Source organism: Neopelma chrysocephalum, unplaced genomic scaffold, assembly GCF_003984885.1.
Source record: "Neopelma chrysocephalum unplaced genomic scaffold, ASM398488v2 Primary Assembly neopelma1_79, whole genome shotgun sequence".
Classification (NCBI taxonomy): Eukaryota; Metazoa; Chordata; class Aves; order Passeriformes; family Pipridae; genus Neopelma; species Neopelma chrysocephalum.
The window spans coordinates 3,817,539-3,961,717 of NW_020897740.1; the positions used below are offsets into that span (position 1 = coordinate 3,817,539).

A 144,179-nucleotide genomic window follows, 5' to 3' on the forward strand; every position below is an offset into this window, starting at 1 on the left:
TGTGAGATTTGAAGGCTTCCTCAACAAATATAATTACATTGTAGTATGTCCAACTAAAATACTGACAATATTTTTCCCCCTTTTTTTCAGTACATCCTTCCCCATCTCTTTTGGTTTTGAAAATTTGTTTGTTGATATTATCATGGAAACAAAATGTCTCCTAAGCATAAAAATGTGATTTTTGCATTTGTCCAGCTCTTTAAAAAGGATTTTGACCCCCAGTTTAGCATATTAAGACAAATGACATTTCTTAGTGCCCTTTTTGTGGCAAACATGTTGTTGTGGTGTTTTTTTCTGACATGATATTAAAGGAAAGCAGACAAATACTTCTCTAATGGCTTGTTTTATCACCAAGATGATACTGAAAAATATTATCTGAGCTCAGTTAGTTTGTCTTGAAAAACCACTGTCATGGGAATTTAGCAAATTGGACTGTGGCTGTTTATTTCCTTGCAAGCAAAGACAAATGCAAATACTATATTTCTGTCATTTAAAGATAATGATCTTTAAAATTTCCATATTCTTGGCAACTGAGTGAATTTAGATACATTTTATATTTCTACCTGTCAAATTATATTTATAATTGTGTATGTCATATATATGGAAGAAAATGAAAGTTTCCCATGGTAGACAGCTTGCTTCTGTTTGACACCGAATACTTCCTTCACTATCATTTTAAGCCCAGAAATATCAGCCTGGTAAACTTTATTTGGTGTTTGTGAACTTGATGTTGTTTTTGAAAAAGCCACAGGGAGTTTTTTTGTGAAATTGATTGAATTGAACTTGATGTCTGATTCACAGATTTGTGAACTTCATGTTATTTTTGAAAAAGCAACAGGGAGAGTTCTTTATTTGAACTGAAGAACTTTGATGCAATTTATAAAATAAATTACTAAGAAAGAGGAAAAATAAAAAGTGCAAAAAAGAAATACATTTCATGGATATGTTAAGGAAAATGGACAGTTTGGAGTTAATACCACCAGATGTCTGTGAAACAGGCTATTGCTACTGTGTGAATGTACCTACTCATACAGTTTACTCAGTGCTGTGTAGAGATCTTTTTGGGATGCAATTCATCTTTATTTTCATCTAGATTTTGTTTTCTGAGTATTAGAATACCCAGATCTTCTAACAGGTAGTCTTCTAACAGAGTGCAGACTTGAAACACAAATTCAGTAGATGTAGGGTAGAAGATGTATGGAACTACTGTTTTCTGTACTCCCTCATGCTGTTTGTGTTTATCCGCCTGAGCTTTCTGAGAGCGTCAGGCACTAATACAGGCTGGAGGGTATTTTTGTCATGTATGGGGTTAAATGAGTATAGATCACCCAAGCAATTGATAAGCTGGGTTGCTTATTCCTGGTAAATTAGCACTCAAAAGCTGCAAAGGCAATGCCACTGACTTTTCTGAATACCTGGTGAGCAGGTTGTTAATTCCCACTTAATAAGAACTTGCAAGAGCTTGTGTGGTTATTATTTCATCAGTGCCTTTGCAAAGCACAGGTTTAGAAAAGCCATCATAAATAGAGTGACCTTTGCCTCCCAGATCTCATTTCCCATCTTCACTTTCTATGCTAAAATTGCCATATAAAATTTCATAAGGATATTTGTTCTGCCTCGGTCTTGCAGACAAGGCAGTGCAGGCAGATGATGGAGTAGATGGGGAATATTTATTGCAACAGATTCCTGGAAGTTTTGAAGGATGCGAAAAGAGCAAGTAAAGTGGGAGAGGTTATTTTTCATTGAGAAAGGAAACTTCTTGAGCCACATCTCCCTTTAGTATTGTCAAGACAAATGTTTGCTGTTTTGCTTTGTCATTTTATCTTCCAAGAGTATCCCTTATGCTGGCTGCTGACACACTCTCCAGGAGGAACTCAAACCTCTGGCCTAGGATTTTTATGCAGGTGTCGTGCTTCCTGGTGTTGAGGATGGCTCTGGCCTCAGGAATGTAGCATGTTTTGCCCCTGTTGTAGATGTTGTGTGACTTGAATGCATTGCTTCACTCTCCTTTGGAGATGAAGTAGTCATACACACTGACTTTTTTTGGTTCAATGCTTGTAAAATGTCCATTTTTATTTCTGGAGTGTTATTTAATGTGAGGATAAAGGTATTTTTCGAAGCAATTTGCAAGTAAAATAATGTTGACTAGTAGTTTTTAAATGTTGTACTTGCTATAGAAAGTGTAATTTTCTTCTTTGGATTGCAAGTGCTTGAGCACTACTGAAAATCCAATTAACCTTATAAAAGGAAGAGCACACATATTTGTAGGGAGGATGAAGAATGTAGGACAGAATTAGGCTGAGAAAGGAAAGGATAATATTTATTTGCAGCCATGGTAATGATCACTGGGACACTTGTTTCACAAGCTCTGTGATAAACACAATCTCTGTGAATAAATGGTTTATATTCTGCAAGCAGCTCTTTTCTCCCTGAAACTGCACTGAGTCCACCCCCTGAGGCAGTGTTAGGATATTACAACGCCAGAGAAGCTGATTTTCAGGCAAAATTTGAAATCTAGGTCCTCACAATGTATTTCAGTATTTTGGTGGCAATCCCATTAGCATGACATCGTGTCTGTGTCTTTAATTCTTTGAGAGTTTCATCTGGCTACCTTCAACTGGCAGGACCCAAGGGAATGGCATTAAGCTGTGTCAGGGAAGGTATAAGTTGGACATTGGATATTAGGAAAGGTTCTTCACCCAGTGGGTAGTTGAGCGCTAGAACATGTTCCCCATGGAAGCGGTCACAGCACCAAGCCTGACAGAGTCCAAGAAGCATTTGGACAACGCTCTCAGGCACATGGTGTGACTGTTGGGGCTGTCTTGTGCAGGGATTTCGACAATTCTTGTGGCTGCTTTCCAACTCAGCATATTGTATGATTCTTTTCATGTTCACCTAATTTTGCCAGAATAGTTGCTCTTCCTCTTTTGCGGAGGAACCTCTTGATGGTGAACATCCTTTCACAGATAATAAATATGGGAGGGTGAACGGGCTTAGTCATCTGAGATGCTCAGAGAGCACAGTAGGTTAAGGGCATTATTTTCCCCTATACCGACTGTTAAGCACACGGAGCTGATTTTTAGAGTGTACCTTTTCACATATGCACATATATATGTGCATGTATACATACATGTAAGCATACAGGTTTTTAATAGGGAGGACCTTTCCCCACCTCTAAATCCCAAACCTGGCCTGTGAAATGGATATAGTTGAAATATTTTATTAGACTATTTATTGAGATCCACATGTGCAAAGCCTGGAAGAAATGCAGACTTCGAGGAGCTCCTAAAGTGTACTAAGATGGAAATGAACATGTTGAATCATGTTGTGTTTTGGTACTACGCAGAATTCTACAGTCCACATCTTGTTGGAGGATGGAGGGATTCCCATTACACTGCTAACATATAAAAGAATTCCCAGAGAAATCCCACAGGCTGCTGCTTTCCTGCTGCACCTTGGGATCTGCTCAGAGAACCAACAGTGCCCCAAACCATCAATTTCCCCAAGCAGTTCAAGGCACAGGAAAACTACCTTGGACTTGTATGTTGCAAAAAATAATTTGTGAGAGATGGATTACTTGGCTATCTGTGCTCATCCAAACATATAAATGTGATGGCAGCTGTGAAAATAACTGGAGTTCCCCAGAGGCAAAACAGTGCAATGTTTGGGCTGCAGCAGGTGGAGAGAGGAGTCCGTGTTCATAGGTAACTTGTCAGTGGAATTTGGTGGAATTTGCCAGAAGAGAGGCTACAGCTGACTGGGACAGAAAAGAGAGAAGCCACACCTAACTAAGCAGGACAGGTGAGCCACCAAAAATGCCTATTTCTTACCTGTGGTCTTTTGTACAAAAATAAATTTCAATCCATGACATCAGACAAAGCTGCTTTTAAGAACATTGATGTAAAAATGAAGTCTTGGGTGGTCATTTATGGTTCAAGTAGCGGTTTATATATTTATTATAATTATACACAACCTTGACAATCTATATTGCCATTCAAAAATAAATTGAAGTATTGTCAATTTGCACGTGATCTGTCACTACTAATAATCCCATTTACATACATAGTAAACATTTTGCATACCTTAACACCGCTTTAAATTCTGACACTCCCATCTCTTCCCCCTTCAACCTGTGGAGATATGTTTATAGACTTTGTAAACAAACTTTTCCAACTATGCAACATTCAGGGACTACCACCTTTTAAAATCAACTTAAATAAACCATTTCAACACTTTGTAAAGGCGGCTGGTGGGTATAGCTCTTAACTACATTTTTGTTTAAAATGATTCTTCATTGATTTCACTGCAATGATTCCTGGTTTTCACTGCTTGAAATTATTTCCTTCTGACCAGGAAAGAAGGAAAACACAGTTTAGCATCTGTATTAGGGAAATCACATTAAGCACATTCCTGGTTTAGCATTCTGCAGTGCTAATAGTCACATTTTGTTATTTTCACTGTTATTTACATGTGTAGGAAGTGGCTGAAGTCTTCAAATTTCAACTCTGGAAAATTAAGAATTCAGCTAAGAGTCAGCCACCACACACTGTCTCTAGCTACTGAGAGCTTGTGTTTATACTCCAAATGCGATCTTGGGAGCTGAACTGAAAATTTATGAGGCATTAACACCTTTTGTTAAGCAACATGTTTTCTACTACCTCTTTTGACAGAGAGGTTCTGTCTCCTGGTGCCTGAAAGACTAGAAAACTTACAAGTAACAAACCCCAGAATATTTCTCCATCCACTTATAAACTCAGCTAGTGGCAGCTAATGTAAGCATCCTTAGAGCATGCAGACCTTAATACTGATCCACAACTGAAGGTTGGGCATCTGGGCTTCACTTTAGAAGGGCTCACAGAAGTCAGTGTATTGAAGTATTACAGCGTGGTTACACAGCAATGAAAAGTCCTCTTTTGAGGAAAGAGGTTCTAATCTACGGCACTAATCTATGGGAATTGAATTTAGCATCTTTTCCTACAGCAACTGGGTAGGTGCTTTGAACCAGCAAATGCAGCACATTTGCAACACAGCTTCATGTTTTGATGCTTTGACAGAGCTCTGAGAAGTGTAGATGCCAAGGTTTGTTAAGGCTGTAAAGTTTTCGCACGGGTGTCAAAAAATACATAGGAAGAAAAGTCTCCTGCCAGCTCCTTGCTTGTTTCCTGAAATTACGCTTCAACATGATCCTTACAGGAAAAACCCCCACTTCAAAAACGGAATATTGAAGAACAGTGTAACAATCTGTAGCAGAGGTGGGAGTTCAGCACACTGAGATCTTTAAAAACATTACAGAATTTCAAATGTTGAAGATACAAAGGAATCTTACCAACAGAGCGGATGCTTTATATTAACAGCGTCTAATTTTGCATGGAAGAAGCAAAACTTTCATCCCACACCCCACAAGGTATACAGTATGCTGCAGTTGAAATCCAGTCACTGCAGTTCCTGTCCCACGCTGCCATACCAGAGACAGGGGCACCTTGTGCTACCACATGATCTTGTGAGGCAAGTGGGTTTTTCACCCAAAGGCCTTTGAGGATTCTCCCAACTGCCCTCTCCAAGTTTTGCAAGCATGCCCCAAAGGCAGTATTTAAACACTGGAAGAAGGGCACTGCCAGGAGCAAGCTAGGGAGAAGAGTCTTCATTCAAATGCAGACACACATTGAAATTCAGACCAAACAAGGCAGGCAGCTCCTAGTGGGGTATTTTGTCATGGAGCAGCAGCTTAAAGAAAGAAGTGTATAAAAGCTTAACTTAAATGTATAGTTAAAAATCTGTTTCTTACATCTGCATGAATCTTGAAGCAACTCCTGAAATTCTGAAGTACTATAATAAAAAACATGGAAAGGAACCCATGAATCAGTTGTAAAATAGTTAGCAGCAACTTAGTTTAGTAAAGAAAATTAACACAAATTATTTTAAAGCCATTCCTTGAATAAGTCCATTAAAGCTCCATACAGAAGAGAAACAGTCCTCTTGAAAGGAGAAAGATCTTACTAGTAAAATGAAACAAAGTATTGCTGCTGGCTTGTAACTATGTTAATACTGTAACCTTTTTTCTTTTAAACAAAACTCTACTGCCTTTACAAAGATAGTGTTACTTCCTTTTTTTGTTTTTGTGGGATGTTTCAAAATGAAAATATTTTTAAATGTTTAAGGGAACATTTTCAAGCATTCAGGATGTATCTTGCCCTCAGCAGAAAGTTTCAAATAAGACATTATTGACGAATACTTGCTTTTAAAATATCCCAGATGCAGAGTAGCACACTACTGTTGGTTTCCTAACAAATTTTATGTTGCAAAGATAGTCACTCTGGTGCTGTCAGAGTAGCCACAGGGTAACTCACTTTTTGAGTCTGACACACAAAGCCTCACATTCAAGTTGTGCATAGCTTATGTAAGTACCTAATCTTAGATCTGCCTTGGTAAAATCTCCTCTTTGTAACAGAAAACAGATTACATATTAACAAATCATATTTTAATGTGAAGCTCACTGTGGAAAGAACAACTCTGCCCTTCTCAAAGGGATTCCTAACATGAACCTCAGCAACCAGTTGCTGTTGGCAGTCTGTGGGCAGCATTCCTCTTAACCAAGCATCTAGAGACAGACCAGATGCACAGCAAAAATCCCTATCCCAGTAAGAAAACTTTACAATTGTTTGTCTGAACCATATCTGCTTTTAAGTGTGCTGCAGGATTATTTTAGACCTTATCCTAAGAATTGCTTCAAACATTTGTAATATAGTATTAAGGTTCTGATGACCATGAGCAGAAGATACTCTGTTCTTGCACATGACCCTTTAGCTATTGAAGAACTTACACTGGAGATTTCTGCTGTGTGAGCTCTTCTGCCAGGCATCAGGAAGTCTATTAGACAAATTAATGTGTAGATGGATTTTAAGCCAATACTTAAGAACGCTACTCATTACACTGCTGTGGTAAAAGTCATTAAGATATTAATGGTGTTAAAAGCCTACAGGACCAAAGGTAGCTCAGTCATTACTGACTTAAACTTAGGACAACTGATGCTGAAATACAGTCACCCCCTCAGTGCCAGAGGTGTGACTAGAGTGGCAGAATTCAAGACTGAGGTTGCAGAGTGGCTGCAGAGCAGCTCTTCAAGGTCACTGTTTTTGTTACAGGACTTTACATATGTAAACTAATGGTGTCAGCCCATCCACACTTGAGCACATGGAGGAGCAACAGTCAGTAGAGCAAAGCATGTGCACTTCAGTCACTTGATGACAGTCATGAAGATGCAATTCTAGAACCTGAACTAGTCTGGCAGGTTTATGTACAGCTGTAAATGGTGCTTCCTTTTTCTGTGAAGAGATGTGAGAGTTTAATTTACTCCTACCACTGGTCATGGATTACTTTTTATAGCATGAACAGCGATGGAAGACAAAGGGCATGGCTGGAGATAAAATGGCTGCTAAAGCCAGAAACAAGATCATGATTCTTCACTTGTTTACAACAGCAACACCTCACACAGGAGAACTGCTGCAGGAGTGCCTAATTAACACCTGAACACACCCAAGTTTGTTTCTGCAACACAGTTCAAGTCACTGAAGCATTACACTGCAACTAATCCCAGTTTCTTATGCTGACTGGAATCAGAAATCACTTTTCATAGTTAGAGTAGCCCATTCCCATTCTGGTAATAGAGGAGCTGTTTGAAGTCAACAGTGACTGGCTCTAGCAAGTGCTACAGTACCTTGGTGACTGACAGACGCATTTGGAATATAGGAACATACATTGGACCTTGACAGTGTTTAAGATGTATCAAAGAAAATAGCAAGACATTGTAGACACTTTCATTAGATAACTAAACAACCAAAAGTAAGTGGTAAGCTATGCAAGTTCATCAAGTAGATTCCACCTTCGCAGTAGTAATATCCAGTTTTTGTTTTGGTCCTAGACCAAAAGCTTTACATGCTGAATACCAAGGCTTAAATGAGTTCTCAGCATTTCTTTCAAGACTGCACTAAACAGCATTTAAGCAACCTCAAAATCAGGGTGCTGATATCCAGCTTGTGCATGGAAACCATTTCTGTTGTTTCTCCTTCCCAGCATGAGATACGATGTAAATTTAATTCAAAACAAAAGAAGTGGAAATAGTAACATGTGCAATAAGACATTTTCAAGGGAAAGCTATGCAACAGGCCTTGTGTATTCTACCCTTTCATCCTATTATCATTAGCATCATCCTATCATAAGCACAGTACATTATGTACAGCGGTGTGCACCAAGACCATGAATTTCAGCACATGGCAGAGCCACTAAACTGGAGCTGTTTGTAACTAAGATTGTTAGTGGTACGGGAACCTAAAAAAAGAAACACATTTAAGCTTGTATTATTCAGTTTATATGAAAAAGACCGTACAATTCCCATGGTACATCAACAAGATGGACTGGTATGCCAACTAACCTCTATTTTAATATTTAAATTATAACAATACAATAACTAGAAAAGGTCAGTGCTTCAAGTGACAGCTTTTGCCACTTCAATTCCAATATTTTTCCAAAATAAAGATGCAATTAGATCTACACTTGAGCATCAGTAGTGCAATACAGAGTCCTTTCCTGAATAAAGGAGCTGAGGTTTATTCACAATAAAAGCTTTAAATAAGGTAGATTGTTGCCATTTATATATCAATTCTGTATGTTTGATATAAAATATATTGGGAAAGCTTAAACTGACTTATACAATCTACATTTGGCTAAAGCTCCACATAAGCAGCATCAGTGGAAATGAACATCAGAGCTGTACTTAATATAAAACACTTTCAAAACTACTCATCAACAAATGACAGAAGTTTGGCTAAGAATAACTGAACGTCTGAGGTGTGTACCAGACAAAAAGAATGGACCCTGTGGTTACTTGCACTATTTTAATTAAGTAAAAGAAATGCAAGATTTAGTCCACTTCCATTTCTCCAGGGGGTTTGGTCTGCTGAGGGTTGTCCTTTGCTGGTTCAGGTTTTGTTTCAGTACCGCTCTGTCCGTTCACTGGTCCATTGTGTTCACCGTTAGCTTTTGACTGCCCATCACTGGGAGGTTCTATCTTCGGTTTGGGCTTGTATATAATGGGATTACAGAAGCTATCCAATTCCTAATTGTGACAGAATTGAGACAGCAAGGTCATTTGGTGGCACAGCAACTGTACTATACTAGAATGTCTCTCATTCCTTTCTGGTCCATAACAGTTTGGAATTTAATTTTCAAGGATTAGACTTCTCAACTCTATTAAATTTAGAAACTTCAAATAAAGCCTTTCACTACCTAAAGAACTTCTGATCTGTTACAAACCTATATGGCAATCCACTCTGCAAAAAGTCTGGTGCTGTAACTCAGGGTATTTAAAAAAGCTTATGCAGAGGTATGCTGTAATTCAAGAGCCAGCACTGAAGATTGCTGAAAGTGCTGCTCCCTCTGTATATATCTTTTAATAGCTTTAAAATGTTTGTAGATGTAATATTCTACCTCAAATCTCGCCCAAAATCTGGTTTGAGACAAACTTACTAGAACGTAACAATGATTTTTATGATTTTTTTTACCTTAGATTTTGCCAGTATTTCTGCCACTTTCACAACTGGATCCTGAGTCAGACTTAGTTTATTCTGGGCGTTCATTTTGCTGTTCAACCAATTCATAGCCTCATTGATGTATTTTTCAACTTTTTCCATCTCAGCAGGATCTAGGTGATCATATTTTTCATCCTAAGGAGAGAGATATTTGCATCACCAATTAATATATGCCACTCACCCAATTAAATTACTCTTAGAAGCTACAGAAACACTGGTAACAGCCATAACTTGAGAGATTCATTTCAAGTGGTCCAAGTGACCACGAAAAATGTGATGATCTTTGACTCCTGAGAACTTGAAAACTGTTTTGCACTGCTAGCAGAAACAGCTTCTTCAAGAGAACATAAATCAAAGTACAACAGTCCTTCTAAAGCAGTTTAAGAGTTAATCCTATAGGGTTGCTTTTTAAACACAAAAAGCTCTACAGCCAAACTCAAAACACTTATAATCCTTAAATCACTAAATAATTTATTTCTACCTTATTTTTGTATGCTTCTACTGCTTTCATAAGGAGCTGAATCTTCTTTCCCAGTTCATTTAGAACTTTTGGTCTCTCTTCATGTTCCATGCATCTTTCCTGAATAGGCTGTCCAAATTTCTGGAATAGTAAGCACAAAGATCTTTACAAAATACATATATCCTTTAGTCTGGTCTAAGAATAAAATGAGGCATGGGAAGGAAGGCTGCTTTTAAGTCCTTTTCTCACCCATTCAAGAGCTAAATCTTTGCATGTTTCTTTAGTGCATCATCAACAAAAAAATCCCAGAGGTTTAAACAAAGGAGTAGTACCTGTCCTTACTAGGCTTGGTATTTTGCAGTTTTCTGCAAAAAGAGCTTTTGGAACAGAAACAAATCAAGATTTAATGAATGCTTTAATTTTCAAGCAGTTAATCTGAAAACTTCTAGTTTTATCCACTGTCTGTTTTTTCCTTCTCTTGAATACTGGTATCCAGGCAGTTGCCTGGATCTGCACTGCTGTTTCCATCAGTTATCCCTCCCACAAAGGAAATCTGACTTGAGAAAAAACAACTGGAGCCCTAGGGCTAGAGACATACTTCAAGTTACTCCAAAGTAGCTAGTCATTCATCAGAATTCACATTTTCCCCATGAGATTATTAAAATCTAAAGGGTTTTTTTTGTCATTACTAATCAAATGATACAGTGGAAGCTACTGTTAAAGCACTGTCAGCCTTTACCATTAGACAGTAGACTCAAAAATTGAATTTTATGATACAGCCATAGAAGACCACTTAGAACAGGACAATCAGAGCATATGGTCTGGAGTGTAATTCTGATTACCCAGGAAGGCAGTCAAACTATTCAAAAACCTCCTTCAGATTGTTAGAAGACTGACAGAAAACTCCCATAGCAATTAAATCTGTTGTCACTAGTGACAGCCTGCTTCATTTCAACCATTTTCAAATTAGGAGCACAACTCTCAATTAAACAAACCGTAGTTTTAGTTCTAAATATTATGTTTGCTTCCTAAATAACTTATATATACAACCTGAACACCCATCCATGAATACACATGCATGACTTTTCTAGAAAGCAACTTAAAACCTTACTTTTAATTCCTGAAGCTTATCCATGTATACTTGTTTTGGCTGGTCCTCTCCATCTTCATAAAGCCAATTTTCGGTGTCCTCCAACATCAAGGTCAGCTTGTTTGAATCCTACAATGCAAGTCAGGGACACTCCAGTTCAGAAGGGAACACGTCAAATGAGACTTTTCTCCCACCCGCACACACCTTCTTCGCAACTTCACCCCTACTCGAAAAAGTGTTTCATCAGCTTGAAATATTCAAAGTGATAGTGAAGGAAAACAGTAATTAACAGACTTCAAAGCCAAGATTTTACAGAGTGATAAGAGAGGGAGGACAGCCCTACTCATCTGATTTGCAGGTGAAGTTTATTGGAGTTATAAATTCAGTCCCGAAGCTATGTAAGACAGCCCATGCACCTCTTAACATTCTTCCATATTATCTGTTCATTTTTTTTTATTCCTACTCACTGACACCATTTAGAAGCTCGTGGCCTGCTTTCCTATGCTGACCATAGGATTTTTATTTTCTGCATGCATCCCCAATCTTTCTTTGCCACTGAGGAACTTCTCAGACAATAAAGAACTCTGCTTGCTTGCAAGTTAGATGTTAGGTCCAAGTGTAATTTGAACTTCACTTTTGTGAAGTTGAGCCATCTATTACTCCAAAACTAGTCCAAGAGACTGCTGGAGCCTTCACAGAACCCATGCTCAAAACTTACTAATACAAAGGAACTTTTTCCAACAGTTGAAACATATAAGCAAGTCTTACTTCTTCAGTGATAAATTTCTCAAAGACTCCACACAGCTTGTCTCTGAATTCATACACATACTCTTCAACAGCATTCTTAGCATCATTTCTTTCTTTCTCAAGCTTGTCTTGCATCATCATCTTCCCCTACGGTGGAGAAAAGCTTATTTAAAACTAAAAGCATTTTAAGTGTCAAGCTCAGTGACTACTCTCTTGAAAGTGCATCACAGAACTTGGCAGAAGCCTGCTTATTTCCAATTGCTGATAAAAATGTTCACCTCTGTGTAAGTCATCTGCACTGCAAGCACAACCAGAGCAGGGTAAGATAACTCTAATGAAACTGAGTAATTTCACCAAAACCCCAACAAAAACAAACCCCCTTACAATTAAGGGTGAACCCCCTAAGAATTCTAAATTGGGTAAGTTGATGGTTGCAAATTTTTTTTAGATAATTATTCACAGCGACATTGAGTGGTCATCTGTTTATGCTGCTTACCTCATTTTCTATATAGGAATTGATAAGATCTTGTCCCAGTTGCCTATAGAGGCTTGCCTGTATAGGGAGGTCAATACTCTTAACTTTTGTTTTAGCCTTTGGCTGGGATAGATGATCTTGCTTTTCTCCAGAAGAAGCCTATAAAGAGTGACACTACTAAGAAACTTCCAGGAATGGAAATATTATTATATTTATGCTCAAAAAAGAGAGACAAATAAAACTAGTTAAGACAGCTACAAATTAATTTTATATAGATTTAGTACCTAATTATTCCTCTCTATTCAAAATCACCATTACTTCAGTTCTGAAACAAACTGGTGAAAATTAATTTCCTTAAACATAAACAGCTGTAAGAAAACTTGTTCAGAAGCTAATATTCTTTACGGTATTTCATAAGTTTCCCTAAATTACATCTTCACTATAAAATTAGGTTGAACAACAGAAACCTACTTCAAATTCTTAACCATACTGTGTTAAAAACTCAAGTGCTATGGTAGGATTCCTAACTTACATATATTCGTTTACTGAAATGGTTATGTAAATATGCATTTCTTGAAACACAGTCCTACATTCTGCAACTAGTAAAATCAGTGAATGTGAGAATACTGGGCAAAAAATGTCTTATCAGTACTGAATACAAACTTTTGTTTCCGTTCCAGCATTTTCAGTTTCCTCATCTGCTTGGTTCTGTTGTTCAGCTTGACTTTTTTGCACACCTTCTTCTTGATCAACCTGCATTTTATCCTAGAGAGAGAGAGTTACATAACGGAATGCAAAGGTTTGCTGTAAGATTTAAGACTGATGTCAGTTACAGTAGATCACACACAATATATGACCTTCAGAATCAATGCTAAAAATTTTTGATTCACCATATTTGAACAGGCGTTTTGATACATTACTTGTATTTCTATCTTTCAAATTAAATGAACTCAGCCTCTTGATGTTGCCGTCTGTCCCCGTAACATAATTACACTGAACCCTGTGAATACTCCCTTCACTTTAAATTAAAAATACATACATATAAAATGCAAGCAAAGAACATTCTAAAAACACACTACCAACACAGGCAATACCAATGGGTTCTCTATGGAACAGCCAGAACTCTGACCTTGTATAATTTTTGACCTAAACTTTAAAGTTTGTAGTCCAAAGAAGAAGTAATCATTGTAATTATTACCTGCTTCTGTCTCAAGGACAGCAAGACTAATAAAAATTAGTTTCTGTAGTAGTAGCCTCTAGGAGTACATGACCAACTGTCTTCCCTCCTTGCCACCCAAAATGAAGCAAGCTTCAATTAAATTTATCTGTAAATTTATCCTAAATTTATCGCTTATGCCTTATTCTAAATTTAACAATCTGAAAAAGACATCACTAATTACTAGTGTTGATCACTTGGTTTAAGTAATACAACTCCCTGTTATCACTGAAAAACACTTTCAAGAGAAGTTTTCAGGATGACTCTAATATTTGGACATCCAGTGCACTGATAACTAAGGAGCTGCAGATGAAGTCTGAAAGATCCAAGACTGCCTCTACTAAAAGGAATTCAGATTTCTGGATTCATAAACTACATATTCATGAAAAATCATTTACTGTTAGTTCTCCAAAATGCAAAAAAAAGTCATTTAAGGATTTCAAACTCTAGCACAGAGACATACGTTGCAGTTTAGAGTGGAAAACAAGATTACTTTTACCAAATTTAAGTTTTGTCACTTCAGAGTAGGGAAAAAAAAATCTAAATGCTAAACTTACTGTTCTTACTGTTCACACAGAAAAGCCAACGACATTAGGAACTGTTTTACCTACAGGAAATAGCTATAGAGGGGAAACAATAAACATATACACCACAAACCTCCTCCTCAGAGTCAAGGGGATCATCCTCAATACTGAAAGGTAATTGCTGACAAGCACCATTGTGAAACAGAAGATATGTTAGACAAATGGAGTACTACAGCTGGAAAGCCTGAGGATGGAAGCAGTTACTCGTGTACTGAACACCCAGTGAACTCCATGTGCAGTGTGCCTCAGACTAAATGCCACCTCTATCACTTCCAATCCTTTTCCACTTGATTACAAACATCAGATACGGAACACTTGCCCACAAGGAACTGCATCATATTTAGTATTTCAAATATGCTCACATTCCTGGAAAGCAGTGTAGTATTTAAGGAGTTGCTTATATAGATTATGTAATGCTAGTTGTGTAACCACCTGCTCCAATTCCTGTAGTATATTGAACTAAAGTGGGAAAAGCTGCTAAGAACAGATCTTAAATGAAAGGCTGCCAAGGCCATCATATATAAAGATATACCATATATTTTTTACTCATTCAAAAAATACTGTGTGAGGAACAACAAACCCTAAGACTAATTTGTCAACAGATCTCATTAAATATGCTGCCATTTGCTAGCAACACCAGATAATGCTAATGCTAGTAGAGAGATGGTGAAGAACAATAACAAAAAATATCACTTTATTCTTTAGAATCTGGTTTTACATTCTTCTTTCTTTCTTAGTGCCACACTTCACCAGTACTTCGATAATAAACATGAAGAAATGTGTTACATAACTGAAGAAGTAATTTAAGGGTGGAGAAGCAGTAACTGTCAAAAGCTAAACACTGATTTAATCTGCAATTATTGACTCTCTCATCAGAATTACAGTGTAGATATTTCCAAGTTTACATACCAGCTCTTCATCTCTGCCTTGGTTCTTACTCGATGATTCAGTGTCCATGGGTGTGTCGTTGTGATCCCCCTCTACGTTCTGCTTCTCTATGATGGAAGCATTGGCCACGCTGAAAAGGCCGTGGATGTTGACACGCACCTTCACCTTCACTTTGGAATTGTCGCCATCAGGTTGGGGACCAACATTCTGAATAGTGAAACGCCCTTGAAAACAATAAAGATGGCTTTAACTGTTGTGTCAAAAAAGTAGTGAAAGGGCGTTAATTTAAACAGCACCTTCATGTAACTTGAACTACTTGGAAACTTTCTACTTCATTGTCAATCCTACAATGTAAGCTGCAGGTAGATAAACTAATGCCTGGTTCCCCAATTATTATCAGTTCACTGACAATTAGTAAGATGTTTTTGCTTTATCTGTATTTCATAAAAAAGCAAGATACCACTTTACTAGGTATTCTACTTCTCTGTTGCCTTCTGTAACCATCACACTAGAGAAATTACTCTGATGATCTCAAATGGTTTCTTTTGTCCACGTAAGTCAAACTTCACACTGTAAAATAAAATGTTAACAGAGATTTTGAATGATGAATTTGATAACATGGTTGCACTACACTTCCTGGAGAATGAACAGTGCTTATCAAGGCTTCTGGAAGTAGTGAGGTTGATACATTTTGCAACTTGCTGGAAATTTGACTGTAGATGATGCAGACTGTGCACACATAAAGAAGAACGTTTCTTCCTGAAGACCACAGACTTCTTGCATAGACAGCTAAATAAACAGCACCAAGTTTATATCTGATTAATAAATCAGGAAATAAAATCATGAATTAAAGACCTTGAGGAGTATATTGATACTGCAAGTAAGGTAGCATTAACTACCAAGAAACTTATTCATACAATCTAATTCTTTAAACTCTACTACAGATGCTTAAATTGAGGAAATGCCTATCTTTTATGTTCTCAGATTAACAGAAAGAGACGTGAGGGATAGCACTAGATGAGTTACCTGTCCAGACAGGCAACAGCTCCTTTGATCCAATTTCTTTGAAAAATCCAGGCTAGCTGGCACATAAGATCTTTATCAATTTTATAGAAATTGAAAGAACCAGACAGTAGAGCACTAAAAACTCTTTGTACCTACTTGTTTTAAAGCATTCAGAAACAGTAAAGATAAAATGAACAGAGCAGAATTTTTTTTAGGAACTGTCCAACAAAGACGTCAATACTGTTTGATCACTACATTTAAACCAAGAAGACTGTGCTGAGCCTTTCTAAAGAACCAAACCTTTACTATAAACTAGGAAATATGGAAGTGACCTATCTTAGAAGAAAGGAGAACCACTCTTCCCAATATCAACAGGAGCTGGGTAAGGAGTTTCTATTCACATTTCCTTACCTATTCTGGAATCAGGATAAGGCACTTCATGCGGATGGGTATAATAAGCTTCCAGGTCAAAAGGCTCTTTCTTGTGAAAAGTAATTACTTTTGAGAATGGAGCAGCATGGTTCTTACTGAAGACTTCACACTCCCTAAAGCAGTAAAACATTAAGTGAGGTTAAACCTCTGAGCATAATTTAATGGATAATGAAAATCCAGGCATGTTAATGATCAGCAGCCACGCAAACAGCTGAGTAATTTAAGGTATTTTATGACAACATTTGGAGGTTGAAAGCCTCTTGGTCTCAAAGCTGGACTCTGCATTCAAGATGACACTTATTAAAAACTAAGCAACTTCACTGCAACATTTCTTAATTAAATGTATTTCCAATTATTAAGCAGTAATTGGAAATTAAAAAGCTAAAGTGCAAAAAAAATCTAAAACAGTTCAAGTGGACGAGAGCTTCAAAGCCAGAGGCCTGGTTTTTTCCCCACAGCTCAACATTTTTCTTGACATACAAACACACACTTTTCAGTAGGCACTGTACCAACTTACCCTGTTCCTTCTTCATAAGATGATTTCCATCTCAACGTTATAGAGTAAGGAACAACATCTGTGATGGAAAACTCACGTACTTTAAAAGCTGGGGAAAGAATTGCACACTAGAAAAAGAAAAAAAGACCAAAATTTTATTATATCCATATAGTCAAATAAATAACAAGTACAAGAATTAATACTTAAGAGTTAAAAGGCTACAAATCATATAGGTCATATGGAGGTCCTGCTTATCATAGAATTTTTTTTAACAGAACCCTCCCATAGTTAATTGAACTGAAAGACTTAACAGAAGTAATAGGTGCTACTTCCCCAGTGATTTTCAGTAAAGATACCCAGCAAAGCTTTCGAACGACTACATAGGAGTGGAACAGCAGAATTTTGGTCATCAAACTTAACAGGTCTCTAACAAGACCATCCTTTTAACATGACACAGCAGCAAATTAACGAATGTAACAGAATCATTTCTGACAAACTGTTGAAAGAAGTAAGACCCTGTATCTTGTTTCAGCTGTAGCACCTTTTGCTTGTGGTTAGTTGTATTTCATTAGTACATGATGTTAAAGTAGCAATACCGAAGTTTTATTTCAATAACTATACCTGCAAGGCACAGCCTCTTGCAACAGCTTCATCAGCATTTAGCGTGGTGCTTATCTCTTTACAGAAAAAGTTAGAGATCTGTTCCTTCACTGCTGGAATTCTAGTGGCCCCACCTACTATTTCTATACTGTAGATATCTTCACGCTGAAGTTCTAGAAAAGAGAGTGCACGGATTTAAATTATCGTCAAGATTTCAAAAAGCTGTCTTTGGACAACTAAAAAAAAAAAAGAAAAGGTAAGAGTCCTCTTATTATCTGACACTGTGACAAGCACTGAATGCATTTAACAGCCGACAAGATCTTTGTAACTCTCTGTCCCTCCTGCAGACTACAAAGGTTTCTAGTTGCATAAACCTGGAAAATGCAGAAGCCAAGCATCAATGAGAACAGCATGTGCATCCCCTTTCTGGTGTGCATAGACCCAAAAGTGTAAAATTGGATCCTCTTTAGGAGCCCTGCCCTACTGGACAATACCTCACCTCTCCTGAACAACAAAATGAAACCCAAATATACCTGATCTTACGGCTGGCTCAATCTTAGTTGCCAAAAAAGTAAAGCAAAACCTTTAGCTAAATACATGTAAAAAATAGTAGACTGTGCTTGCAGGTTATCTTGAATTCAGAATTAAGAAGTTATGTGTATAAATAATCTCAAACTATCAGTCCTTGAACAGCTCTGCTCAGATGTTACTCAGGTTGTTAATTCCTGTATTAGCTATCTAGCCAAGAGAAGCAGAATTCTTCCCTTTCTTTTAGATGAAGATGCTGGAATTAGGGGTAAAACCTTTTCCCATGAAAGTCTAATTCTCTCTTTTACACTACATTAGGCAAAAAAGAAATTAATTTGTTATTTGCACATGCTTCTGGTAACTTGTTTTAAGAATATACTGCCAAATTCTCAGGTCAGCAAAGACATGTATGTATCACATGGAACAGGCTGGCCCAAAGGTTGCAGTAAAGAATAATATTTTTTCCCCATCATCATTTTGGCTTGGTTTGGTTTTGTGTTTTTTTAAATCAATTCAGAGTGCCAGCCTTTTCCATGACACAGGGTGAATGAGGGTCAATAACCAAGGTTGCAGAGTGGCATGTGCAATAAATGAGGCGGGAATGGGATCATGCAGTCATGACAAGCGTATGAATGGAACTTACATTTAACTTTTCAGTATTTAGCTTTGCAATTCTAATAAATACAAAAATATATTAAAAAGATAATCATTAAGGAGATCGAGGATAACTGGATTACTAGCAGTACCTAAATTAACTTCTACTTACTTGCTTGATCCATGGCTGCTCTTAGAGGAGGCTCCACTCTGGCCAGAAGGGCAGCACACAATTGCTCAAACTGAGCTCTGCAGGACAGGAAGAGTGTTCCACATTATGAGGCAGCTTAGAGACCACCCTCCCCTGCACCTCAGTGAAAACAGCACACCGTACCTGTTCATCTTACTGGAGACATCAAGGTCATTCATGAAGCACTCAATATTGAGTGGAAGGTCAGAAGCATTTGCACTCATAAGCTTCTTGAGCTTTTCACATTCCTGATACAATCGCAACAGTGCTCGGGGATTCTCTTTTACATTCAGTTTGTATTTTGTCCTAAATTCTTCAGAGAAGTAGTCTACCAAAGCCTCATCAAAATTCCTACCACCTACAAAAGGGTCAAAGGTAGTAGCCAAGACCTGACAGAAGTGAAAGAAAGATGAGAATTTATTAGACAATGTTTGTTCTGTGTCATTTACTCAACACAGCAAAATGTGCTATCATCTTCCACATGACTTCAAATGGCATTTTGCTACCAAAGACAAGTTCACAAAAGCATTCAGCCAGTAGCAGCTCATAGACAAAAGTCTCCAAAGCAGGAAGTGAAAACTGTTCAGTTTTACCTTGTATCCTATTGGATTTAAGACTTTCAACTTGGAAAAAAAACCCCAGCATCATGGAGTGACTTGGGCAGTTCAAGAATTTCCCATGAGTAAGTCAGCTGCACAACTACAATGCTTTTGAGACTACCTGATTATGCAAATATATCAGTAATATAACATGGCACAGAAACTGCAGTGTGCTCAATTATCAAGCACTTTTCAAAATATACTTTGGGATAGTTCACTTCTGCATTTTACAAAAACTGACTTACTGAAATAGCGAAAAACAACAGAAGAGTTTTGTATTCCACGTTTTAAAAGTATTTGCTACAGACATTTAAAAAAGTAATCTTTCCAAAGAGCAGTATTTTGAATATTAAATACTTCAGGCATATGGAATTTTAATGCATGACTTAAAAGATTACCTTCAGTTTTCCCTTGTTAAAAGCACAGATGGAAACCTGATATGCAGAATGTCCCATATCTACAAAGACCACATTTCTTGGCTTCTCTTCCAAGGCTGGCAGATCTTGCTTGTATATTCCATAGGCTAATGCAACTGAAAAACATCAGCCCATGGAAGTTAAGGGCAAGATGTAAAGTGTGCATTAAAAGCACTACCAAAAGACATACACTACCCATTCTTTACACTTTCTGAACACCTCCTTAACTGCTCAAATGTTGAAAAGATGTTGAAAACACATTTTTCATTGACAAGAGATGAAAGAAATGTCAAGTGAAGGTTCAACACTACTGAAGCATCACCCTGTAATTCAGTTCTGCTTGCAGCCAAATTAACATTGTAATTTGTTAAATTGCACAGATTAAGCCTCATGCTTACACCTCTCCCTTGAAATGCTTTACTTCCATTATTTTTTATCTTAGCTTTGCAAAACTCACGCATGCCCAAGAAACAAACGAAAAAAGAGTTTTAGAAGACTAGTTTACACAAATCTAAGATTTCACTACCCAGCACTCATTTGGAAAGTTGTTTGAGACTTTCTAAGTGCAAAGAAAACTTAAATCAAGAAAAATAAAAGTTACTGATTTAAACAGCTCCATGTTTAGTTCCCATAAAGTGTTAGGTATTTCTATGCTCTGCCCTGACCAGAAGAGGGAAGTTACTTTATAGAACCAGTTGTCCCATTGCTGCAGCTGACAGGATTGCCTCAAGTTTCAACTGTCATTACCCCACAGACTCAGTTGACTTGGATATCTGAAAAGTCATATAGTTCAAGTTGTTTGTAAATATGATCAGCAAATCCACTTTTGGAAAAGTGCATAAAAATGCAGTTTGCGTAGAAGCAGCTCTTAAAGCATACACAGTAAGTAGTTAAAAATGAAAAATCTTTGGATTATACTTGATAATTTCCCTTCAATGTTTATCACTGCAACTAAGTATTAGCTTATGATAAAAGTATTTCTCTAATACTTCCATAAGTTTTATTTTTACTTCAATATACCCATCTTCTAGAAAGCTGGAAAGAAAATTAGAAGGCCCCACTACAACCTATGTTAAAGAATGTATTTACCATAATCTTTTAGACACATCTGATAATATTGTACTGTACTATTATTTAATACAGCAATTAAGAATTTAGGTCAGGTGCACACCTCAGCTGGATCATGAAGAGATTCTGAAGGTAGCTCAGGCCTTCCTGATACAGCTCCTGTAGGTTCATGGTACAGCTGAGAGGTAAGCACATATGCCAGCTTTATTTCCAAAGCTATCCCCCAGTGGCATTGTGTTCAAGTTAGCAAACCCCAACTTCTATCACGCCTCCTAAGTGCTGCACACCACCCCACTGCTGTGTTTCCAGTTCCCAAGCTGGATTGGGCAGTACCAGCCCGGACAGCTCCTTCTCAAGCTCCTGATTGTGTAAGAGCAGGATGTCATCACCCTCACATTCAAGAGCCTGAATGGATTTAAAAGGAAAAAAAAGAGTTTCTGCCCTTTACCTGCTGTAGTTTCATTCATCAGCTTCAGACAATTTAGTCCTGCAATCTGTGCAGCTGCCATTACAGACCTTCTTTCAGCATCAGTGAAGAAACTAGGGACCTGTTTCCAAAAATAACAACACGGTATTATGGAATATGGATTTTTTAATTTAAATAAGTCAGACTTGCCCATTAAGCTACCCTATAAATGTCATTGCCACAAGAAACTGTTATGAGCTAGCCAGAAATTAATAAGGCAGTCTGAATAAAACAGGTAGCTAGTTCATTTTAGTTCATATTTTAATTAAGATTTCAAAATATGACAAAAATGAAGTGGCATCCAAGGTTGTCTTAAATAAAGCCGATTTAAGCACCACAAAAAAAAACCCTGAAAATGCTTTCTCAGATTCTTAAAATCATTACTAACTGAAAACATTTGTGCAGGACAAAGTCAACAGAATAAATATTCACACATAGCCCAAAAACAAGTTACAGGCAGAAGCACTGCAGTGATGCCACAACTAAACCTGAACCTGTATTCATTTTTCAAATATCACCTCCAGCACAGTGCCAGCTTACAGGGAGCTACAACAGTGCCATCAAAAACAGCCAAAGCATAATCAGAACCCATTTAGAAGCTGGCTGCCATCAGCTGGCACATCTTCAGTGTCAGTCAGAACTACATTCACAGTGTGTTTTGTTGGCTACCACTGTGGTGTATCCCTCTGTGCATGGGAGGTGCTCTCTAAGTGTCTTTGTATACCAAAAGGAAGCAAGGAAAAACATCAAAGTGGATTTCTAACAGCTAAATTACATGACTTTCCAGTTTCTATGTCTCTGACAGATGCAATGTCTCTCCAATCCCTCATGCCCGGACTTCCCAGCAGAGCCAGTAAACAAAAACCATGTGAAAAGCAGACACAGGAATTCATATCAGGAACAAAACCTCCTCATGGGGAAGGCCATCAGCTAGAAAAATCATGGGCAAACCAACCAAATAAAAAGGCTTTTTCAAACAAAGCCAAGTAATTTGGGCTTCTCAAATTGTTACTATGACCCTCAGAGAGTTTAGGCAACTCTCAACTGCACTACAACAGCACTCAACTATGTAATAACAAAGAAATTTAACATGAATTTGGGAAGGTTTTTTGGAATCAAGGAGGATGTGCTCACACACAGGACAGCTTCCATTTATAACAGGAACTACAGTAATCAGGAACACTATACACAGCCCTTGTAGATAGACAGTTTGGATTAGCTTAAGCAATATGTTCTTTCTGAAAAAACACTCTTGATTTAACAAATTTTTCATCTTCTCACATACGATTCCATTTGGAAAACCTTTAACAAAGGCCTATTTTTGGGGATACAATTTCTATCCACTACTTGTATCTATTCCCACTGCACCATGGCATAACCTGTCCTAGCTTATGTAAAGCTATCTATAGATTACAATAAATATATTACCACTTACTGAGATCACACAGTCTGCCACTGGCTTCTTCAAAGCACTTTCTGAAGTCTCTTTCAGTTTGGCCAATAACATTCCTGTAATCTGTTCAACTGCAAAAAGTTTCTCTTCATCAAGGTATCTCACCTGAAACAGAGAATTGTGATTCTGTAATCAATCATCTCAACTTTTCTCTGAAGATGTGATGAAGCTTAATACCAGACTTTAGACACAAATAACACCATATCAATTGATGTTACAATCTGTGCTACCTACAACAAATCTTAAAACAGTTCAGTTTAGGTGAAAATTGTTTTGTGGGAAACTTAACACCTCAGTTATCTCAAGGGGCTATTCACAATGATACAGTATTTCTGTTGCTCATGAACATTTGCTTCCTGCAAGGGTCACTTAAGCACATGAGGCAGGGAAGGTGCAAACAAGGCAATTCTAACAGTCCTGCCCTGCTCAGGAAACACATCTGAACCTTCAGCCTTCACATCAAGTTCTGTGTCCTGAATTCCTGAGAGACTACTGTCTCTCTAGCAATCCCAAGCACTCCTGTGCAGGGAAAACCAGAAGGATGTATATTTACACTGGCAATTATTGTGATATGACCAGGTGTACAGAATGAAACCCACTCTGTGGTATGAAGCCCTGTCAAAAAGCAACTCAAAGTGCACTGAGGATGAATGGGAAATCTGCTTCAAAAGTGCATTCCTGATCCAAATTAAAATGCTAAAAAAACCAGACACATTCAGAAATTGAAAACAGAAAGCCTGAACTCTGAGAAAAGCAGTTTCCAGCCATTTAGTCTGGAAGCAAATTACAAATAAATTGTTCAGATTTTATATTCAGAGCATTATCTTGTTTTCCTGAAACTTGGTCTCTCTGCATGTCTAAGACCTAATCTCAGAGGGAAACTAATAATCACACACAGTAGTTTTTTAAGGTATTTGAACATATTTGAAGGTAAATCTATTAGGGTAAGGTGAAAAGCTAGTAATGGAAAGTACTATGGAAAGCAAATACGACTGATGAGAAACCTCGATGGACGTCTTGGTTAGAAAGTACAGGACTTATTTAGAGAAACAGGAATATATTTAGAGCCTTCTTAGGGAAAATGTAAGTCTGTTCATGCAAGAAGTGACAAAGGTCCAAATGTACCTCTAAAAGTACTCTGCCCAAAGCTTTAACTCACCTTTACTCCCACGGAGCCATTAGGCATCTTCTGAAGTTCATAGGGAAGTTTGGCCCTCTCGGCTTGTATGTAAGGATCTTCAAATGCTCTTCCATGCAGTTTTTTGAAACCATGTACTGCATTTTTTACATTTGTGACAATCTGTGGAAAACATATTTTAATTACCTGTGACATGCAGGCTACAGAGGACCGTGAAGAAAGAAACTCTTGTTATGTTGGGTTTAATTCACACACTGACCTGTGTAAAGCCCTACACATTCACTGGAAAGAAATGTATGGGGAGAGAAAGAAGAACCTATTTTTTAATCTATGACCTCCATTAAAAAATATTCAAGTTTACTTCTCTCTGTAATATTCATTAGCTTGCTGCCATCAATTTTTACTGTGGTTTTTACATTTGAGGAACTTTCTGATACATTATGCAATATTTGAGATCATATACTGTTGCAATGGCTGTCAGTAAGAATAAATGAAGTTATCACCTACAATAACCTTATATGAACCTTCACCAAATGAACACATTTCACTTCCTTTGAAGTTCTCCTCTAATTCAGATCCCAACTGGATGTGAAGCCTCCCCACACCTCTCATCAGTGTTTTAACCCAGTTACTTTAAGGACAGGCTTTTAAGCAAAGAAAGGGCCAGAAGAAGCAAATCCCAATGCACACAGTATTTAAGCTATCAAAAGAAACTACTGCAGGGTAATCTTGTCCAAGATGAACTAGTTTACTAATCTAAACAGCAAATTTCCCAGATGGGAAGAATACTGACAGGACACTTTCTCAGCAGCAAAGTTCAGGGGCTGAGCTCAGATAAAAAGTGTAAAGTTGCTCAGAATGAAAGCAACATGGCTTCTGCATTTACTGCCTGCTCACAGTACATCAGGAGGGCTCTACTACCTTCACATCTGCCAGGCAAATCTAAGGGGAAGGAAGTCTTCAACATGCTAACATCGTGCATGGACACAAAAAAAGAGAGCAAGACCTGACCTATTTTGAATTTGTAGATTCATACCGTCTATTACAAATCTTTAACATGTGTTTTTTTCCCCAAAGAGAGGTTTTCCTAGGTTGCAAGTGAATTTACTGAGGATCACAGAAATTTCACTTTCGTTCAAAGCTCCGAAGTGAGATAGTACATAACTAAAATGCATTCATTTCCCATTATAAGCAACAACCAGTATCTCTATGAAACTCTGTTCAACTTCAGTTTCAGCTTTTCTAAAGCATAAGCACATTATCCTTCCCCACCCCAGTAGAGATTTAATTACGAACTCTATTCTTGCTGTCATGAGTAAGCAAGAAAATAATATTATTTTACTGGTGAACAAACAAGGTTTTCTGTTTCTTCTCTTTTTGCCCCCCCACTCTGTATGACAAAACAATGCAGAAATAGAGTTGCAATTTTAATACAGGGTTGTTAATATTGTTGAAGCAGTAACTATTACTGTGAAATATACACTTACTGCAGAAAATTCACTTCAAAACATAAAATTATCAACTTTATTCGTGACTTGTTCAACAGGACGTAAGTCTAATAAATCACAATAAAGTTTGTGATCCATTTACCTGGCTCTTTGCTGCATTCCCAATGGCTCGGGTCTTGGATCCCAAAGATATACATGCTCTAAGTAAAAACAGAAAAAAAAAATCAGCTTTAAAAGATAACATCATAAAATATTTCCATGGTACTATAAAATATAAAAATTCAAGTAGCAGAATATGGATGTGGTGTTTAAGAGCATTACTGCATAAAGCACCAGAACTTGAAGTGGAATTCCAGTTGTTCTTTTTAAATTAGTTTAGAAATTGCAAGCACTGCAACTGTTGTCATTATAATTGCATTTAGGGAATTCTGTAAAGGTTTCTACAGATCTCATCATGAAGGAAAGGTATGAATAGTCACTTTTAGGTCACAGGTAACTGCGAAAAGAAGCCTGTGACATTTAGGTTAAAAACCTGAACTTTACCAGTCAGGTTTTTTTGACTCAACAAACCCTTGAGTCTGACAGGACCACATTCACACTGTAAGAGCCCTTACCAACAATCCTGACACAACAACTGGAAAAAACTTCAAACATCTAAGGCCAGGGGAGCTGAACAGCCCACAAGCTGCTGAGCACTTCCATAACTGAGGACTACCAAGTACATGCTGCAAACAGGCAAAAGGGGAGATATCTGGGAACAGCTCCCAGGGCTTTGGAAGCTCTAATGCAGTCCACAGACCCTTGCTGTTTCTTGTGTCACCACTGAACACCCCTCTGGCTCAGCAAAGGCTGCCCCAGGTCACAGTCACCATCTGGCCCCCCTCACCACCACCTTTGGAAATGGTTGGTTTATTTTCTGGAAGCTATCACCGTACGTCACATTACAGGTTTGAAATAGAACTCTTCCACAAAAGGGAACAAATCTGGCTAAAACCATTCAGGAGTAAGTAACAGATACAACCCAGATTTCATGCAGTTCAAATGTAATTGTAATTGTTTAATGAATGTATAAAGGTCACTACAGCAGATTACTTCCTGCCTCCTCTCCATCATCACTACAACGAGGCCACTGTAATTTGAGAGTATCCTCTAGCAACCTCTTCTCTGTGACACCACACTGAACATGCAAAACCTCCAGATTTCACTGCTGCAAACAGACAAGGCATTGCCCTACATTTTCAGATATGTAGTTCAGCTTTCACCATTTTTAACGTCACAACGCTACAGTTCCCAATCATACCTTGTGATAATTAATGAAGGTCAGATAAAAGAGCTCTTTATATAGTAAGCAAATGGTTTACAAACTTATGCTATTGTATCACACCTTTTCAAGTGTAGGAATCTGACTCTGCTGACAGACAGCTACTGGCACATACCCCACACAGAGCATGAAGCATCAAGTCAGGAAGCTACTTGACACACCACAGCTCCTGCCACGGTTTACTTCAATTACTCACTTCCAGCACAGAGGGATGGATAGTTTCTTCTTCCATTGGCTGGGAAGCAACAATGCCAAAAAATGAATGTGCTCTCTTTGGCACCAAAAACTTCTGCAGTATCCAAAACAGTCCTCTAGGAAGAACATCCACCCTAAGGATACAAGGATACTGAACTGCTTCCCTTACCACTACCCTCAGCTTGCTTTGAAGAGAGCTGTAGAGCAGTACCCAGACTTCACTAAGGTAGCAGCTCTCCGCACTGGAAGGACATTTCAATCCTCTCCCTGCACTGTTTTGAAGAAGATGTTACCTTCATGATCTTAATTACAGCATGTGATCACACTAAACACACATGGTCTGAAAAAAGTTACTAAAACATTATGAGCTATCAACAATTGGCTCTTTTCCCACAAAACTACAGTGGTGAGGGAGAGCACCTGAAAGGGCCACTAGCCATGAGCATAATGTGCTAGGAGCACTGGAAACACGTACAACAGACTGGCTGCAATTGCCAGTTCAGAAAAAGCCAAGCATCAGTTAACTTCCAAAGAGATGCAAGGGCCAAAAGCCTTAAAATACACAAGTTCTACCAAAATGGATGGCTTCATGGCAAAATCTTTTTCCTTTCTTTCTAGAAATATTTGTGCTAAAGCTTCCAAGACGATACACATCTTACAAACACTAACAATCCCAAGCATCAGATTACAGGAGGCACATTTCAGACAAAGGACCACCTGAATGTTTTAACAACAGGGATACCGGATTTATGACTTAAGAATCCTACGTTAAACTGCAGTCCCCAAGTCTACACTGCTTTTGTCTGTATGCTGTAAATGATGATGTTCACAGCAGCACTGCACAGGTATCTGAGCCAGCTCCAAAGCTGGAATCTGGCTGCACTGATGAGCCTTGCCCAGAAAAAGCACAGCCAGGACTGTCCTATCTTTAGGCCCTATGCCAGGATCTTTACATGGCTTAATAACAGCACTCTGCACATGAAAGGGTTACTGGTTTGTCCAGGTATTTTTACAAAGTGCTACACAGATGCAGCAGACTCTGTATTTCTGGGAGTAAGTCATAAGTATTTGGGACATCTCCAATCCATGTTAACTATTAGCTAACTTAAATATCTGAATGACGTAAGCACCTGCATAAAAACATTTAAATAAAGAGTTCATTTACTGTGTTGCTATGTGCAATAAGAAGAAAAGTTTTGACGGTTCAAGAGTTAGATCTATCTACATCACTCAAATCCTGCCTGAAGTAAAGGTTTAGCAACTATTACAAACTTACATAACAGTAATAAATTTGTTACATTTCTATTGACCTTTCTGGTTTGCCTCAAGATAACAGTGTTAGAAAGGATGTTCCTCAAGTTGTCATGTATTACTGCATTTTGAGACGGACAAGGCCAAGGAAAATGTCACTTTAAGTGAGACACCCACTGCCTTTAAGTGTACATGTACTCCAGATGTTGTAATTGTCAACTTGTACATTACATCCTTCATAATCCCTCTGCAAATATCTTGAAAGTACAGTCAATCAGACATTAATATGAAAAATATTAAATGCAGAGAAGCCTTTCTGCAAAGAACATACTCCAAGAACAACTAAGAATTGGAAGTGCACTTCATCATAAGGGGGAAGGAAACTGCAGCTGCCTGAGGATTCTTTGGGCAACAACTTCATGGGATTCCTTGCACTGAATTTGAAAAGTCCCTGAATTTCAGTTCTCATAGAACGTGCACAAGGATAATGACTGCCTGAGAGTTAATGTGAAAAGTATATTTTTCTAAAGAGTAAAAGGAGTATTAAACAGTACTTCCATTAAAACAGAAAGTATGCATTTCAGCACTAAATTTCTTTGCACTTCTAAAAAACAACTTTTTAGAAAGCAAACCAACACCTACATTTCTCCGACATCAAAAGGAGGGCAACGCTGAAGTTACTACAGCCTCACACAGCAGAAACAGCTTTCTCTGTTGGCTACAAGTTCCTTTAATAAACGGAAGCACCATCCAACCCCCGATTTTCATGAGTATTACACGAATTCCTTAATCCTCCTCGAAAATTATGCACAGATAGAGCTGTGAAAATCCTAGACGTATCCCATAGAAACAGAGGAGCAAAGTCTCCACCTACTCTTGCGTATCCCATCATCACAGACGCTGCCCAGTTCCCCCCCCTTCCTCGCCAGACCTCGGTATTCCACGGCCACCAGATGCGGTGCAAGTAAGAACAGGTTTAAAGAGAGGGAATTCATCGCGCCACTTCCCTGTTTCCCTGGTGAATCAACGTCCTCCTCCTTCCCAGTCTCGCCACCACTCCATCACGTAATTGTTAATGAAAACGCTTCCAGATCTGGCAGGCGTTCCAGAGTTGGGGAAACACACGCGCTCCACCGAGATCTTTGGCTACGCGAAACCAAAGCGTGACAAGGACGGGGATAAAAGTCCGCCGTGCCTCCGGAGCGGTGCGGCACATTCACAGCGCGGGATTTCAAGGACACGCAGAGGCAGCAGCCGGGACAGCCAGACGCACACACACACGAATGTCTCCCGGGCAACCTCCAGCCCCAGCACGCGTTCTCGGGAAGAGGCGCTCTCCCGGCTCCCGGCGGGGCCGCGCTGCGCTCCCGCCGCGGGGGCTGGAGCGTCCGGGGAGACCACGCGGGAAGCGCCCCGGGGCGCGCAGGGGACACGGCCCCGCGGGAGCACCACACGGGGCTGCCCCCGGCGGGCAGAGCGGCAGCGCCGGGCCCCGGGAGCGCCGGTACTCACGGGGTGCAGCGGTCGCTGTACTCGTTGGCGATGGTCTCGATGCCCCCGCTCCGCGCCACGCCGATGTAGCAGTTGAGGAAGCCGAGGTCGATGCCCACCACAGACATGGCTGCGCCCGCTGCTCCCCGCGGCTCCGCTGGGACTGGGACTGGGACTGGCCCCGGCTCCGCGCCCGCCGCTCCCCCACTGCGGAGCACCGGCACCAACCGGCAGCGGCCCCGCCGTGCGCAGGCGCCACCGGCGGGAAGCCCGCCCGGCCCCGGCCTCCCCCTCGGCTCTTTCCGGCACCGCTCGGGCGGCGCTGCCCTTCCAGAAGGATCTGGAACGGGATGGAGGCGGGGAAGGAGGGAGGGAGGGAGCGGTGCCATCGGGAGCGACGCCCCGCGCCCGCGTCACGCTGCGGCGGGACCGCCCCGCCCGCCCTTAAAGGGAGCGCAGAGCCCCCCCCTTAGGGCCAGGATCGGCTGCGATGCGGCCCGAGTTAATGAGATTATAGCAATCCGTAGCAATTAGTGCCGGGCGGTGATTGGGGTCATTAGTACAGCCGTGCCTGGAGTGGGTCACCACAGACCTGCCGTGAAGAGCGGGACAGACCCCCAGCTCCTGGAGCAGGTGGTTGGCCTGGAAAACCCTGAGGCCCAAGGTGCAGGATTAGCCCTGTATCGGAAAGCCAAGTTAGGCGTTAAAAATGGAACCAAGACCTCCTCTGTCCGAGGTGGGGATGGCTCCTGGTGCCAGGAACAGGCAGAGAGTTGGGACTGTCAAGTCCTATATTCCACCCACTGCCAACACATATGGAAGACTGTCCTTGATTTGTGCTAATGTATTCCCAGAAGCACCTCATCTGTCTTAATTTCCTAGAAAAAAAAACAAAAAAAGACATCTTGAACTCCAAATATCTCTACTGCACTTAACCCATGTTTTATGGGCGTCATTTTAGGTATTTGGGGACTAAAACTCTAAAAAACAAACCTACTGACTGGAAAAGCTCTGTTAAGCATTTTTTGGCTTCTAAAAATGACATCTCAGTCTCACACAGCAATGTGGTGTCTTTGTGACACAGCATGTGATGCTGCACTGCAGTTTTGTTCTACTAGAGAGACTAAAAATAAGCACTAAATCACTAAACTAGTTTAGCATCCCTGTCAAGAGGTTTGATTATCTCTCCATTTGTTACAGTTTCAGTAGTCTCCTAAATAACCAGAATTTTCCTAAAACCTCCAGGAGCAAGAGAAACCACTGTCACCTAGAGATATATATAATTATATATATAACTATATAACTATAGTTACCTACTATATATGCATTAACTACCTCATTTTACTTGCTAGTGTTGGGATCACAAAGGCAAACCAGGTCCAGTCCCACTTGCAATAGCCAGGGAGACACATCCCAGCTCTGCTTTCTGCTCTGCTCTTTCCCTCCCTCTTCCAAAACCAATGATTCACGGTATTGCAGCACCACCTGAGGATGACTACTGACTGAATAGAAACCACAGGCTAAGACATTGTATGCAAATACTCCTGTGTGCCTCACTCCTGCAACCTCACTAAACCAGGCCCAGCTGAAATTGTGCAAGTGAACAGAAAGTGCCACTGGACCTTTTCTTTGCTTTGACAAGAGTTGTGAGATAAGAACATAGGCAGGGTAAGCCAAACTCTTACTTTGTAAAAGCCATGTTTGTGTGCTTCAGTGTCACGATGCCCAGCCTGCGAGTATGAACAAAACTCACTTCAGTCAGATAAACCACAGACTTGTCTGAGCATATCTCTCCTCCTATCATCTACTGCCACTGTAGAAATCTTGGAATTGGGGTTGTCCAAGTCTTGCCAATTCTTGGCCCAGGGATTGCATCTGATTTTTCAGCAGCAAAAAAAAATACTTGTACAAACTCAATGAGCTAAGGGTTTAATGAGAAGCTTAATGGCTGGGGAGAAATGCTGCTAGTTTTAGTTTCTTTGAAACCAGACATTTACATAAAGGTCTCCTAAATGCTTCTTTTGGACCCTAAGTTATCAGTACTCCACAAGGTTTGGTTTATTTTTCCTTTCCCTATTGAAAATTATTGCCTCAGAAATAAAAAGAAGTCTCCTCATGGATGTGCCTGCTAAGATTTATCTTCAATACTGAGATAAGAATCCTCAGCAATTGAAAATTCTCTCAAGAAATACTGTGTCTCAAGTGTCTAAGTGCTTGGGGCTCTATATTTTTGGGCTATGTTTTGACTTAAAATGCTGACAGCCAGATAAGAGCCTTCTGAATGTTGTTTGAGAGATGGGACAGGGAGAAAAGTTGACAGCTGTATTTCTTAATGCCAATTTTAAAAAGAAACACAAACACAAATTCCTTTGCTGTCCTGACATGTGCTTTAAAATACCGTGAAAACATATCAAGAGGTGAGAAACAAGTTTTCTTTTTACTGTGGTTCATGTAGAACCTGTCCCAGGCAGATCCATACTCCCAGGTGGAGTCCATACATGAGCTCTGCTGACAGCCCAGGGAAACTGCTGTTACCAGGATATATTCAGGGACAAGCTGTAATTTAAAATTCAAGATGCATTACATTCAGTATGAATAAAATGGAAACAATGAGAATTTTAAACAAGAGGCGAGTAAGTATTTTCTTGGATTCACTGTCTTTCCACAGTAAAGAACACTAAGGAACTTTTTTCCTAGTGTTTTGCTTACTCCAAGGGAGTGATCTTTTGCCTAATAAATATTTATCTGGTGTCATGCTCTGTTAGCTGGTTGCAATGACTAAATTTAGAAAGGCTGTGATCCTTCTTCTGATGCTTCTTTTAAGCTCTACTGGGCAAGTAGAAGGCTTAGGAATTAAATGAGGTCACTCCAGTCCTAAGGGTGCTCTGAATTGTTTCAATGCTATTAAAATTTACACAGCTAATTTCTTTTCCTTCTTTAGTATCACTGAAATATTTTTATACCAAGTAGACTGCAGTTCATTAGTGATCAATAGAGTCCTCTAAATCATATTATGGGCTGTATTAGGAACGAACACTGGTTTTTGTCTTCACTAGCAAAAAACATGTACACTTTTTTTGGGAGAGATGAATCCAAATCCCTCTCTTCATGTCCAGCTCTAACTGGAGAGAAGATACTTTTTTTTAACTTAATGTTGAAGTTTTAACTTAAATTAGCTACATCTGAAATCAAATCCACCTGCAATATCCAGGTAAAGTTCTAGGTTCTGCATAATGACAGAAAGGCAATCTTGCCTTAGGCCATTATGATATACACATATGAAATATAGTCAATATAAGTAACTGCAGTAACACAGCTAAAAACCATTTAACATATTTTGTTTCGAATCAACATGAATATATGCAAATGAAAGGCTATTTGGTAATGGTTATTACTGCTTAGCTGACAGAAACAAACTTTGCAGAAATCAGCAACTGTAGTGTGCTTGTTATTTTGGAAAGTTATCCCATCTGGAAAATAGAGTTTTAAGTGGAAAAATAAAAGGTGCTATATTTAATTCAGCCCCCCCCTTCGATCAGAATAAGCAGCATGATAAGGAACTGTTAAAAATCATACTAATCAGCTTCATTTGTACCCAAAGCTTCACAACTAAATGAATGGAATGGGGATCCCCCCCAAATATATTTATACATCCACAACATATATAAAAATTCTCCCAGTCTCATCTTTTGTGCTAGTAAACCCGTTATCTTATTCCATGTGATTATAATTTATGTTTTTAATAATTTTGATAATGTTTCCTATCCTAGCGGTAAGTTAATTACCAGCACCTGGGAGTAAAACCAGCATGAACTGCAGGCCTGCTCCTCATGGAGCAGATAAAGCAGAATATGAAGACAGTGAAATCATATTAAGTCTGAAAGGAAGATGTCAGTAGTGCTAAGGGTGTAAGCTTCAAGGTCTCTGTTATTTAGGACAGATTACCAGAGCTATGTGGGCATTACATAAGAATTTAAGTATCCCTGAGATTTTTCAAAATGACCTAAGCAAGTCCTATGCTGACATTTATTCAGAATTTCTTTTGACTTCCTGGAATACTGAGAGAAGATTCTAGAAACAAAAGCATACAGACACTTTGGAACTAACAACTCCTTTCTATTATCACATGGCAAAACTTCGTCAGGGATGCAGGGAAAAAGGTCCTGATTTTTCAAGAGCATTTTTGTGATTTTTTTTACTTCTTGTTTAAGGATGATTTTCATAGCAATAATTTATATTATTAAATGTACTTTAAATGCTACCAAACTACCTAGTAAAATTACCTAATAGTTAGCAACAAGATCCAACATTCATTGCTAATAATTCACTGTCACATCCATTGTAAGTAACTTCCATGAGAAGTAATTCTCCGCTCGTACTGAGCTTTCACTATTCTGATTCTGCCTCACACCTGAAGAACAGCTGTGCCACACAGACTATTTTTCTAGCTGCATGGGCTGATATAATAAAGGATATTATTCTACCCACAAACATGTCTTACTCCAAATACAGCTTCCGAGCAGGAAAAAGAAAACAAATCCTGGTTTTGTACTAAAAGCTGTCACCAAGCTGTGAACTGAATGTACTTTTACAAAACAAAAATGGAAACCTGCACAAATTCTGTAAAATGTATGTCAAATCCAGGAGATAGGAAGTATAATTTTGATCAATTCTGTTAATCCTACTGTAAAATGACTTGGCTCTTCAGTAATAGTCTGTTGAGCACAAATAACTGTAAACAGAAAAGCTGTAACTAACACTCTCATTAGTTCATAATAAATATTTAGAAGATCATGATAAAGATTTAAAATGTATTCATTTTTGTTTGTAAAAGCTACCTTAATGGTGTTATAACATTCAAAATAGAAGGCCTGGTGTACTAAACCACCAAACCCCTGGTACAGACCAGAAGTCCACCCATCTTTGCAATTTTAATTATATAGTCACCAGGTTCCTGGAACTGTCGCTCAGCAGCAGAGAAATCTATGCATATTGTTATGCATTACAGACACCTTCCTTTTAATTACAAACTACTTGCACAGCTGAAACATTTAAACATAGTAGATCATTGTTTTGTCCCCTTATTAACAAACGATAAAGAAATCAAGATGTGGAGGGGTGAACACAATTTATTCAAACAGAGAGTGATTCCCATTTGCTGAAACACTTCCGGTCAAGTAACTATCATTCCAATGTTGTTCTCATTCAGCAGAATCCAGTATGAATTCTCATGCTCTTTCTCTGGAAAGAAATTTTCTCTGTAATATCATGCTTTGACTTCCAACCCACAAATTCTTACTCATATTTATGAGAAGTGTTACTTGTTTCAACTTTCCCCTATAGTGGAATACCAGCCACAAACTGTGACCAAGTTTAAAAAATCCACTTTTTGTATCCGTAGATTTTTCATCTGTTTCCAGCTCTTAGGGTTCCCTTCAGGTGAAAACACAGCATACAATAAACCAGCCTTTGAAGGAAAAACTACAAACCAAACACCTTCTCAAACTGAAGGTATCGCAGAACTGTTGATTCAGCCCAAGTACAGGGCAGAGAGAGCAACAGGTGAGTCAAAGCAGCCAGTTCCTGGGACAACCTTGCACAGCACAGACAGCAACTGGAGTTAACTTGTCCCACTGCAGGCAAATCAGGAAAGCCAACAACCACAGAGATTTCTCTCTCTACTGCAAAGCCTTCCAGACCGTTTTCAGGAAATTAATTTTATCTATTTGAAACATATCTAGAGACATAAAATACCCAAAATCTTTGTTGAAAATCTTCAGTTGATATTCTTGATTTGAACAAAGATGATCATTAACTCTTTAAATGTCACCCCATGCAGCCATAGGTTAGCAAAAAATAAACTCCTCTAATTTCTGCACCCAAAGTTGGCAAAATTCAGTTAAACTTTACCCTACAGAATCTAAAAAACCACAAACTTTGAGAGCTGTGCTATAGCACCGTTTCTGGAGAATCTTCTTACACTCAACTTCATCCTCTTCTTTGAAGATTTTACATTTCTTATTAATTTTTAAGTAACAGAATTCTAATAGTGTTTTATTTTGGTCTACCTCTAAAATGAAGTAAATATAAATACCTAAGACACATCAGGTAAAACTGGAACTGCCACTTCAGAGATTTCACTACCTTTCCCACTCTCAGCAGCTACATGAGCTCATGTGAAGTGTGACAGGCACAGTCCACACAAGGATGTTACTCCTGCTGCTCTGCCAGAAGCCAGGATTGCCAAAACCCCCTTCCAAAACCGAAACACAAGAATTGCTGTATACAGTTATGAAAATACAGTATTACAATACTAGGACACTGATCTTTGTTACAAATACTAAATGAAACTTTAAAACATGAAGAGCAAGATCTAAAACATTGTATTCCCTACAAAATAATCAAGAAACATGGAATAATTTCTATACTAGGGTATTGCCAAATTTCCACTTGTAAAAGCTAATCCCAGTAGAGTAATAGCTGTGTTGACTTAAACTACTCACAGGTACATTATGTGTAGTAAATGCAGACCATGTGGATGTACTCCAAATCAGTTTTTATTTGCTGGTTCAATAACAACAACACTGTAGCTGTTGTATCCCATTCCCTATCCTGAACAAAGCATATAAGAAAGCATCCAAAGATTCTGAGCTTCAACAATGGATATGCCACTTTGCTATATACTATATTTCTAAGGAAATTAATGTTGAGTGTTATTCATGGAATGTTTCTAAAATTTGAGTCATACACATGTAGGCCATCTGGAAGCACTTCCAGGAGACGGGAGATTTGAAGAACTATAAACAGTGTTATTTACATAATGCATGTTTTACTTTTTCCACTGTAAGGAAAGAAAGAAATAAAACCACCTTAAACTCTTTACATACAAAATGATTGTAATTGAAAAAGGACTATTTAAGAATTTGCATGTGATACAAGGAGATTAATCAAACATTAATGACTGACAGAATTTCTCCTAGTCAGCACTACCACAGAAAAGTCTGTGGCAAGAAAAGCTTCTGGCGTTATAGTAAAGAACAGTCAACAAGAAAAAGCACAGAATGCTGGATTTTTGTTTAAATTATCAAAACCTAACCAGAGAAATCCTAAAACGGGTAACCGAAGGCAGAGACAAATGAAGCAGATTTTCCATCTATTTTCACATTAAACAAATTAGATATGAAGAACTTTTTTCCATTCTGCTGATATGAATGGATTTTATGTAATTTGCCAAATGCCAATATGAACATTTCATATTCCAAGACCGTGATTTCTTGTAATTAATTACATGGGCGTAGACCTCTGTGTCTTTCAAGAATCCATCCAAATGAAAGAACATTTATGTGCACCTCACAAAGTCATTAAAGAGCAAAAGCCAGATTTTATTACTTTTATTACTTATGCTACACAGTAAGCCATGCTGACCCTTCCTCGTTAGAAAATAAGCTCATTAGAAAACCGTATCAGTATACCACTACTAATTTTCAACCCATGCTGAGGGAAAGAATTGCACAGCTCTTGACCAGATGCAGTCTGTTTATTAAACACAACTAATATGCAAAAGACTATTTACCTGTTTTTCTTTATACACTTTGGACATGAAAATCAGTTTGCAATTGTCCTTAAAGCAAAGTTTAGAGCATGTGTTTGGAAATATTGTGTAACATTTAATAAATCACCAACACCAAAAAATCCTACAGAGAAAGAAATGGATCTTAAAAATAACCAAAACCTTGAAAATTTTCAAAGTTTACACTACACCAAGTATATTGTACTATATCTCTTCTATTTGGTATGAGCTGTAACAATGGCCAAAAACCTTCCTTTTAAGGTCCTTTCTTTTTCAACCATTTGCTTTTGGCAATCTGGATTTATTCTGACACGCATTCAGTGTATGAATTTGGTGTTAGCACAATATCAAACTGCAAGTGAAATATCAGTAACAGTGAGAAACAGCTTAGATTTTCAACTTCCTTCTTCATACATTTCTAAGTCTAGGGATACCTATGGAAACTGCAGGACGGCAGAGTATTTCACAAGAATGTGTAGAAATTACTTTCCTGCACACAGGGGGTGCTCACAGTCCACATGAAAGCAATGCCAAATGGTTTACAGAGGTATCAGAAACTTGGTAGCACTTTTTAAATTATGTTATTCTTCTAAATTAAAGAAAGGGTTCGTCTGGACACTAAGATGAAAGTCTAAAGCTGAGGAGGCAGTGCTATTACACGGCTTTGAGAAAAGGAATTGTACTATCCTCGGATACCCTCAGTTCTGTTTAAAGGAAGGTTTCTTGTGAAGGAGCAAGCCAAGCTAAATAGCTGATGGGTACTGAAGGAGTCCCACCTCCACAGGCATCTACATATTTACAGTGTTTCTTTGGCAGTGACTCACTTGTGTGTTTGGTCCAGCGACTCAGCCCAGTTTAACTCAGTAACTGGCAGCAGAGTAACCTTCTCTGACTGAACACAAGGATCTAGATGTTAGTTGCCTTCTTTTTAAAGCATTTAAATATCCTCTTTTTAGCATTCAAACCATATAGCCTTGCTTTTAAAAGGCTGAAACGAGACAAACATCAGCAAAATTACCTTTTTCCATACATATACATACTTCTGTGCACACTTCTGCTAAAAGCAGTGCAGCAAGGACTGCTTGCTTTTCTGTATGTTCCTCCTTCCATCTACTACGAAACCTAATATCCAAACCTCACGTATTTTAGACTTTTCAGAGGTGCTGTTCAGATGTCATACATACAATTATATATTTTCATTTTTCAAACAGAGTTACATCTCACATCACATAATTTACAGACAGGGAACAAATCCAACACGTTACTGATATAACTCAGTTTTGTATGTCTCAAAGTGAAATACTGTTGCTTATGTGTTAAGAACAATAACTTCTGGAGAAAGCTGATCAACGAAATCTTCAATCATATGCCTAAACTTTAGGCCTAAGACTTCTACTGCTTGGAACTAAAGCAACTGTTGAGTGATCAAGACAAGCTGTAAATCACTCCATAAGAATGGGCTCTTATAAGCATTTGATTGACTATTTTAGAACTACTCCTGACAGCTGTAACTTCAAGTGAAAACAAGACCTAATGATTTGGTCATGATGCCTATGAAACTGAATTTACTTTCCTGAACACTTAAACTTTTTGATCCTGTTGTTCAAAATGCAACTTCAGTCATGCATTTCATAAAAAGCAAGTAGAAACAGCAGAAAAAAAAAGTGCACTGTTGACATGAAACATGATGAAATGTGCAAATGACCAGATCTAAATATGCAGGCTGGGGGTAAAAAGACCCAAAATCTTACATTTTAACCCAAACTTAAGTAAAAAAAAAAGCTTTAGGAGCAGCTGATCTGTAATTTACAAATATTTTAATAATAAGCTAAATTTTGTAGAAAAACTCTGATTTTGCAAACATCTTGCCTACTCTTGCCTTACATGGATATAACCTAACAGGTTTTGTAATATCCAGCTGTAAATTGTGGAAGATCTAACTAGACAAATTATGTTTAAATAAACAAAGGAGAAAATATGTGAAGTAAAAAAAAATAGACGAATGCTCTACTGTTTTTAACAAATATACATTTTTATTAAGAAATTAGGAATATAAAATAGGCTAAGTCCATGCAGAAGTCTTAAAACCATCTACCCCGGCCCCCATCTTTCCTTGTGTCTTCAAACTTGCATTTTAACAAATATAAGTATTATTTATAGTTAAAACTCATGAAGTCAAGCAAAACAATCAACCACACTATAGTCCTTGAGTGTGCAGGAGAGCATAAGGTCAAAAATGATCAGTCATTAGTTTTTTGAGGCTGAGTGTCATGAATTGTCTAAAGGATTTCTTTCTGTGTTGACTGCTGAAAACATTCAGTATTTTCAAGGCCCTTAGAGAAGCAAAATTTTAACTGATTGGAAAAAGTTTTTTTCCTTCATACCAATTTCCAGATGTTCACAGAGTACTTTGAGGATCAGCTTATCATTTGATACTGCATATTGTGCACTGACAGCAGTGACTGTACAAATTATGTGATGTTTTCATGTAATAAAGTTATCATCAGGACACAAAAATTGACAGTATATAAAAATAGGACCTTTGGTTCTCTGAAATATTTTTAAGTATTCAATGGATAAGATCATTGGAATCACCACAGAAGTTTTACCTATGTCATACCAAAAGGTATTTATATTTTTCTACAGCATTTCAAAGATACCCCATGGGTGGGCACTCAAATTAAGTTCATTTCCCTTTATATGGAATAAGTTTAAAGAACTAACACCACCATGAAGGATGGCTGAGTGTCCAGGAAGCTCATCTACGTAGCTAAGCCAAAAGACAGTTTAAAGGCCAGTTCAACAGCAGCTTCTGTGACTGAGTCATGAAAACAGACGTAACACTCCTGAGGTTTTGGATGTAGAATGAGTCTCCTGGGAAAAAAAAAGAATAAAAAGAGGAAAATCTTCAGAGTTGTTAGTTTTTTTCTCCTCAAATGATAAATTCTCATTGTACTCTGAGGTTTCAGTAAGAAGTTAAAACCAGCTCCTGTGTAAGACAGCTGGCAAATTTCAGTGTCTCTCCTGCATTTAATTTTTAAATCAAGTTATTCTCTGGCTGTTTATAGAAAAAAATCTTTAGGATTTCAGGATCTACTTGTGTGGTACTAGTGTGTTTGTAGCAATCCAGGTTTCTGGGCTACAAGCTGCAATCAAGGTCCTTGGGAGCAAGCCCCAGTATTCAAAAATTTACTAATTCCCACATACTAATCCAAGGAGCTCTTTTAGGGAAAGAGCTAAAATAGGAAAGCTGTTAATACCCGTGCATAACTTTGTGTAGCATTATAATTATTTTTTAAAGATATCAACAGTAGCATAAACGTTTTTTAAATGTTTAAATTAACAATTTTAATTTTTCCATGCAAACTGCAGTTATGCACATTCCTGGTGGAAAACAACTGCTTTTCTTTTTTCTCTTTAAACATCTTCCCTCCCCTCTGCAAAAGCTGTCGGCTCCATGCTGTTTTCACGCTGGCTCGGTGCTCCCCTCAGTTAAGGGTGGAACTTCACACCAGGGCAACTTCCCAGGCCCAAATTAAAGATACCTCAGTCAGTCTGCTCAAGCATTTCAGTGATGTGCTGCAGTTACATTTATTCTTGAAGAGTACAACAGCACACTCAAAAGCTGGAGACAAAATTTGTCTTTAAACTTACCCCACAACCCAGTAATTCATTGTTGGTGGTGGTTTCTTCTGGTCAGTCCAGTTATCAGGAGAGCACTCAAACAAAACACCATGTTCTCTTACCACACCTGCATCCTCAGCTGCCTTACTAAATTCGGAAATTCCACTGCCTGCCTTTTTCTGTTTCTGTAAAACAATTGCTGAAACATTAGTAGAGAAGGAAACATGTTTACAAAACACTAGCAAATATAACTGTGATTTCTTCACGACTCTCTGATGAATGACATTGCTGTCAAAAAGCCAGGCTTAGAATATGTAACTAACTTGCTTACATGACTCTTCTCTCCATGGTTTTGTTCCTTTGGCATCAAAAGGCTATTCCATTGTTACACAATTTGGAGTTAGACACATGCTCCCTTTTTTGACTTTTTTTTTCCTTCTAGTTGAACACTATTTCTCTATTTTAGACATCTGAAATAATACAGCTCCTTTAAAAAACTGTTACAACAGCTAAAGGTCTCATCTTCCTTTCTCAGTGTGCCTCTCTAATTAAGAACTGTGATAGTAAAAGTCCATTGAATAAACTTGTCCAGACAGGAATTTCTTTTTGTAAATTAACAGCTGAAGCACTTTGCTCAGAGTATTTTCTTACTCTTACTCAGTATGAGGGCATAAGATGTATAGAAAATTAAGACATTTTTGCGTTTCGTTGAGCTTTTAGAGCCATATTTTATACAAAGCTTTTGAATAAACCTTAAAAGTTCAGTTAATCTCTGGATCTGCAAATGAAACTCCTATTCAAATCAGGTGCTTTAAAGGCGAAATAAAAGGTTTTCTTGGAAAAAAATCTCAAGGAACTTATGCCTGCCATATGCAAAACCAGAAACCACAACTTTCAATTGCCTACGATACTGAAGATGTGGGAGCTGAACATCTAGAAATGATGGTCAAAACACCACTGTCCTAATTTCTCAAAAATGGTAGAAGAAAAAGTGAAATGTATCTTAGCAGTTCATAAGCAAAACAGGTAATATTTGTCTGAGTGCCTTGAACTTCCTTAAACATGCTTTGGATTAAATTAATAAAGCATAGTCTAAATTACTCATAGGTTCATAGAGATTTCACAATAGACAACCCTTCCTGTATCTTTCCTTAGTACATAAAATTGTTTCATGTCGGTAAAAATCAACTGTGCAATTAGCAAAGCAGACTTTTAGCAAAATAAAAGTGCCCATTGAACACAAAATGACTGATCTGAATGGAGTATCTCATAAATTGAGAACCTGCCCATAAGAGTAATATCAGAAGCTTTAAGAATGACACACATGCAAATACAGCAAAGCATTGAAATAATTAAGTGAAAACAATCTTGAAATACTGAGTTGAGAATGTAAATAGAAAAACAAAAGCAAAGTTTCTGTACCTCTTTCCTTATGGATTGCTGAAAAATGGAACGAATTGAAAGGCAGCACCGATAGAAATTCTCGATTAACTGAGGGTGGATGGAGCCACCGAGCTGTGCTACTTCTTTGTGAGTTGGAGTAATAAAGATTCCTTGCATCGTTTCCAAAGAGAGATAGTGGAAGAGAGTATTCTCAGGACCAGATGTCAACCTTAAAAAAATTAAATCAGAATTCAGAAATTCCAGTTTACCAACATATACTTTGTTTCTTAAGACAGAATTGTTTTTCTGGTAACTATAATAGAGTTCAAAAATGGATACAGGCATTTTCTCTACACTAAGGAAGTCCTGCTGATTTGGACTGTTAATATGAATTAAAAAAAAAACAACTAACAACAAATCAAAAAATCATGGTACTAGTTAAGTACTGCACTTGTGTTCTCAAAATTTGACCCAACAAAGCAAAATGGAAAGAGAAATAAAAACTCTGTCCTTTTTACACCTACCTAGAGACACCAAGGAGTACAAGGTATGTATATGTGTGGCTCAGAACTTTTATTTGAACTTTCAAGGTCATATAGATGTGGGACATATGCATACAACAGTGACATATTGTTCAGAAACAGTGTTTTATTGTATTATTTTGTATTTTTCCTTTAATTAAGCTCTCAATTTAAGAGCTTCACTTCTGATAATCCTTGCATAGTAAAGTTTTGGTTAGAATAAAATTATGCAGGAACTTCTGTGATCTGTGTATATTCAAAAAATGATCCAAGTATGGCCTAAAATATGAACTACTTAATAAAAAATAATTTCTTACTTGATAGCATTAAGAAGTTCTGTATCTTTCTCTGAAAGGTTCTTTTTTAGGTTTCCTAAATGACATGGATTTGGCAGGGTGTGTTTTTTTCTAGTGGCCTGAAAAACATGCAGATAGATGAAATAACAGAGAAGACACAGCTAAAGGATAAAAACACAATCAAACCAACAAATGACTGACTTAGAAGAAAATAATGCAGCATTTTTTGAAAAGGCCAAAACAGTTGCATCAACTAAGCTAAATGTATTTTATAGCCTATTTTAGACCAAAATGTGCAATTGGACATGTCTATCTCGTATTGGCCTTATTAGTCACCAGCGTGCTTGTAACAAATGTGGATAGAGCCTTTCCAAAAATCTTTGTTCACAAAGCCTAGCCATGAATGAATTAATTGAATTGATGAATGAAGACCAAAATGAGTTAGAAGCAGTTGGATAATTGTACAGCAACTTGTCCTGGTAACTTATGTTTACATCATTATTTCAGGGATATTCTCCAATTATTTCTGCTGATTCAAATGCAGCTGTGCCCATTTCAGTCATGTGAAAACCCCAAATATTTATAAGCAATGATAAAACAAAAAAACACGTGATGGCTCTGAGGCTGACCCAAAGCTTCCCAAGGCAACAGAAGTATTTGCTACTGAATTCAGGGATTCTTAGATTTATTCTTTTACATTGAAAGAACACCTCCCCTAACCCACCAGAACTTTATCAATTCTCTCTGTCTTTATTCTCAGACCTGATCCACTACAGGTTGTAGATTAGTGCTTTCATCTTCTGAAGGACCTTTGTTACCCTGCTGAGGTCCTCCACTGTTTCTCGTAGGGCTCAGCTTCCGTGTCGTTAGGGAAGAGTCCCCAAACAGAGATCTTCTGCTCACTGGAGTAGTTGCTGGTTTGCAAGTGTTTTGTATCTTGCTTAGGATAGGTGAGGTGGTCAAGCTCTCCAGTTTGTCACGTGTTGCAGGAAGGAACCAGTCAGCACAAGCTAAAGGTGGAATGGAAGGAGAATCCAGCCTTTCCTCTATGCTGGCATCTATTCCTTCCAGTTGGAGTATGGTTGCTTTGACCTGATCTACATATATACAGTCTGGTCCTGGATTCCCAATAGCTTTGGATGCACAGCCTCCTGCCTCTAGTAGGACACACAGCATGAAGTGTCTCTGCAAATATGAAGGAAGCAACATTAGCTTTTGGTTTAATGTACAGTGTTATATCTTATCTGAGATTTGGGTAAAATACAGCACTATATTCAACACTCCTTCCTCACCTCCAGAGGAGTTATTTTCTTCTAATCAAATCACATCCACGGACGTCTTTCTGTTATTATGTTATTTAAGTTAATGACCCAAACATAAAAGCTATTGTTTACAAACTCATTAGTTGTTTGCTTTAAAGAAAGTCTACATTTAAAAAACCAAAACCAGACATATTTCTGAAATGAGTTGTCTGAAAAGACAAGATCATGAGGGTAAAAATACTTTCAACTGAAGTGAAAAGGCATAAAAATTATCAGAATTTACACTTAACCTTTGCAAGCTTTGCAGATGTATAAATAATGCTACTCTCTGAGAAATTCTTTCCCATAAAACAACTACAATATAAGTATTTTGTAAAATTACCAAAGAAAATGCATGTAATATATATATCTTAGTGAACAACAGGCAAGACACAACAGCAAAGAAGAGCCCCAGAGAACAAGCACACTGCAGTTGTTAACCTACCAAGCCAACTACCAGTAAGAAGTATCTTGCTTCAGGTTCCCTGTATCCTGTAAAACTTGAACCTTCGGATGGCTGGATATGATGCTGTGGAAATACTTCCCGCCACATCACTAACTGACCGATTCTCCGTTCTGCTGCCAAGAGTAACAGACAATAGTGCCGACAATATAAACCTATATCAATAAGATCTTCCTTTGGAAAGTGATTACCAATCAAGTAACCCTTAAGTAAACACAGAAAAGGAAATGTATTCAGTAAGAAATACAACAGCACCACATATCACTTCAGAGTACTTTCTATGTAGAGGTATCCCTGCTCCACATGCACTGTCATCTTAAGCTATCTGCCCATAGACTGTCATCTTGCTATACAGTTGTACAACAGATAACACTGAGCTTTTCCACCACATCTAAAGACTCAAAATACCAAAATATACATAAATAAACCATCAGCATATATGCAAGTTATCAAAGGTGAGTTGGGAAATGCATGGCTTTAACAGCTTGAAAACACCTACAGCGTTAAGTTGCTTGAGTTCTCATTTAATTCTCTCTCCAAAATTAGTAAGCTTTCACTGGAATAATTACAATTTCCAAAGAAGATACATAGTACAGCAGCGGTTTTAGCACTAAGGGCTTTACAGCTCAAGTGCTATCATGGTAGATACTGTGCAGGTCCATTTGTGGGAACAGTTTAGTCTTGTAACACTACCAACATAAAGAACAATTCCATGATAAAATCATCAAAGTTTTCTTTAAGTAAAGGCGCTTATCTTCCTCTTTATACTGTTGATTACACTGTCTATATTTACTAAATAAATTTACAAATGAGGCCAAAGTGAAAAAAGCTGTCGATACAATTTCTCAAGTCTTGCATTTAAAGACAGATTAAAGATAGATCGCCTGCTGTTAAAAAATGGCAGTGAACAAAAAAATTCCTATTAGAATATCCTACAGTCTCACTTGAATTGATTCTTATTGCTTTATTACTCACTCTCTCCAATCCTCTGATCATACACCAAAAAAATCCAGTTTCAAAGATGTATTTTGTTCTTACTGATCATAGAGTACATATAATTTCCTTTCACAATTTTTTTCTGTTACGGTGTTTGAGTTCTGGTACTAGAAATATATGTTTAAAGCAGTCATACATTTATTTCATATCTGTGAGGTTCTGAAAGGGGAACTCCATGAATAAATTAGATTTTTATTTTCTTTGCTAATCTTTAGGTCTTAATCATTATTAATCATTAATATCACCTTGTAGAAGAGACAAGAGCCCAAAATCATATATAATCTTCTCATGTCATAATAATCTTCAGACTGTGGGGAAAAAAATAATTGTATAGTTTTTAATTCAGAATTTTTATTTTATTTACCAAATGCAAGTGAACTACTTCTGGTGAATTGTAATCAATATATTACTTAATGTTTTCATATTTGACCACCTCTTATTAACAGTACAGCAATTAATACTGAGCAGTAAAGGGAAATACCAAATTTTTAGCCTCCATTATTGATTTTCATATCATTAAAATTTTCTCAAAAAATTTCAGCTGAAAATAACAAGTTTCCTATTTAATAGTTATTTGTCCATTAACAATTTTTGTTAGGATATGCTCACTCACAGTTCTTAACAGCAAAGTACCTGCAGTGTAACTATTGACACCAGGGGCCCTCGTAGAGTAAAACTTTCAAGTCAAAGCATTTTTTTCCAGTACTTGACATTTTACCTAAAATATACCCATTCATTGATCTTTTTAATGCCCAGTGGTCTCTGATTAGTAACACTATGTTTAGCTGGATATACTGTAATTTAAATTAAGTAGGTGCAATCAATTTCTGTGCAATAAACTGTAACTTACAAACACTGCTTTCTGTAAGTATTCATCCAGGTTGTTTAGAACAGTGATTCTTTTGAATAGAATTTTAAAGTAACTGTTCTGAAACATGAATTTAACAGAGCTCTTTCATGACAAAGTAAAGCTGAAATTTCAATATGTTTACACCTCGCACAGCAAGACAAGAGTTACTTAAGTAAATTACTACAGTCTCCTTTAACAGTATTAAAAATAAACATAATTTGTAATTATTTTCTGTAAACTGGAAAATTTAAGTTCTCATTGCTCCACAGGTGTTTTCAGGTTTATTCACAACTGCTTGGGAAGGAGACAATTATATACACAAAGAAGAAATGTAACAACAATCAGCTGTGTTAAAATTAAAGTGCTTTTGTAGACATCTGTCCTGGGTTACACAAAGACCTGGTATCCACCTTTTCTCTTTTCTCCAAATATGCCTACTAATTCAGACTGTGGGGAGGGACTTAAGATAAGGGTGGTACTCTATTATCCTAGAGGAAGAATGTATCCACCAGTGTGAAAAGACTGGAGGGCTGATGACTCAGAAGAGGACGTGCACACCTCCCACCTCAGGCAATGAGCTGGGTATTGTCTCTTAGTCCTTACACAAATGACTCATCTGTGATAACTCCCCTTGGGGAGGCATCAGGACAATTCACACATTGGCTTTCCGATATTAATCTCTGCTGATGGCCATAATGAATCCACGTGTGCTTAGAAGGTGTCAAAGACTCTTGAAATGTCCCATGATCCAGTGTTAATCGTCCAGGGAAGAACTCCCTGTCCCTGGGGAGGTACCAGAGGTGTTCTCACCTACCCTGAGCCCAATAAAAGACCACCTTCGGACTTCACTCGGCAGACCAAGGTCTTCTTCCCTCACTCCATGAGACTTCTACCACCTGGGCCTCTACCGCCACCTCAGCGGATCAGAACTACAGCCACCATCAGAGTTGCAGCAACCAGGTCTCATCGCTGGACCCAGCAGGTGTCTTGTGGGTCCTTCCAGTTGCCTGAGGGGTCGGCAGCCCTGCTCCAACTGCCTGTGCTGGCACTGCAGCCTCACTCCAGCAATGACCCTCCAAACCACTCCTGCCAGGTTTTACCGGGTGGGGGGAGGCCTGATGCCATCTTGTTTTGGTCCGACAGGCGGAAGCTTGGAAATTTTTCTGGTTAGCTTAACCCAGTTTTATCAGTATTGTTTAGCATTCTTCTTGATAAAGAGTTATTTTTTTCACTTACATCTGGGCGTGTTTGATCTCTCTCTCTCTCTACTGGAGAGAAGCAGGGGTATTGAATTGGAGGAAGGAGACTTCTGTCCAAAGTCTCTCCCCATCCAAATTGTCTCAAACTGAGACAATATCCCATGGACCTAAGTTACATTAAATCACAGATTTTCAGTGACTAATCCTATAGGATTATAATATATTGTAATATTAACCATGGAGAGAAATTCAGGAAAAATAGAATGGGTAAATCGATCTATCTTTAAAGAAGAATACAATAATTCTTTGCTTTGACTACCACTTGATGAGAAAAAGTAGATGAGTTTGAAATTAGTGCTGAATATGACTCCAAGGCAAAGAGACAGCGTGCAGTGGAAACAAAAATAAGATGTTTACCAGCTCTGCAAAGTCAGCTGCTTCCAGATCACTCAGTGCTGTGTCGATTTCCATCTGAAATATTTAAACAGTACTTCTTAATAGACATTTCCAACACAATAATTTCTCATAATAGCATAGGTTGCTCTGTCTCCCTGATCTCAGATTAGAAGTAACAAAGTAAGCGGATAAAAATTTGCATGTACTTTTCAATAGTAACATCAAATATCAAGAACACCTTGAGCCATCAGATTAAAGGAAAATCCTTCTTAAATGCTGTCTATCCCCCTGCTCTTTGGAACTGTACAATTTCCCTCCTCGTGTGCCTGCTGAACAGAGTGTTTGGCGCAAAGGTGCTTTAGATGTCTAGAGACAAATCTCAAATCTGGCACACTATTGCATCCAACTGAGTTACCAGAAAAATCTTTTATACAATGGATTTAGTTTTTTTGTCTCTATGGAAATTGCCAAAATTTTCTCACACATTATCTTTGTTCTACTCAAACTGCTTTAGGTGTCCTAATTTCTGTAACTACAAGAGCTGCTGGTTAATGTAAATTTTATTAAGAGTGCTTCAAGAAACATGGTACTAGGCACTGAAACCCCTGACATAAAGGTAGTACTTAATGAAAAGAACCTAAACCCCGTAATTACAAACTTCTTGGGCTGTATTAACAGGCTGCCTCTAATTGAAACAGCCAGTTTTCAAACAATGTCAGCGAGGCTGCTGGCAGTCAAAAATTAACCAGTCTCTCAGCTTTTCCCCAGTCAAAATTTAAATGGCTTTCTGCCCAGAGACCTGACATTTTTAGTTTTATATTTCTTATAGGATACAAAGATCTTCACCAAAATGTTAACTGGAAATGTCATGTTCTGCAACAACAACATTTTTTTTCTAGAAAATATGAATGATCTCTGACATCTTTGGAAAGTGGTCTGTATCATAAATATCAACGACACTTTGTCTAAATCCCTTTAAAACTTACTATTTTGCAAGAAAGAACCTGGAAGATGAACTACAGAACAAAGTGCAATAGAGTCTTTCTATAGAGAGTTGAGAGAGAAGAAAAAAGCATGGAGGAAAAAACCTAATCTCTTCTGAGACACTCCATAAATATGCACTTCTATAGCTAAAACATATATAACAGAGTGTTCATACATATTATAAAAGCAGAGGTTGGACTAAAATAATTGCAAACATATTGTCCTCAAGCACATATTTAGCAAAAATATATCTGGACACATATAGGGTAAGGTAGAAAGAACTAAATAACTATCAGTCTGCAACTAAAGACAAAGGAGGAGACAATTCTCCTTTAAAGGAGAAAAGAGAGAAGGCAACAGAAATATGTTTGGAAACTAATAGCACTGACTGATGCACAACCTGCAACATTCAGGGCAATTTCTATTACTGAATCACAGCAAACCTGTAAAGTTGAAAGACTTACCCCTTCATCCCTTCCCCTCTTAAGGGGAAACACACTTAGAAAAATTATACAGTGAGGTCTTATTAAACATAAAAATCAGAAACCCAGGAAAGTCCTAGTTAATATTATCTTCAAATAAAGACTGTATAAATTACAGAATATGCTACTGCAGAAGAAAGGTCATTCTGAACATCCAAACTCAGTCCTTTCACAAAGCCATTCTGAGAAACACTTGCAATTTTCCATGAAGTTCAGCAAGTACAATGTTCATTTCTTTTATTGTTGCTGATGAAATAAGTTTGGGTAATGGAGTTTATGGTCGGCTCAGATTACAATCATTGTCTAATAATAGAATTAGCCTTAACTATGTTATCTACAAACTTACAAATATTTTGGGTCTATCCAAAATGAAAGGAAACTCTGAGCTTAAAACTTCCATGCTGTTTTATTTGCATTAAATTGTGGCAAATACTCATTAAAAAACAAACTCTACCATGACAAGACTAACATATTCTAAACCAGAATCATAGATATTAAAGCCATGAAAACGACATTTACGACTGACAGCTATAATTCTATTTACTGTGATTTACCTTTTGTCTTACTAGTGCTTAATGCACAACTTAGTTTCTAATTAGGAGGTAACCAGACACAGTGGAATGGTGCAGAAAAGCTGTACCTGTATGTGTCACACAAATGACATGTGGATATTTATTTTGATTTTGCAACAGCCATTTATAACTCTCCTAAATTACAAGCTATGGGCTTCTGGAGTAGTATTTCCTACCTAGAAAAAAAAATTTCAATGGTCAAAATCAAACATAAAGCTACATACTAGGGGCTGCTTTCCCTACTCTATATCCTAGTTCTTAGAGATGTGTGTGTATATATTTTAAATAAAGTTTTAAGTCCTTTGTCATCATAATCTCTTCCTAGATAACTCTAAAGCCACTAAACACACCGTGGGAATGACAGTGTAGCTCCAAACTTGAATAAAGGATCTGGTAGGAAAATGGATGGTCTTGGATGAGCCAAGGTAAACTACACATTAACAGCAGAAGATTTTTTGGTCTCTCATATACAAGTTTTTCCAAAGAGATGTGAAAAGGACATTACCTTGATCTCCCGAGGCAGCATCAGCCAGCGCAGGCCTGGGAGATTGTCCAAGAACAAGGCACTGCAGGTCTCATAGTGCTGAGCACTGGGGCTGGCACTGGGCTTGAGCCTCACGGGCTGAAGTGCACGCTGGAAGAACAGGTTGAAAAAATGATCGAGGCGAGAAACATTTTCCACCTGGCAAAAAGCACTGAACAAACATGAACTCCAAGTTAGAATAACATTGAGAAACTTGCAGCTTATTTATATAACCCTCAGTGCTACACAAGTCTCTTTGCAGCATGATGCTACATTTGGATGTATTTTTAACATTCATTTTTAACATGAAAAAACCCACTAGGTTAATATCCAGGCAGTAGCTAAAAATAAAGAACAAACTAAAGCAGTATGGTATCATAGTAGATGTCTTAGGGCAACTTGATATGATTTAAACATCAGTCTCATCCTTTTAGAAACAGATTTATTCTTTTTCTTTCTCTATGGCATTCACACATTAAGCATGAATTGATGCAAGCATATGAATAATCTATCTTGGCAATTTTATTTAGGTTACAGTCAAGACTCAAAATTTCTGGGTGATTTCCAAATGCAGAGAGAGACAGTCACTGCAAGTCCAGAGTGTTTATTTTATTAAAAATATAATACTGATTCATATGTATATTTTACAGTCAGTGCTTGAACATAAAGGATAACATTTGCAGAGTGCTGTTGACATCCACAGGGACTTAGATTATATGAATGATTTAACCTAATCAAGGACAAAACTTCCTGAATTGACAAAGACTGTTTAAAAAGTGTCTTATTAGTGTTCAGACTGAAAGCAAAAGGCAAGAAGAACATAATTCTGTTTTTTATGCAAGTGTAAAGGCACAGGCAAAGAAATTCCACATAGACATTAAAATTAATGCTACTATTCGTCTTTTTCAGTGAGCACCAATGAGAAATATGTGACTGAAATTTTGAAAGAACCCACCTGTCCAAAGAACCGTACATAAATGTCAAGGTCCTGACAACATCTTCAATCATGTTCCTCAGCTGAGAAAGTGGCACACTAAAAAATAAAAATTAAAACGTACAGCTTTACTATGAATAAGTAGTCCTCCTAGAACACATAAGTGTGTAATATTACTGATGTTATTCAGCAGTCTCTCCGAAGTACTTGAATTTACCAAATCCTATAAAATATTACTGTTTTCTAACCTACGTGTATTTCTGAGATCTTACTCCTTCAGAGCAAATGAAAAAGTAACTGCAACAATGGATATATAAAAGATGAGAATAAAGTCAATCAAAAAATAAGAATCACAGGTATAAAGACTAGTTTTACTAAAAAGAGTACATTGTAAACCCTTTCTTACTTTTTTGTTAGAAGAGTACAATTTGAGGACACAAAATTTAAAGGAAAACAAAACCTTTCCTCTGAAACTCACTTCTCTTCAGGAAGGCCAATTATGAGCAACTTGTCAGATTCTTTCCAGTAAACAACTTGAACCAGTTTTTCACATAAGAAAAGGGAAGAACTAGAAAAATTAAACCAGAAATATTTCTGTTAACAGTATGAAGTTATAAAAGAGTTAAAAACAATTTCACTGAAGTGAAAATCCTACTAGTCACTGCTACCCACTACAAGGAAATTCCCCCGTACCAAGGTACCTGCAGGCTGAGCACTCCTACTTGAGGCATGTTGTTCTAGTTAAAATGTTACTGCCTAAACAGGTTGAGTCACTCTGGTTTTGTCTATAACTTGATACATAACCCATATTTGCTGTACATGTATGTATAAAGTAATAGAAATAACAATACATTAAATTTCAAATACTTTTACCTGATAATCTCGGTACCAGTAACATTTTCCAGTATGTCAGACAGTGTGAGAAATATTCCTCTCACACTTTTCAGTTTTTGGGATGCTTCAGATATGGGGTACTGATAAAGAATTTCTTGCTGTGAAGAAAGTTAGCTGTTAGTTAAGCAAAGTAAAACCAATCCCCCCCAAAAAAAATTCCCACAGAAAACAAGATAATTTTTTTTGTGTGGTAACAGGGTTTTTTTTAAACATGAAAGCTTTTCTCATATAGTTTCATGTGGTAGTGAAACAAGCAGTGAGCTGGATGGGCATACTGGAAAGTTCTAAAATGCACATGAATGTTTCTGACAGTTTTAAATTTCTATTTTATAGAAAAGCACAACTTACTTAGAATCATTATTACATGCAGAAACATAAAATGACAAGCAGTATGGCCACTGCATTTTAAAGCTTTAAGTACACTGTTACCAGTCTGATTCCAAGAGATAGGAAGAAATTCTTTATTGTCAGGGTGGTGATGCACTGGAACAGGTTGCCCAGAGAAGCTGTGGATGCCCCATCCCTAGGAGTGTTTAAGGACAGGTTGGACAGGCTTGGAGCAACCTGGTCTAGTGGAAGGTGTCCCTGGCCATGGCAAGCAGCTGAAACAAGATGATCTTTAAGGTCCCTTCCAATTCAAGCCATTCTAGCCTTCTATGATTCTACTATTTGTATGGTTCTTTCTGTGTTTAAATTCTGATTTCAATCATCATCAAACATACAGCTCTTCAAAACTCACAGTAAGAATATGAAAACTCCAGTCTCTCTATATAATCCTACCTAACTGCTTTACCTGTACAGCATAAAATATAACTGAGATATATACTCAAATAACATACACCATTAACATTTCTCATGAAACCTCTGACCACCTGTGTCAGCATATTCTTAAACAGGTCATCTTGATGCTCAGTGAAATAAGTCATCTTGAAGCTCAGATAAATATTTGTGACAATTATTTTTCTTTTTCTAACCAGTTTTTTTACATAATTTTTTATGCAAGCACTTTTGAAAATTTTGTATTATTTCAGCAACTATAAAAATACAGCAATAGGCAAACATGATTCCTCGCAATTTATTGCTTTCTGCCAAATCATGATGGACCAAAAATAATGCATGTAATATTAGGCATATCCACTGCAAAGAGTATAGTAAATTATCTTTTTACATGAACAAAAGAAACATAAGCATGATTAAGTTTCCTATTTATGTCACTAAGTACGTTCATCCAGTGCCATTAGAAAATTTTCCTCATCAAGACTAAAAGAAGTTTCATTACAAAAGGACCTGGAAAACTCTTCATTCTTATCCAATTTAATTAGCTCTATTTACAAATACGCATTAGTGACAAGGATCTTTTTTTCTGGAATCAATCCCTCAACTGGAGAAACCCTGCTGTTTTCTAATTACAGCAGTGCAGAGGGCTAGAAAGAGCCTTTTTCCATCCCTGACTATGAACCAGGGCCTTTACACAGAATTAATTTGTGAATTATCTGTACACTTTCCCAGGGAAAGAAAAGCCAACTGTAACAAAAGGGCAGAGCAGTATCAATCTGTATATAGTGATTTAGCAAGGTTCAGCACATGCCACCATACCAGGTCAGCTGTCTCAAAAGTGAGCCCAAAGGTCACAGGCCAAACACAGTGGAACTAATAAATGACAAGCAGCTCATTCCTTAGAAAGTGTAAACCCTCCCTGAACCCAAAAATCCAGACCTGGTCAGACACTGAACTAATGGCTTCTAGTAACACTATTGTGTAGGAGGAATATGAACAATTATTCCTTTTTAGACCTGGTATCACCAAAAATCAGGTCAAACACAAAGATGTTATAGTTGCACACTGGTACGAATAATGTATAACTGTAATACTTACCTTAAACTAAAATCTAAAAAGGACAGGATCAATCTTACCAAAACTGTTGCCATCTGTGACACCCCCCACAAGCATACACACATCCCAAATGATTTCCAATACTACTTTCTTTGATAGCTGAATAGACAGAGCTTACAAGTCTTAAAGCTCATTAATTCTATTTTTAGGTGCCAAAAGCTCACAAGTGGAAGAATTAGTTACTAGTTCCAGTTGCCATAGTTTACATGGATGTGGCCTGCATACCGTGCCTCCTTTGGATATGGGTGAAGCAGTTTAGTAAAGGATCATTATATTTTTATTGTGCAGTATGGCATAGGTGTATCGTAACTTCAGTGCTAATTTAAAGTACTGTATAAACTAAATTTGGGAAAGTACATCTACAGGCTATAAGTTGCTTAATGTTCAGTAAAAAGACAAATGCCTTGAAGAAGGCAGCATTTTTTTGGTAAGGAAATGTTGTAAAGAGCTCGATTATACCAGCAAAGCATTCCTCAACATTAGACTATTTGGGGCTGCCTAACTGCCAAAACTTCTCAGGAAACAATTATTTCACGGTGTGAAGGGACAACATGTGCATTACAATTCCTCTTTTAGCTCTGCTCAATGATCAGGATTAATCCTGTTTCTTGGGAGAGCTTAAAGAAATAATGGGACAAGAAAGCAGTACTCGATCTACACTGCAGTGTAAGAATTGCAATTAGGCATTTGCATGTCTATTTCCCTACCAACAGAGGAGCCAGTGATCCTGACATTATTTCTTTTAATATTTCATAAAGTTTAGAGGATCAAGAAAATACTGGTCTTTAAGTCTACAACAACCATCCACAGGTGTTCTCTCCACATAACATAGCAATCTTGGACTACTGAAAACTCAGAACTGAAGAAAAAGAGAACAATTTGAAATATGCAAGTGAACTTCGATAAAGAATCTTAAGTTTATTTAATTTACAGTTAAACGAGCTCTTTTAATTTTTATTGTAAGAAAATACTAAAGAAGAAAGGCACTGTGATATTGTACGTTTTAATGGAAGCAGTCTCTGTGTGGGAAAAAGAGCCTGGAATGGCACTGCCTAATTGCAACACTAGGAAAAAAAAGAGTAATACTGATAAGACACTTGTATAAACAAATTTCCACTGAAGGCATCTCCCATGAAAAAATTGTAATCTCTTACACGAGATTGGGAAGAACTGCAAACCAAAGGTTAAAGTGTAGTATCTTGCTTAACAAGCAGTAGAACACACATTACCTTAAAATTACTATGTTAAGAGCATGATTTATCTTGTAAATCAAGTACTCCAGAGTTATGAGCTACTGGATTTATGGTTGGCTAGTAAGTTTTAATTACATCCACTTATCTGTCCATCCTGTCCTCTGCACAAGACAGGAATCTTTCAGAAAAAAGATATAATACTTAAGACAATGTCATGCTGTAAACATACAGAAGGGCTGAATTAAAATTGCACAAGCAGATACAAATTTGTAATTTCTGAGCTGTCATCCACTTGACTCTGCAAACTTCACAAGATTTATTACGTGATATTATGATATCATGTAATTTTCTAGGGTTCTCTTCCCAGCCCTGTCTCTAGAAAATAAAATTAAACTCCATTATGTGTAGCTGTAACATTTCTTCTCTATCACACATCACTAACAGAACAACATAGACTTGTACCAGTTGAAAAATAGTATAAAGGAAATAAAGATATTTCAGAGAAGGGATGGAGCACTGAGTGAATCCAAGGATAAATTCCAGGGGAGAGAAAGCAAAATGTCTTTTTTCTGCTCCCCACTCCATCACTGTCCTGCCATCCCAGTCCCTGAGGACTGGTAAAACTTGTGCTTCATTTGATGTCTCCTCATCACAGATAATATAAGATCACTGGGGCACAATGCTGAATTTGAGAATTCACACAAGGGGAGAAGAGTCTTTTTCCAAATATTTGTCCCTAAAAGTCTACTTTGTCCATTTGTCATTTTTAGATTAGGCAAGAGGCCAAACTCAGCCCTCCCCCCCGCCCCCAAAACGCTCTGTGTCCCGGTATTAAGAGGAGTATCTGTAGCTATGGCTACATCCTGGACAACATCTACACAAACTTACAATGGCTTACATCTATCTACACTGGCAAAATTTTTCCGAACACAGAAAGGAAAGAGATGTGAAAGGAAGCTTTACAGGACAAAGGGAAAGTACTTCGGTAGCTCTAAAACGCTGCCACAAGCAAGAATCAGCGGCTGATTGCAAACAGCAGACAGGCCAGAGTCCTCTAAGAAAAGGCACATTAGCATTTCAAAACAGGAGCCAGACAGATTATGAATGTGGACTGCCAACATCTCCTGCTGGGGGAAATTCTTTTGGCTCGGCAGATTCCATAGTTCCAAGCTGGAGAGGCGTTGGAAACACCCCGTCCAGCATCTGACACACAACACGAGAGACAACACCGCACTGGTGAATGTACCTCGGCTTTGCAGTTACACCTCTGGCCTCTCCTCATGTGCTGACCTGAACTAACTCCGAGTTTGTCAGCACTGATGCTATTTTTTATCCCTCTGGAATTTCAGGCCTTATTTCTGCCAGAAGGGACATTTTGCAGATGACTCACTACTCGAAACATTTAGCAAGATTATTTATTTATTCATTTATTTATTTAACATCAAATGTCACAGCAGTTGCTGTTGTCAACTGTTATTTCACTTCAGATTTATTCAGTCAGCCACATACCTCATCCTTGGATGTTTCAGAGTCCAGTTTCAGTGTGAGGAACATGACAATATGAGGCACGTCCTGAACAGCCTGCTGAAGGTCCGTACTGTCTTCTCCCCACAGGAGCCGAACCAGATTGTTCATACTTGACTGCGCCTGTTTGTTCATTTGCTGAGAAGTTACTTCAGGCTCAAATACTGAGGTTTCAAATGTGAGTTTAACCTATTAAGATAATTAATTATTGTGAAAACGAGACTGTACTTACAATTATGTCCCAACATCAGATGAAAGAGATGCAGTTTGAGCCCTTTAAGAGATTAAGTTTTCTCAGCTTTGCTGACATGTAAGCACACAAAAGTTGCGGCTGTTTCAAGAAAACCAATTATACATTTAGCATTATATAACCATCTATTACAAAGGACAAAGCCAGCTATTACATGCTCTGTGAACCATGTGAGTAAGCATGTGGTTTGCTGTGTTTTCATGCTTAATTCTTATGGTCTTGAGAATGGAAAAATATACTTACTTTGAACACAAAACCTATACTACCCTGACTTTGAAAAACACACAATATTTGACTTCTTTTGAAATGTCAGCACTTTCCTAAGTATATATCCTCAAGGCTCTTTCTGGAGCACTTCTTTGCCATTTTGAGTGCACAGGAAAGTCAGTTTAAATTTACATTAGACTGAAAAAGTGCTAAATTGTAAGAGTAGCAATTCTTTTTATCTTTCGTTTTCACCATGTTAACTTTTTTTAACTGTAAAATCAGCATATAAGAGTTTTGTTGCTGTATTTAACAATTCATACAACTACCAAGCATAAAAATTGTTTACATACTTTGCTGTGCTGTCTTTAGAAGAAAAAAAAAGATCAAAGCACAGAGCATCCTCTCTTAAGTAACAAAAGTTTAAATGATCAAGCTTACTTTGCCAAAGAATTATGTTTTCTGTCTTTATTTCCCAAATAAAGTAAAAACCAGGAATTTTAGAAGAAACGCATATTTCCTGACTAACAAGCAACACATAATCCAAACTATGCTGAAATATGTTTCATAATTTGCTTTATATTTTTCATACCTTTTATTATCACTGCCTTACAAAAATTATGTTTGCTAGTTGTTCTGGCGGTGATGAGAGAGTAATTTTTAAATTTTTTTGTGAACGAATGCTGATATCCTAAGTATGAAAGAAGGAGATGTGAGAAACATTTAGCTCTTGACTGAGCATAAAATTGTCATTTCCAAGGAGAAAAACTTGATTTATTTTCTCGGATGATACCTCAAGTTTTTATCAGTGTTTAAAGTGACTGAAGACATATTTGGACTAAGCAGGCATGCTCTCAGTTCCCCCTTTCATATGTTTTACTCAAGATGGTTTGTCTACCTTAAAATAACCATAACATGCCTATTGACTGGGAAGTTCTGAACATAACACATCACACCAAATCCTGCTTCTCTGTTAAGCCAGTGACAGCTTAGCCTAAGGACTGATGCAACAAAAAAGTTTATATTGTCCCAGTTGCAATAAAACTGAGAAGCCCAGGCAGGGGTAATTTATACATTTGAATGGAGATCATTCTCATTTTTATAATTTTGTATATGTATGCACATACTTCAAGAGAGGAGTGCCAGCAAGAAAAAAGGATGCTTTAAAACACCCAGGGCCCGTCAAACTGGCTTGGAGAGAAGTGCCATCATCAACTCTTACAGCTACAACATTTATGTCACTGGCTGTCACCTTCCCATTCCACTCCACTTCTCATGACTCTTTTCCTCTCCTATTTTGGCTGCTATCAGCTTTTTTCTCTTTTCTCTTCCTGTTCCCTGGAACAGCACTGCCCTCCATCCTGCCCTCCTGCCCTGTGCTACCCGTCTTTTCTTACACTCACTCATCCCTCACCCTCTCCTCATCATTTCAGTTTTGATTCCTTACACAGCACATAACAGGGCTCAAGGAGCAGAAACATCCAGCTAAGAAGCAGCTGCTTTTTAAGACCCAGTAACTTGACAGTTCACAGTTGCAGAGGAGTATGTTTTCTTCTCCAGCATTTTGTGACTCAGTTCTCTTTCTTTCTCATGCCATCTGCATATATTTCAGAGCATTTTCCTCATATCCCACTTAACTTTTTGTGGATTTCCTCAAGGCTCAATAGTCATTTCTCTTAACTTCTATTACATCTTGTCTGTGGACACTTATACATGACACTTAGGCTACAGTCTCTACATTAACGATGCACAGATATAATTCTTGCTGCAGTCTTTTAGCCTCTCAGTTTTTAAAAAAATAAACTCAGTCTGTCTTGTTGTAAAGACACCACCATATGGTCCTCCAGGGAAGAGCTCAAAACAAACTGGGCCGAACACAACTTTAACTGTCCCTCCTCCTGGAGGCATCCATGCTGCCTCCCACATCACTGTAATAGAAAAGGAACAAGAGATTGTATTTTTACATACCCTAAAACCTATTCTTTTTTTTTGCAGAGGAAAAATGAATCTTCATTTTGACCAGTGCACAGGACCTGATTAAGTATGACTACTGAAGTTCCCTTTTACAAGTACTGACTATGAAACCTTCCACAGCTTTGATTCCATTTCTCCTAAAGACAATCAGATCAATGCACAGCAGAAAAACAGAAAAGGAAATGACAGAAAGAATGGGAAAAGCACAGAAAACATTAGTATTCCACTCTATATATCATGCCCACATTCTCAATGCTTAGAACAGTTCTCAAAAAGAATTTAATCAAATGGCAAAAAGGAACTGATGAAGGTGGCAGGAACAGAACACTGTGAGGGACACGGATGGGAATTTTCTGCTTAGAAAATATGTGACCAAAGTGGAACATGACAGAATTCTCCTAAGCCACGCAATGATATGAAGAGTAAGACATGAACCTTTGTCTCATAACACAGAAACATGGGGGTATAAAATGCACTTAATTAGATGGCAATTTGAAAGCCAATGTTAATGGACATAATACAAATCAGGTACATAAGTCACTGCTACCAGATGCTGTGGAGGTCAAAGGAATTTTAAGAACTAGATTAACAAAGGAGAATGTGCAAACCTGTAAGTGACCCTAACTATTAACTGCTGGAAGCTGGAAAATAATGACCGGAAGGTCACTCTGTAATTTGTTTCTTAATACTCTTATATATTTGTATATAAGTATAGAAAGAGAAAATGTAGCTGTTATTCCATTCATCTGCCACAGAAAGGCATGATTTGTGTTCATCTGCAGGAAAGTGTATGGCTGAGAATATGGATTTTATTACAGACAGAGCTGGTGGCATGGCCCGCATTTTAAAAACTGCCTGCCATTTCCTGTTTTAAGGCTCTGTTTTCCATGTGCTTACCGTTTGCACAACTGTAACTCAAAATTTCAGGCTGGAATTTTTGATTCTGAATGTCTGCCTCAGGCTGAATATTTTTAGAAAGTTTTGGGTAAAATGGTTCTGCAACTTCTGAATATCACAGTAAGGAAGAGTATATTCTTCTAGCATAACTTGCCCTTCCTATTTTGTCTTCTGGTGCAAGGAAGCAGCAGCTATTTTGACTACAGAAAGGGAGAAAAAGAAGAACTGATGTAGCATTTGGACTTCTATTGCTCAATAAATTCACTAAACTAGTCCTTAAATGCCTAGATCTAGTTGCCTAAACTGAGGCAAAGAAAACAAAATTCTGGAAATATAATAATGAGTTATGTTATGTCACAGGCTGAAACTGAGAAAATATAGAGTTAAGTTTTTAAATTAATTCCAGCAATTTTTAACATTGAATTCAGAAAAGCAGGGACTTCTCTTATGGAAATAACTTGTATTTAAGTAAAAAGGCTTGAAACTGCTTCTTATTTGATATTTTGCAATGTAAGATGAATGAGAATACATTAACAATTCTGCATGTATTACAAAATCTCAGATACAACAACCCTCTGTTTCTTTAGCAGCATGAACCCAGTGTTCTACACTGCAAAAAAACTCCAGAACTCTGTAATTAAATATCCTCTGGTCTATTCCAGCAATCATTCTACTGGCTTGACTCAAACTGCACAGTAAAAAAGGAATAATTGCACTTTAATAAAAGGGTTTGGAAAGCCAACATGCCAAACTGTTACACATTTCAAATAATTGCTGTCTACTTGACAGATTTACTGACAATTTAAACATTAACACTGCATTAAAAGTAACTCCTCTATAAAGGGCTGCACTGTATTTTACCAATAAGTAATACATATACTCTAATCTAGCAAGGATACTATTACATAAACTATATAATCTCTGCTTTTTTAATCATTCTGTATTTAATAGCAGTTACAGCAACTCCATATTTGGTCAAAGACAGACAAGACAAGGTTTTTCTCCCATGGAGCTCTGCCAATACCTGACCACAACTCTGGTAGCTTCATACTGTCAAATATCTTGGAAAGCTTCCTGAACTGACAACCCAATACTCAATCTCACTGCAGTTACAGATATAGTTCCACAGGCACTACATAAGTTGCAAACAGAGGCATGTTTAAGAAAATCTAAAACTTCCACTTTTTATCTCTGGACTGTAAAACATTTCTATTATTATCATCACCTCGTATATTCTACCTCAAGAAAAACTACCAAGAGACACTACAATTTTTAAACTGCTCCTTCTCATATCTGTAAGTTGCAACTTTTGTCTTCCTGTCCACCAGGAAGTGGATTTACGCAAAATAACCCAAAATACTAAATTTTATGCTATTAACATCCCAGATAAGTAACAACTCTCCTGATTTAGCTCTGAAGTAGCTATGTAATTATTTATTAGTTATTTAAGTCTTCATTATAGTTCCAAAATTATTATTCAGCTAGAAGAAAAGATATATGCAGTAGGTTTGGAGGGAAGAAACATTATTTATCAGGTCAGGTTCTTGGATTTTTTTTTCTATCAACTTTTATTACTGGCTTCTCTCAATTTTCACCACTGTTAAGTTTTGAAAGATCTTAGAAGTATTTAATCTAAAAACTCTTAAAACCTCAAGACTTCTTTCTATTTAAATATTAAAGTAGTATCAATTTCTCCATTTAAGTGCTCTTAAATATTTTTAATAGTACTGCTTGTTAATTCAGGCTTGTTTTTATTCTCTCGTGGTTTGTAAATCTTGTTTATATTAATGAATACATAATTATTTTAGTTAAGTATTTCCAGAGCAATTATTACCATTTTAAGAACAGTAATTGACAAAAAAACCCCACTACTATTTTATTGACATATTTATATTTAAGGTAGACATCAATATCTTTCTTCATGCATGCTAGTGCTGCACATCTCCAGCCCTAAGTTCTGTTTCCTCAGGAAAAAAAGGCTAGAAACAACATTAACATTTACAGTGGACATTTGGAATAAATGTTCAACTACTATACCTGCATAGGACCTGGAATGCAAGACAAAACCCTTTCTATATTTTCAGAATTCACATCGACATCATTGACAGCAATTAAAGCATCTCCTGGAGGTGAAACAGACAAAACATGAGGAAGTTAGTTGGCATCACACCACAATACACAGCCAAAGTGTCTTGTTTTAAAAATTAGTATGACATTCAAACAGTCATAAATGTATAGTTATTACATTTAAGGGTTTCTACATGCAACATTTACTGTGTTTAGAAACATTAGTCTGTCACCTCAATGCTCTTAAGGCCTTACTGCCATGCTTGTATCATTTTACAAAAATCACTGAAGCATGGAATGTTTTGGGCTGGAAGGGACCTTAAAGACCATCCAGTTCCAACACTGGATGGGCAATGACAGGGACACAGGGCAGGGACACATTCCACTAGACCAGGTTGCTCAAAGTCTGTCCAAGCTGTCCTTGAACACTTCCAGGGACGGGGCAACCACAGCTTCTCTGGGCAACCTGTTCCAGTGCGTCTTCCTAATATCTAATCTAAATCCACTGTCTTTCAGTTTGAATCCATTTCCCCTTGTGCTTTCACTACAAGCCCTTGTAAATAGTCTCTCTCCATCTTTCTTGTAGGCTCCCTTCTGTGACTGGAAGGTCACAATTAGGTCACCCCAAGGCCTTCTCTTTTCCAGGCTGAACAAACCCAATTCTCTCAGCCTTTCCTCATAGGAGAGGTGCTTCATTCCCCTGATCATCTTGGTGGTCCCCCTATATAGTAACTGTCCAAGCCTCTTCCTTCCACCCAGGCTTATATCACTGGTGTTCCTTTACCAGAAAACACAACAATTTCACCAAGCAGGTTATTTCCCTTCCCCTACTCTGAAACCATCTCTGTTCACTTGCCAAGCCTTCTCCAGTGCTACTTCCACTGATAAAAACACTACTGTTTCCAAAAGCACTCCAAAACTCACTCTTCCTGTAGCAGCTTACAAGTTCTAGGCCATCACTTACACTAAAGATTTCAAGTGTTGGTTGAGCCTAACTCTGGAAGAATCTCACCACCCTGAGCTCCCCTCTTTGAAGCACTCCTGGCAGTTATTTTGCACATTAGTAACTCTTAGCTTAGTTCACTGAACTGGCAGAAAACCATTCATTTTTCCTCATTTCTCCTTCGTCTCTCAAGCCACATCACAATTTAGTCCTTTCCCTTCTTTTCCATTCCTTGTCCACTGCTGTGGCTTCTTATTCTGCTCTCTCCGTGCTTTTATCTGCCCATTCTTCCTGCCTAATGGCATTTTGTGTTTTCTACATCTGACACTCTTACCGTCACTGGGAATGGGGAAGAAAAAACTCAGGATCCCAAAGAAAAAGTCATTAACTGCAGATGGAAAAGGTTTGAAAAATTAAGGGCAACAATCACAAAAACAAACAGAACCAAATTAGAGCTTACAAACTTAAAATCCACATTCAAGTTTAAAGTACAAACACCAAATTGGGATTTCTCTCTGAAGGAAAATATTCTCAAGAAGTAACCCAGTGATAATTAGTTGATAACCTCTGCCTCATCCCCCTCAGAACGATGCATATTTAAGCACAGAGTGTGCGAGAAAAATATTAGACCAGTGGAAAAGGAAACCAACCTGTGAAGTTAGAAAACATAAAAGTAAAATAACATCAAAAGATAAAACTATATAGACCTGTCAAAAGAAATAGAAATTGCAAAGTAAAAATAGAAGGTTTTTTACCATTTATCTACTTTCATAAAGAAAATAAAAAAAGGAAGCAGCATTAAAAAAAGGATACATATTAAAGATATTTTAGCTGTGGTAGTGGGAGACTAAACCCAAAGGATGTGATTACTTAAGCTGGCAATTTAGAACATCAGTCCAGTGTTTAAGGTGAGATTTTAGGTTGAACCTAAGTCAGAAAAGCTCTCACTAAAAGGACAGTCCTTCATGGTTTCTCTAATGTCAACACCTGATGCTGGAAGCACTGTTCAGTATAAAACACAGACTATATCACAGAGGAAGAAACCAACAAATATTACTGGAGTAACAGAAATATAATGGAATTAAATAGGATATTCATTCTCAAGAAGGTAGTCAAGTAACATAAAACATGAAAAAGACAAACGCAGCACTTGCGTGCATCAGAAAAGGCCTTTTGTTAGAAGGTAGGTAAGTGATCCCATAGAGTCCTCCTTACAATTTGTCGTGATTAGATGAGGCAACATAAATTCATGACAAGAATTATACGAAGTGACTGCCAGTGGCACTAGGATATAAGATTTGATGCTTCATTAGGTCCTTTCCTGAGCCAAATATTCAACTTCAGAGTAACAAAATAGGCCTTTATTTTCTACTTGATTTTCTTTGGTGTCACTTTCAGTTGTCTCTGCTTTCTGTCCTATCGGGTGAAAAACCTGTTTAGTTTCTAGGTTGTACCTTCTGTCTGTAGAAAAGGAAATAAAGAAATTAGCTTCTTACTTAACAATGAAAGTCACTTGATTTCAAGGTCATTCTTATGTGTGAACTAAAAATACGAAGAGCTCCTCTGGAAGAGCAAATTGAAAACCAAGCCTTATTTTGCTTCAGCTGCACAAAGATTCCCTTAAACTACCTCCACATCCTCTCCAAGATTATTAATATGGTGTTCATCACTCAGGCAGTGTAAAGACATTAGAAAAAGGATATGGATTTGTAGCAAATGTGCATGTTAGTATAATTATATATTAAGCCTTCACTTGGCAACAAAAATGTGAGCAACTGCAGAAATAAAAGTACTGAACCACTGTAAGGTTCAGTATGTATTTCAATTTTCAAGGGAGAAGACTTGCTCAGCTCAAACTGACACAGGGATAACGACATGTGTACTAAGGAAAAGCACAACCTGTGGCTCTAAGGTCTCTCCACTTCCTGAGAATCTATTAAAGGCCACAGAATGTGAAAGTTTAGAAGAATACTGACAGTTATCATTATTTCTATGTTCTGCCTTCTTGTTAAGTACCATCAAATGCAACAGGAATTCTTCCCAAGTACAAGGCTGATTGCTCCAAATCAGTGCAACACACAGTTAATGAAAGAACATTCTTCTTAACTAACCAGCACTAAAGAAATACTGAATTCCCCAAAAATGCAAGTAATATTCCTCTTTAATATACCAGACAACAACCAACCACTCACTCTTATTTACATTAAAGAAAAATTCATTCCTACTCTTTCTGACAGCAAAACCAAGAAAAGGTTAAGTTGTATTATACACATAAAAAAGTTATCTCCCCTTGGAATAAGTTAAATTGGTTTTTCTCTTTCAGTAACAGTAGCTCTCTCACTAACCTCTGTGTTTCTTGATGCACAGTACTGTGAATCTTATCAAGTCTTCAACACAACAGTAATTCGAAGACAGAAAAGCATTTAAAAGCAATTCACTAAGTCCATGCCAGAGTTCTGGGACTTGAAAATTAGTAATGAAAGGCAGAGCATTCAGGCTACTCTAATATAACAAGAATTATAAACAGAATTACTATGTTCTTTATTAAGAAGACTATATTAAAAATCATCACTCACAACTACAAAAGAAAGCATAAACTGCTCTTCTACTTAACTGAAGTACTGTTTAAACAAAAGTTGTTTTGTGTTCTGTTTGTTTAGTAATTTCTAGAGACCTTAGGAATTCTGTTGTAAAGAGAACAGTCATCTGATCCACAAAGCCATTCAAAGGAGCTGCACACACTTTGTGAAGCCATATGCACCTTAGCACTTTTGGAACCACACCTCCCAGGGTGGAATGCACAAAGACATTTTGAAAGAAGAGCCATCACTATTTACATGTTACATACTCATAGTGTATTATTTATCGTATCCCTAAGGCACTTATGTAAAACTTTCATTGCAGCAATAAATATTTATTCCATTCAATTGGTAAAAAATGTAATGACATACCATAAATGGAACAGCTTTCCAGAGGACACAGCCAAAGCAGTCCTGTAAGGCTGCCTTCCTTCTGCCTGAAAATACTATGTCACTATCAAGGAAGAGCAACTTGATATATAGCTGACAAAATCTATGCATCAGTATGGACTTTCCAGAATTGGGGCTGGGAGGTGGTGGGGGCAAGCATTTGCATTTTTTCCTTCTTTTTGCCAAACACAACAACATTCAAAGAATAGTGATTATGAAGTAAAAGAATAAATTACATTACTAGGCAAAGTAAGAAGTACGTAAAATTATGAATACAAAATATCTTTAAAGCAGGACATGACCAAGACATACCCAGTGCGATAAGTAATTGCAGTAAAGAGTTTATACATGCAAGTTAACTTTGTTAAAGCTTCCCATCTACATTTTATTTGAGAATTGTCTCCTCTCCTTTAGCAGTGTGAAAAACTTCCAGAAAGTGAGACGGACTTAGGTCTTCAGACATTAAGTATGTAAAAAAAAATTGCACAAATGTCTAAAATTTAATCTGATTTCACTTAATGCTCAACCAATTTAGGTTAAATGAAATAAAAGTCTAAATAGCATTTGCAATTGTTTAAGTTCATCTAACTTGATAGTCTGCAGAGTTAAGTCGAATTATCCCAGACTAAATATTGGTGAATTACAGATGTAGACAGAAACATTAGGGAAAAAAATCTTAGTTCCATTTTTAGAGACACACTGGGCAACTACAGTAGAGGAAATTAATTTTCTTCAGGCAGCTCCAAGATATCAGACCTTGAGTTAACAAACTTATTCTTAGAAAAAATATATGTCCTTCTGAAAGAGAGCAGATTTAGATCAGGTATTAGGAAGAAATTTTTCCCTGTGAGGGTGATGAGGCACTGAAACAGGTTGTCCAGAGAAGTTATGGATGCCTCACCCCTGCAAGTGTTCAAGGCCAGGTTGGGTGGAGCTCTGAGAGACTTGGTGTGTGGCTAGAACTATATCAACAGTAAGATCTCTTCCAACCCAAACCATTCTATGATTCTCAGTCCACAAAGAAGCTATAAGATACCCATAAATGTTCTCCACACAATGTTAAGCAGAACTGAATTTTACTTGAGTGATAGAAAAGAGAGAGGTGAGGCAGGAATTCTTTCCTGTTTTATTTGTTCTGTCTTGCCATCTTCTCATGAGAAGAGACTTCTCCCATCCAGTCAGCAGCAGCTCAGAACAGTGTGTATTGATCTCAAACACCCAGTTTGAACACAGCTGATGAAATTATTCCTGCCTCTTTAAAGACAAAGTTTAGAAAAGTCTTCGGCACTGCTAGAATGTTTATTTCAGAACTGCCTGTCTCTTTGCCACATGAGGCACGGCACAGGACTGTTACTTCTGTTAACTATCCATTCCCTAGTTATAAACCATTTCTAAAAGCAGATCTGTTTGCATGTCCCTTATGTATCTGTATGTATGTCCCTTAATGCACTAAGCCAAGGGACAATGACTGGTAAGTGAACACCACTTCCATACTGTGATGGAAAATGAACATTTTTTTCTGAATCAAGTTGTTCACGTGGGAGAGGACGGAGGACACTTTTGTCACGGAGTCCTGGCATTTGGTTTCCCCTGTTCTTGGTAATGACTTGGTGGAAGTATGTACAAAAGTTCATATATTCCTTTCCAAAAAAGGCAAACTATGGAACGCATTCCTACTGAAGAAAGCCAGATCAATTACTTGTTTTATATGTTAGCAGGCTGCTTCTACCCAAACCAATGCTGCTATGCTTCAAGAGAAGATTAAAAGAATATAAATCATATCCCAAACGCCACAGTGAGAACACAGCAAGGCTTACGCAAGCTCTGTGTTTCCATCTTGCGTGCCCAAAGTCTCTGCTCTGGAGAGTCTTCTCAAGAAATACACCATGTAACTCCACACAAAAATCTCAAATTCTCACCGTATTTTGGTCCTTTCAAGGACGTATTTTCCTAACAGGACTCTAAGGATATGGACTTCTCAAGAGAAACAGCAGCCTGTAGCTTTTGCTACGTAATTAGAGTCCATTTTTACTATCATCCACAATTAATTGCTGTCCCTGAGGAGTTTTCACTTTTTTTTTGACAATTGTACGTACTGATAAGGTGAGAAGATTCATGCTGAGATGTTTGGTGATGAGAGCAGTAAGATAGTTTCAAAGAGGGTAACAATAGTACGCTCTGCTAGTGACAAGAGCTTTGCTGTACTTTCAGTGTGACTGAAATTACTTTTTCATTTGTACTACAGTAAAAATGTGCTCATCAGCATTTACAAAAAGTTTTCCCTGCTGTGAGTAGGACAGATTTCAACTTGAAGGGGGATGGGAAGCAAATCGTAACAGCATTTCCTATCATACCCCTTATTTGTCTGGATCTAAAAGTGAGTGTTTTGGGACCTTTTCCTTTTTGAAGATACACTCAAAGACGAAATTAGAAACTTCTCCATAGCAGACCAAGCTTTGTATATTGTTGAAAATTAACTTAAGCAAAGAAAATGTTTTGCCAAAAATACAAAATACACTTTAAAAACATGAGATAAAAGCAACTGTATTTCATCTTAACCAAAATGAAATTGACAGCAAGAGTTTAAAAATCAGTGAGGGCTTTTCCATTTTGAAAATTTAAGATAGATGCTGAACTGCTAAATATTAATAAAAAAAGATAAACAAGCTGATAAAAAACATATGGATGGAGTGCCATCTTTTTAGAGATATGAAGCAGCAGGGCTTTTTAAGCTTGAAAAACCATTGTATTTACTTTCATATGGTCAGTGTCTGCATTCCACTCGGTTAATAAAGTACAGTAAAAAGACTTACGACTTCCATATGCAATCTTGAAAACAAAAATTAAAGTGCAGTGCACAAATAATAAACAGATGTTTTAAGTGTTCAAAGCTATAAGGGATACACATTTCAAAATAAATAAAAGAAGCTACCTGAGGAAAGTGATTATTGAGGATGGAAAAGGCGGCTATTTCTACTAAAAATGTTAAAGCAATAACCACTTTGTGAGACAAAATGAGCCCTGCAAACTGGTCACCAGGAAGACCACTGGATGTCATTTTAAAGCATGTATTTTAAAAGGAAAATATGGTTTGTATTTGCCTCACGGAAGACTACAAAAACTGGTCTGCACCACTGGAGGCCATTAAAACACTAAAAAGCAAAACAAGAACAGGTTAATGTCTATGCCTACACATGTAAATGCTGATGAACAGAGTTATAACCACACCAGCCAGCAGGTACCATGCTGTACTGATCAGATATTCCTCATTTGCGATAGCTCAAGAAGCTGGTCACTTTTGTGCTAATTCTTCAATTTTAGCCTGACCACAAAAATATTCTTTACTGACTGTTTCCACAATTCAGATCAGGATTCCTAAAACCTACTTTTATCAACAACAACAGGAAGGCAAAGTTCTACTGTATGTTTTTGAACTTTCTGTCCAACTTTAGCTCTTGTGAGGATCTACTGAACTACAGTTGCTTCAAAACCAGGCTTTGGGTGTATACCACAGCTATCCCATCCTCTGATGTGCAATACAGATGCAGTAAACCAGACAGTTTTTGACAAGAACAAAAAATTTTTTACTGTATATTCTTTAGGCAGACAGCACTGAAATCTGAGCATCTAATTTATGCAAAGCATCCCTATTTCTAGACACCACATAAAAATTCCAGAGTGCTCAACTTTGCTACAGCTACATAGTTTGAAAGTATTTTTATATGAAAATTATACGTTTTATACTGTTGGCACTGAATACAGCTCATTTTCCCAGTTAAGAGCTGAATAACTCCAGTACTCTTAAAACTATTTTGTTTTCAATGTGCAAAACCAAGGCAAGGGTTGGTGATAGCCCAGGACACACTGAACTGCAAGACTCTTTAGATTAAGGTAAACTTCTTCTATTTGAAACAAAACAAAAACCCCACAGATTTTGTCCTCACTAGCTCCGTGAATCAGTAAGTGCAGCAGATGAAATACTATCTCTGTTTAGGTTCACTTGATCTCCTGGATCTGGTATTTGCCTACACTGTTTTGACTTCACACCTGCTCTTACCAACATGCTATATACAAATTTGTGTCTCAAAATTAACTGAGAGGTTATAAATACAGTCTTGCACTAATTAGATTAAATACCATTAAACAGATGAAACTTACTCACTTCTCCCCCTCAATCCACATCCCCCACTTCTTGACTAATCAGTTCTTGCTGGCAAAATGTGAAAGTTATCCAGTTTTCCCTCTGGAGTATTCTTTAGGATCCCTACCAAAAACACGTGCTGGAAGAATCAGCTAGTCAAAGCACGATTTGCCTTTTTACACACACAACACTGGAATTTCAGAAGAACTCATGCTGACTTTGTGGGATTTGTGCTAGTATAGTATTAAGATTTTCATGATCTTCTAACCCAACATCACATCTTTGCTCTCTTGCTCTATCAGGGACCAATTTCAAGGGTAATTAAACAACCTTCCGCCCTTTACAGATGTGGCCTGGTTGTCTCACATTTACTGTCTCCAAGGTTGGCGTCCTGTGAGTGCCAAGTCCTTTTAATGGTCTCAATTAAAGTGGAAGTGGGAGTATTTCTGCTCCCTCACTTTCACTCCCAGCAGTTCACTCCTCTCAATTATTCACGTTTGGTGCTTGTCAGACCTTCTGTGACCCAGGTTTAACATACTACACCCGCAAAAAACTACACAGCCAGTTTTTCTTCTGGGCTAGTTTCCTGCCAGGTTATTTAGTTGTATCAGCTCAAGGAAGTGTCTGATGAGCCAAACCAACACAAAGAAGAGTGAGTAAGCTGGCTCACTGCCTTCCCAAACTGCAGCACCACTATAGACTTGGAGTCTCCTGATCACAACTGCTGAGGAAGCAGCTGTTAGACTCGCTAAACAAAAAAATAACCAAACAAGGCTGCGCAGAAAATGTGTAACATATATCTTACTTGCTATTTTTTCCTAATTTTTATGATACAAAATCCATTTAGAGGATATATAGTAAAGCTTTTCATCTGAGACAGATGATGTGGAAAAGACGGAAAACTAAATACAGTATTTGGCAGACTATGGGCTTTCCCCAGTCTCACTTATCTAGGGAGTAAATCCTGCATTAAATTAAAGGGGGGGTGCTGGTGGTGGTGTATTTCTTGCTCCATGTTCAAGCTGCTCAATCCCTGTACACTAAGGGATAGTTGTCTCCTTACTGTATTAACACCTTATAGGTTATGCCACATGTTCTTAAAACCACTAATACAGTAAAACTGACTAGGTAACAAAGCATCAGATGTCTTGACATTGATTTAAAATTATCCCTCAAGAACTGATGTAACTGCTTATGTCTCAGGAATATTCAAATCAGCTGCCTAAAAAAGCAAAAAACCCCATAAGTCTTCATTTCAAAGGAAGAGTGCAGAAGTTGATTATTCCTCTGATTACTTACCTATCAAGATTTGACCTGTTTTCACTGCAGAACTACCTGGCACCAAGCCATGTACCACAAGCTTCTCTTCACCAACTCCTCTGATGACTTTATCCTTCCTGCCTTGTTTCTCCACTCTTCTGCTGCTCCATGAAGACTGATGGACAATTCCTACTAAGGCCTCCAGCAGCCTCTGCTGCTCCTCTTCTCCAGCACTGTACAGTTTTCTGGGATTTACATAAACATACACATCTTTGTACTTTTGCGGAACAGTGACACCCATTTTCTGTGTGGACGGGTGTTTCAATATGGAAGTAGGACCAGTGGAGTGCACATTACAGCTTTCACTGCCTTTCTTACCAGAATGCTTTGGTAAAAGATTTTTCTTTCTTAATATTTTCGTCCATTTCTTCAGTTCATACTTTCTTTCCTTTCGTGATTCCTCTTGAATAATTTCAGCTTCATTTTCACGAAACCTGACATGATTCACTGCTGGCATTTCTGGACAGCTGTTCTGGAACAAAGTTTCTTCTTCACTTTCACTCAATTCTAAATAAAATAATTCCCCGTTTTTCTGCACACCGTCCAACCATTCAGGCTCAAGATCACTGGGAAAGAAAGAAGAATGATCAGTGACAGTTCTGATAAGGAAGACTGCTATGCAAGTGACATCTGATTGTTTTAAGTAGGAAGAGGACAGAGTGTGCAAGGGATAAAAAAAGGAAAAAAAATAGTTGCCTCCTGAACACTGACAGTTCAACTGCTTAAGTTTGCCATAAGGATTAGTGCTTGTCTTAGACAAATGATGGAAATGGCAAGGAAAGACATCCCTCCCAGATCTTAAATAGTTTCTTCAAGTGCCTTACAGAAAAACAGCCATTGCAAAAAACAATATTCCCTTTTCTGAAAACAAACAACAAAATACAACCACAAACTTGTTTTAAGTAGTAATTACATTCATGGGCATGATGGGACTTTCTCTTGGAGAAAAAATGCCATCCTATTTGTTCTCTCATATTATCTTTGCCTTTATAATATAATCACGGTGTGATTTTTGGGGTTGTCCTGTGCAGAGCCTGAAGCTGAACTTGATGATTCTTGTAGGTCCCTTCTAGTTAAGGATATTCTGTGATGCTCTGGGAAGACAGATTGCACTGTCAGCCTTTTGGCAAGACAAGATTAACACTTTAAAATCACTTAAATTTAACAAAAAAAAAATCCCAAAACAACCCAAGACAAAATCTAGGTAATACTTTTTAAAAGTCAAGTTCCAAATAGCACATTCACGCTCACATGCAAAAATACACACTAAAAAGAGGCAGCACTGCTATAGAAACAGTTCTGACAGCTGGAGTGGATCACTTTAAGTCACAAGCAACATGCTGCTGCAAAGCAAAGGCAAAGCAGCTCCAGGATGTATTAACAAAAGTACCATCTGCACAGCACAAAAAATTTTTTGTCCTAATTTGGCAACAACAATATGTCAACCATGTCCAGTTTTGGATAGTACATTTTAAGAAAGATGGAATAATTGGAACATATCCACAGCACAGAGACAAATAGTAAGTAGTGTATAAACATGTTCTAAAGGGAAAGAGACTGAAGGAAATCATGCTCTTTTGGCTGAGAAGGAAAAAAAAAAACCAACCAGAAAAATGGTTGCTGAGAGGCAACAGGCCAAATAAACCCCAAGGTGAACCACCAAGTGTTACTACAGGATGAGGATTAATAAATAGGAGTACTTAGCATTTTAATTATCTAAAATATTCTGTATGGAAGACTTCCAGGAACAGACAAGGACAGTTCATTCATCCCAATTAGATAACAAACAGGTCTCCCTGTTTCATATAAATCATATAAGGAAAAACTAGGTTGAAAATTTACATCAGAATTCATCTCATTCATTGTTTCAAGTTAACATACATTAATACATTTTATACTAGAACTAATTTTACAGAATAACGAGTGTGAGTTGTGTTTAGTACTAGTATTAAATAATTCAAGTAGCGCGTTAATTTGAGAACAGATAAATGAAACAGCTTCAAATTATAGCTGAACAGAGAACCCTATGCAAAGACATTGCACCATAGCACCTTAAAGGGCTCAAAGAAAAGATCTGGTTGGACTAAGAATATAGAAAACATTGGCATTACTCTCTTCCTGGAGCCCCAATTACTGTGAGAACTATATGGATGTTGCAGACAGGAAGAAACATCACGCACTTCCTCTGCATTTATTAATTTTTTGTGCCCAAGATGATAATTTTAAAAGAAGAGCCACGACCTGTGAGGATTTGGCTAATTCCAATGGTCATCGGTAAGTCAGAGTTTGCAACTTCTACTGAGTCTTACTCAAGATCGTCATCTTTAGTTTTTCAAAGCTTTGGCTGTGCCACAACTAAGTACAACTTCATGCTGAGGCATCGATTTGGTATAGGCAAAGCCACCCTCTAACTGGCTATGGCTGCCCAGAAGGATTCTGACTTAATGACAGAAAACGTTAAACTCTGTTAAAATAGAACTAATAAAAACACAAACACGCTACTTTCCCACTGGCACATGTAACCATTCACTTCTCAGCTCTGTCTGAGCGTGGCACTTATAACACACGTGCGATGTCCCTCCTTCCCCTCTGGTTCGCAGGCTGTGTCCAGCTGGGATACAGGACCCATCCCAAGGACTGCCTGCAGCTGAACTAACGCTACTGCTCGCCGCGTTACCGTCAGGGCTCGGCAGAGAGACGTCTCAGAAAGCACAAAGCGTTCTCTGCTACTAGAACCATCACCGCTACACCCACAGCGCCGGGGGACTCCGACCGCTGCGCCGAGCCGGCGCAACCCCACGAACGCCCCCCACCCAGGGCCCGCGGCTCGCCCTTCCCGGCCCCGCCCTTACTCGGAGCTCGCAGACAGCGAGGAGCCGCAGGAGTCGCTCTCGCTGCCGGTGCCCTCAGGCTCGGCGCCTTCTCCCCTCGGCGGCTCCATCGCCTGGGCGACTCCGCTCCCGCCGGGCCCCCCGGACGCCATTACACCCCTCACGCCGGGGCGGCCACGTGGCCCGCGCCGCGCCCTCCCATTGGCCGCGTTCCCGCGCGCCATGGAGACGGCGGGAAGCGCGAGGGCGCGACGGGCCCGGGCCGGGGGGGGGGGGGGACGACCAGCACCGCCCCCGCCTCGAGCGGGGGGAATCGTGCCTTCAGTGCCCCACCTGAAAGTAATGCCCAACCTACCCCGTTCGCCTCCTCGAAACAAAAAAACTGCCTTAGCGGTCCCTGGAAAGTCTTTCAGTAGGTCGATATGGAACGCAAATGACCAGACTGTTTATTTAGTTGCCTGATGTCAAGGTCCCACATCTGTCCCATAAAAGAGATTGGTAGCGAAACTCGGAGTCCTGGGCCAGAGCATTGCTTGTAATCAAACACTAATCTGGAGGGAGAAACGTGAGGTAAGAAGTGACTGTCAAGTCAAATACGTAACAGTGGGATACCTCTCTGCTTTATTTTATACTCTTATATTTGTTTATGGAGTTGTGAGAAACTGAGGTAACTTGTTTTTAGGTTAGTCAGGAGAACAGTGAGGCTCAGGAGAAACAAGGATGTGACAGACTCAAACAAGCACCTTAAAACAGCCCATGCAATCTACACGTGAAAATCATGTGCAGTCAAAGGAGAAACAAAAAAACCCTACTCTGTTTTCAGGACATAAATTATTCCCATCCATGAAAAACAAGACCCATGGCAACCCCATAGGCAACTTGCTGTGTAGCTATGTCAGTAAACCCATCAGGACACGCATGGTGAATAGGGAAAGGATGGAGAATAATTGTTGGAACATTTTTAATATGTTGGATTTAAGGTCTGCTCAGTGGGATACTTGCACAGCTTCACCAGCAGGGTTTTATAGTGCTGGAGTGCTATGTAGGAGTCACAGAATTCTAGTATGAAATCCCTGTGCTTGAAACTGCTTTAGGGAAGCATTTGTTAATAAGTGTGATTCCAAGTGAATTAACAGAAAGAAATGTTTTGGACTCATATCCATGTGATTAAGCTTTAACTGGACTTGTTAAAGATACCTGTATTAAATACTGTGGCCATTCTGAAGTCCCTGTACAAGACCTGATTTTGCAGATAAATCACTGTTGCATAGTTTTTAAGACTACAAATCTATCCAAAGGGGGAAGACAGAAACATTCCCTATCTAAAGTAAAAAGCTTGTTCTACTATGGTTTTATTTGGTTTAGGACAGGATATTGTAGTTAATTTAAGGGGCTTTCTTCCCCTCTCTGAGCAGGCAACAACCACGTCACACAAAATATATAACCCATGTGTGGTAAAAAAAAAAAATTAAGAATCAGATATTTGGTTGTTTGCAATTGTCAGACTCCAAGTTATGCACCAACTTCCATTCTGTCTATCACTTCCAGAAGAACAGGCGGAAAAAATATTTTTCAAGTACCCCACTTCCCAGACAATTTACTTTGTGAAAACAAAATAGTCTGCATAATCAGCATTTCCCAAAGAGCCTAATGAGTTAAGAGTTCCTAAGAGGAATACTGCAGGAGTTAGAATTTTAGGAGAAGTAGGTGAGATACACTGTCCCACCCTCCCTAATTCTGCTTACATTTGCAAGCACTTTTAATATGCTCAGCAGCACACTGAAGTGTTTCTGTAGAGAAGTGATAGCCAATGCCAGATGGTCTTGTGTTAGTTAAATTTCACTAAGTTCAAGAGCTGGTTAATTGTTTCCAGTTGTTTGCTCTCTAAGTGAGAAATACAGGCTCTCTCAAGGAGGCAGTGGTCTTACACCACTTGCTGTTTTATAGGAATAAGCTTATTATGAATGGAAGGGTGATGGAAGATTTTGGTCCACTGAGAGGGGTAGTTGGGAGTCACCTAAGTATTTTTGTGAAACAAATGTGGAATTTTTGCTGCTCTGGGAACAATTAAAGACTGCAAGGCATATCTCACACAGCAGGATTTTATTTTAGTGAAGACACAGATTTTCCCATACAATCCCTCTTGAGAGGAAAGCCTCTCATTTCTTGGGCGTAAATATTAGGAAAAGACTTGAAATAATTTGTCTTCTGGCAGATACTTTACACTTAGTCCAAGTAGCTGGGCTGATGCTTCTTGCTAGGGAACCCATAAGCCTCCTATGCTAAGTTGCTGTTATTAACAAGCAGATGGTAAAAACTTGCCACAGGGCATCATTGGCATCAATAGTACTGCTCACTCTCACTGGACAACTGGTTAATGAGCATTTAAAAGTGGATAATTAAAAAGCATTCCCTTTCGCCTTAAGGTTGTTCTGATTAGCTGTTCCTGCAAAGAACTAAATCCACGTGTCTAAATTTATTCCGGAACAAGAGTTTCTTGTTACTTTTTTCAGCTTAACCTTCTTCAAAAGTTGCTGTGTTTAAAAAATAACAGAAAGTAACAGAAAAATATGCAGAAATAGACTGAAGTTAAAAGAAGACAGAGTATAGGACACACTAAAGAGATATACTGGTTCTGTCTAATAAAGTACTAAAATAACTAGAGTGCAACTTTATTTTTTTGGTGCAGTTGCATGGATTCTCCAACCACTGCCCAATTTCAACTACTAGTATTTTTCATTGTTTTATACTGACAGCTGATTTTTTCAACCTGATGATAAAGAAATGAGGCTGAAGTTGGAGTCTTTCCTAGTGCCTAGACGGAAGAGCACAGGGAAATTTAGGATTAGTGTTTATGACTAACTTATTGTGTTTGGTATGGTCAGGCCTAATCTTAGCAATGTTCCCAGGACCCATGATTCACTGATGGTATTCCAAAATATTTCACTGATTCACATTCTGCAGGTGTGTTGGGCCTGAATCACGGATGTACTTGGGCTTTTTTCAACACAGGGCTGAAAACTGGGACAGCATTATGCCCATGGTACCCTGTGCTGTGAGTGAATGCTGCCTGATACTTAGGAGCACCTGCTTTAAGCCTGTGAGGTGCCAATGTGCTATCCAGGAATTACATCAGATCCCTGATTTTTTACCTATCTCCCCTTCTCCTTCAGGGTCATTCCCCCTAGTGACTGCCAGTGTGGGTGAGGAATAGAAATGACTGCAGTGCTGTCCCTGTAATATCTGAACAGTGCTCCAAACTGGAAGAATTCTCCAAAGATTGGATCTGCCAGCTCCCTGGCTCTTTTGTACAGTTCAGGCTCTAGAAACAGGCCATAGTAATCCTGCAAGACAAATCTCACTGCATACACCTGGACTATAGTTGAATCTGTCTTTCTTACTATAAGGGTATCAACAGCATTTTAAGTGTCTCTTTGCTTTCCCCTTCCATATTTCAAATTACAGCTCTTCATTAGTGATAAAGAACTAAGAAGGCCTAAGTGACTTGTTATTGTTTCATTTTTTCCTTTCTGCTTGTTTTCAAATCCATTACTATTTCTAGGAAGGCTCTATCAACAACTGGACACAAATGATACATTACATATGTAACTTGATACATTACTAACAGAGAAAACTAAGAGGAAAATAGTTTCATCTCTTGTTTAACAGTTCTGTTTCTTGATGCTAACATCTGCTTTACTGAAAGAAAAACTAACAAAAAAATGGAATGCTAAAGAGTGACATTATATACTTTTCATCTATTGATCCCTATTTATTTTTTTATTCCTCCAGTGCACAGCATCAGCAAAAATATAACAGAAATAATTTCCTCTTTTTAAAAGTTAATGATAACAACACAGCTTTCCCCTGCCCTGCCGAAGTCTTTCTTTAAAGGAAAAAAGGCACATTTCACAAGCACGTCTTATTAAATAAGATTTTTTATTACAAGGTTTCCATAAAACTACATGAATAAGATTGTGATTACAGCATCTTCTGTTCACAACTTTAGGATTGCATCAAGACCATCCACAGCAAAGTAGCATGAATTGAACAGTAACACTGGACTGTCATTTTTATTGGGATATTTACATATAAACAGACTAAATGGAGAATGGAGGCTACCTTTGGGACCAAAGGAACAGAAATTTTGTGAGAAAACACTCCAGTGTTCAATAATTAAAATAGACTGTTCTTTCTGACTTCTTAAGCTTTCTGTATCAATTCTGCTGGATCACAGAAAGTATTTTAGAAGAACACAAAACCAACAAGAAGACAGCCATGAAGAATCTGGGAAGACTAGTTCAACCCATCTCATTCTTTTGGAAAGCAGTCCTATAGAGTTAAGAGTTCCCTCTAGCATAAAAAGCAGCTGTAACTTCAAATATGATTTTTTTTTCTACTGTTTTTACTTCACTTTAAATCTACAGGGTTTTTTTAGGATCACCTGCTATGCATAGCAGGCATGTCAGGCATGAAAGAAAACCATTATTTGCAGTCAGTCAACATGCAAATGTTTCGAGCATGAATAGCCTTATTACACTTAGAGTATATTAATGTAAGCAATACCATGGGGCAGCATGTTTTTAATCCAGCTTTGAAATAGAACATTTTCTGTTAAGTCACTGACAAATCCATGCACAGGGTTTGAAAAACCAGAGGGTCCCTGTTAGCAGATGGATACATTTATTGCTCATAAAGCAGCTTCAGACTGCCATGCAGGAGCAGGCTGATTCTGGCATGCCCTGCTTGCTGTACTCTGTGTTTGCACCCCCAGTGTTCATAGGAATGGATTTTAAGTGACGCCTTGAGCTGGAGTTAATAATCAGTTGTTAGTTTCCATAGGAAGAGCTGTTTGGAGCTGGCACTGGGAGTACCCGTGTGCTTTTACTTTTACAATAGGAAAGAAATCAGTGTAGCTGCGACATAGGAGACAGACGCTTTACTCAACGACTGGAGATGAGCTTCTCTGGGGTACTGTTGAATGGGATGCTGTTTTCTTTGTAAAGTGTAAGCAGCTCCCAGCTAGTGCACGAAAAATGCCTTTAAGGGTGGCTTTTCAAAGTCTGGCTTGGGCCTATTGGGCCAGATCTTATTGTCAGGATGTCTTTGTGGGGGGATACTGTGGAAAATCGCATGTTAGGAATGGTGAAGGCAGGCGGAAAAGCAGCTGCTTCTCACACAGCGCTCCTCCTGCACATCCACTAAAGGATTTTTTTTCCATCCCCCTTGGACCTTAGGATACGTTTTTCCCTCCCCTTAAGGGTTCAAAATGCTTACGGCACTGATGCGAGAACATCAATCCATATCAGACCCTTCCTTACACATGTAAGAGACCCAGGCGTTGCTCCCGTAGCTCCCCTCACCTGCAGATCCTCCTCTTTCTCCAGGAAGGAGAGAGGGAAACCCGAGGGCGCCTCGGCGCCTCGCGGGCAGCTGTCCCTTTCCCTTCCCTTCTCTTCCCTTCCCTTTCCCTTTCCCTTTCCCTTCCCTTTTCGGTCCGCCGCGGCAGCCTCGGCTCCCGTAGCCCCCTGCCTGCGCCCACCGGCGCCTGGGGCGGCAAGGACACGGCCCCTCGCCCTTCCTGCCACCACAACAAAAGGGGAGCTTGCCGGGGAGCCGGGTGCTCCTCTGTCCCTCCGCCCGGCCAGTCCTGCCCTGCGGAGGGGCAGAGGCGAGTCTCCCAGGGTAAGCGGTCGGAGCGCGCAGGGCGCCGGAGCCTCCAGAGCTCGGGAAGCGAAGGCAGACGCCCCCCCCCCCTCGCAAGAGCCGCCTCCCCCGTCCCCGCCACTGACCTGTGCAGCAGGACGCTCTGCACCGAGTCCAGGTCCTCGAGGTTCCTGGTGACGGGCCGCGGGATGCTGTACCTGCCCGCCCCGAACATCGCCCGCCCCGCGACACCGGGAGTGCGGGCGGCCGCGGGCAGGTGGGAGCCCCTCAGCCCGCCCGCCGTGCCGCCCGCCCGCCCGCTCCCGGAGCCCGCTGGCGCCGCGCCGCGGGGCGCAGGGGAAGCGCGGAACTGCTCCCGCGGGGATGGAAGACCGGGGGAGTGCGTCCCGCGCAGCCGAGGGAGCGTGGGACTGGTCTCGCAGGGATTGCGCTGTTGCACGGTGTTGCTTCTTTTCGGAACTTGCAAACCGTGAAGACCCAAGTTTCATATAAATGAAGTAAAATAATTCCTAACTGCAGCCGTGGATTTTTTTTCCCCCCAGAGCTTCATCCACAGCTCCCGCTATATGAGAAAATAGTTTTCCCCCACGAATTTTCCTGTTGATCAAACTAATGGAATTGTCCAGTTGATTCTATTTTCTTAAATAATAATATGAGTAATCATCAATCCCAAATGTTTAATCCAGTCCTTGTTTCCCTCTTTGACAAAATAGTAATTACAAGTAGTTTCAGATGATCTCTGAGTTACAGGACTCCTTACTGGGTTCCCATCTGCGAAATTCTGACACAATGTGTTGAATGAACAAGCATGTCAATGTATAAAAGTGGTGTGACCCATATCTTCTCCGTTTTTATTTCTTACCCGTGAACTGCCATAATTTATTTCCTCTGCTCCCTTTTACGAAGAGATCATTTTTCTCTAATGATTAAAATTTTTCAAGATGCAGTCATCTGCTCCAGGTTTTCTCCTATAGGTGACATAAGATCAAAAGCTAATAAAATCTTGCAATCTGTTATTAAAATCTTCATCAGGTTTAGTTTCCCTCAGTCACTGTTTCTGAGGCAATTATAGCAACACAGCAATGAAGTAGTTTCTCAGAAAGACCATTAAAGGAGGACCATTAGTGTAGTACAGAATAGATAACAAATTAGAAGCCATTGAATATTTTAGCACCCAGTTCCATGGGATGTTGGCCACTCCCTGGAGCAAAAGCTCCAGCTTTTTTGAAAACTTTGGCTTGAGCAGACAGTGGCAACAGTTCAGTTTGGAGAGGGTGAATGCAGAATTACTATGAGTCTGTGGCTGGGATTCTCACCAAGTAGTATGACTCGAATATCTAGATGTCTCACCATTTTTCCCTTTCTTAAAATTTTGTTTTCATTCTTTCTTTGATACCAGCAAGAAATTTTAGGAGAAGGGCAATCTCCTCTGAATTCTACTCCCGTCAAAAATGCGGAAACCATCATCATCCACTTGAGTGAGCAACAGCAGCATTACTATGGGTTATGACTGTAAAACCTTTGTCATGATCTTTGGCATCGGGGTGCTAGGGAAGGATTTTGGGTTTAAGTAGCAGTGACTGGTATGTACAGTATCAAAGTAATGCTTCCACAGTGGGCACTGAGCGAAGAACTTCTTGCAATGCTCACATCTTGATTTCAGAAAGCTGAAGGAAGTTTCATGGTGGTTGTGTCACCATCGCTCTAGTAAAACACTTAGGCACAATCCATGTTTCTGGGTGACTGCACCAGTGGGCAATGTGCCATCTGAAGTTTAGAATATTTCAGATAGAAAGGTTCCTGGAAGTATGGATCAAATGGCAAGGGGAGAATTTTTCCTGCTATTCACAGCTATAGCTACTTTTATGTCTTCCCAGTGTGTCTGCTATGGTAAATGAGTCCTACACATGCATACTGAGGATATAAATTTTAGGCTAGAATGTCATGTAAATCTCTGCCTTCAGCAGCTTATCTGGACTGCTAGATTCCTCTTGGTCCTGTACAATGTGGTTTTCAGAACAGCGTTATGCAACAGCAGCAGAGCAAAAAAGTGTAGAAACTTACTTTGCTATACTTTTTTTCACCCTTTGTACCATTTTTGTGCCCTAAGAGAGCAGAGATGTTTAATGTGTACATAACAGGGATGTGTTTTTCCAATTCCCTTAGGTCAACACAAAACCCACATCTAGGGCTGGCATTTGACAGCAGAAAACAACAAAACCCCGAAACTTGTCAGATTTTCTTTGTCCCTGGGTTCCTTCTCACTGAGAGAACATTTTTTTATGCTTCTTGCAACTACTGACTTAATGCTGAGTTTAATGATAACATCATCTGCTACTAATACTGTACTTTTATATGAGTTTAAAATTTATTGTGAAGATCTGTATTAGAATTGCTTACAACTCAGCAAAACATGAAAATGTAAGTAAAACATGCCAAAATGAGAAAAGGTGACTTGGGTTTTGTGTAGTTTATGAAATGGCAGATCCCAAAGCACCATGCTGATAAACAGGGCAAATTACTAATTTTAAAATCAAATAGAATGTTTTTCTAGATATAAATTACAACTTTTACTACATTTAGTGTGCCTAGACTCAATATTTATGGATGATGCAACTAGAAAATGAAAAAAGAGCAGAAAATCAGAAGTGATATAGTGGATATTTTCAGAGCCCAATACTTTTTCTCGAATATATTTGTTACCTTAGTTGCACATAAGTTTCTCAAGTTAAAAGAGAGAGTTCTGAGCTAGCATTAATCCTCTTACATGACTTCTGCAACTACCCCAGCCTCTGACATTTAGAAAAATTATTGAGTCTTACAGATTGAAGTTTCACTAAAAAAGTGCATTTTTACTGTATTTTTGCAACATTTTAGGTCACAGAAAAAGGAAGGTTACTACTACATTTGAAGTTTGTCAGCTCTTGTATTTAACTGTACATATAGAGAACATGGCACGACAGCACATTTCCTGAATCCAATGAAATAAGTGCAGTTGGAGAAAGATGATAAAGTTCTGCAATGCATAGAAACAAAACCAATAGCGATTGGGGAAGGAGGAAATTTAAACACATAGCAATGACAACAATGAAGAATTTTAAGAGGCACATACAAAAGAGGCACATTTTAAGAGGCTGCATACAAAATAATTAAAGCGTGCCTGGGCTCCCCTTCTGTTTGTGGTAGTTTTACTGTCAGTTGAACTGCTTTATGAAAACCCTTCTGCTTTTTTACAGAACAATTCTGGTGTTTCTGATGTAAAAGGAAAAAAAGAAAAAATAAAGTATTATGATGCTATACGTGTGACAGACACCTCTTTCTGAGATTGTACTGTGTATTTTTCTTCAGCAGATGTTAGGCTCTTGATTCTGCAACTATTTCCTATGCTGACAAGGTCGGAAGTTTTTCAATCATAATCCCCTTTTGGCAAAGAAGTAGTAAAGATATGTCTGCTGTATTTGAATACCTTTGATTTCCTTGACTTGGCAGGCAAGTTTTAGCATGCCCAAGGATCCAAGGTTAACCAGCATTCATTGGCTGCATAAGGTGGAAATCAGGTTGTCATTACTTCATATGTTTGATTTGTCATTTATGTCATTAGTCATGAGATGTTAGCACATGAGGAGACTTGAAATATCCAACTGAAGGAAAAAATCCCTTTTTTTTTCTGTTCAGTTATAGCTATGAGTCAGGGAGACTGTACCTTACTGTATTCAGTTCCCAAACTAGGGGCCGTGGCAAATGGTTGTTTGAGCACAAGGTTACTTTCTTTACCTCTTGGTCATGAAACTACCCCTGTAACAGAGGCAGAAAACAGGCACTGAGAATGCACCTTATCAGCTGCCATTCACAGTTCAGCACATCAACTGAAGCCCTCATCTACCTCCATTTATTTTGTTATGCCAAGCTCTAAACCATGGCAGCTGAACGTCAAGTTCACATATCCATTACATTAAACTGGGGCAACAAAAGGGATCAGGAATGATGAACCAGAGACCACATTGTCTACTTATCTGAAAGCACAGAGATTTGACAGCCTAAGGATTTTTTCCCCAACTGGCTCAAGTGTAGTTTACCTTTTACTTTTAAACCTTAGAGGATTGTTTATCTTTAGATGTATTAGGCAAGAAGGAGCTCTAATTAGCACAAGGGGTGAAAACCCATGAAGGAAATTAAGCAGTTAGCACTGAATTGTCCTGTGTTGTGTTATGTTATATTCTCTGCTCTTATACATGGGTTCATTAAAAATATGCTTCTACTGTCTTAAAAATGTAAGAAGAACTGCAAAACAGTAAAAAGCAGTGATTTGCATTAGTGAATATAGTTCTTCAGAATCAAGAACCATAAAGAACGAATATACATACGTTCTGCATAGAAACACTCATCAGATCTACAGTGGTTTATTTCTGGTATTACTTGATCTTCTGCTGATTAACAGTGGACAGTGATGGCAATTTTGTGGAGTGGGTATTTGTTCCTGGACCACAAGATAGGCTCTCCCTCACCAGAAGATGCATACTCAGACTGCTATTGCCTTTCTGTGGCCATGTTTAAAAGACTGAGGGGTGGGGTTGGTGGGGTGTTTTTGCCAAGGAGGTGTTCCCAGGCTCTGCCTCTTGTCTACAAATAACTATCAAGATTCAAGGAGGCAGAGGCAATACTCTAATTTTTACTTTTGACACGGTCAAATATGAACATCCACCTCTGGATTTGCTTTCTATTCTAATTGAGACTAGATGCATATTAAAAAAACCCAAACACACAGAGATTTTGGTGTTATTGCATCACTTAAAGAATTGCTCCTTCTTTTCTGTCTGTATGGAGACAGCTGGGTTCCCCAAACTGTCCTGTTAACTTCCTTGTGTTACATCAGCACTGCACTGCAGAGAGCAGAAGGAGAGCAGAGTCTAATGATCTGTTCTTCTCAGAGTGCAGGGGCACAAAACATTCTGTGCATTCCCAGGTCTGCCTTCAGTCCAGCCTTCCAGCAGCAAGAGAGAAAATCTACTTTATTTGCCAAACAAATCTCCTGTGCTTCTGGGATCTCTTCAAAAGCAGCCACAAAGGCAATGCTTTTGGCAAAATGGTAAAGTCAGCATTACAGGAACCCCTGGAAATAAGAATTTATAGTCCATGAGTAAACCATTAACCCAAGGAGTAAGTGATAAACTGAAGAGCAGCATAGGATAATGTCACTCATTTCATACCAATCTATCAGTTCCCCTCTGCAAAGACTCTTCAGTTTGCAGAACAGTGGGGGTAGGGTGTTAGCATCTGGCAACTTCATGGCCTTTAAAATAAATTGCTGGATTCTTACTTCCTCTAAGATAGTTTTTGTACTAATGAGAAACCTAAATCTAATTGAAAAAGCTATCCTAAAAATTATTAGATTATTGATATATTGCAAAGACAAAACAAAATTAGATTTTGTTAAACTGAAGTTGACAAAGTTCTTGTAAACTTGCCTATAAATACAGTTTGTGATCTTGTGAGAAATAGATCAGAACCATAAAAAGGGGCAAACTTATGTTTTATATGAACAACTGGGGAAAATATAAGAATATGTGGCAAATATGCTAAATAAAAAAAAAAATCCTTGAACTTTGACACCAGATTTATTTTCTAGGATTGATTCTAAGGCTCTCTCTCCCTCACATCCCTAGCTTCTGGACTTGTCTGAGTTTCTGGAGGCACACACTTTGGAACAGTGATTAGACAGTCTGACTGTAATTTAAAAATTTCCAAGCAAATACACATACTTTATATGTGCCACCTCACAACCAGCACTTTTAGATTAATCTGAATTTTCTTTTTTTTTGTGTGTGTGAGAATCTCAGAAAAGCATATGTAGAATTTTTATACATCAAACAATTTATAAAACTAGTTAAATCATGACAGAAGTAGGATTATTTTAAAAACTAAAGACTTTTTAAATTTTTCTATCAGGTGTGCTGGAAATCCTCTGCTTCTGAAATATATAAATACATAACACCAAAACCAGTCACAATTGACTTACAGCATGAGAAAATAGATACTTTTCTCACTCATTTAGTTTTCATCAGAGGTTATTCTTTAAAAATGTAAATATTTTAGTAGGTCACAAGCATTTAAAAAAAAGCAAAATAGCACCACCTGGCGCTGAGCAAAGTTTTTACGATCAGTTCCCATCACTTTTGAGATTATTGCTGTATAGATAAACCACTGCCTTTCACAATCTCAATTTGAGGTCAGGTAGGAAATAACAATCGCTATTTCTGTGATTATTGCTCTGGCCCCTTTTTCTTATGGCTCCTCCCTACCCCTCCCCCAATCTTTATTTACCTAGTTTTTAGGGACTTCTGAAAAAACTTCTTGTAGTTTAAACATTCAGGATATGTATAAGGAGTTATTGATTAAAATCTGATTTCTAGGCTTTTCTTCAGCTGGTGTAGATTTGAGGATGATGAGAAACTATAACTAAATGAACTTCACCACTCTTTTTCTTTGTTTCTAATTATTTCTGGGCTTCCTCATAGTGCTCAGAAATAAAAGCATAATTGAGGTTAAGACCCACATCCTGAAAGGACTTCAGTTGCCTAAAACCTGTCAAAATCAATAGGAAGTTAAGTTCCTGAGGATGTATCCCTAAGAATTCAATTTATAGGCATTATAAATTTATTTCTGCAAATAAAAGAACTAAAGATAATGTCCTATTTTTAAGTCATCCGTTTCCTCCTTGATATTTACACAGGCCTCAAGTGAAGCCTGTGAAAAGTATAAAATAATGCTTTGTGTGTGACATCCCAGCAGGAACCCTAAATTTCAGCTACATCTTAAAGCTACCTAGAATCCTAGCTTAGGTTTCAGTCTCCAGCTGGGCTGTCACTTAAGATATTGGCAATGGGTTAACTGGTGTTCACTGTTCTTACTCTCAAGAACATGGAAGAACAAGAAGGTTTATTTCTGCTCAATGTTTTGTCTTTCTGTGTTGCAGTTTCCCATTCCTTCCTCCACAGTGACTGATGGTAACATTATGAATCACTTTGTCCCACAAACACCACTTTGTGTGTCACTGTTTTGATTATGTTCCTTTTTGAAGATGATTGCCTATCATTTCTTGTGAAGCAAGAAAATTATTTTTATAAAACCAACACAGTCCTACAATAAACACCATCACATTTATAAAATAAACAAGTCAATAATTGGGTAAACTCTCACAAATGAGTAGGGGATAATTTGCAGTTTGTCACAGCGTTGTTTTGGAATTTCTTCTGTTGTATTTTGATGTGCTTGAAGTATTAAAAACAACTAAAAACTGTATTTTTTCAGATTAATGAAGTAGAACTAAGCACTTATGTTCAGGAATTGCTGACTAGGAATCTAATCTAAGAGATACTAAGAACATATCTTCATGAGTGCACACAGCAGAAGGGTGGGGAGATCTCAACTACCAAGCCAAAAACTTGCAGAACAAGAGCAATATGAGATGCTTGACTCTAAAAGCGTGATCAAAGCTGTTTAGCTTGGGCTAAGTGCTGTAATGATACATTGCTGCTGCTGTGCTACATATCAGGAAATCAAAGCATTCACAGCTCCAAAAATAATTGTTATTTCTTAGAGAGTTGCTGGCTAGATGGCAAAATCCTGATGTTAATGCAGCCTTTATGATTTCTGCTGTTTGGGAGAGAACTTTGTAAATACATTGTGTCATGTCTTGGCTTGATTGCCTGTTGTCTTGCAGCATCCACGCTTTTTCTCACATAAAATTCAGGAAAATCATGGAGTTGTTTAGGATGGGATGTTCTCTCTCTGAAATAATGCAATTCCAATCAAACTATCGTGAAACTTTAATTTCGTTTGGTCTCTAAAATCTCAGCTATTTGTCCTCCATCTTATCAAGGCTCTATGTTTCATGATATGGCTGTATTTACAATGGGTTTGTTTTCAGTATCCAGAGAGGAACTTAAAAGTCGAACTAACCAACCTAGCTAACAAAATTTCACTATAAATTTTAATTGTCATGCAAGAAACGCTAGAGGGCATTGCAAGTTCTGTGCTCATCCCTCTGGTAACTCTGCAGTGCTCTGCTGTAACAGCAGTCTTCTCAGTGTGATTAACTAATAAAAGCTTACTAAAATGATGGAAAAAGCTCTGGAGACCATCTACAGATTGCAGAAAAAGCTTCTGGCACTTAAATGACAAGTACAATGGTTGCTTTGGTCAGCAAGCACATGCAGCACACACCATAGAAACCAATATAATGTGAAGTTGCACATGGATTTCTCTGAAAATGGAAGCAAAACTATATTAGGTACGGCCATTTCTGAAAATGGAATTGTGTAACTTGGGACTGGCAGTGGGCAGGGTTATATATTCCAGCCCATCTCTGGTTTGAAAAAGAAAATATTTTTTTCCCCACACGCAGTGTACAAATTCAGTTCAAAATTTAACAAAAATACTTATAATTTCACTAGGATCAGTTTTAAGTGAATTCTGAACCGCATGTGTTTTTTATAAAGAGAGAAGGAAAGTAAAGGTAGAGTGTATATGCACAAAGGGGAGATTTTAGGAGTAGTTTGGAAGTCAGAGATGGAAGTAGAATTTGCAGGACTCTTTTGATTCTGCTGCTAAAAATTCAGGCTTTCCCGAAACTTCTGTCCCCTATCAAACATCACCGATCATTCTTTCTAGAAATAACAGTGCAGGAAACACTGAGGACACAAAGCGTTCTTGAGACAGAACTGCTCATACAGGACACGCAGAGGAATGTCCTCCTTTGAGTAGACGAGTTGGTTACCCTCTCTCATCTCTTTACCTCTTTTAGATGCATGTTTGTGTCTGCATATGACAGACTTCAAAGAGGGTTTTGTTTACCTTTTTTTTTAAAGTGCAAATAGTGCCACAGTGTCAGAGAGAGTGATGCAAAGTGGTGCAAGGATAGGCAGCCTCTTCCTGCTTCCCTGATTCCTATCAGCTTGGAAAACCTGCACAAAGCTATGCACTGTCACAGGCTGGGGTCCAAAACACTGGCATTTATTGCTGTTTTACTTGCATGTAGTTCAGTGTTTAATCAAAACTGATGTTTTTTCCTTAGTCATTTTGTATATTACTAAACTACCCAGCCCACGTAGCTATTTAACGACGTCTGTCACAACTGAACTGATCTTAGGAATTTTATAGATTTTTTTTATCAAGAAAAAAGTTACTGAGTTTTATAACTCTGAGTTTTCCTTTTTTAAAAAAAAATCAGAGGAAATGAAGCTACTTTATACAGAACTAGGATACATACAGACACTGATGTCATTATCAGGGATATCACTGCAGTGAAGCAGAAAAGTAGAAAGCCAACTCCAATGAAACTTGCATCCCATGACTTTAAACCAGTCTCAGCAAAAACATATTCCCATTAGAGAATGAAGACACATAGTAGAGAGGAATCCTATGAAGTTCTGTAGTAGGAAAACAAGCAGACAACACTTATTTTACAATTAAAACTTGTGTGCATAATCCACTGTAGAATGCAGTATTTGACTTGCAGATAAAGGAATGGTGACTAAAATCACGCTTTAACAAATAGCAAATAAATTATTTGAGGATCTGAATCTTGTACTATGGCTACAATACAGATGATCCTTTCAAAAAAGTAGGTTTTGTAGGGAAAAACAAAGGGAAATGAATTTTTTTTCATCACTGGATTACTGTCCAAATTCAGTTTTCAAACTGGATTACTTTCAAATTCACAATTTCCACAATTCACTTTCAAAAAATCTGAGCAAAATAAAGATAAACAAGAAGTGAAATAGAATCATTTCTGAGAACACTGGTGGCAAGGTTATAGTATATTTATCTGGTAACAGCAGGAATAAAGAACAACTGTCAGCAAGGGAGAACATAAAATGGATTCTCTCTACCTGTCATGAGCCCTGGGACTTACAAAAATAGCAGACATCTTACTGCATTCTTCACAAGTTGACAATAAAAATCTGTAAGGCTTAAGGTCACATAGAATTGTTTGGAAATTACAGAAAATCCACAGTGGAAGCTTACAAAATGAAGACCAGAACTTGTTTTGTCAGTGGAGCAGCACCAGATTTGTGTTTGACAGTTCGGGCTTTTGTGAATCACTTTCTATTTTGTTATGAAAAACTGCTGGAGTGACTACCAGCTCTAGGTTTCACTGGAACATTTGCACCACGAGATTTGAAAACGTTTCTATTCAGTCTCAGATGCCTCAGGTGGATTTTGCTGTTTGTTAGCAGTTATTGTGACAGGAAATTTAGGTGCTGGCAGATGAGATAAAGCCCAACACTGATGAGATGAAAGTTATTAAACAAGAGGTCTTCAGGAACTCAGGCACAGGATCTGTACCTTCTGCACCAGAAATACCTTGTGTTTTGTCATTATATTTATTTTTAAAGGTTGTTTTCTTTACCAATCAAATATTTTTCTGTTCTTTATCAACTGTAGTTAAGAACTTGCACAGCTCATCAGTGCTTAATTGTCATCCACTTCAGGTAGTAGCAAATCATAGAATCTTTTTTTTCTAGCTTTGGCTAGTCAGAAAATTATTGTGGCTTCTTTTGGTGGTGAACTTGCCACAGCAATCCATGCCTTAATCTGCAACTTTCAGATGCCAAACAGCATTAATATGTACTATACCACTGGAAAACAGGAGACAGTGTAGCTGTCATTGAAGGTCTATTGTGGCACAGATCAAGTAAAATGTGGGACAAGTATCTGTAGCCAGGTTGAAGAGTCAGATACATAACCAGAGCTTAGCCAAAATGAATTAAAGCATTTTCATTGACTCTTGATGCTGTCTAACCTGATTATAACATGTTTGACTTCAATAGGAAAACAAGTACATTGAGTTGAACATTGAAGTTATAGTGCACTTCATACAGATGTAATTACATTTTTAGTTGATTAAGATAAAGCCTTATTTCCTTCCCAGGAGAATCTTAAATACTGGAATCTGCTAATTATTTGTAGATCTTTAGTGTGCACAAAACACCTGTCTGACTGCCTGATAAGATTCAGTAGTTTAATGAATAAGAGAACCGGGATTCATCAGGAAGCTTTTATGAAGAGAAACCAGATCAGTGTATTGCCAAATAGGAAAGCAATATAAATCTCCAGATAGTGTTGAAGGAGACTGGCATGACCTATACAAGGGAAAAAGAAAATACTCTGTTAATTTGGAATGAAAAAAAGACTAAAAACTCTTTATAATATCTGGTACCTGCTGCACAAACCACTTCAGCTTATGTTTAGCTGGAGCTCTCTTAAGCACAAGTGGTTTATATGACAAAAAAATTCAAGTGCAGTACAGCAGAGCACATCTCTTCAACTTAAAACACCATGCCAAAATAATACCGATGCATTCCAGAAACATCTATTAAGGCAGAGCTAATGCAACTCTGTTTTTATTAATGCCCAGTTATGTCAAGATGCATAACAGGCCTTCATGATTATAATAAATCAAAGACAAGGTATGCCATAAAAATCATACTGTAGCTTAGGGTTGTGTTTTCTGATTGGTAACCAGTGAAGTCATACTATGAATTACTGGAGATTGCTGGAAGGGCAAGGTGCAATCATATTGTTTAGATTATGCACTAGTTTCCATCTCATAGTAAACTATAAAGCATACCTCTTTTTTTTTTTTAAGTATTATTTGAAACATTTAGAATATTTCTGCATGTATTACATGTGGACGTTGTTTTAAAAATACTTCTAAAACAATAAGTAATTTAACATACAAACACTTCAAAGCTCAGTGATCTTACTAGCTCTGGTACCTTTTTTGACAAGTACCACTGTGGTGCTGTGTATATATTTGGATATTTATGTGTTAAAATATCCAGTTTTCTTTTTTATCTCACTGAAAATGGATGTTCAGAAAAGAGATGATCAGTGCAATTAGAAAGACATTCCTAAACCTGGAAAATTGGATTGTCAGCTTTAAGGTCTGTCATGAAGAAAGAAACAAAACTTTGTAATTTATATTGTATCAGTTCCATAATAAGTAAAATTTTGGAACATGTGCAAATTTTTAATGAGGAGTTCTGACTAGAAGATAGAGTTTACAGAAGAATTTCTCTGGTTTCATCCTAAGCATTGAGGAATGGATTGAAGGAGCAAGTTCAGGATGTTCTGCAGGGCAGCAGAGGCAGCTCTTTCACTTTGTGAAGGGAGAACATGAAGAATTGCCCTCTAGCCAGTTATGGAATTATGTAAAGGTTAAGGAACCTTCTCTCTCTGGAGAGAATTCCTACTTTGATCTCTTCCACAAAAGAGACCAACAGTAACAGCAGGGTGTTATTGATTAAGGGCTGGGAAATGCAGAGATAGTACAATTTTACAAAAGACTAAAGAAAAAAATCATATTGTGCAATTTGAAAATATATCAGAGCAAAGATTTAAAACCAGTACCTATTTAATCAATTGTAAGAAATTGTTTTTAATATAACAAATCATTGTACCTAACAACTTATAGTATAGCTAACCTTTAATTAATATTTCTATATTTAAAAGCTTTCTGCTTTTCTCTGAAATAAAATAAAACATTCCAACTCGTACTTTGTGATCAATAATAAAATGTTTTGTCAGGTACAGGATTTAATGGAGTAAATGCTGCTTAATCTGCAGACACCATTGAAAACAGCCCCAGCTAGTTGCTTCCCCAGAAATCGTGGGAACTTTTCTTGAGTACTGAGCTGAGGAAAGAGGCCAGGAAACAGCTGACTGCAAATTACTTTGTATGTTGTTATTTGACCAGAACTGCCTGGAATTAGTTTACACTTCATATGTCAGTAACAAGTTCCTGATACCTTTTCTCTATACCATGGGTCATTATCTCTCCTTTGTCTAACCTAATATAATCGATGCACACCAACTTTTAAAATCCCAGACATCCAGCCCTCAAGGGCATCTTTGCAAGGAGTATCTGTGTGGAGATACTGCAGATCTGATCTAATCACTGGAGTGTACTCAGGCAATCAGATAGATCTTAGAAATCCAGATGTTTGCCTAACACAGCAGTTCTCAGGGCTCTGTGCTTGCAAGTCTTCCCTGTGTAACTTCTGCCTTCCCCTCCAGCAGCTGACTGTCCGTGGAGCTAGTCTCTACAGGATGGGAAAAGCCCTGACTCCAGCTGGAATCATGGATGGTCTAACCAGGTCTCAGCAACTAAAGACAATATATTTCAGTAAACTGCTCCAGTTGCCTGCGGTTTTGGAAGGTATTTCCTAATATCCAGCTGGGTTTTCATTTACTTTTATGTCGAGGACCAAGAATCGGAATGGGAACAATTCCAGAAATGGAAAAAGATGTACAGCGATTGAAAGGACTTTACGATACAGATTTTACAGTTATTATGTATATACACATTGTGTGCTTCCCCAGAATTTGTATTTCCCGGGCATGTCCCGGCTTGTTCACCTCCCTGCTCCTCTGTTTCTCTGCCGATTGGTTGGAGAAGCTGTAGAAAGGAGACAGCCCCCATTCGCCCTTTCCTCCCCTGGTTCCTCCTGTGCTCCTCCCCTATCCTGGTTTGTCCCCCCCGCCTGTCTGTCTCCTGCTCCGCCCTATGTTCTGGCCCTTTCCCTCTGGAGCTGATAAAACCCGCGTGCGCGCTGGAGTAAACTCTCTACCTGCATCCCACCTTTGTGTCACGAATCCATGCTTTGTCACGGCCCCATTCCCCCTCCCCCTTCGGACCGCGGCACTTTTAACTATTTTTTTTTGCATTTTGGACTTTCCTGTCCTTCTCTCTGTTAACACGGACAATAGCTGAATGTTGCACTCTTTACAAACACCCTTCCCAGACTGAAAGACATGATTTGCCCTCGCTTTTCTCTAGAATAAATTCCTTGAAGTTTCCCTGATATATCATGTTGTCTAAATGTGTTTCCTTCATGTTCTCCTCCAAATGCTGTCCCAATGATTTTGTCTGCATCACAGTGTCTGAAACTACATGCACTCAGCTGTTTCATCACTGAGCAATTTCTTACATGATTTTAACATGGCAGTTATATTAACATATTCTATACTGAGCAATACTTCTATACTAGCAATAATTCTAACAATATTTTCTACTGACAATCATGCTCATGTTTGCTGAGTCACACATGCAAGACTTCACTTGGTCAAATGTATATAACAACCTTGCAGGTATAATGAAAACAAGAAGCATTTATAAAGATATCCTTCCTAATTTGATATCTCTTTAGTTGCTGGCCAGCATTTGAACTTCTAAAAAGGCAGTTTAAAAACGCCTAAGAAGTTAAATGGAACAATACTTTTTCCTTCCTGTCCTTATATACTCAGGAATAAACTCATAAGTATTTTAAATCTTTAATCTTCTAATTCATGAGTCTATTGCTTTAAGGGTGAATGCAGTTAAAATCTGTGCCCTATCTCCATTGTCCACATCATTTTTTTTAAACAGAATTCATCTTTTATATCTTTAGTCTTTTCTGAAGATGACAATTTCTCAGCCTTTTTAAAAAATAAATAAGTAGGTTGACTTATGTACAGTCTTTCACTCTAAGATGATAAAAGGAGAGGAGAATGTACCTTTATGTCTGTCACATTACCTTCACCAGCTTTGCAAATACAGTGAAAAATGTAGTATTGCAGGCCTGATCTCACTAATGTTATACAAAATAACAACACTCATTTATTTCTCTTCAATCCTCCCCATTCACAGACCTAAAGGTCACATTCACTCTGTTAGCCATTGACATTGACTCTTGATAGCAGAAGCAAAGCTAGTGTTCCCTTAATTTTGACTAAATCTGCTTCAATCATTACTCTGCAGGATGCAGCTTCTGTTATATAAATAAGCTTGCAAAATGATCCACTTCCAGTCTGGCACTCTTCATGGATTCCACACATTTTATCAACTGTATATTTTATTTTTACTTTTACTTTATTTTTTACTTATTATTTATTTTTACTTTATTTTTACTTTATTTTATATTTACTTTCAGATCACTGATAAAAATATTAAATACCAATAACCTAATACTGTTGCCAGGAAAACCCCATCAGATGCAGTTTTGCTGAACATTCCTAATGGATATCAACTATAAATAAACTGTTTTTCAAGCTAGTCAACATGTGCTTTACTAATATTTCAAATAATCATTTTTTCAATTATAGTTGAAAAATCTAAACATATTGCCATTCAATTTATAATGTGGTCCAAAGACAAATATAAACTAAGGAAACTTCTTTATTGTATTCTTCTTTATAATGAGAAGTTTTTATTAATTGAATCTGTCAACCTGTCATTTATGTTTATAATTTCTTATTAGGAACAGCTTATCCCATTTTGATTAACTTTATTGTGACAAAACTTTTCAAACTTTCTAAACCGTGTTTCCTATAGATTAGCCTCTATAGAGTGAGTCTGAAAGGAGGACATCGTGGTTTTCAGAATTACTGAAAATCCTTTTTATTTTCAAGTGTTTAAAGTTTTCATCAAATTGCAAAGACAAGATGGATTATTTTCCCACAGTGGGTGATCTGGTCACCATCAACAGTAGATTACAAAAATCAATTTAGGTGATTTATTATAGGCCAGATTTGATTTTGTGATGTTTCACATCTTGTACTGGCTGTACTTTGAGTTGTTTCAGGATGTCCACGGGCACTGAATTTGATTCATTAAGGGACAAATACAGCTCTCAAGTTTTACAAGTTCATATATTCATATATTCATTTTCATGATACTGTACTAAACACAATGGGTACATTAAAAATATGTACAACATTTGATTACTTAAGCATTTATATCTCCCCAGTGTTCCTATCAGATGTGGAGAGCTGTCACCATGAAATGGGATCCTGTAACTTCTCAACCTTATCTAACAAAAAAAATTAATCAGAACACTAGAACATTTTATGTTTTTTTTACTATTTGGAGATAGTGTTGAAAAAATATATGCCACATTCCAACTGTGCTCTCCAGAGAACTGCATCGAGAATTCCCCTTGCTAACTTTTACTTATATTTTTCTGACTGCTGAGGCTTTTGTTTTAAATTAGCCATCCAGTCATTAACTTTTGCAGATTTTTATATTAAATGCAACAGTTGCAAATGCTTTAATTTTACATTTTTTTTATTCACTGAAGCCCTCCAGCTGGCCAGATTCCTCCTGTGTCAACATTCCAACACTTTTGTTTGGAAGATATATCAGTGTGCGCACGGCAACGGCCAATGAAATCTCCATTATCTCTGTTTGATAGGGAATGCTTTGAAAGGCTGTATATTTTTAATGAATAGGAAAAATCAAAGACAGAAGAACATCTTGGGCCTTTACACATAACAAAGAGGGCATATTTATTGACTCATTAATACTAAATGTCAGATGGCTGTGTTGACAGTTGGCAGTCTCAAGTGGTCCATCACCTACAGGGAATATTAAATATAGAATAAACAGTTCAGTATAAACCAGGGGGCCATTTTTCTATCAGAATAGTGGGTGGGTCTATTAAGTTAAATTATTAAGAGTGAAACTCAAGTTACAAAGCCTCAGATGAAATTCCAGGCAATAACTCATAATTTTATAGCTTTCTGTCCTTGATTATTCCCTCTTCCCTAAACCTTGAACATATTTCTTTCTACAACAAAAATAAGCTACTTTCCTTTTCTTCCCTCTCTTTTGTCCCTTCTCCCAGGCTTGGTATTGATTCTATTTCTTCCCTCACTTTCCTTACAGAGTTTTTAACAGCTCGTCTCCCTCCATCCTCTTCCCTTCTCGTACTCTACTACTGACACATATTCATTCCATGTTGTGCCAACACTCAGTGTTTGCTCTCACATTTCTCATCTTTCAGTAGAGCTCCCCTTTCTTGCACATATAGATGAATTTTTACAGTACTAGGCTATTAAGAGGTCCTATTAAGTGTTTTGGTCTGTGTTCTTCCCAATTGTCCACTGCTAAATATCTTACAGTGTTTCTTTTCACTTTAAATGACCAGAGGAATAAAAACATCCTCAGCTTTGTTCGCTTGAGCATTTAATCTCCCGATAGAACTGACCATTGGCATATATTTTCCCTATCCCATCCTCACTCCTCTTCTTTGATTTCAAAAGATGACATGGTCTGTATGGGTCGCTACTGTCCAGATTTCTTAATGAAAGGAACAGTATTTCACTAAATTTGCATGTGATCTAGAAACATGTCTTTGTAGCCAACCCAGCAGTGTGACTTATGGTAACATTTTCCTTGTCATTCTTTGCCAGCCTCCACCACATGCTATTCCCAGTTGTTATGTCTCCTCTCCAATATTCCGTCTGATTCAATAGGCAAAGACCTGCTATGTTTGGACAGTGTCTAGCAGCAACTAAACGTCCTACAATTTTAGGCAGTTAGGTGCTATTACATAAAACAAAGAATAATAGCCCTGTTGCCCCAATTTAAGTGTCCTATATTAACCTAAACTATTCCTTGATGTTTACAGACTCTAATATGACTGTGTAGACATCTGTCCAAACTATAAATACTGTTTTTAATACTGAAAAAATAGATATCTTTCCCGGTGATGTTCCTTACTGGGCAATATCCTTAATTCTCAATTTTTATGATAGAACAGTCATGAAAGCAGCTCTGAGAGATATAGTTATTGTGTATGTAGAAAACCCCAAGCATGTTATAGTGGTATTTTTAGGGAAATATAATGGCCATCTATTTATTTTCCAAAATGTATGTGATCTCTTTTGGCTCCACTGGGATATCAGATCTAATTCTTTATGTATACAGAACGGCTAATCGTGCCTAAATTTAAATTATATAAATAAGCTTAATTTCCTGATAAACAAAGGAGAAAAATGTTTGCTCACAAATTTTTAGGCTCTCAGACTGTTTGGGTTGGATGATTTTCTGAACATTCCTAAACTGACCACAGAGAGCTATTGGATTTGTATATAGAGAAGAGCGAGAACTTAAATAACTTTGAGATGCAAGTTGTTCCTAATTGGAACTCATCATATTTACTGATTCTTGAGTGTTTAAAATTGGACTGGGACAAGTAAGAGGAAATGTAAGCAAGAGATTTCTGTGGTGAATCCTATGCCTGTACAGGTGTTGACAGGTGTGGAAGATAAGGGTTTGTGACCCTGTATGGTGCACTGCATAAAAACTTGTCACAAACCGGTCTGCTATGAACAGGCCGGAATGAAAATCTTCACTATGAAGAACCCTGGAATGCAAATCTTTGGTAACGCAACTTCTTCCATAGGTAAATATATTTGCTCCAGCAATTTCAGCCCACAAAATTTTCCTGGATCTTATGAGGATTTACTAGGAAAAAAATGTACATAACTTATCAGGACAACAGCAATTAACAGTTCATTTGATAGCCTACAGCAAAACTCCAGGAAAATCTATCCTGCGGTTGACCCTCTGATGTCAGCAGCCGCTGCATGTGTTCAGGGGGACTCAGCTCTAATACTTATTTGATTGCAGACCAGGCCTGCTGGGTGCTCAGTGTCAAAGAAAACAAGAAAAACGGAGCAGATAACACAAAACTGTGTAGAGGAGAGATTGTTGTTAAGAGAGTTCAAAAAGAATATTTTGGACGCAAGTCAAGAAAAAGTTGAGATTATTTGGAAAAGAGTGTGAGGCGAAAGGATATGACAGTGAAAAGGTCAAAAAGGAAAAAACAACTTGTCTTAGATATTTGAGAGCCTTGAATTAACAGACTAAAGCTTGATATTGTTGCAAAGAACCAGCAGCTTTCTCAGTTAAACCCTGTCAGGCTATTGTGTAAACATGGTGTGTCTAACAAATCCTGAGGTTCTTTCTTAGATACAGCAAGGCTTGATCTACATCAGAAGAATAAGGTAGGTGTAACTAGTTACCAAGTGTAGTAGTTGTGGCATCCAATACCCTAATGTACTGATTGCTTACATTTATGTAAATAACTGCTTACAGTAGTTATGCAGGTACTTTAAAAAAAAGCCACAGGTCAGGATGACTGGTTGAGAAAGGACAAAATTTGGGATAAAATTATACTTTCATTAGTTCTCTTAAAGCTCTTCAAAATGGTCAGGAATGCCTTTCAACACAACTTCTTCCTGTTTTTCATAAAAACATGACTGCAGACTTTGTGATCATATGCAGAAATCAAATCTAGACTAGCAGTGATCTACCTGTGCTGAACTGCACCTCCTGAGAAGCAAATTTTAAAAGCTTGTTTAAAGCTCCATACTATCCTCCTAGTTTGTGTTGGTACCCAGACATTAAAGTGCTGTAACCCAACTGGGCCTTACAAAGCTACTTTCCTGATGGGTAATAGCAACAATGGACATTTTCAATCAACTAGCTGAAAACAAAGCATTCACTCAGACTAATTCTGGAAAGTGGTCATTCAAATAAGTGCTTTTCAGCATGCTCATTGGAAAATATTTTCAGCACACATCTTAATTTTAGAATGCAATGGTGCATAAAAATCTAACAAACGTCTCAAGACAACAAAAGAAATTCATTTGAAGAGCCTCGGTGAATCTTGAGAGGAACATAGTAAGCTTAGAGATCAATCAATCATATTAAACAAGGATTTTTGCTTGAAAAAGTATTTTAAGTACACCTGTAAAATTGTACTCTAAAATGTCAACTGCTGTAACATTATCCCCTTCAGAGTTGCAAGCCTTGGGGTTGTATTTTTACCGGTTAAGTAACAGGATACTGTGCCCTTGTGGAGAAAATGAAATCAGAGGTTTTCATCTTTTCCTCATTCAAGTATTTCTTCAGCTACAAGATTAGACTGACAATGCTGCTCCTGCTGCCGAAAGGACAGTTAAGCTACAATTTGTCTTGGCCTGGTTTGACATTGTGGGGGTTATTTACTGTACTCAGAACACTTAGATGACTCTTGTAGAGATGCCTATTTCATAGGAATGATACAGGCACCACATTAGTTTGCTTTCTTTGACCTGGATATATTTCAATAAGTTTATATCAGGGATTGAAGTGAAAGAGATGGGAATAGAAGTTTTTCTGTTGAAATGCATAATTAACAATAATCTGTCTTTTGATGCACTTCTTTGAGCATCTCTCTTCACTTGTCTCTACTTGTTCAAGATACAATCACATAAGCTTCAACTTGGATGTTACTTGATATCTATAAGTATTGCAGATTAGGGAATTCTGTTGTATTTAGTAGTAAGCCTGTAGCTGGGGAGCTTAAAACTGAAGCAAATGGAGTATACAAATAGAAATGGAAGACATTTCCATATTTTATGCTGAATAATCTCTCCCAGGATCATCACTATACTGGAGCAGGGCAGCTTTGTACCTCTGTAAAGCTACTGCTGTAGAAGCTGTGTAATTTTCTGTAAGATGCTGAAATGTGAACTGCCTCAGAATGATATGGACAGAATAGTTCTCTCATTTGGTGACTAGAACTCTTAGTTTATGACCAAACCAGTTCCTGTTCCAATAATTCTTTAAAATATATTTGGGACAGTCAACTGCTTCAATAGGAGGAAAGGGAGATCTAGAACAACTTAAAAATACAAATTTTATAAAACACAATTCCTTTTTATGGGCCACCACAGCCTTTTCTTTGCCTATCCCTAAAAAGCTTCCAGGTGAGGTCTTGAGGCAAAAATAAACAATATACAAATTTAGGGCGACCAAAACTTGTTTTGACAAATAGTCTGTTTCACAGGAAGAGTTGCTGAGCTGTGAATAATTATTAGTGAAGAAAGAGCCATACATTATTATGTGACCTTGAAATTTCTCTATAATCAATGCTGCACCAAATAGTCCATCAAATCTCAGCAGAGAAAATTATTCTATGTATTATACATGTATTAATATATGTATTAGTTCAGGATTTTGGCTATTTTTCAAAAAGAAATTTAAACTTGGGAATGGTTAGTATGCAAGGGCTCAAATGCTGGAAGAAAAGAATTACCTATCATTACATTTATAATTACCCTTTCCAAGGACACACACTTCTTCACTACATAGATTTTTATACAAAAATATAATCACTACAGTCATAGCTTTGCTCTGTCAAATATTCCTTCAAAATTCTCCTTGCAAATGCAGTGGAATGGTACTACATGTCCCTTCATGGTCCAGAAACATCAAATTGATTATATCTGGAGAAGAAAGTGCTAAAATATAACTTAAAACAGCCTCATTGCATGAGTTAAGGATGATTTGATTAGACCTTCCAAGTATAAGGCAACAGCAACAGAAATTTTCTGATAAACAGAGCTTTAAAGTAATTTCATAAAATACAATGTCTCGGTTGTTGTGGAAACATTGCAGTGAGCTGTCAACAGACTCCGCTGCCTTGTTTTAACACTCAGATGTTATACTATGTGTATTTTAATATTTGTTTGTTCTGAAATCATAGCAATCTGCCTCAGGCAGATTAGTAAGAGACAAGCTGGCATATTCAGCTGTATAAGGGATTCTGAACAAGTAGCTGAAAAGCAACTATTTAAAAATCAGCAATACTTTTTCAGACTGAGACAAAATGAGAGACTTGGAGGCATTCTCTTTACCAGGTTTTATAACTATTTGAATTGCAACAGCAGGGAAAAAAAACAGGCTTCTTTTGTTGAATGGCATTGTTGGAGAAATTCCTTTCAAAAATGACAGTAAAGCAGGAGTCTCTTGATATACAGGCCAATTTGCATCATCCTCACACACAGAAAAGTCAGTAAAATGTCATTTTTGCTTGAAATGCATTAAATGTAAGAACAGCAACACTCACTTTCCTTTTTTGAAGGAAAAACGTTGTAAAGTTAGACAATTCTTTTAAAAACACAGGTTTTCATTAGAATTTGCCTTCTTAGCATACACATTTGTATCATATATTAATAATGCATATTAAAACTCACCCTCAGCAGTGTGTCTGGAGAGATTCTGAAGGTGACAAAGGGCACCTGTTGTTTTTAAGTCCATACGCAGCTCTTTCAGTGTGACAGCACAGCTGGCTCACCTCACTCACTGCCTCCCACTCTACCAATTCCAGGGCTCCAAATCTTTTCTCTTTCCCATTTTCCTAACCCTAACCTTAGCCTAGTCCATTTGCTCTTATAACAAGCATGCTAATTGTTTCTGTCAATGGAGCGGGTCAAATGCTTTCCTTTTTAACACCAGTGACTTCCCTGGACCTGTTTGTGTGTAACTGAGAGGAGAAGGTGGTGTTTTGCCATTAAGACAGCAAAAAAATTAATAAAAGAGCACAAATACTTCTGAGGATTTAATGCATATATGTATGAGTCTGTTTGGTGAGTCTGCTGTCACACAGCATCTTAATTTTTTGGACTGGTCTCCTGTAAAAGCTCTAATTGATCCTGTGTCTGCTTCTATCGAAGAATAGACTAAGAGAAGTTGAGTTAGCTAAACATGTAAGAATTAAATATGGCTCTATTACATGCATGCCAATAAGAAAAAGGAAGTCAAAGTGCTAAATTAAAATATAAATTTCAAAGATTTTGACAGGTGAAAAAATAATAGCATAGTTTTAGTTGGCCGTTACATGGGACTGTGTATGTTTTTCCATTCATGAAGGCTGTTTTGCTTGAATTTCAGCCTTTGAGGAAAAGCTTTTTTTTTTTCTTCTTTAGTTTTTTAGGTTTTTTTTAGTGCTCCCTACAGTGGAAGTATGAAAGAAAGGGGGCAATTGCACTGTTTCCTTTCTAGAGGTGATTTTGATGCAGAGTTTTCATTTTAAAACTGGAAATTAAGATTTCAGTTAAGATTCTTGTGACTTGGGTATATAAGTAAAGTACATGTCTTGCTGCTAACACTCCCAGATTTTATGTTACTGAATGCTCTGAAAAACATCATGGGTCACCTGAAAGGACAGGAGTGAATTCACTTCAGCAATAGTCTGCCTTTGTCTTTGTGACTTCAAAAAATTAGGGAATGTCTATCCTTAGAAGAGTTACATAGGCATAGGAGTAAAAAGGTACAGAAGAATTAAATTTCTCCCATCCGTTTATTTGGGATGGTGTATCAGTTTATGCTTTTGCTATATAATATTTTAAAAGCTGGTGTCAGTGGAACTGAAAAAAAGAATTATTAAAACTGCATTGTGATATGACTGCCTTGGGGGACTAACATTTGCACATATTCCTCACGAATGAGGGGTTTTGTAATCTTATATAATGTGGTAAGGGACTCTTTTCTGAGAGTAGGAAAGCAGCTCAAGCCCTGTTTATCAGTGCCCAGACCAGCAGCCATACGTTTAAAGAACAATTAGCATTGCACCTGATTCTGATCAGATGTTCATTGTGGTTTTCTTAATAATTAGCTACAATTATTTGTTTCTTTAATTAATATTTTGCCAATTATATTTGCCAGTATGGGGCTAAGCCTTGTGAAGCTGTGGGACAAAAAGGGCACAAAACTGGAAAGGCAGTTGTTCTATAAAAAATTATTAGGTTTGGCAGGACAGGAAAGGCTGGGATGGGAAAAAGTCATGTTCCATAACTCCTGTCATTGCTTAGATTCATCAAGGGCATTTTCTGTTTGACAAAGTAAACTGCTATAGGAAAGGGGCTAAATATAGATTACCCTACTTACACAAAACTATCAGTGAGAGTCATTGCCGTACTTGGCTAAGAGTACCGGAAATGGGGAGAGATTAACACTGGTTTCTCCTAACATCGTGTTTAGTTTGTTTCAAGACTGGTGATCAGGCATTGCGGGATAGTTTTGTGAAGTCTTTTGTGTTGCTTGTTGACTGAAATACAGCTTGGACTTTTTAGGATGGGTAACGGGTTCCTGAAGAATGAATGGGTTGTCTGAAATTATTAACAGAGGAGTCAGAGCAAGGGATGTGATTGTTTGCCCTCATGCTTTGCTTTTGTTGTCATTCCCTGCCCACACTCATTCTTTATCTAGTAATACCTTGGCTGCAACATGAACTGTAGTTTAAATCCCATTTTAGTGTCCTACTTCAATAACAGGACTAGTTACTTGCACACCTCCCAGTGTCCAATCAGGTGGTCCTACAATGGATATTTGGGTGACAGCATCCTGCTTCCCAGCTGTGATAATAAATAAGGGGCATAAGATCTGGCATTTGTAAGTTCTTTTATTTTGGAAGCTTCTGTCCAACATCTGGCTAAAATTATTCGAAAACATATTCCTCCAAATGAAATATTTTTATCTAAACAGTGGTTTGTGCCGTGAATGCAGATAAACTAGTATTAGTCAGGTACACTGATTAACAGCAAGAATGTGAAAAAGAAACTATGCCCCTCCCTCAGTTTGTTTGTTTGATGTGTTTGCATGGAGTAAACTCATAATAGAAATTATTAAATTATGCCTGTAATTTGTACCTCATACTGCACATAATTTAATCAGATTGAGATTTCTTTTTTGGTACTTTAATAAAACAGACAAGAATATACCAATGAGTATGAGCCAGATACCTCAAGGGTAGGTATCTAGTATTATTTTAGGTGCTTTGAGGTATCCCATCTGGTTTCCAGCTGCTGATAAGGAAGAGCAGCTCTTTGATTTGTCACACCTAGGCAGGCAAAACTCTTGAATGTCCTAGACTATCTAATGGCACTCTAGGTTGCTGCTCTTCAGGCACATGGATTCTTTTGCTGGCACTCCTGTGTCTGTAGAAAAGGATTGCAAGTGAAGATTTGTCTGTTAGCTGAGCTTCCTGCTATGATGGAAAGTTTAATCCCCAATACAGAATGCATGGCTTTGGCAGCATGTCTGGGCAATAACCTGAAGCAGTTCTACATATTTTCATACACGCTATAAAGCTGACTTGGCCCAATTGAAATAAACTCAAAACTTTTTAAGGATCAAATCCGAGAAATACTTTAAATTAAAGTTCCATTTATAAATAGTCTTTTAATATCTGTTACATGGTTGCCAGATGGACTCCTGTTCTTTTATAACTAATGACCTAGTATGTTGTACTTCTGTTCTTTCATATTATGTTGAATTCTCAGCAAGTGGTTCTGTTGCAAGAACTATAAATAGGATGTAATCCAAGCAAATATTTTTTAAATATGCCTGATTTATACCTTTTGTTGTTTACTTGAAGTCAGAATTCTTTCTATAGTATCAGAGTTTTCTTTGGATTTAATAGGGCTTTACCACCATGTCTTAAAATGGTTCTGGACCATGTTCTGACCATGTCCTGGGCTGCATCCAAAGCAGTGTGGGCAGCAGGTTGAGGGAGGGGATTCTGCCCCTCTGCTCTGCTGCAGTGAGACCCCACCTGCAGTGCTGCACCCAGCCCTGGGGTCCCCAGCACAGGAAGGACATTGACCTGTTGGAGCGAGTCCAGAGAGGGCCACCAGGTTGATCAGAGGGATGGAGCACCTCTGCTGTGAAGAAAGGCTGAGAGAATTGGGATTGTTCAGCACAGAAAAGAGAAGGCTTGAGAGTGACCTATTTCTGGCCTTCCAGTAACTGAAGGGAGCCTGTAAGAGCTTGTAGTGACAGGACGAGGGGGGAATGGCTTCAAACTGAGAGGAGGTTTAGACTGGATATGAGGAGGAAGTTCTTTGCTGTGAGGGTGGTGAGACACTAGAACAGATTGCCCAGACAAATTGTGGATCCCCATTCCTGGGGGTGTTCGAAGTCAGGACAGTTGGACCTCTGAGCAACCTGGTGTAGTGAAAGGTGTCCTTGCCCATGGCAGGGGAGTTGAAACAAGATGATCTTTAAGATCCCTTCCAACCCAAACCATGCTGTGAATCTGTGATTCTATGAAAAGGAATGAGAATCCTAGTTCCCATACACTATCTCTTCCCAGGAGATCTATGAAAAGGTAATTTTGATGATTTTGATTGACGATGTTTTAACATGCCCTGAATGTTTCCATTTTCTTTATTGATAAGTTTAAAGGTAAGGTGTATTATGCCTGTATTAGTCGATGTCTAACTTTCAGATCGAAACAATGTCTGTTACAAGTTCACAGATTAATTGTGAAATTTGAGATTTTTAGTGATCAAATCTTGCTTAAATTGGTAAATGCACCTGCCACCTTGTTCTTTTATTAATGATATCCTTCTGAAAATCCTGTAGATTTTTCATTCATTACTGCCAGTGTATGGAAATTGACTGATTCCTGTTGTAGTTATTTTATCTTTTTAATGAAGTGATTGAGTTACAGTTTACTTATGTTTTATTAGATGTTGGTTTTTGCTCATAACAGAAAAATCTTTTTTTTAGGGGTAATATAAGACTGCTTTTGTCTTTGCTCTTCTGTTGAGCTAGCACTCAAAGCTACATCATCAGCAAACTCTAGATCTTCAAAATCTATTCTTACTGTGGAATGGAATGCCTATATCATATCTCTATATTTCTAATATTAAATTACCAAACATGATAACATCATTATTTAATATCAGTCTATTTGATTAACCATTCTTTCAAGCCTATGTTAACTATTGTAAGCTCCACTGTAATGATGGTAATAATTTTTCTTGGAACATAATAACAATTCAAGATGTTCTATAGTGATTTGTGATAGAAGATCCCCATGTGCTGGGGAAATCTCTGAAGTTTGTGCTGAGTGGTAAAAATGGTATTTGATGCTCTCTTTGATGATTGTACTGAGGGTAAAAATCTGTCCAACACATGAGATGCAGCTTGTTCTTGCTTTACTTCAGCCCTAAAAAAAAAAAAAAGGAAAAAAGGAGCTTAAAATTACTATGTCCATAGTATTTCTCACCTCCATCACTGTTACACTAAGTCACACTCATGTACGGCTCTTCTTTTGGTATCTCAATTTCAAGTATTGTTATAATAAAGGCTTTTCATGGTCCAATATAATTCCCTGACTGCCTCCACTTTCACAAACTTTATCTGTTTGTAGGTCCTCCAGTCCTCACTTTGTGATGCAACATGTTTAATGTATAGTTCTGGGAATGTAATCTCATTGGTGAAGTGTCCAGTGATGCTGAATTAGTCCTTGGAAATTGACGCTTTTTGTTTTTTCTCTGTGTATTAATTTTTTTTTCTGTTTATCCTTGATATCCAGATAATGTAAACTAGCTTACTGTGACTTTGTTGAACTAATAAAGTGATTTACTACTACTTCTTACAGCAACAACTTCAACATTCTTGGCAAGATACTTCCTCTTGCCTTTTTACCTCCATTTTTTACTGCCTTGTCCTGAGTTTTTTTTCTCCTCTTTTTATCCAAGAAAAAAGCCATCTCCAGAAGTGTTTTTGAAGTGCTGATGCTTGCTTTGGCATGTTTCCTTTCTTAACATATTTGCACACAGCGTCTCTTAGCAGGTCTGTAGGTTTATTTGTCTGGGATCCAGCTGCAATTGTATCACGCCTATGACACTGCCACACGAAAAAGACTGTGACATATTCATGATGCCTTCTTGTGATAGACTCGGGTCATATAACAGCTGAAATCTGCTCTTCAGTTTAATTTGAAATTACTTCTCTAATGGTTTTTATTTCAACTCTTTGATATGCTTTTTGGTGGAATGGCTTTTCCCTAGTTGTGAAACCTAAAAGCAAATGTGGTTTTGCCAGGCTTTCCACACTCTGGCTAAGTTAATCTGTAGCACTCAGCTTCATTGTTCATGTCTCCACCCTTTATTCAAAAATAGTTTGTAAAATGCACAGGTTTTTGCAATTAAAATATAATTTATTAACTTTCTTGATCAAAGTTATTGCACTGAGAGGACAGCCACGTGCTTTTGTTGTATTCCCACAAAAGGCTGTGGCAGATAATCTTGCATAGAACACTGGCAGCACTTTTGTGGTCATGATTGTTGCTATTGTTTGTTTTATTGAAATTGAGATAACTGCAGTTTGAGAGTTTGATCTACAAGCCAAGGGACGAAAGGGTCATTTTATTACATTTTAGGCAAATTGTTTGTCTAGCACAAAATGCAAAAAGGCATTGAGAAAGAGGTGTCAATCTGGTGCTCACCCTTGCTGTAGCAAGTGTTCTGTGGGTTTGTGATGCCTGGGACTTGCAGGGAAAACACTCAGATTCTCTCCTGCACTGAAACATGGCAAGTGGCTATAGCCCACCAGTTTGAGTTAATGTGTTTTCGTTTGGAATTTGTTTTAGAAATAGAGTGAGACTTCAGGGATGTGGAGAGATGTTCACCTGGAATACTCTTTTTCCACATTTTCTTAAAGGCTGCATTACTTGGCTAATAGCTACAGTCTGGCTTACAAAGAACATTAAAAACTCTTTCTACCTGTTTTGACTTGTCAGTCATTCTATAATACACACTGCAGTAAAACATTACTAGGCAGAATCCTTATATGCCTGACATCTTCAGTGTACAATACTAAAGTTTAAAAATGAGCAGCCTGCTATATCCTCATCATAGATGTGTCCTACCCTGACAGATCTGCTGAAAGATAAAAGTGAACATTTTAAAGGGGTTCATTAAAGTTCTGCTATGTTTTTATGCTAAAAAGTGACAGTTCATGTCTTTTATTATTCATATAGATGTATCTTAGTTCTTCAAGGTTTCTTTCTGAATATCAAATTGGTTTAGAAATATAATACAGAGGGGATAGTAACTTTTTGGCAGCTGTATTTGAGGACTCATAAAGAAGAGATGAGATTCCTGGGAGGTAACCATGCCTGTCTTCACAGTGAAATTGTTAAAAGAAAATTATACATGAGTCATCTCAAGTTAAAAATCTCATAAAAATAAAAAACCCCACATAATCAACTAATCTATTTGCAGCTACCTAGCAGGTAATTAAGTGACTAGAAAGAACAAACATGGAATTTTCAAGATAAATCCTGTTAAAGCAATCTAATTTTCATCTCTGGCAGGATTCATTGTGTGGAACAGAAGCCGCACATATCACATCACCTTAAAAAAGCTTTTGAGGCTGTCTCAGATGACATCCAGCTAAACGAATGAGTAAAAGTTGGTGTGGATTAAATTACTACCATGTGAATGCAGATTTTGCTGGAAAGTCATATTCCATGTATCAAAGGTTCCCAACAAAAAGGAAAAATACGCCAAATGGAGTTCTTCAGGAGTCTCTCCTGTGCTCATTATTGTTCATAGTTTCATTAATAACTTGAATGATGGCATAGAATATTTTATTAAAGTTCCTGTGAAGAAAATAATCTTAGATTTAATAATTTCATACTAGAATTAGCTGATAATATTTGAATTTTAAAGTATCTTGACCAATTGCAACAAAGTTTTTAAGTATTTAAAAAAACAATTCAGTCATGATGTGTAAAAATAACTGCATTGAGGTAGGAATAGTAAGAGACTGTGTTTTTATGACATCAAATATTTATTGGCAATCTGTACCTAAGATAGATAAACAGAGCAGGTGTCAGAGACATTTTTAAGAACAGATTAGAAAAACATGTATGAGAGATGGTTTATGTCTATCTGATCCTTCCTACTGGCAATGGGGTGGATCAAATAGCCTCCCAAGTTCCCAATCTGCTATGGAGTCTATTATGAAATGAACCTGGTATGCCCGGCAGGAGTCAGAGCTGTAAGGATGTGAGTCTGATCTGATGTCATTCAGCTGTCCTGAGTGAATGTCTGGTTTACATTACTATAATTGAGCTACAAGTTCAGCCCTATGTGTGGGACTTCCAGAAAATCTCGGTGTCCGTCTAATTTGCCCTGAAGTTTTATAACGCCCACTGGAGTTATTTGGCCTTGAGATAAACACTTTCGAAAATCTCACTCTGTATTTACCAGATTAATTTCAATTTCATTTATAAATCCACATCAATACCCTATGGTTTCTGCATCCATGACTGGATGTTGGTACCAGCAGGAATGACCTGCATTATTTTGCAGGATGCTGGTTGCTACTCTTTGTTCTGAAGGGTGTTCAAAGGTGAATTAATTCCCCTCTATTGTTTTCTTTCTTTAATGGCATACCCAGCTAATTCTTTTTCCTTTTCACTTCAAAGCTGTATGCTTCCTGACAGGGGCAAAGAAGATCTGCTGATGGCAATACTCTTGCTACTGGTCTTGATGGGAACAAAAAATAATTATACAGTTCAGTTTCTCAGGTTGCCTTAGAGCCAGAATTCTCATACAAAGGTTCTATTTCTATATTAGGAGCTCACAAAAGCACAGCAAGGCAGAGGAGGAAAGGTTGGGACAGGACTCCAGTGCACCCAGAATTTAGAGGTGTCTTTGTGATCCATTTTTCCTGTTGTGAAGGTCTCCCCTCAAATATAAAAAGAGCATTGAACTACAAAATTTAATTTTATTAAAGCACAAACTGGAACTGTGAGCTTCTGCTGAGTTGAAAAAAACTCTCTGCAGAGTTAGACAGAAAAAAATGCTTGTATGTGACTCTTCTCTATATGTTGTGTCCTTGCATAAGGTGTCTTCAGGTTTGCTGCTGTTCCTAGTAGAGTGTCATGGTCTGATGTGCTGCAGAGACTTCTGCAGAATATCCTGCATGTGCTTGGAAAAGCATGGGGGCGGATCATCACCTCTGAGGCTTGTAACAAGAGAATTTAGTTTGTTCTTGCATCAGGTTTCTCACTTTCTGTGTGTGTTGCTTCCTTTCTCTGGCTGCCACAGACTGTGCTCCACAACCTTTGCTGAGCAAGTTTATCTGCTCTGAGGTGGTGACTCTCCTGTCTCTCCTTAACCCAGAGAGCAGTAGCAGTACCATGGGAACAGGGAGTTTTCTCCTTGCTGCTCAGCCTCAGCCTTTCAAAGTATCACAACATGCAGTAACCGTGAACAGAACAGACCCATTCACTCCATGCACCAATTCATGTTCATCTCTCCTAGATTCCTTTGAACCTCTCATAGTTCTGAAGTCACATGGCCAACAGTGGGAACACTGACATAGCAAATATTTTCTCAACCCATGAATTAAAACTTCTGTGATTCTCTGGTATCTTTCCTAAACTTTACACAAGCCTGGCTTCTGTCGTGTTACGTAGAGACAATTCACCAAAATTGCTGGACTTTTTTTTTTTAAGTGAAAGAGTCTTTCTGTATTACTGAATGTGTCAGTCTCGCAGTCCCCTCCTGAAGCTGGAGATGTGAATCACATTGCTGTGTGCCTTACAATACCCATTATGGATGCATATGCAATCAAGTGAAAAACTGCCTGTTTTTGACAACTGCAGTCTTTCCTATTACGAATTTATAAGTCAAACACCTTTTATGTTTGGAATCTAACCTCCCTTTTTCCTGCCTTGAAGAGGTTTGACTTTAGAACATGTGTGCAGTGAGATTTCCAATATTTACAGGAATACTTACAGATGTTTGCATTAAAGTATAAGCCATAATAATCCAGTTCATACCAACAGATCACGTGAAAAGACGTACCCTGTGATAGGGAAGGGGGAGAATTGCACAGAAGTGCTTAAGAATCCATGATTCCCTCTATTACTGGACAAGCAGTAACTCAACTGGCAGCACCTTTGCACAGGTTCCTTGGCACTCAGTGCCATATTAAGGGGTACACAAAACATTCTCACATTCCTTTTCTGCTCTGTCCCATTTTTTCCACGGAGAATATGTGGATATTTTACGGTGATATTTTTGTGTACCAACAGCCCATGAAAGTTCTTAGTGACGTGTGTCTTGCTGAAACCTTCAGTTCAATGGAACTTAGCCTGCCAGTTAAAAAATAGAAGAGAAAGTTTGATAGGAAGTGGAAAAATTAGAAGTAAAAATGAGTCAGGAATATAGCAAATTTCAAAAGTCTGTTTAAATTATCTGCAGTTACTAAAATATATTTTTTTAAAAACTGAAATAGGCTAGAGAGTTTGTAACTTGAAAAGGTGAGAGAATTTTAAAATGAATGCTTCATTGAACTGCTGTGTGACAGAAATTGAGTTAATGTGTGGCTTCTGAGGTAATTTTATTAAAACACTATTAGGTCTATTTACTTTATACACGAGAAATCCTATTTGGAGGATATGGGAAAATTTAGGAGTAAGACCAGCAAATTCTAGGTAGTGGGAAGAACAGTCGTAATACCTGAGTTCAAAAGTGCAATCTGTTCTGATATTAGTTTTACAATTTTAATGGAAAGGATCACAGGCGAGTGATATAAACCAGGACCCATTGCCCTGTGTCCGAGGAAGCTGCAGGGTTGTGACTCTGCCTCATGATGTGGAATTGGAGGCTGTACCACTCAGCACTGAGAGGAGACTAAAGCTCCTACTGCCCTCTTCCAAAGAACTGGTGCTCCAATCAATGCAAGGACTGCATGGTGTGAACTCCTGGGAGAAAGCAATGCATATTTTCTCCTCGCAATAATACTTTTACCCTTTCCTGTGAGAAACTTGGGGGAAAAAAAAAAGATTTTGACTCAAGCTGCTGTGGAACTTGAAAGTAAATGTGAGTTTATGTCCCATGATACTTTTAAAGCAGAAGTTCTGCTTTCCATTTTAAGATAGTTGATTGCTAGTTATGTTATAGAGTCTAGCTGTGAACTTTGGCTTTGCTTTGGCCTAGACTTGTGGCATCTAGCTTGTTTCAACACAGAATATGTAAAGCACTCAGCTATATAAATCTCTAGTCTCTGAGGAACCATCTTTCCATATCTGACATTAATGAGGTACACCTGCACAGTGTTCCACTATTGCACAGATATCTGTATCATTCTGTTTATCAGAGCTATCTGAATCCAGCAATGCACCAGAACTAAGACAATAAAAAAGGGAACAGTTTGCTCATTAGGAATGCAAAAGTTTCAGTGTTTTGGCTTTCATTCTTTGTAACATGTGTTGAACAGTACTAGGTTTGATCAACGTCTAAATATCTACATACACATTTATGAAAACAATAATGCAAATTAGGTTTCCTCTCCAGCTCTGTCACTGGGGAGAGGGGAAGGCGCATAATTTCACATGTAGTCTGAAAGCTGATAAAAAGAGATGCTGTGTCAACTTTCTGCATTTTGTTTAAATTAAAAACAATATATTATCCTTGTTTATTTAACTAAGTAAAACACTAAGTCGTTTGACTGAATATGTATCCGTATGAGAAAGAAATTCAGAGGGGTCAAAGACAAATTTGAAAAACACAGAATGAAGAAAGGAATGCAGGACTCATGGAGCCAGCTGGTATCTATAACATCGCCTGCTTTCTGTTACGGTGAATCTCTATACTAATGCCTGGCTTTAGACTTCTCTTTGGGCAGAAATACTTCTGTATGAAACACAGTGATTCTGCTCTAGACCTCGCAGAACTGGAGACCAGATAAACATTTCCAAATCTGGGAGACTGAAAACTCGATCAAAGATCCTCAATAGTGAAGGCAAAACTGGGTTAAAGCTCCTCAGTAGTGCAAGCAAAGTTCAATTTTGTGGAGATGTGATTCTGGCAGGGATGGTGAAAAGCTGTTGAATGAAAAGCAGTTGGATTGGATCAGTGAAAGCTGGAGCAGATGAAGAGGGTGCAAGTGAAAAGAGTGCTGAAGAAAACAGGGAAGTTGAGAGAGAGAGAACTAGTAAAGAATTTGAATGGGCAAGAAACTCAGAGTGTTTTAAGGGTTATGAAAGGCTGTGTAATTGCTTTTTTTCTCTCCCATTGTTGTGAAAGTGTGTAGCCTTCCTTGTCCCTTGCATCCATGCTCTTTTTTGGGGGTTCCACAACCTGTTTTCTTCCCCTAGAGTTCCCTTTTCTCCACTATGCTTCAGTCCTCCTACTCTATAGATTTCCTGTACCTGTGCAGAGGAGGGAAGGCCAGAGAGACAGAGTTGCTTCTACTAATTGAAGAAGGGGGGGCAGAAAGGGAGATTAGCTGTTACTACTACCAGGAGAGGCAACCCCTCCCTGCAGGAATTGTCCCATAGGAAATAGCTCCCTTGTGTTATGGAATCGATAGCATGCAGTCTGATTTCCTAAGGCTCTGATGCACATAGTGAGAAACAGGGCTGCAGAATTTACCTTCTTCAGCAGTGTTACCCAGGATAACTGCAGAAATACTGCCACAACTTTGGACCATTTTTCTGGGAAAAAAAATCTTCGTTGTTGGTTTTGATTAAGCCGGAAGAACTGAAAGGTTTTAAGAGTAGGGGGCCACTGAACAGTGAAGCACAAATGCCTGTTTGCCTTGAAAGATTGTTATTGTGTGGAATGCACTTCTCACAGGAATGACTCCATCAAGGAGTTCATGAAGTCAACTGATTTACTGTAGTGCATTGGTGAACCAGAGACTTCGTTGTTTTGTATCAGTGGTGTCTGAATTCAGTGGAGTAACATCTCCATACACTTGCAGGTTGTTGAAAGATGAGATCACAAATTAGAAACCCATTTGTCCCTTAATACAGAGCAATGTAAATAAAAGATAACTTGATTCTTTGGAATTAACATAGATAAGAAGAATTTAGCTTTTAGAGGTTAATGCTAATAACATCTGGGTTACTTTCTCTTCTTACTCTTTTGCCTGTAAATTATATAATTACTTTGCTTTAGATATTTATATTTGAGCAGTTTGCATACATTTTTAAGAATTAGGATATGAAAAATATTGAGCTTTCTGTGGTCTGTACTGAGTCTCCTTCAAGATAAACCTCTTGATGTAGATGCAGTGTGTATCCTAAATATAATCCTGGGAAAGATTAAAGCATTTTTAGTTTTATCGTTGCAGAAACAAATTTTAATAGATTTGTTCTTGTTTTGCATATAACAGTTTAAAGTATCTTCTGACCTTATTATTAGCTGTAATTTTTCTGGTTGTTTTTCATCAATATATCTATTCATTAAAAAATTGACCAAAAAAAGAGAAAGAACAGAAAACCTAAAATTGATATTGCTTGACAGGCAAGGATGACTATTTATTTTATACAATACTCCTGTAAGTATTTCTACAGGGAAATAGAAAATAAATTAGATTTCAGTAGAAAAATAGATAACATGCTGAAGTGGAAATGTAAACATCAATGTACACTGCTGCTTTTTGCTTATCGATGTGTTCTACTTAGAGAAAGAAGCAAAGAAATCCCAGGCTGTGTGAACCATCAGGGAATTGCTGTAGCATTGACTTGTTTTCGAAGAATAATTTAAGCTGAAACTGGAAGGCAGCATGCTCTCCTTTTATTTCTGCATACTTATCCTTGCCTTCTCACCTCTTTTCAACATGATTTAAATGGCTGCTGTCAATTGCAACAAATTCTTTTACATGCATTTACTTGTGCTTGCAGTTGTATTTTTTCCAAGGATAAATAGTCTCTGTTTCCCTTTAAATATGCGTTTTAACTGGTGTGAAATTAGGGGTAGGAACTGCATCTTTATCTCTTCAAGATTCTCATCTACCAGAGAATTCTCTTCACTAAAGTTTCTGACTCCCTCTGCACTTTGGACCACTTGATTGGCACAAAATGAATAGGAAACACGGAGAACTGACTCAACACAAGAATGGTATCCTCTTGCCTTTTAAAAAATAATATTTTTACCTCTTTTGCTGGCTATGTGGAAGACAGTCATCTTCAGAAGGTAATGAAATAGCTGAGGGTATAAGCAAATAAAAGCAGGGAAGTGTAACCAGGGAACTTCAGTATGTTTGCACTCACTTTACACCCAAGCACAAGTACTGGCCAACAGCCACACGTAATGCACTGAGTGTCATTTATTTATGGGTTCCTTTCTCAGGCTGCCTTTAATTTTATAGTCTCATTCTTCCTTCCCTGTCTGTATTGACAAACCGCTATGGCATCTGTGGGAGCGGGCAGGAGCCCACAGAGGGACAATATATGGCTCCAGGCTCACTGCCAGGGTGGATCACAATTACAGTTATTTCCAGTTGAAGGTTCAGGTTTCCCACTTCCACAGGTAATAACCAGGACACTGAGTTCCCTGCCATATGGCACGTCCAAGACACACATAGACACTTCAACTGACAGCAGAGCCAGGAATACACATTCACGCTACTCCATAGTAACACGGTAGCTTCTGCAGCTTTAGTCTCAGTCTGCAGATAAGGTATAACTTTTTTTTTGATATATCGAGTACTTTGAAACTCAGTACTACTTCTGTAGAATTTTTATATCACAATATTTCATATCAGTTTAAAGAAAAAACCGAAGAAATACTTCTGAAAGGTTCTTGTTCAATTTGTGTTACACAGAATTGTTTGTCAACAGAGATAGTCACAATTTTTTTGTGAACCAGAAGCCAGTGAAATGTCTACCATAAAACAAATTTCCCAAAGAGCACATGAATCCAGCAGTAAAACTGTTTCTAATCAGGCAGCAGAGCACGTGGCACAAGCCAAAACTCTACTCCAGCAACTATTTGCAACCTCTGCAACTCTCAAGAGACTGCTGCTCTCCTTCCTGGGTAATGTGATCCACAGAATTCAAATCAGAAAAATAAAAGTTAGACAAAATTACATTACAGCAATTCCATAAAAACTCTGCTTTGGTCAAGGGTCTGTGAGAGGAATTTGTCTGGCACTTGTTACCTGCCAGGTCTTGATGAAGCATTATTTTAAGTATTCAGTTTGAAAGGCAGAGAAAGTGTGTTTGGAAATTGGACAATGCTGATGAACATGTGATAAAATGAAGCTGCAAATCAAGTGACAGAAATATCTACTGTATGAAATGATTAGATCTCTCTATCAGCAAAATTCTCACCAAAATAATGCCTAACTGCTTGTTACATTCGTGGAGATACTTGTTAATTCAATTTTTTCATTGGAACTAGAAGAGAGCTACTTTAAGGTTCTCAGTAGCCAGGTAGTGTCCCTCTCTTACTCAGTTCTGATACCATGGGTACAAAGTTTTCTAGTGTCACTGCATGAGATACAACTATGTTACAAATAGGAAAATTCCTACAAATAGGAAAATTCAAGAGGAAACGGGTTGCTCTGTGCTTAAGGATATGCTCTGCTCTAATTTATCTAGTTCAGTCATTTTGTGCTTTAGGTAACTGCTATACCAGGAAACTGGTATAGGATTCATATCTTTATCACAGGTTAACAATGTAATTAATTGAATTAACATTAATTTGTACTGCAGCTCTTTCCATCTATTGAACTTCAGGACAGTTAAGGCATATTCTCTGGGTCAGCCTGCATAGCACTAAAGAATCTTGAATTTCAAGTATAACAACCCTCATGGGAATAGCTGGATTTCTCTTTGATTTCAACTCTCCTGTTTTAAATAGTGATTTTCCCCAGTAATCTATATGAAGCATTCTCTTGGCATGGTGAAAATATTATTAGTTGTTTGTAGAGAATTCTGTTTTAGGACCAACAGAAGATCAGCAGGATGACTTTAATCTCTTCTCAAGCTTTCAGATATGTGACCTTCACCAATTCTTTCACCCCCCCTTTTTTTTTCTCATATCATGTAACAGATTTTATTATGTATTCATTATACTCCTGAAATTTAATAAATATTTTGTCACTGGGATTGAAATGGGGCTTATAATCAAGAGAAATTAATTTCAAATATGTTTTAAAAATAATTTCTCTTCAGAAAAACATAATGTGTAAAAGAAGCAGATAAAATAGCAAATTAAATACATTGGGATAATTAACAAAGTAAAATTAAATTACACTATCTTCAGAACAATATGTCAGTAAAAGATTTTGCAACTCATTTCCTCACTTAAATTTAGCTTTGTCCTCTTAGCTCATTTATTAAATTTTGGTTTTTTTCTGGCTAAGAAACATAGACCTCAACAATAGCAGATTCAGGAAGATCTCTTGCTCACATGCCACTGACTGCAAAAATGTTTATGCTGTATCTGGATTTTTTTCAGCGTGGGTTTTTTAACCCCCAAGACACTAAGGGAAACTCTCATGGATGTAATTTTCAACAACAATTGAATTTGACTGAGGAAAATGGACTATTAAAATATCCCTATTCTTTAAGTCTCATATAAGATCATCAAAGGGTTGGGTTTTTGCTTTATTACTTTGGAAGGAGATTTGGTAGTACAGTTCTATTGTTCATTTTAATTTGTAATCATTCCATTAATCTGCTTTGGACACAAATGATGTGATAAGTTGTGGCCTGCCTGTATCCTTATACTCTCTTGGGTGTTTTTTAAATTCCCAAAGTGCTTTTAAAGATATTGTCTTGGTGACCGTAGTACGAATCAAAGTCTTATTTTCACTATGATCTACCCAATACTGTCATGACTATACTGTCACATGGCTTCCCATGTAACGATACCAGGCAAAAATATTTCAGTTTTTTGTTTTCACAGAGTAGAGAAGTGCTCTAATTTGTATAATAAAAAATTATCATTACAAGATACTGCACTCCTCTGCAGGAAGGGTGTTGTCACTCTTTGAATTCTGTTCTAGCTAAAGGAGACTTTTTAGTCTTGTTGTACATCAAAGCTGCTGAAAATACATACAATTTTAAAAAAAAAGTATATAATAAGAGAAATAAGAGTGACAGGACAAAGGGGAATGGCTTTAAACTAAAAGGGAGTGGGTTTAGATTGGATATTAGGAGGAAATTTTTCACTGTGAGGGTGGTGAGGCACTGGAACATGTTGCCCAGAGAAGTTGTGGATGCCCCATCCCTGGAAGTGTTCAAGGCAAGGTTGGATGGAGCTCTAAGTAACCCGGTCTAGTGAAAGGTGTCTCTGCCCATGGCAGGGGGGTTGGAACTGGATGATCTTTAAGGTCCTTTTCAACCCAAACCATTGTGTGATTCTATGACTCTCTTATATATATAAATATACATACGTATATATATACACACATATATGTCTGTGCTGGTTTTTCTGTGTAGGTGTATCACTACCTCAGTCAATTCATCTGACCCTATTCAGAAAACAGATGAAAAAGTCTTTTAGACTAGGAAAGGGCAGATAGCCTGAACAGGTGGATTTATGTAAAGTACAAACAAACAGATTTTCAGGGTGAAAAAGGACCCTGATGCTTCTGGTCTCATCCTTCAGTTCTCACTCATGAATATATTTACTTCGAAGAAAATAGGGATAGTTTGTAAGAGTAAGAAATATTTGAATGAATAAAGGTCCTGTGACTTTACTACAGAAATTATAGGAATAGGAGATTGTAATAATGGATCAGAGTTTTTATATAGTCATCAATGAGGCTGAAATTTGCTGAAGAATGTAAATTTGATTTATGAGTTGGTTTGCTGGAACACAGACTCTATGTGCCTCCTAAATTCTCAGTCTGACATCAGCTGAGTATCAATGAGATTACACTGACTTAATTAAATTAAAATGAAGCTGTGACCTTTTTTCCCCTCCCCTTTGAGCTGCTGCCTGTGTTCCCATACTTGATAAAATGCTTCTTTCTCCTTGTACCCCCTTCTTTTGCTCCCTGCCCAACAAAGCTTCATTTACTGTGAACTTCGATGTCTACACATCTTGGTTTGCATCAAGGAAGAAACTTCAACATTTTGCTCCTATGGGCACTATAAATGGTGTGATAGTATTTTGACCTATGCGATACTGTAAGGAGTAATTATTCATATTTTTCCCTCAAATGTTGCCTAAAGTGTTGTTATTTTACACAGTTTATAAACAGAAGTGACGCCAAAACCACAACAAGCAGATGGTTTCTGATTATTTGTATGTGAAGTATCATTCAGGTTTCATGCATTCTAGTATGGAAATTTTAATTTGATACTTCAGCAGAGAGAAAGTTCGTTATTAAGTAGACCCAAAATAATGGCCTGTTGACTATGAATTTCCTTGGGAATGTTATTTTCTTTAACTTTTGGGGAGTGGTTATTTTAAGAAGTCGTTGGAAGTTACACTAATCCAGAAGTAGATTTAATCCCTAAAATTTAGCAATTTGTCAAAAATTCAGAAATTATAGTGCTGTACTTGAGAAAACCAAATGCTTTTTCCAGATCTCTATGTCCAAACTTCTGAAACGTGTCTGTCTTGTTTAGTTTTTCTGTAATTAAACTTTGTACTACTTTACCCATTTTTAGAAGCTGCTCTTACTGGTTATAGAAAATCAGTTAAAAAAGGAAAATGTCTTTTAGTACAGCTTAGACTAAAAATACTCTATATTTTCATGATGATACCGAAACACTGTATTTCTATTTGGCACACTCCCCTATTTACTCTTCCTGTCTTGGCGCAATAGTCGGTCCTTGTTACTCTGCGTAGCTTTTCTTGCTCTGACATCAACCAGGATGTGAAGTACACTTTCTTTTACTGTTTAGTAAATATTTAGGTTGTTTTAGATCACAAACAGATAATGACTTCAGAATTGATGCTCCACCTGTTGGTGAAAATATAAACCTTAAAATGCACTTAGAAATCAACTTTAAGGAACTAGACTTTGTTTTACAAGAGAACTCAGACTAATTTGGACCTTACTTGAGGCTGCTTCACTTATGTAGGAGGAGTCATTCCCCCTGTGTGTTCTTGTTCTCCTTCAGTGCATTCAAAAGAACTGATTTTTCTTAAGGTGTTGTGTGGAGGAACAAGGATCAGAATGGGAACGGTTTCAGGAATGGAAAAAGATACACAGCGATTGAAAGGACTTTATGATACGGACTTTACAGTTCTCATGTGTTTATAAATATATACATTGTATGTTTCCCCGGGATTTGTATTTCCCGGGCATGCCCAGGCCTGCCTGCTTCCCTGCTTCCCTCTCTAATAGGCTGAAGAAGTTGCAGAGAGGAGACAGTTGCCATTCGCCCTTTCCTTCCCCGGTTCCTCCCATGTTCCTCCCCCTTCGCCTGAGTCCTACCCCAATTCGTTTCCCTGGTTGTCTGTCTCATCCTCCACCCTATTTTCTGGTGCATTCCACGCCAGAGTTTATAAAAGCCTTGTGCACCCCCATTAAACTTGGCATTGGATCACAACCTCAAACCTTCTCGGACCTTTCTGTGCAGTGCTGCGGCCTTCTCCCCTGCCCCCTTCGGACCACGGCAGTGTTGTTCTATGTATCTAGAAGTCTGAAAAACTAATGGGGTGAATTTCCTGTGCTACACAGCCACAACAGGATGTCCAGCTCTGTAGATTTAAGCTGAATGTCTGTGTTGCCCAGAAATGCATGGAGTTTGAAAATTCAGGAAACAAATCAAAACTACACTGGAAGATCCCACAGATGAAGTAATTTTAAAGCAACTTGTGTAAATCATAGCTGACCAGATCATCTTCTCAATAGTTCAGTAATTGTGAACTGAAACCGTGAAATGAGAAGGGAATTTGCTGTCCTTGAATGTAAAGACAAGCGTTTGTATTTTCTGCCTCAGCTCTTGCCTTCAGTAGGCAAAGACTGATATGGTCATTTTGCAAACTAAGTTCACCTTTGTGATTAGGTGCAGAACTGCTGCGAGAAAATGAGACTTAACTGAGTTTTCGTACATTGCCATGTGCTAATGAGTATCCATCAGCCTAAGCCCCAAAGACAGGGGTCTGGCTGCAGTCTCACACCTTGGGCATCCCAGGAGTAACAAGGCATGGAGCTGCCTCCAGGTCCTTGCCTTGCTTTTGCAATTCAGTTACCCTGTGCTCAGCTCGGATACATTACCAGGTTTATAGCACGTTTTTCCATCTGGTTTTACCAAGGCATAGGTAGGTCAAATAACCTGATGCAAAGTCATATGGAAAAGTTTACTGATGATTCAGAAGGGTTTAGGAATACTCCATGTAATAGGATCACCCATCAAATGTTTTGTTTCTCTTTTAGTAAATACTGATTTAAACGAAAACATATTGAAATTGTGGTCTAGAATTTGTTGTCAGTGCCCTTTTCTGCTAATCCTTAACATTCACAGTTCTGAAGTGCGCATTACTGATCTTGTTCTAAGTTGTCAAACGTACCTTGATAATGTTGCAAGAAAGTTTATTACTATTTGTAGTACTTCAAATGGTCTATATAATAGAGTGAGAGAGGACAAAAGAGACATAGGTATACTTAATAGTATTTTATTGCAATGCTGAGGAAGACTTCAGTGATAGAGCACAAGGAAACCTAGAAATATCCTTACAAGAGAGAGCTGAGTTTGTGTGTTCAAGACTAGCCCACTTAATATCTTTTTATAATTTAAAGAGATGAAAATACTTGCAGAGGCTGAGATTTAACTGATGAGCTATAAATATATACAAGCATGATATTGTTTGGGTTTGATTTACAGGTATGTTTTGGTTTTATTGGTAGATTAAACAATACCTCCTAGAGCAGATATGTTTCTAAATTCTTCTCTGTCCTAGAGAATATCTTACTCAGTCGCTTTCATGTGTTTGTTCTAGGTTGAAATTTTAAGAATTTAGGAACAAAGGAGCTATGTAGTCAGAAAACAGGCAGCAAACTGCAAAATTACATCCTTATTTACTCAGGAGATGATCTTTTATTGTCGACTAAAGAAGACTTAAAACCTCACTTACTGAAGTAGCTCTCCTAACTGAATTAATCTCATTGATATCCCCTATTTTTTACCACTAAGAAAATTAACTTAAACGACTATAATTTTCATATTATAATAATTTAAATCTTCCATTTGGTCTGCTCACAAACAGCAACGATTTAAGTGGAACTACTGAAAAATAAGATCCTCTGAGTAAGCATTAGTATTTACATGGAATAAGAAATTACTGTTTTTCTGCTAATAGTTTTCTGTCATGACATAAGACTTTTCCAAGTGAGGACACATTTCTTTTTATTCTCCTAACATTTCTCTGTATATGACGTGCACATTTTGTACAGTGAAAATTTTAGGTGGCTTCAAGGACTTTTATGTCACAGACAAAGGTGTTTTACACATCTTTGTGTTAGAATAGCCCACTGGGACAGGTGCTTGCTATTTTCTCTAATGATTCCTCAGGTTTGAAGAGAGGTTCCCCTTCCCTAGCAAGTAACATTTTTACAGAACTGAAAAGAATGATTCCTTTAAATGCTCAATGTTTCTTTCCAAAGCTTGGCCAGTTAGATGCAGTGTGCTAAACTTCGCTTTGTGGTACCATCAGAAAAGTCTTTCCTTGAGGCAACATGTCAGAGTTATGAGTACAATATCTAATACTACATTGACCTAACAATCCAAAATAAATATTTGAAATTAGCAAGCACTGACATATTGTACCTCTGTCTGCATCTCACCCCATCCAATGTCCAGATCATAGCATCTGTTCTAGTAAAGAGAAAAAAGCAGTAAAGATGTTGATATTGGTAGTGTGAGCAGATCCAAGTTCAGCAGCAGAAAGCAGTTTGTACTAATCAAGAAATAATTCCTATTTATTTATTTTACAAAACCACTTTTCAGAGAGGAACCACACTTTTTTTCTTTTCCTTGTGGGTTAGTAAGACATATTTTTGTTCAGCTGACATTGGCAAATGTGGATGAGTGAATTAGCAGAGCTGTGCTAATCAATCACCATTATGATGATGATTTTCAGCTGAGGAACAGGAAATTTTGGATAATTATGATGCTGATAATCAACAACAACAACAACAACAAAGAATGTAAAAACCACCATGAGGCTTTCAGGACAGAAAATGGAATTGGTGCCTCTCTGTCACATGGTTTCAAATATCTGCTAAGCGGAGTTGTTTTTTTTTTTTTTCTAGAAGCTGTGTTACTTCTTACAGCCAGAGGGAATCAAATCAACTCTTTGTGGATGTGGCCTGACATTGTTTTCTGTGGCTTAAAACAAAGCAGTGAAAGATGTTCCCTTTCGCTAATTTTCCAGTGCATTTCTGGGAACTCAGACCATGAAGTTTGCCTCAAGAAATTAGTTCTATGTGGCTAAGAGCCTTCTTTACTTGTTCTCAATTAAGTAAGCCTTAATAAGCTGTTCCATTTGCACACAGATTGCCCAGAGAGGGTATTTTTGCTCTCTTTGGCTAACTTTGGCAATAATGTATTAAATAATTGTTTTATAGTTCAAGGCTAAAACTCTATTGGAACTGAAAGATCTGCTATTTAGAAAATATGTATGCTTAATTCCTGGTCTACTTTGTTTTGCTGTTAGTTTCTTGGTTTCCTTGAGAAATGAGTCAGTGTTACTTTTGTTACTTTTGGACATGAGTGAAAAAATTAAATTGAATGTCTATTGGACCTTTAGTACAAAGTGTTTGAAATCCCTAGAAAAGTGATCTGAAGTATTTGCAGTGAGTATTTCTGCTTCACTGTTCTTGGGAGTGGACATTGAATTAGTTGTCTTTGATGGTGTTGTCTGTTTATCCTTGAATTAATTGTGAAAGTTTAGGTTTTGTTGTTGTACCACCAGTGTGCTAGTAGTGACCTGACATCAGCATGTCTGCAGCTCAGCTTATGTCCTTTACAGAATATTTTGCTATTCTGCCTGCAGTGGTATTAGTTACAAAGCAGATGTTAGTCCAGTCACGACTGGCAGTCATGATGTGACTGGTAGTTTACTAGAATAAGGCATTAAAATATCCATCTACTTTTGATTGCTTGCATGATATTCTTCATCTGAACTGGGGAATAGTCTCTTATTTTTGAGAGCTTTGAATTGTCCATTTACTGCTGTAAGGGAAGCTGCCATCCCTGAGTGAACACTGGAGGCAGCCCATGAGGAACCAAGAAACAGATGAGGGATGGAAAAACTGAAGGACTAAATCTTTTCCTTCTCCTTGCAGCACAGGGCTAAAATCCCCTGGAAGTTAACTCATCCCAGTCTGTATTAGCTGTAGTATGTCTGAGAGGATGGTGATACACGCCCAGTATCAGTAACAGTGACTGAAGGTCTGTGCACAACACCACCTGATATCTGGCCACTAGCAGATATCGCTCTGAGAGCAGGAGCTCCTGGAAGGAATTAATGCTCTGTGTCGGCTACAGCAGAATTAATTTGGGAAGTCTCTCTTCACTTTCCTTACCCAGATGGTTCCTTTTGTTCAATGTAGAGGGTTAATTCCCTCTCCTCCCTTCTGTGTCATGTCAATGTTGGTGTTTAGGTTATCAAACCAAGTTAGCCGCTGAGAACTTAATCTAAGCTGTGGTTTGCATTTCAGTTTTTTGTGATGTCTGGAATTGCTGGGGATAAAGCATGGGCTTTATTTTCTGCACTTTGTTTTACATAAGTGACTTTTGGCAGCCTGGATCTGCGCACTTAATTGTCTAGCTCTTGAAATTATCCTTGTTAAGAGAACATTTAGGAATGTTGGCTTGATAGCTACAAGATTTTTGAGTAGAATAGTCAGGAAACAAAAAAAAAAGAACCCAGCAACCCAGCCTTTTTTTTTTCTTTTGGTTCCTAAAATGAAGTCACAGGGATGATGTAGGACCACGAGAGGGCACTCTGGCTCTTTGAATGCTCTTCATTAAACTTTTACTGCTAAGCACTGCAACAAAGATAACAAAACCTTAAGAAGAAAAATACTGATTTATTTCTTATGGAAGAAATAAAGCTTATCAATCGTCTTATCACAATGTTGGTGTTAACAATGCACAAGGATGATATCACTGGTTTTGGAATGCATTTGTAAAATGGAAGATGCACCATGGATTTTTCCTGACTGTTACTTTTTGTATTTGAAAGCAAATTACTTTTTCAGTATATCTGATACTTTTCTTGACACTGTAGCTCTGATAATTCTACCAAGTAAAATACACATAAACAACAGTTTAGGTTTGTTGTCATTGTTGTTGTTGTTTTTCGTTTAAAGTTGTCTGCCAGTAAGCTCTCCTGACTACTTCACTCAAAAAGCAGCTCAACTGAGTTGACAGAAAATGGTGTTTAGTATTTGCCTCAATTTGTATTTGGCCATTATGATTTTTAGAGAAGTAGTGTGTTAACTGAGGGATCTGAAATGAACACACAAAATGTTCATCTTTTTTTTATACCTCTAAGTTTCAATAGGGATGATTTTGGCTGAGTTAGTGAACTGCTGAACACTGATCACAATTAGTTTCTTCTAATAGAATGGCTATTGCAATAATGAGCCTTTTATAGCCTTTCTCAGTCTCGCTAAGCCAGATTCTTTTATCTGTTTTTAGACCTGGCATGCACCCTTCTGAAAAGACTCTGCTAAATTCTGTGAGTTACACCTTACCAGATACCCCAATAATAAAACTCTGGACTCTTTTCTTCCACCGTTTTGCAGTTCCAGTGTCATTTGTTCATTTCAGTGAAGGCAGGCGATTGTTTGGAATTAACTAAATGATAAAGAAATGTCCCCGTTTCATGTGCCTTTGACCACTGTAACTTAAGAAGCAATTGTAATAAGATCACCACAATCTCATAGCCAAAGGTCACCTGGCTGAAGCCTATGACACATTTTATGTGTGTGTTCCTCCTTTTCAACAGAGCATTGCACACATGACGAACAAATACGGTCTCGGAGAAATCCCCAGTTGTTGCATGCAGACTTGGCTGCACTTAGCAAGGCTCTGACAGGCAGAAGACTCTCAGGAAGTTTCTGACTCAGCCCCAGATCTCATCTTTTGCAGATTACAGTCTCTCCTGCTGGCCAGTCACCAAGAAATCCTTCCCTACAAGCCTGATTCCTATTACTAGCACAGGGGGGCAGAGCCCAGAGCACTGCATTAACCTGTCCTTGGCCAGAGGGTGGTTTGCATATTCCAACATCTTGCTTTATTTTCTTTCAGAACTTCTGATTAAGAATATGTGCCTCTCTGTGTCAAATGGATACAGGAAGTTTTCTTTAAATTGTTTTGAAAATGCAGAGGATCACAATTCTTAACAGTTGCAGAAAGTTAGAATAGCAGTTGTTGAAGAACTGGTTAAATATATTGTCAGTGCCTTAAGTTCACAAAACACTGAGTAGGAACTGTGAGGTTGGGGGAAGGAGTATTTTCATGGCCTGTGGAGGGCTGACAGTTTGAAGTTATTCCCTCTGCATAAATATGGCAACATTTGTAAGCTACTCCAGATCACTTACTGGAATGTAAAGTCAGCAAAATTCTGCACTTCAAAAAATGATTGTACAGCAGGACCCCTGTAGAGGAAGTATTTTGTGCCTCAGTAAGACAATGTGTTCAGCTATTAAGTTGTTTTAATGGTCCTCCTTAAGGCATGAACTGTGGTGTATTTCCTCACTTTCTGTTCCTTCCTCATAGAAGAATCTGTGTCCTGAGCTGCTTCTCTTGATTGTCAGGCTGAGCCATGCACACTGTGGGGAACATTGTTATTTCACAGGATGATTCAGTGTATTTACCATTTGGGAAAAATCATGTCTCCTTCTCAAATTTCCTCCCCTTCCTGGTATTCATGGTCAAGACTTGGATTCAAAACTCAGCTGCAAATTAAAAATATGAGCCAACCATATAACTGGTGTCTAAACCAGTGTCCAAAGCACTGAGAAGACACCAGGACCCAAAACAGCTCCTGTGCTAAGTACAGAGCTGCCCAGAACTGCATGAGGGAAATATAAAGATGGGGTGAATGTTATATTTGGACATGCGGTTCAATATTTGTCATGTGGTTCAATCTGGGCTTCAAGGAAGTTTCTCCATCTGCTTGACACCTTCATGTGGGACTGCTGCCTTTGGGAATGACACTAGGGCTAAAGTGTCAGTGGCTGAAGCACCTGGCCAGGATGTATGGAGATTGGTTCAGTTCCTTTGTCTGCCTGTGAGGATTCAAACTTCTCACCCATGTGCCTCCATTCTTTTCCATGTCCCGGGCCTGTTCCTGTCTTTTATTCAACAACTGTTTCGTGCAAAATACAGAAGACCATCTGGTAACAAATGCAGTCTCTTCTTTAGCTCTGCTAATTGTGCCAGATGCCTTCGTGGATTCTCCAAACCACAGTAGTTTTAGTTCTCAAAATTCTGATGATGCATAAAGATAGCAGAAAGTAATATAATGTGGTAAATTGCTTTTTGGAGTGATTTCATGGAACGTAAAATGCTTAAAGATATAAAATATAACAAAAACATGTGTCAGACAAATGAGAACACAGGAAATCTGAGGTAATTTCCCTTTGGGATACTGAAAATATTATGGGCTATGTGGCTGCTGTGCTCCCCCCAAGAATACAGTGGCATTGTGGAACCACTTCTTCTTAATTCACACTGCATTGTCTTTTTTTTTGACACCTTTGGTATTTTCCGAACACTAGATGAAATAAGCCTGTAAAATATTTTTGGAGGAATTATGTCTTGTACAATATTTGAAAGGCTGGATGTCAGGGAAGGTCCAGTTGATACACATTTGACTCCCAGTTGAGGACTCAGATATTCTGGTAACTAGGTCACTTTGGCACCTTCTGAAACTATGACAATTTTTGTGGCTTCTCTGCTGAGTCTCACACTCAACAACTTATATCCTATATATACATGCCAAACATCTGCACCTATTACTTGTCTTTGTGTAGTTTTGAAAATCTCCCAGTTCTTGACATTAGTGTGGCAGCAGGGAACCTGGTGAGATCAAGTAGTGTTCTAGCTATCGGATAAGACTCTTGACAAAACAGTCATGGCCACTGTTAGTTCAAGTTCGTAAATGTTGGAAGTCCGGTATTCTTCAAACTTTTAAGAAGTGTAATCAACGTTGCGGTTATAGCTAAGTTACTGAAATAAGAAGCAAATACAGGCTGCTGCTTTAAGACTACTGAAAACTGTGTTTCCTACTTCAGTTACTGACTGGTATAGAAGACACAAAGTAACTCGAGATGAAGACCACGAAGCAGCTGAATTAAATCTGTATATTTAGAGGATTATCCTAAATAAAATGTTTAAATGAAACTTTCAAAAGCACCTCTTTCATGCTGCCTGAAGCTCCATCCTTTCTTTCATGACAGGAAGAAAGGAGCGCAATCCTAGTCATCTGTAGTCAGAACACAATTATACTGACAATCCTGGGAGATAAATATGGCTCAGGACCTTAGGAAAAGGGGTTGAAGCCATGTATTATTCTTAGGAAGAGAAGTATTGTCAAAGACCATCAGTGAAATGTGTAGATACCTTTGTAAGACTTCCAAATTTCAGCAAAATTGTTATACCCTGAATAATGGTAGATTCAGGCTTTGCCAAAATGCAGCTGGGCAAATCTGTTACTTCCCATATGGAAAGCAACTGTTCAAGCAAGTTATATAATTATACATTATAACATTGCTTCTGTCCAAAACCTAGGGCTGCTGCAAGCATAAGCCAAGAGTTTTTCCTTTTTTTGCTATAACTAGATATTTTTTTATGTTACTCAATTAAAGACATAAGGGAGTAAACAATTCCACTCTTTTCTCTTTCCACCCTCACCATTCCCATATCCGATGATTTACCATTCACTATTCTGGAACATGAGTTGACAGTTTTGGCCTTGCTGCTGTATGTTGGTTTCTTGGACTAGAGACTAATGAAACAATAAGAATTTTCCTCCTGTAGTAAGCCCTAATTTCCTCATCCCATACTTTCAAATGTAGAGTCTGAAGTTGACACCATAACTTAAAGAAGTCAGTGTAAATTAAAGAAAGCAATTTGGAAACAAACAGATTTTCTTCTCATTTGGAATAGAAAGCTCTAACACTGAACTTAGTGCTTGTCTTTTGAGCCCTTTACAAATACTTGCCTTATAGAGCAGAGATCCACATTCAAAACTGATATCTCCAAAAATGGGGAAAAAAATGCCTATGTTTAGAAGAATAGTAGTCTAATTAATGTGGAGCTCTTCTAGATGTAACCTGAGAAGGTGGATAGGGCTGCAAGACCTATTCACTCTCTTGCCAAGATATCTGTAATGCTTTTGAGATGGTGACAACTGAGAGACCAAAGGACATTTGGATTTTATGTCAACAGATGACTTGTGCTTTACCATTGCAGTTTTATGCAAACTTTTATCTGGTGTAATTAGGAACTGGGTTAAGCCTAACACAGCAAAAAGCTGGGCATGTTTAACCTGGATCATAGGCAAATATGTGATTAATGCAGGTAATTGTGCTGCAACCCAAAGACTTGTGCCGACCTGAGGGATGGAGCAGAACAGGAGAAGACAAGGTGGCCCTCCATGTCAGGTCCAATTTATGATGGTTCAAAATGCTTGTGGAAATATGATGGCCTATGTTGACTTCTGGATATATGCTGTTAGAATAAGATAACTTGAGGACCCACATATAGTCAGAGCCTTGGAGGGCCTGGTCTGCGAAAGAATCATGTAGCTTTCACACTGCGTGGAAGGTGGAAGATGGAAGCACAATCCCTTTCCACTTTGTACTTAAATATACTCCTTTGCTACAACAGAATATAGGGAAATGATCCTGTAGAGTCATCCAGTTTCACAAGTATCTTGGTGTTCTGTAGACTTTTGACTTACTGTGTTCTGCGTGATATATTTCCATAAGAAATAAAAGACATTAGGTACTAAGCTGAGTGGCAACAAACTGAGCAAAGTAGTTTTGAGACATTGTAGTGGTAGTCTGCTAATATAAGGCACCAATTTTGCTGCAGGAAACTTGGAATTTGATTGTTTATCACTGATAGCAACATCACTACATCAAGTCTCAGCATACAATACATTTGGAACATGCTAATAAGAAAGAGAAGACATTTGTTTACTAAAAAGGAGTAAAGTAAGTAGAATTGCTGTTGATATGTGAATGAGTGAGGTTGTGCTCCTGTGGCTGAGAAGCAGGTAAATGTTGGGCTATGGCATAGATGTGTGAGCTGTTTTGGGAGCTATATCAAGGAAATGTGAGGAGTTAGACATAGCAATTGTTTTCAACTGGAGGTAGATGTAGTTATCTTCTACTGGCAGAGACCTCGCTGGACACATTTGCTCTGAACAGCTGAGGACAGCTGGAATTCCAAAGCCAATGCTTAGAGATTTGGTGCCTGGGTTTGTCCCAGAGCTCATGTCAGGGCATTACCAAAGTGCGCAGCCCGTTCATGATGTAAAATGTGGTTCCCTCTTTGTAGCAGGGAGTGTTTTCCTCCGCTGCTCTTCTGTTTGGCTTTTCCTGAGCTTTGACCAGCTTGGTCTCAGCTACAAAGTCTGTGAGAGCTCCACAGTTCCTGGCTGAAGGTATTCAGTCAGGTCAAATTCTAGGTCCTGATTAGGGTGAGATAGGGAATTGTATCACCTTTCCCTCACCTCCTGTCTGGCTTCCCAGGATAGGAAGGAGGTACATTCTTCTCTGAGTGGCTGGGGGAGGCATGGGGCACTAGGAACATGGGAAGTGCGGCAGGACATGCTGCACTGCAAACAGAACATGGGCAGGCATTCCAGCTCTGCCCTTCTCTGGGGCTGCCCCAGTGCAACCAAGTACAGCTGTAGAAAACACCCATGAAGCACCACATAGTATATTGTTTGCCCTTCCTGATACTTCACCCCAAAAAATCCAAATGGGTAAGTCTGAAGAGGAATTAATTGAAGGGTTTGTTAACCTTCAGAAATAGAGAAATGAGCATGTTTAGGATTTTTACGAAAACTCCTGTCTTCTCAAACAAGCTCTTGGTTTCAGTAATATTGCTGAGTTTTTATGAGGCACAGTTTCCCTCAATTTAAACTGTTTGTCATGGGAAATGTAATTAAAAAACATATATGTCTTATTAAATGGAAGCCTGTACTACACAAACAGCAGAGGTTTTCTGAAGCCAGTGCTTGTCTGGTTCTGGCATTAGTGAAGGAATTGCTTTTAAAAGAGCTGTCGTCTTATGAGAGCAAAACAGAAACAGGACCTAAAACCTTAAAATTTATTTTAGAACCCCATTATTTTCTAAGTTAAATCTAAATTTAACCAACAATTTTCTGTAAGTTATATGATTTAGCTTCCAGGGCTTTAAAACCATCTAGTTGGATGCATTTATGCTGTACATCCCTTTGATGCATTTATGCTGTACATCCCTTTGTAGTAGCTGGTGGTCTCCATAGGAGAGCTGCAGAGACCACCACAGGCCTTCAGAGAAGGTGCTGTTGAGGGTACAGGGATGCTCAGCCATGAGCAGGAGAGGGGGAACACCCTCAGTATATTAATCTAATGGACATTATCTGGGATGCTTCCCACCTTGAATTTAATGCTGGGCATCATCTTATGAATATTACGGGGCCTTTGAAGTTTTCTTATGAAAGAAGATTAAAATAACTCCTATATATTTGCATTTATATTTTTCCCTCAAACAACAAAGCCATTTTTTAGTTTTAGAAGTAAAATATATGTTCTTTTAAAGAAAATTCCATGGTATTTGAAATAAAATATATAAAACTAGTTGGCTTCCCAGCTGCTTAACAGTTCTGAGGGTCAGTTAAAAAAAAATGATTTTTCCAGTAGCCAAGATAATGAACAGTTTCTTTTCAAGCCTCTGAGTTATTCTCTGAGCATTAATCAATTTTAATAAAAATAAAACCTCTTTTTAATTGTTGGAACTACCTTTTTTTTATTTTATTCACTTAAGCAAGTGGAAGGCTCCCATGGCTCTCACCAGTGCTGGTTATTATTTTTCTTTAAGGCAAGTTTTGACACTTAAAAAGGGCCACTGTTTAATAAATTAGGATTTTTATTAAATGACTTCACAAAATATTAAGTTTTCATAACTTTTATACCTGCTGTTGAAAAAAGAGAAGTGCTAGTGGAAAAAGAAGCTGGCTTAGCACAGACCATCAGCTAATCATGCTAGTCTGGGTAGGAACACTGACCAAACTGTCTTGCTGCCATCATAGCCTATTGAATGGCTCTTGCTCCTGAAGGAACCTCCTGGAGTTCCCTCTTATCCCTCAACTCCTGTGAAAGGTGCCCATTCCTGAAACTCTGTTTAGTGAAACCTCATTAGATGTTCTGATACTTCTCATTCCGAGACTTGCGTTTTAACTGTTGTCACAGTGAAGCTTAGGAAATCACTGGTGAGTTTAACATGGACACTCTTTTCCCATTCTGCTGGATCTTTCAACGAGTACTTAAAAAATGTCCTGACCATTATTTCCTTCCTCTCTTCTCTCCGTGCTTTGCTGAGAACTTCTATTTGACAGAGGCCCCAGTATTGCCCAGTGATGTATCTTCCTGACAGTCTTGTCTCTACAAGATCCCAGTACAAATTCCTTCAGATTTTTTCAAGTTTGAAATTAGATGCGTTTATAGCTCTAAATAATTCTGTTGGTTACCTGAAACTGTTACAATAATTAATTTTCCTGTTGGAAACCTCAGGGTGTAGTGGGATATGACTGGAATTGCATTGTCTGGAAGGCAGTGCAGAGCAGAAATGACAGTGAGGTACCCTATGGAAACAAAAGAGTATATGGAATCTATGGAATAAAGGAAAGGGGCTGGAGAGCAAGGAAATAGGGAGCCGTTTAGGCATTGAAAAGGATTGGGGTATATAATCTACCATTTCCGTGGCCATCTGTATCATAAACAGTTGTGTTTAAGTAACTGTTTTTCAGTTTTTCTAACATTATGCATCCTCTCCAACTATTGCTTCATACAGCTTTTGTTATTAGCAGGGCAGAAACTGTATAACTATTGTACAACTTTAACATCATTAGAAATACATGTTGCTCAACATAAATTCATTCTGAGTGTCCCAGATTACAGTATGTGATGAGAAATGTGATCTGTCTGGGGAATCCAAACCATGGGAAAAAAATAGGGATGCTAAAACTCCTAAAAGCATGAGCAGCTTTTCCAAATCATAGTTTTGGTCTGATTTTTTTCACCTTGAGTTTGTTTTCTTTGTGGTTTAAGTTATTTTTTTACATTCTTCTGTGTGTGTGTATCTGTGTGTAGAAATATGGAAAGTGTCTTCAACTCCTTTCTTTCTCCCCTTCCCTATTATCCTCTTGCAACTGTAAAGCTGAAACTGGTTATTATCCAATTTATACCTTCTTAAAAACTTTAAAAAAAAAGAATTTAATAGAGTCCCAAAGTCATTGGCTAAGTAACAACAATAATTTTGTATGTTAATTTAAATGCTTTCTGATTTCTGTAGTTCTTTTTTCTTAACAAGCTTTTCAAGGTCTAAAAAGTTTGTTTAAAAATACCGAAAGATTTTGATGCAAACCCTCAGTTCCAGAAGCAAGGACTATGTGCAAAATGCTAAATTTTGATTACAAGTTTCATAGGAACATTGGTACAGTACTGGGTAACTAAAACCTGAATACTCTGATGATTTCATACCACAAAAAATACAGGGACTTTGATGTTTTTTAAGCTACTGATCAGCTTGAAGTCTGAAAGAAATAGGACAGACATAGAGTTTTAGGCACCATGCAAAACCAAAAAGTATCAAGACATTTTGAAGTTAAATCTATCTAATTTTTTGGATGTCAGATTGTAATTCTAAGATGAAAATCATTATAGTGATTTTACAGGTAGGGACTTCATTTTTTTTAGGACTTTGTGTGTTTGTTTCCAAAACAGAAATGAAATGTTAAATTAAAACTCTGAAATGCTTTACAAAACAGACAGTGACAGAACATCCATGTTCTCCCTTGGGTTTGTTTTTTTTTCCTCTCTTCCATTACATCACAGTTTCCTTTCTTGGTAAAAGTTTCTTCTGTATCCCTGGAATTTTCTATGGCAGTTTATACTATGAGATCAGCTCTCAAATACTGTTTGGAAATGTCAAGATAAGTGGTCTTCCTGCCCCTTATGGATTAATCTATCACTACAACAGAAAATAGCCAAAGGGCACATCATTTGATTATTTACTTCTAATATTGATGAAATATATATTAAAATCTAGAGACAATGCCTGGCTTTGTGAAACAAAGCCGGGTAAATTAGAAGAAAAACTTTGACTTGATTCTCAAAAAATCCATATTTAAGGAAGAAGAAAACAAAATTTTGCCTGAAACAGTCAGGCTCCTCCCTTCCCAAGAGAGTTATTACATTTTTGAGGTGCTGCATGGAAATTTCATATTTAAAAACGTTTTTGCTTCTTTAGCTAGTCAAGGTGTACCTTTAAATGCATGTTGAATAATTTTTTTTTTAGGATAAAAAGTTTAATGTTTTTATTCTTTGAATGAAGATATTTCCAAAGGAATTTTGGTCTCCATAAAATGGAAAGATACTATCAGGTGATCCACCTGCATGTGGGTGGAGAATCACTATACAAAGATAAAAGGGGTCACATATAGTTACAGTAGAGACATATATGTATTTATTTGGTCTTAGATTAAGACACCAGCATTCCTCTTTTTAGATTTTATCATAAAATACTCAACTCGATAAAAATTACTCATGATGTTGCACCAGACTTTATAAATGTCCTCTTACTGAACTTTTGGATAGCATTACTTAGTTTGATTAACAGCTAAAACCACATTGTTAGATTAGTAGTTAAATTGCTACTATGTATCATAAATTCACAAAATGGAGATACTTTGCACAGTCTTTGCATTCTCAAAATGACCTGGTAAAAGAGATGATTATGTTGATCAAGAAAATGACTAGTTTTACAGAGCAGGAAAAGGTCCTCTAAGGGATTATTTAGAGCAGAGGATTCTGGAGTGTATGAAGAGCAGTGAATGTTGAACTCCAGGTACACAAGTTATCAGAGACCTTCTGTGGTGTGGTGTCAGCATTAACTGAGTTTTGAAATGAAGAACTGACTTTGAACAAATCTGTGCAGAGCATATCTTTTGCCTGGTGCCTGCTTATTATATGAACATCTACCGTATGATTGTGGGATAATACTATGTGAATATGTGATTCCTCTCCTATTCTGCTCTCCAAATATTTTCCAAGAAGCCACACAGAATCTGTACATTGAAGGCTTAGTGACAAAAGGTTCTATATCAGAAGTGCAGGAAACACATCAGAAATAGAAAAGATACATGACAGGCTTGGTGAAATGCTCATATATAGGTATGGTAAGAAAGTCAACTGATCTGCCTGATGGCACTTTAACACCTTGGACAGTAAAACAAATACATGACAGAGCTGTTTCTTTAATCAGTTTAAAGTTTATTTTATGCAGAGCCCCCTGTGAGAAACTTCTGGAATGACTCCAAGTACGTCTGTGAGCTTAGTTTGTGTTTCTGATGCAACCATATCAAAAGCATCTGAAAATTAGATCATCAGGAGCAGCTCATCCAACCTGTGCAGACGTGGGAACACTGACCTCCTGTTCTGCAGACCAGGGCTGTGAATATGTTGGTCAAAAATCTGAGACTACTATTCTCAAGGCATCTGATAAATTGTATGGAATTGCAGTGCACAATGAGTTAGTATGATTTAGTGAATACATGCTGTAAGAAATTGGGCATTTCTCCATTTCGAATCTATTTGGCTTAGAGCTGTGGATGGAACATAACCTCCCTCTTCCCCTTTCCTTCGAAATCAACCCAGGTCAATGCTTCCTTTGTGGAGGTTAAACTGCATGATTTAGTTACCTCCCCTGAATTCAAGGCAGCTCTAGATACAAACAAAAGAAAAGCTATAAAACACAATAAAGAGAAAATATGAAATGCATTATTTGTCTTAAAAACATTCTTAATATGTAAACAATGCAGAGGCTCTGATGAATAGTGGCTGCAAGTCTGACAGTTAAACAGGCCACAGATTCCTCCCAGGCTTCCTGCTAAAACATGAACGAATTAGAAAGGAGTTATTTGAGTTCTTAGCATATAATTGTCTGTTGCTTCAAATTTCTGTATTCGGTGGGATGCTCTGGTGCTCAGAGCAAGTGCCACAGCTGGTGGTTTGGCACTCTGTGTTGCTGTGCTGAAGCGAGGGAGTTGATGGCGATTTTTAAGGACTCCACAACAAGGCCTCTTTTCAATCTTACTGGAACTGGTATATATTTAAAGGGCTCTTGAAATTTGTCACTTTCAGTATGTAATGTTTTCCTAAAATGGCCAGTGACACCTTAGACAGCCTTTCCTAGTGCTGTGAATTCCCAGCACTTTGCCCTTTATGAGAAATGGTTGTACCTGAAGTCCTCATTTATGATCTCTTCTGAGTAACGTGCTGAGAAGGAGGAGAGGATAGGAAGTGGAGTAAGACTGTTCTATAGGTTATGGGTTTGTAACAGCCTATTTCCAGGAACTGGTGATATTCTTGACTCTTCAGTTGCATATAAGATAGATTTTCTGCTCTGTTCTTCACATGTCTTGCCAATCCCAGTTTTGGAAGAAAGCTTGTTGCAGTAAATGGCTGTATTAAAGGCAATTAAAAATAATGAGTTTGGGGCTCTGTAATACAAGAAAAACAACACTACCTAGTGCTAGCAGGTTCTGTAGTAGCAATGAAGACACCCCATAAAGGGGAATTCTAAATCCTAAATCCTGAACACTTACTTTCATAGAATCATTTAGATTGGAAAAGATCCTTAGGATCATTGAGTCCAACTGTAAACCTAGACTACCAAGTCCAATGCTAAACCAGGTCCCTAAGTGCCATGGCTATATGTCTTTTATCTATCTCCAGGGATGGGAACTCAACCGCTTCCTTGTATAGATTGTCCCGATGCTTGATAAACCATTGATATGAAAAAGAATTTAGATGTTGAAAAAGAGGGATCAAATATGGAAACAGATAAAACCATTCCATTTTCCAAGCCATTTAATCAATACTACTTTTTAGTGGGCATAGGTCAAATATTTTTTCTGTTCTATTCATCTTTTCAAACATCTTTGTAACAGTTGGGGGACTTACTTTTTAGGAGAGTGACCACTGAAGTGGTCTTAGGGACAACTGAACAGTCAGCAGAATCAACCAGAACTTGTCATACCCTCATCAAAGTCTCCGCTTTCCATCCCCAGAGGAATCTGAGGGAAGACTACAACCATTCCCCTAAGCTTGTGTCATCTGGGCTTCCACTCCAACAAAGGAATTAATTATCCCCTGGAGACATCTATCTCATTTCTACAGAGGGAATTCGCTGGAACATGGCCCAGAATTTTGGGCAGTGTATCTATTTTTACATAAACATTTACATAGAGATGAAAAGGCAAAACTCATTCCTCCTGTCAGACCACTGAAACCTATGGAAATACAAAGGGACTCCTTAAATCATTCTCTTTTGTGGCTAGATCAATCAGAAATAACTGTGCTTACCATTTCTGTTCCAACCAAAGTAGTTGCCCTTAGCCACATTGTCTGCTGAATGGTAACAGAAATATCTTGTTTTCCAGGTAAGAAATTTAAAAAGTTACTAAGAAATCATCAGCAATTAAATAGGCTCCAGTTGTACTATTCTGCTGCTGGTAAATAGCTGCCATCTCTATTTGTTCATAGTATCTGTAGGAGTGGATGGATCTCATTTGTCAGTCAGCTGGGCAGAAGGATGAATGACTGTTTGCAGAAAAAACAGTATAGGAGAGAAAATCCTTTGTTAGATTCATCACACAACAGCTCTGTCTTCTGTGTTTGGTTAGAAAAATATGACTGATCTGCTTCTCTTTCTTGTCAAAAGCTAAGAACTGGCTGGCGTTTAGTGTTGCAAAATCTGAAGATTAGAGAAGATCTGCTAAAGGCGAAAATAGTGGACAAGGAGTCTGTTATTGCTTTGAACACTGGATGAAAGCAAATGGCATTGTCATCATTAGATTGGGAGGCTATATTATACTTTACTGAATGGCAGTTGTGGTAGTTTAGTCTAGGCCTTCCTTGGTGACCAGTTTGTAACCAAGGAAGTGCCCAGATTTACCTGGTATTCCCTATGATTTTTACGTGAGCCGAGGTATAAGAAGAAGGGAGGAAAGGCCTTCGGCCCTCTTTCCTTCCGGCAGCTTTGGAGGTGCAGGTTTCCCTGCTGTTGGGTCTGTCGGGTTGGGGAGTGAGGCCTGGTAAGGCCTTGTTGACCTTGGGAGGCGGAGGTTGCTGGTGGTCATTCCAGCGTGACTTTCTGTTGTCCCAAGGAGAGCAGTAAGATATTCTTTTGCTAATTCTTTTAGTTGCTAGATCTTGGGCTAGGGATGGTGTATATTTTATTTTGTTTTTATTCCTTTTTTTCCCTTCCCCCTTCCCTTTCCCTTTGGAAATTGTATATATATATATATATTTCAATTGTATATAACTGTAATATAAGTGTAAATATATTTATATATGTTGCTTTAGCTGTCTCTCTCTCGTTTTGGTTCTCTCGTTTTTTTTTTCCCTTCTCCCTTGGTTTTGGGGGCGGGGAATTCTTGTGGTGAGGTTTGGAGACTTGGCAGGGAGCCAGCTTCAAACCATATCAGCAGTTGACTATGAATCCATTTTGACACACTCTGAAATACTCAAGGGACTAGGTCATGGACTGGCATGGATCAGATAAAGCAGAGTTATATCTTTTTTGTTCATGGTTTATAGTTCGGAATTTCTACTCTAAGTGCAAATTTGGCTTTTTCTAAATGTAGAAAATTTTGGATGATAAGTTTGAAGAATACTGGAAATTTAGTAGTCTGTTTCATGCTTAGATAAAGGAATAAACTTGAAAGAATTCTTAATAACAATGGAATGTAATATTTTGGAAGTGGCAGGTTAAACATTTGGTCCTTGATTCATACCATGGTCTGATGCAGTGTATGTAACCTTTTAAAATCACAGGTAATATGCTGGATCATAAATTTTGTTCTTGAGCATTATGTATGTGACTCCAATTGACGTCAATGGAAGACAGAATCTGAACCACTCCACCAGACATGTAAGGAGGAAAAATGAATAATGAAATGAAAATAATGTCTCCTTGAGTTGGCTGTAGATCTCTTCTAAACCACGTGTCTTTTGAAATGATTTGTATGAGGTATTATGGTGTTTTGTGGATTACAAAACCACAAAAGAAGGAGGCCAAAATAGTTAGAGGTGGGGATTCTGAGTACATCTGCTCAGCTTGACGTGTGGATTTGTTTCTCAGTTGTAGAAGAATCCACAGAAATCTAAACATTGGAGGAATCATTCAAGAACTTCCTGTTGGGCAACTATCAGTTGAACGAGTCTAAATCAGGGATTCCCTCTGAATCTTAAGGGCTTGTTAACAAATCTCCTCCACATAGTCCTTCTTAAGTTTGCTCTCCCAAACTGAGTATCAAGTTACACCTGTGAGCCAGGTTCTGCCTGTGCTCTAGTGAAATTTCTGTCAAAACCAAATTGCTTTCTCGTGGCATAACAAATGTCTATTGTTAACTACTGACATTTTTATACCTAAGCCACTGTATATGCAGCTCAAATTTAAGCCTGAGAAATGCTGAATCGAATGCTTTATGGACTTGTACGCTGGTGTCAAGCACTGGAAAGTTTTGTAAATTTGGATAATTAACAGTCCAGCACTGGCAGTGATTAAAATACTTCTGAGTCTTTGCCATTTTGATTTTCATTCACGTTCTGAATCATTCAGCTGGTTTTATGTTCCAAAAATTAGAAGTTTAGGAGTATATAGTTGCACAACTGGTCTTAGGCACTCTAGTCTTAAGATTTTGTGACTAATCTACCTAAATACACAAAATCTTTTCAGAGTCATTTACTGGGACATGGATGTGCCAAATGGAAAATAAACCCATGACTTTTCTGTATCTCATAATCTCTTAATAAATTTCTTCCAGTAGCCACTATGAAGCTCCAGTACTTGAAGTCAAGTCTTACATAACTGGTGTCCACTCTCTGCTTACCAGCATATCAATGGCAACCCAATAAATGTGAATTACTTGAGGTTAACAGGAATTGCAGCTTTGATCCTGTTGCCTAGACAAAACCCAAAGCAAAACATGAACCGAGGGACATCTCAGCCTCTGAGAAAAGGGGTTAATCTTGTACCAGAGTTCTTCCCTGAATAGAATATAGATTTAGCTATAGATTCAAAAAAGGTTTGAAGCAGGAGGGGTATCTGATGCTTTATGTTTCTAACTCCTGAGACAATTTCACGCGTTCCTGCCTGCAAGATTCTGGATGCACATCTGAGCACTGTGTCTGAAAGTTCTGAGGCTCTTTGTAACCCTGAGAACCTAGAGAATAAAGGAAGGAAACAATATATATTTCTTCAATGAAGTGGCTAAATAGTACTTGTGAGTCATGATATGAAAGGAAATAATTTGAATTAGGTGAGATGTGCATAGCAGCATATTGGAAAGAAAGTCTCCTCATTTTCATCAGCTAATAATCAAAACAATTTGACACCACTTCTAAAGGAAGCCAAAAATATGGAAGAAATTATTTAGAGAAGAATACAGCAAAATGATGTATATGCTTGTATTTTGCATCTTAAGGTAAACGCTACTTTTTTGTTCCCAAATGGATATCCAAAGCAAATATATTGACCCAGAAAGAAAGAAAGTAGGACCTCTGAGTGATGTAAACACCCATATATGTGGAAATATGTAATTTTTTTTAGTCACATACTTAGTTACCATGCTAATTCTGGTGCTTAACAATTATGTTGTGCAATTGAAGAGCAAAAGAAATGTTCTTGTCACTTACATGAAGTAAAAGTCAAAATGATCATGACTTCTTCGATGTAACATTTGGCAGACATTTTGACCTTGCTCTTACTGATACCAGGTCTCAATGTCAATGGCAACATTGTGCAAATAACAGATTTTAAATATGAATTAGTTTTGTATTCAAAGCAGTGTCACCTGCCAAGTCTGAGGTTTAAAAAATCCTAGACATAATTTTTTATCTGAGTAAAAAGAAAGCATCTTAAACTATGTTGTGATCTAGTAACTTATAAGATGTCAGAATCCTATTTTGTCATACTTGGCAAAGACCTCTTCAGACGTAGACCAAACAAAGAAAACTTCTGCCCTAAAAGTCTTTTGCCAAAATTATGAATTAGAATTGGATTTTTATAAATATGTATAGTTGTATAAACATTGTATTATTGCTATTTCTTTATTGGTAATTATTAATCTTTTTTTCTTGTTCCTTATTCAGTTGCCTGCAAAGATGTTTGCTAAATGAATATGGACTTCGAATGGAGGAGGAGAGATGGGTTATGTGTTACTGCTAATTTAAAATAACACACTGCAGACAAAATACCATCAGCACAAAGATACATTTCATATTCCTTTAGGGAACTGAACACAGCCCTCAAAGTTAAAGTTCAGTTACTTTTATTGCCAGTCCATATAATATACTTGGTGGTTGCTGAGTCTACACTTTTTCTTTTCCTAAATTGTGGGCCATAATATGAAATATTTTTGTACATGTTAAATACCTACGACAAAAGGCAAGAATCTGCGTTCAGCAACAGCCTGGTATTAATATTGTAAATCATGGGAATGGAGGAAATTTTGTAACGAAGAGCAAGGAATCCCTTCTTTTTGCAGAATATCAGATCTAATTTCCTTATGAAATTACCTGAATCAGCAAATGAGACACCAAAGTCCTTTATCCACAGAACAGAAATGACATGGCAGTCAAAACACTAGTATGGAAATAGAAATTAGAAAGAGTTTAACAGGAGTTTGTATGAACAAGTTGAATGTAATATAGAGAATATATATGGTAAGAATGTACACGACAGATAACAAGAAGGCATTCTTCAAACACATTAAGAGGAAGAACAAGGACAGAGCTGATCTACTGCTCAAAGAGGAAGAAAAGCTAAAATGGTAAATCAATTTTAATGAAGTTTTTCTTCAGTCTTCACTAAGAGGGTAAGAAATCTAGTATGGGATCAAAAGCAAAGAGAGAAGTTCTGAGGTTAGAGAAGGAAGGAAGAAATAAAAAAAGGAAAAGATGGCTGATATTGAAATTAGATTGATTTTCAAATCATCTGGGATGCCCGACTTCCTCCTTGAGCACTTAGGTAACTCAAGGAGAAGTGTCAGCATCAACAGTTGTTGGCTCTGAGAGCTTGCAGAGGATGAGTGGGATCCAGAAGACTTCCGAAAGACCACCACAATTCATAAATTCATGAGTTGCTGCTGACTTCTCTGCTTTATTCTCAGCTGTAATGGGTATTCTGACATCTCTCCAGGTTCTTTTCTTAGAAAGCTTTTCCCCCTCTTTTGCAAATAAAGTGCGTTTTGGTTTCCAGCCAGCCCTTCTCACTGCCTCTGGAATAACCCACTTGCACTTGCCTGGTTGAGCTTGATGGGAGTCAACTACGCTTCATTATCTCTGCTCAGAAAAATTCACCAAATTCCAGGCCATTGTTTGCCTTGGCAGAGAGTTTTTTATGGGAGTGGTAGTTCGAGCAGGGCATGACAGCACCAATCCTGAGGACACCAACCCTCATGTACAGTCACATTTCACAAGGAGCCAAAGAAAATAATTGTAATTTACTTGAAATGGTTGGTAGGTAGCACATAGATTTACTTCCAAATAGCCATTTGGCTGTTTCTCTGCAATAGACAGTACATTTATCTGGGAAAACAAATATGGAGGGTAAAAAACATAATAATGATTTATTTTTCTTTGTTTGCACAAAGCAGAATCCCACTTGCTTAATGTATTCCTCTTGATACTTCAGGAATGCCCTGTGCGTATATTAATTGAGAGGAGTATTTTTTACAGTTCATCACTCCATCAGTGTATCCTGATAACTTAGAGTAACAGTGGATTTATAAGGTATTTTTCTTAATATCCTCCTCTTCTGACTTTTGATTTTCCTTATACCTGCTGTACACCTGCTTATGGCAAAATTGAGCTGTATTTTAACTTCTGCTCCTTTCCTGAGGTGCATTAGGAAGAGCATTGCCAGCAGGTCAAGAGAGGTGATCCTGTCCCACTGCTCAGCCCTAGTGAGGTACATCTGGAGTGCTGTGTCCAGTTCTGGGCTCCTCAGTGCAAGAGAGACATGGAGCTCCTGGAGCAGGTCCAGAGAAGGGTGACAAAGATGAAGGGACTGGAGCATCTCTCTTACAAGTACAGGCTTTGGGAGCTGGGCCTGTTCAGCCTTGAGAAGAGACGACCGAGAGGCAACCTCATTCTTGTCTATAAGTAGCTGAA

General features: G+C 38.0%; 2 protein-coding genes across 4 annotated transcripts; both read right to left on the minus strand.

Annotated features, from left to right (window-relative positions):
* Positions 1-8,328: 8,328 nt before the first annotated feature.
* Positions 8,329-29,987, minus strand: HSPA4L (heat shock protein family A (Hsp70) member 4 like). Of its 2 annotated transcripts, XM_027689992.1 has the most exons (19): positions 29,757-29,987; positions 25,620-25,677; positions 24,051-24,191; positions 22,874-22,996; positions 21,421-21,520; positions 19,887-20,020; positions 19,034-19,278; positions 18,872-18,948; positions 17,599-17,750; positions 16,999-17,105; positions 16,461-16,594; positions 15,066-15,268; positions 13,020-13,121; positions 12,378-12,515; positions 11,903-12,028; positions 11,156-11,263; positions 10,066-10,185; positions 9,558-9,719; positions 8,329-9,112 (listed from the first exon to the last, which is right to left on the minus strand). In XM_027689992.1, the coding sequence occupies exons 1-19, from the start codon at positions 29,861-29,863 to the stop codon at positions 8,918-8,920; spliced, it is 2,532 nt and encodes an 843-aa protein (XP_027545793.1). In that variant the 5' UTR covers positions 29,864-29,987; the 3' UTR covers positions 8,329-8,917. The 2 variants fall into 2 exon arrangements, with proteins under 2 accessions (XP_027545793.1, XP_027545794.1); XM_027689993.1 differs by lacking the exon at positions 13,020-13,121.
* A 9,337-nt stretch (positions 29,988-39,324) lies between these two features.
* INTU (inturned planar cell polarity protein) lies at positions 39,325-75,093 on the minus strand. Of its 2 annotated transcripts, none has more exons than XM_027690017.1 (16): positions 74,951-75,093; positions 72,078-72,664; positions 62,696-62,781; positions 57,319-57,522; positions 52,703-52,821; positions 52,308-52,397; positions 51,851-51,928; positions 50,878-51,067; positions 48,356-48,409; positions 46,135-46,197; positions 44,876-45,097; positions 43,892-44,314; positions 43,151-43,248; positions 42,352-42,541; positions 40,960-41,114; positions 39,325-40,179 (listed from the first exon to the last, which is right to left on the minus strand). In XM_027690017.1, exons 1-16 carry the CDS (start codon positions 75,079-75,081, stop codon positions 40,068-40,070), a joined length of 2,802 nt encoding a protein of 933 aa, XP_027545818.1. In that variant the 5' UTR covers positions 75,082-75,093; the 3' UTR covers positions 39,325-40,067. The 2 variants fall into 2 exon arrangements, with proteins under 2 accessions (XP_027545818.1, XP_027545819.1); XM_027690018.1 differs by lacking the exon at positions 74,951-75,093 and adding an exon at positions 73,012-73,181.
* Positions 75,094-144,179: the final 69,086 nt, after the last annotated feature.

What these genes read in the sequence shown, in the direction of transcription:
- HSPA4L (XM_027689992.1), bottom strand. Translation starts at nt 29,863, where the DNA reads ATGTCTGTGGTGGGCATCGACCTCGGCTTCCTCAACTGCTACATCGGC. An exon ending in TACAGCGACCGCTGCACCCC is followed by an intron (nt 25,678 to 29,756) that starts GTGAGTACCGGC and finishes GTTTTTACTTAG; the next exon opens with AGCATGTATATCTTTGGGAT. An exon ending in TTAACAAGGGAAAACTGAAG is followed by an intron (nt 19,279 to 19,886) that starts GTAATCTTTTAA and finishes CACTTCTGTCAG; the next exon opens with GTCTTGGCTACTACCTTTGA.
- INTU (XM_027690017.1), bottom strand. Translation starts at nt 75,081, where the DNA reads ATGGCGTCCGGGGGGCCCGGCGGGAGCGGAGTCGCCCAGGCGATGGAG. An exon ending in GCATTCCAGGTCCTATGCAG is followed by an intron (nt 57,523 to 62,695) that starts GTATAGTAGTTG and finishes TTATCTTAATAG; the next exon opens with GTTAAACTCACATTTGAAAC. An exon ending in ATGAATTACTGGGTTGTGGG is followed by an intron (nt 40,180 to 40,959) that starts GTAAGTTTAAAG and finishes TTTTTTTCCCAG; the next exon opens with GAGACTCATTCTACATCCAA.